The sequence below is a fragment of the Corvus hawaiiensis genome, chromosome 18 (genome assembly GCF_020740725.1).
Source record: "Corvus hawaiiensis isolate bCorHaw1 chromosome 18, bCorHaw1.pri.cur, whole genome shotgun sequence".
Classification (NCBI taxonomy): domain Eukaryota; kingdom Metazoa; phylum Chordata; class Aves; order Passeriformes; family Corvidae; genus Corvus; species Corvus hawaiiensis.
The window spans coordinates 6863396-6988856 of NC_063230.1; the positions used below are offsets into that span (position 1 = coordinate 6863396).

At 43.8% G+C, this 125461-nt stretch overlaps 1 protein-coding gene and 1 long non-coding RNA gene across 2 annotated transcripts; one reads left to right on the forward strand and one right to left on the reverse strand.

Moving 5' to 3' along the window:
* The first annotated feature begins 24632 nt into the window (after positions 1–24632).
* On the forward strand, positions 24633–30670 carry LOC125335069. Its single transcript, XR_007207331.1, has 3 exons — positions 24633–24761; positions 26629–26794; positions 30291–30670. It is a non-coding gene; the product is annotated as an uncharacterized LOC125335069 (long non-coding RNA).
* An 8714-nt stretch (positions 30671–39384) lies between these two features.
* Positions 39385–88581, reverse strand: HIC2 (HIC ZBTB transcriptional repressor 2). The gene is made up of 5 exons (XM_048323084.1): positions 88569–88581; positions 83323–83326; positions 71699–71768; positions 48287–48430; positions 39385–42072 (listed from the first exon to the last, which is right to left on the reverse strand). Exon 5 carries the CDS (start codon positions 42034–42036, stop codon positions 40324–40326), a length of 1713 nt encoding a protein of 570 aa, XP_048179041.1. The 5' UTR covers positions 42037–42072; positions 48287–48430; positions 71699–71768; positions 83323–83326; positions 88569–88581; the 3' UTR covers positions 39385–40323.
* Between the last annotated feature and the right edge of the window lie 36880 nt (positions 88582–125461).

The following is a 125461-nucleotide window of genomic DNA, read 5'->3' on the forward strand; positions in this document are numbered from 1 at the left end:
ACCTTATTCTTCTCTTGCCTTCTCTGTGCTAATATCCACCCGTTGCTTCAATAATTACTACCATGTTGATAGTACTTTGTAGATTTGTCTTCATGTGAATATTTATTCTGTTGCAAAGCGCTCTGCATAGCTAGAGGATTCATTGCTTTCATGAATCTGTAAGTTACCTCTTCAGCAATGTGCTAAAAGGACAATGCTGATCTGAAAACAATGCTGCCTCATTCAAACATTGAAACTGGACAAATACAGACCAATGTATGGCAAAAGCAAATGTAAAACCCATTAGATAAATCTGCACTCAATAAAACTTTAATCTGGTGAAGGCTGAGAGAAATTCCATACATACACAGAACAGGAGAAAAATGAGAGGTAAATGCCAGGGAGGAGAACAACTGTTTAGACTAAAGGCAATACTGGCACATGAACAGATGGGCATCATCAAGCCCATAGTAACTTTAGCTGGTAATTAGAAGGTTCCTAACCATCAGAAGGGAGAGATTCTGGAGCAGAATTTGCTGTTAGGGCTTTTTTTCCCTACTTCTTGCTGTGAGACAGAAGTCGGTAAGCTGGCATGAGGGGTTATATTATCTGATGTACTGGCTCTGTTTGCACATGTTCTTCCTCCTGTACCTATACAGCTCTCGGTGAGCAGAAGGAGCAAGGGAGAGAACAGCCTGGAAGTAAACATCAGCATCTACGTAGTGTGAATTCATCTGGAATGTTTTCATCCTTCCCATCCTTGGACTGTGGGAGAAGAAACAGCCAAGAGCTCTCTTTTTTGTCACTGTGGCACAGTCTCAGAACAGGGATGCCTGTTCTAAAGGCCTGAAGATCTGAGGTGGCAGGAAAATTCACCCTGGAGAGTCTGTCCCTCTACAAAGGACTGTGGAGAGGTCCTCTCTCATGCTGTAGAAGATAGGCCTGGGCCAGAAAGTCAGGTGGAAACAGCTCTAGGTCCTCTGAATCCGAGGTCTGTAGTATGAGCCTATCTCCAGTGACATCTCATTGAATCTGAATCATTTCTCCAGCTGCTAATGTACAAGAGGCAGATGTGTGTTCTCACACCCACTGCTCACCTGTGATTCTGTTTTTCTCTTTAGTAATTGTGCAAGTCACCTGATAATTCAGCTAAAAGCCCTTACGAGACATTACATAATGTCCTCGGAGAAACACTGTCTGCTGTAACATTGGAGAGATTATTATGTAAAACTTTCTCTCTTTTTCTCAGTTGTTTGGTTTTGGGTGGGGAGTCAGGCTGGATTTCCACTTGGCTGAATCTAAAAGACTTCAGGTTTACGCTGGATTGTTCCCCTGTTTTATTCATCTCTGGAGATTGTGCTGGAGTTGGCCTTAGCATCACAAGTGAAATGAGTTTGGCAGGCCTCTCTGGATCCAGGGTGCACACCTGGCTGTGTTCTGAGGTGCGATTCAGCTCAAGTGGTAACACTTACTCAAGAAAGCCCCAAGCTCTAATGTGATGACTTAATTAGCATCACTGAACCAATTCCATTGGATAAAACCCTCCCCCAATACTCCCTCTGGACTGCAGATCTTTCTATTTGCACAAGTAATGCTGAAGGGATCATGCATTGCTTGCAAACATGGGCAGGAGAGCTGTGGGCAGGCCTCTGTTGAGGAGGATGAGTACAAAGAGTTAGATCCCAGCTTCCACTGAAACCTCTTCTGCGGCTTCTCTTCCCTGTGTGGCTGTTGAAGGCTTAAGCAGAAGGACGGTCTCATTCACTCTCTCCTTTTTGCTTAAGACCCTGTGGCCCCGCCTGCTCTGATGAATGGCCTGTGGGTGACATTGAGCTCCCATGAAGGTCTGAAGGAAGGTTAGAAGTCAACACCCAGAGCAGTGTGAGGCACTCAGCTGTCCCTCAGCATCCTGCTTCTATCAGCTTCTTGGAAAGTCTCCATCCCCAGCTGTAGGGTGGAGGAGAGCAAGCAGACCTCTGCTGGCAGTTTCCCCCAGCTGAAGGGTGACCAGCCATTCCCAGCACCACCTCAGAAGCTGATCTCCAGCCCTGCTGTGCATTCGTGCACCAGCCTCCTGTCCCATCCATGTCCTGCCTGGCATCCAGCACAGTTCATCATCTGCCCAAGCACAGAGCCCAGGAGCTCCTCAGGGCTGTGGTTTAGGCATCACTTTGTAAAAGGAGTGAGTGGGAGAGCAGGATGAGAGCCTTGAGGTGATGTCGTAGGCAGAGGACCTGTACAAGAGCTCTGCTCCCTGAACACCCTCTGCCCCAGCAGGGTCCCCACACAGGGGATGGGGAAACTGCACCAAAGCTCAGATCAATTGATCTTATCAAGAACTGTTTTCCTTCCCGTCCAGAAGTTCTGAATGGAAATACATTTTCTGAAATACTGCTTTTGGCTGCATATTTCAAAGCAACATGAAAAATTTCATTTCAGCTAAAAGTGTTCTCTTTGAACTGAGGTTTTGAGAGAATTTTTTCTTCTTGAAAACTGAGATTAAAGAAAGTAATCAACTGCAGAATTTCAGTTAGGAAATCTATCCAAAAGTGAAAAATACTAGTTTTTTTAAAATTGCCCTATTGAGGGAGAGAAAAAACCCAATGATTTGTAACAGCTATGTTTTTCAAAGGGATTTTTTTTCCATTCAGAAAAATACCAAACAGCTCTATCAAAATTGTGTTTCTTTATGCTTGTTCACGTCTCCTTTTCCTTTTTTTGTTTTATTTTTCCCCCTTACTTGGGACACCATGTAACAACTAAGAATCCAAAAAGTCTTTTATTCCCCAAAGGTTTGCGAACTTTCTTGATGAACAAGCTTCAGGCTAGTCATGAAACCTGAACCCAAGGAAGGTTTCCAGGCTTCAGCTTTCAGTCTGATGTTGCACATGGCTCTGGCTCAGAGGATTGCTTTAGTATTGGAGCAGGGATGGGAAATCCACTTGTGCAGAGGAAAAAAAGATGGAAAGTGTATGGGCTGCAGTGTGGAAAATCCAGCTGCAGGGCTGCCTCTCTGCCCCTGCTCCTAAAGCCTGGGCTGGTGCTATGCTGCAGTTCTCACCAGCTTTGGCAGCTGAGCTGGATTGCTGTGGACCACCTTAAATGTTTTCCATGCCAGCTGAGCACAGAAAGCTGCTGAAATGGGTCTCTGCTGTGTAGTGCGCACTCTCTCTTAGCAATGCCCTCATGGTGACTCAGTCCCATTCCCCGCTTCTTTTAACCCACAGCAGGTCAAGAGTTTAACAAAGTGACTGGGGCTGGGAGCCAAGTCCCCAGAGTTGCAATCTGCAGCCAGCATGCCAGCATCTGGAAAGCGTTTGTGACCAATAAAAAATGAATGTGCAGACTCCGCCAAAGCAGCAATCATTTGGCATCTCAAGCCCAGATCTTTACAAGATGATTCTTCTGAGGCTTGGAAAGGCTTGCCTTAGTGTTTTCTAATAAAAACAGTTCTGGGCTGGGCCAATAGTCGGGTGAATAGTGCTATGCGTCGCCACATGGGAGACAGCCAGACGGGAATGGGAAGGCATTGCTGGAGTCAAACCTCTGAGGCTGGGGCTGGCTGCCTCATGGTGGTGATCCTGGCACTTGGGCTGGGGCCAGGGCACTGCCAGTGCTCCAGCAGCTGCACTGAGAGCACACCATGACCTTGGGCTGTTTTATCTGCGGCGGGCACACGGAGGAGCAGCGGGTACAGAATACCCTACTGTTAGTGCACAAAGCCCTTGGTCAGTTTGACAAGAGCTGCCTTAGACCAATCCCGCAGATAAAGCAGTTTCCAGTATTCAGCAGTCACTTTTCCAGCTGATGTAGGTTAAGCGTGCCAGGCTGTCTCTGCAGGGTACTTTTGCCACGTTTTTGTCGGTTCCTGACTGCAGAGATCAGTGGTTGTCAGGAGCTGTTCCCAGGCCTTCTCAAATATGGGTAACAGCACAGGTCCATGGCCAGCCTTGAAGAGACTGAAGAGGTTTAGTGTGTACATGGTCTTGGTACTTTGGAGTAGTACAAGCCTGACAGGGGGCATTCAAAATGGGAAAAAGCAGCATAATGTGAATGCTGCCATCAATAGCCCTTGCCAGCAGCCAGCTCATACTGTTGTTGTTGACTGCATCCAAGAGACCTTCTCATTGCTTCCAAGCTCTGTCCCTCAGGATGTGGTGAACTCAGCACCCTGCTCCTCCTTGCAAGGCTCAGTGGGATGGGTTTGTCCATATGCACGTTCCTTCCCTCCCTGGATTCCTTCCTTTTTGTTGCTTTCTCCCTCCTCTCTGGAGTGACCATGACTGGCAGTCCCTCCCATACAAGCCTCTAGGGCTGTTTGTACTCCAACCACCACATACCCTGAATTCCACTGTCAGGAAAAAACCAAAAATGAGTGGAAGTTCAGTAATTATCTTGCAAATTGCCAGAATACTTTTGCTGGAGCTAGATGGATGTTGTTCCTGTGGTGTCATCCTTTCTACCACAGAATCACTACAGTGCTATGGCTAAAGCAGTGCAGCTGGGGTGCAAGAAACCCCACACTTAATCCCCTCTCTTAATTCTGAAGATAGTGAAAACAAACACATGTTTGGTTGTTCCCCTGATTCTGAGTGTGAATTGCAGAGGCACTGCCAGCACAGAAGAGGAAGCTGGCATCTAAACTACAGGATTCAAGCACAGATACAATCCAGATGCCCCAGCATCTTGAATTTGATCTTGTCCTTGAGGGCATCAAATCTGATGATCATGAGGAATCTAAGAGGATGAGGAATCCTGTAAGTGAAGGAATTTTGTTTTATTCATTTACACTTCAAACTGCAGATATTTGAAGTGGGTCCTCTGGGACTACCAGGGCTCAGCATAACACTGCCATTTTACAAAGTTTGGTTTCAATTCAGCACTGTTTGATCTCACCTCCGTCCTGCTTACAGTAGAAAAATGAGCCAGAGTTAGCCAGTGTCAGCTACTGTATGTGCTTTCCCATATATTCACAAAGGATAGGTTAGAGTGGCTGACCCAGGGTAGGTAACAACAGAATAACTTGAAGACATGTTGCTGGTATGGGTCAACCTAAAGTATTGCTACAATCCCCCCTTGTTTTGCCAGTCTTGGTAGGATTAATAAAACCAACCCTCCCCCCACCCAACGCGTTTTGCTTTGAATTTGTGTCACACATGCAAAATTCCTCCAAAGAAAACTCAGCCAAATCAACTTTATTTGCCTTGGTTTAGAAACTTTAAATTGGCCAAAGTTGGCTTTAAAAGCTGAGTGACTCTTGGCCAAAACCATCCTGATTCAAATCTCAGAACAAAGAGAAATCCAGAGACATATTTAGTTTTGCTTTGGGACATTTCTTGGAATCCTAAATTTATTGTCACTTACTCCTGTAGTCAGTTTAAAATTAGTACTTGTGAGATGGCTGATTCATATTAAGTCATGTTCTTTAGAAGTGCCAGTTCTATTTCCTTTTGTTACTTTTAATGATTTTTTTGGTTATTGTTGGTTTTTGGTTGTTTGTTTGGAGGTTTTTGTGAGAGATGCCCTATCAACCCTTGTAAGAGATTATTTAGAGCTTGCAAAATACTGTGTAGCACTTTCTATTCATCCCTGAACACTGCTCCTATTTCCTCTAGATGGAGATGGCCTGGTCTCTTTGCTTCTGTCAGCCATGCAGCAGTTTCTTCACAGGATTAAAAATGTTCCACTTTGTACAGATGCTTTGATATGCTGGACTGGGGTTGTGTTAACCCCAGCAGTGCTGCTACACCAACGGGGCCTGTTGAGCCTCCCAGTGATAAGAAGCTGCTTTGTTGCTGCCCTGGGCACCCCTGGGAGTTAGTGGGGTGCTAGGCAGGCAGATCCATAATAAAAGGGTAAGGAGTTACACGGCTGTGGCATGTCCTGGGCAGTGCAGCTAGCACTGGTTTGGATGCTGCATCTGTAGGACAGCAGCTGGAAGGCTGGAGCAGATGGCAGTCTAGACAGCAGTGGGATGCAGGATAGCTGTATGGTAATGCAGAACATGCATCTCAGGAGGTGGGTACTGGGCATGCTGGTGAGCAACTAGCAGGTACTGTGTGTACATCACAAGGTGACAATGACACGTGAATGAGATGGCTCTTCTTGAGAGCTAGAAAGATGATCCTGGAGCTAGAAATATTTCACCATTTTGATTTCTCTTGGCTTATGATCATTAACCCTTTTGCACACAGCAGTCCAAGTGATCACAGATTATTTCCTTAAACATGTTCCAATAAAGGCTGCTGCATTGTATCTAAGCATTCTCCATGGTTGTTGCACTGTTTACCTCTGTCCTGTCTCTCTGACAGTGAAGGGTTAAATCCCACTTTTTTCCATGTGCCTGCTGATGAACTCGAAATATGCAGCTAGGACCTGTTTTCATGCATATGTCCCTTTCCATAATCCAATCTTCTCCACTGTGGTACAGACCTGGAGGCTCTTCTGCAGGCAGGTCTGCAGCCATGGGATAAGAAGCAGTAGGTTGATTTACATAATCACATATTCAAATAAGCTAAATCAGGGTCCCTTCATTCAGCTTTGGTTTTAAGGGGACTTCTCTCATGGGTTGAGAGCAAAGAGGTTTGAAATGATGGTTTTCTTCTCTGGAGCTCTTGTGAAACAGAGCACCCCCTCAGAACAGTTCTGCTGTTACCAGCCCCATAGAGCCCAATGGGTGTAAGTGATTAATTGTGCAAACCCACCTGATAGCCCATCCCATGCAAATGCACCCCTACCCTCCAGGCCTACATCATCTGTTCCCTCTACTGGAAGTGTGGACTGCATCCTTACGCAGGAAATGAAAGAAACTCCATCTCCGAGGAACAAAAGGAATTCATCTCTTCATCTGGTGGAACACTTAAAAGATGTTAAGAGCAGCAACAGCCTCACACCTGTGACATACCAGATGAGACACGTGGAGAGGTCATTTCAATGTGTGCCCTTAGAAAGGCTACAGAGAATAAATCAGAGCGCAGCATTGTCTGTCGACACTTGGAACGAGGACTCCAAACATTTGTGCTTCTAATTGGTTCAGTTTCCCTTAGCCCTGTGTAGGGATGTTGGCTGGCCTGGTGAGGGCTTCCGGAAAGCTTCAGGAAAGCTCCAGGAAGTGGTGTGAGCCATCCATGACAAATTCATTGATCAGTTCAGTGATCTTGTTTCCAGCAGTGTCCCTTGTGGGGGCCCAAAGAGAATGAGGCTAACGAGGTACCTGGTAGGGCAGTACCTGTTCTGGACTTGTGAGACTAGGACAGGTTCCAGCAGCATCACAGATTTGAGCCTGGCTGATGGAGTGCTCTAAAGATCTAACAGTCGAAAGATGAAATGTTTAATCATATTTCTTTAATCCTTAAAAAACCACCTAAAATTAGTAAGCTATTCATCTCTCTTGCAACAGGGGGAGTAGAGGTAAATTGAATGTGTTAATTAAACATTGAATAAAAAATGATGACGTTTTGTCAATTTTAAGTGCTTTGCCTTTGGAATTCCACTGACTTTAAGAGAACATGTATCTTGCTGTGCTGTTCTGCCTGAGTGATCAACTCCTACTTGAACATATATGGAACTTTCCAATTTGTTTTAAAGCTTTAGATGAGAGAAAATATGATCAGGTGCTCTAGCGAAATGCCACAGATTAAGGGAAAAGATCAAACCCAAGAGATACAATAGCTAGGTGCTGTTAGCTCTTGTCCATTACAAATTCTGATGGCAGGAAGCATAATAGTGGACATTCAGAGGTAGGTAAAGTTGTGCCTTTAGCTTTAGACAGTCTCCTCAGTGAGGGAAAGTTATTTTTGATCTAAGTCTGTGAAGCAGCTTCATCATCCTGGAGTTCAGAGCTGCAGACTCCAGGCTGTTCTAGGGGTGCACTGCAGTGAGCCTTGTCATACCCTGCTACCCAGAAGTTGGCAGAGCTCTGCAAACAGCTACTGGCACATCCACTATGCCAAGGGCAGGCAGAGGGAATGAAAAAATGCTGACTGGATTGCTATGGTGGTGTTAGGAGATTCCCTCTGACATCTAGTTAAGTCACCTCTGCAGTCTCTTTACCCCTGGAGCAGCACAAAGCTGCCATAGATAGGATCAGAGCTGGCTCATTAGGGGTGTGTAAGCTGTCCCTGCCCAGCTCTACCTGCCATGCGTACTCTCTCTCAGTTCTCATAAACCAGCCTCTACTGCCAAGTACCAACAGCATCACCTACACTAGAAGGACATCTCAGAAAAGCAAAGCTATTACGGTTCCTCTAAGAATTAGTTAGTACTGAAGAGAAATACAGCTTTTCTGCATACCTGAGAACTGTTGACACAGCTAGTGTCCATCTTTTGCAACTATAATGCTCAGAGTAGTTGTGCAGAAGCTGAGCACAGTGTTCCTGCTAGGAAACAGTGCTACTGTTAGAACCTGATCTGAGTTCATCCTCTGATGACCAAGAGGTTGGTCCTTACTGCTGAGATGTGTTGAATTTGTAGAGCATTTTGCAGCAGCAGTGCACACTGGGTAGAACTAATTAAGTCAGGTAGTGCTCTGCTTGAATTGGTGCATCGTAGACAAACTATTACGGTTTCGTCTTGACTATGTGTGGATAAACTCAGGCAGTAGCTGGCACCTGAGGCAGGAAGAGTAGGGGATTAAGGGAGGACCCAGTGGCTTTTTTTCTTGAAAGGTGAGCTTTTGAAAGTTGAGTTTGCATGTCAGGCAGAAACTGGGTGTGCCTGACATTGTGGTCTCATGGAGAGTCTGGGTCTGGAAGGCAGGGGCTGCAGCAGCTTTTGAAAGTGCTCATCCATGTAATTTGATTCTGTGTTTTGCTTCTACAGTCAGTAAGGATGTCTTTGCCATCTCTTGATCCTTATCCCAACAATAAGCCTGACCTGGACTGCAGGTGTCACCCAGCACCCAGTTTCTTAGTTCCGACGGAATCTCTTTTGGGTGGATGGCAGGAACGCTGACCAGCTCTGCTTTTACGTGCACAAGTATTTGCCATAGCAGAGAATCTTGCAAGTGTGTGTGTATTTATAGGGAGGCAGATGTAAACCACATTTGTCCTGTGTTTCTGGCAAAGAGAGAGCGTGAAATATTTGTGACCCGAGTCATTGGCTTTCCTGCCATTTATATAAAAATTTCCAGATGTGATTGTTGATGCCTCACCTGGGACCAATTAAAGAAAGAAGGGATATCCAGAACCAACTGTGTTCATGTGGATACTTGACTTGTTTGTGTGTGCGTGTGCGCATCTCTGTTGCAATGTGTGTGTTTTAAAGTAAAGCAGAATTTCAGTTCAAAGAACTTGTGTTCTCTCCTAGGACCTTCCTTTTGTTTGTTATCCTTTCCTCTTCAGGTTTTCCCTGTCCCACAAACCAGCATCAGTTTGGATTTCTTAGATACTTTCCCTCCTCATACTCATCCTCACACCTTTTCTGTTACACCTCCCACTAACTGCTTGTTAGTGACACCTTGGTCACTGTGCTCTTCCATTCACGCACAGCAAGTTTCCTGGAGGAGATTCCTGAATACTATAAAATTCCAAGAAGCCAATGTGGAATCTCTAGTTACACAACAGCAACTAACCAAAACAGGGTCCAGCACAGCATTTGGACCACTCACCTCCAAGTGAGCTTTGTTCTCTGGTCTGTCTCCTGCCCTTGCTTTTCTCACCTATCACTTGTCTGTCAGTCTGCTGGGTCTGTATTAGGCTGTGCCTGGAGATGCCTGGAGATTAAAGTCCTGGCTCTCCTCCCTTCCAGGCTGTGTCTGCAAAAACTGCCTCCTGATCACCTGTTTGGTCTCCATTTTCTTCACTCTACTAATGACTGGAAACTTCTATCTCTCTTGTTTATTTTCTGTTGAGTTTCTCCGTATGTTTTTGTCCCACCCCAGAGTCCTGACTGAGTGTATTTACCAGGCTGCCTCCCTGACTTAGTCATACTATGCTGGAAAGCAAATCTGAAGTCATCCAATGTTCTTCCCTTCTTTTATTGTTGTTTTTGCAAGGAGAGTTCAAACAAACAAATACACCCTACCTCCCCCCAACATCTGGTACCTTTCAGGAGCCTTAAACTCATGGCCTGAATGAGTACATGGAAAGAAAGGCAGGATGGTAATCCAGCTAACTTGCAAAAACTAGGCATGGACCCAAAGGAGCAGATTCTAATTTGAAGTATCCAAGAACAAAGTTTGTACTTCTGTGCTTATCCTCATCCCTTTTAGCCTTGATCAAAAATCCATTTCTGTGGTTTCCTCCATACCTGCTGGTGTCACTTTGCTGTGTGGGCACAAGGCCTTCCCTGTGCAAGCATTTATTCAAAAAGGGAAAGAATGCAGGGTCCTGTCTGCAGCAGGATATTTGGAAAAAAGTCTGGAACCAGTTCTGTGTAACTTCAAACCCAGTGTGGCAAGTATCAGGTCCAAAGTGAACTTTCCTTTCTTCTGTCTCATTTTTTAGCACTGATCAAGTGGATTTGGATACATTATTTATACACAGAGAATAATTAAAATACAATTGTCAATGCTAGTGTATGTTTTACACAGTCATTTGTTCATTAACAAATGTTTCCAAGACAGTTGGGTTTTAGCTCTAGACTTTCAGCTAGGATTTTACTCCTCCAGCAACAGATTTTCAGAGCTACACTGGAATTGACAATCTTAGCAGATGACAGGTTAAAACAGGACTACAACTCAAGTGTGGATTTGTTTTCTCTCTTTGTTGGGGAGATATGCACATTCTAACCAATTGATTATAGTCTTTCTAAAAGAGTTCTTTTTGTTTCCATGGAATATGGCAAAGGGAAATTATTTGGTGTATGGTTGTGCCCTGAAAGAGTCTCTAACAGTTAAAACTGTCCTACTTCATTTTTTTAAATTAGAAAAGGGACAAGCACGTTCAGAAAACAAGGACATGACTGTCACTTGCTCAGTGAAGCTTTTAGATGTCTGTATGTATTTGAAGTGGCACTGTTCTGTTTCAAAGTTCTGGCTGGCATGGGTGTAAACCTCTCAGACTTTGCCCATCAGTGTACGCTGGCACCACCAACCCTTGACCCAGACAACTTTCTGCAGTATGGAAAGGTGCATTTTAATTCCCTTGTGATACTGTGTCAGGTGCTGCTGCTGCCTAGTATTGAGTCTCTCACTCTCCTTTTGTGGTGCAAGCAAGTAAGAAAATAAATGCAGTGATAGAATATTCCCCTATCTGCAGACATTCCGGCTACCCAGGGCTTTATGCTGCACTGCACCATGGAGTGAGTTACATGCAGCTAGTTCAGAAAGGAAGGGTAAAGATGAACTGAAACAGTGGGTTTAGCAATGCATCAGCCAGGTTATCTCAGATCCTGCAGGTGCCAAAATTTCCCTGAGCTGGCTCTTTGATACTTGGCCTCTTTGTCTTTAACCTTAGGAAGGCCAGAGTGGTGGTTTTCACCCTTCCATGTGCTATGAGCCTCTCAAAGGAGGGGGTGGGACAACAGTGCCCAGAGGGCAAGGGTGGAAAGAATGAGGCTGGGCAGCTGGGAGCCAGGGGGATGGGACACCGGTGGCTCTTGGAGAGGCTGTGATGGCCCCAGGGCAGTGCAGAAAGACTGGGGTTAGAGAGAAGCTGTGTAAAACTGATCAAATGGAAGATAGAAGTGCATGAAGATTCATGGCTATATTAGAGCAGGGGAGCGGAGTGCTAATATACTGGTGGCACAATCAGGTATCTGGCAGCGTTTCTTTGCAGTGAGGCCAAGCTGAATATTCTGCTGCATAAATGATTCCTCGCTTTGCAGGGGAATTTCTGCCAAGTCCCTTCCTCTTCTGGCTCCCCGGTCTGGGTGTCTTGCTCAAGTCATGGGGCTTCCAACCAGTTTCCTGGCCACTGCAGACTAAGGTGGTGCCAGTACTTCTAAAAACAGCCTGTACTCTCTCCTCCTCCTCCTCTTCATTTTGGTGAATTCCTGCCTCCTCCCTTTCAAGCAATGCTTATTCAGCTTTCCTTGCTAGACTCTCACCTACTCTGGAGCATACCGAGTCCTGAACTGAGGAGTGGAGTAGATAATGCAGGAGGGGCAATTTTAGGAAATATTCAGCCTTCCCTGCTATTATGAGACAGGTCTGGCTGCTTTGAGCTGCTTTCTACCTTCAGCTCTTCCTTGATTGTCCCAGCAATGCTTAAATGGACTATTATAAAGCTTTGTGGTTTTTTCTCCTATCTGAAGGAACACTTGTATTGTTGAGGATCTGGCCCAGTTCCTGTGTACTTTAATCAACACTCAGCTGTGCTTTAAACTATAAGGGCTGGGAGGAGCAAAGACTCCTCCAGGTACATGGGTGCAGGTATGGAGGGTGTTAGGGAAAAGGGAACCGCAGTTTTGGCTGCAAACAGGGATTCCTCGTGCCCCACTACAGCAGGGCCGGGGGCAGCCTTTCCCCACGCATGAGCAGAGCTCCTCCATCAGTGCAGCGAAGGTCCGGGCTGCTGGTGCCAGGGTGCTCACCTCACCCTCTCGGGGGCTGTGGGGTGGTGCCTGCCCGACCGGAGGGGGTGATGGCCGGCAGAGTCAGGGATGGGGCCGTGGGCTGGCCTGAGCTCTTCAAGCAAGGAAGCGCCCTGTGGGTCGGGGGGAGGTCCGTGGGTGAGGAGCAGAGGCGGGGGGTGCCTAAGGCAAGTGTCTGTGTTGTCTTGAGTGTCAGACTTGATTAGATTTGGCTGGCGCTGGGGCAAGGCCTCCACGCTGCGAGGGGTGGGGTCTGGCTGGAGGGGCAGAGCCAGACCCTCCTTATATGTGCTGCTGAAAAGTGTCCTTTGTTGTGGGCTTGGCTGGCTTTGTCCCTTCCTGGAAGCAGTGCCCCTTTCTCCGGGCTTCAGCCCCGAGAGAGGTGAGCAACCCAGGCTTTTTGTGTCAAATCTGAGCTCTGCCTTGTGCCAGTGCTTGGGTGTTGCACTGACCCCCCGGGGGTCGAGAGAAGCATTTTTCCTGCTAGTCTGGAGTTGTTAATTTGAAACTGCATTTGGCAAGGATCCAACAAGGTGTTAAGCTACTTTAAATCAGGACTCCCCCCCCACCCCCAGGTTCCTCCCGTTTCTTCAACCCTTTGTGAAAGGTTTAGAAGAACAACTGGAAACAGAAACTCAGATAAAATCTGCTCTTCCAGGCCTTTCTACAGACATGTCCCCCACAGACTAAATGATCTGCATTCAGCAATTTCCATAGGGAAATTAAGGCTTTGTTATTACAGTATTAATTTTGAGAAACATAACAGACTGGGAGTAAACAGTCCGTAGTTGACTTTACGAACCCCTGAGCTCAGGGACTGATAATTGTCCACCCCCTACAAACTGCATATCCAAGTCTTCCTGTGTCGGAGAGCTGCAAGATGTGTATCCCACAAACCAGAGAGCTCAGTGGGTGTGAAGGGAAAAGGTGGGTGTTTCAGAAAACAGTTTTCAGACCATGGATCCCAGGGGTCTTGTCTTCCTACCGTGGGATAGACCTGGACTGAACATGCAGCTATGTCCCAGGACAGTGCACTGGCAGTGCTGCATCACTTCCCATTCCTGAAGGCTTCGTTTGTCCAGCAGTCTCTTTACCACCTTCTTGCCCATTGCATCTGCAACATATTGGTCCCTATGCTGTGCTCTTCAAAGGGTTTTCAAGCATCATTTTAGCTTGTCCAAGGCCAGGTGACAGAACAATGAAACAATTTTCAGATGACAATTTGGTTTATATTTACTGTGTATATTCATTACTTTGATTAAAATAATTTTAAGAATACAGTAGCTGGAGGGCTGGCTATCTTTCTTTTAATATGACCTGTCCCTCTTGTGTTGCCCTTAGCAATGTGAGAATGCTGACTGATCTACAGATGCCTCCTCTGCAGACTAATGCTGTCATTGCCCTGGGCATGCATCAAGATTTGGCACTGCAGGGGTTAAATAGCTCGAGAAGGGTGGAGGATTCTTCAGCCAAACCCAAACTGATTGCACCTGGTTTGCTCAACCTGTGTGTAAATGACACCATGGTCTTCCCACCCCCACCCCAGCAAATGCCACAGGGGCTGCCAAGGTCTACGTGCAGGTAGGGCTGTGCGAGCAGGTGTGGGGCCTGCAGCGCTGGGAGGCTCCTGGCCCTGCCGCGGGAGCAGCCCAGCCGTGCCAGTCACACGCACACAGCAGCCTTGGAAACTGCAAGCACCCTCAGCCGCTGAAATGACAGGGAGACGAAGGAAAAAGCCCCCTGTTAAAATTTGTAGCCCTCCTGCTAAACTTTCATGTCAGCTACTGACAGACCGTAGTAGGGTCTGTCCTCTTGAGCAAGAAAATGCAGGTTTTAGTAAGCATGGGTCAGGCAGCCTGCTCAGCCCGTGGGTGGCTCTGACTGCTCTGTCTTTGTGCAGTGATGTGGCTTTGAGTTCCCAAGGCTGGGCAAGGCCCGCTCCTGCCTTTGCTCAGCTGTGCCTCTGGGACAGTGCTGGCTGAATGTACAAAAGAATTGAAAGCAAGGAAGTTGCTCGCACATGTGAGCATTGCTTTGCTGTCCTCAGGAAGATAATGAAGGGTTTAGGTCCATAGACTTGGGACTTGGAATTCAGTCTTTGGGAATTTCAAGGAATTTAGAGTCTTAGGGAATTGCTAAGGAGGCAATGAACTTCTTATAGGAAACTAGTCTGGAAGTGTGTTCGGGGAAACTATGTTTCTTCAAGTGTGGGTGCCTTGTGCAGCTGTGAAAATGATCACCATCCTGCTGTAGAGAGGCTGAAATTATTCACATTTATTCTCTCTTCCCCCACCCTGACTCCAGGTGGAGCCAGTCCTTCCTTTTCCAGTCCACGCTTACAAAGACAATTGTCACTGGGTCATCCTGCTCTGCAGAGCCTGTACTTTTTTATGTATCAACCAAGATATCATTCGTTTCTTGCTCTGTGTCCACTAGTTAGACAAAGCATATATCTATGGGGACTCTTCTGCTGAATGTAAAGTTCTACTCAGCTCTAGTGGAGGGAGTTTGGCCCAGAGCTCCCAAAGGCTGACCTGCATATGGGTTTTCTTTGGCATTGTATAAAGACTCTGAGGTGAGTGGTTAGGGCTGGGGAGATTCCATGTTGTGGCCCAGCTGGCGTGTGCAGCCACAAATAATAATTAATTGGCTCTTTAAGAAGTCTTGCAAACTCTTTTTTTGGTCTGTCTATCTTAAGCTCCTTTTAATTAACTTCAGTCATGTCCCAACACATCATCTTGGCTGAATCACAGACCTCACTGTGCCAGTTTTTTGCATTCCTGAAATACGCAGGCCGCCAGTGTTGCAAATGCTGCGTGGAGGCAGCGGCTCAGAGGAAGTCGAGCAGCTCTCCTGGAACTCTGAAATTTTCAGGAACTGTTGTGACATCGAGAGGCACAGCAGACCAGCCTCTTTGCTTCCAACTCCTGTGCTGCCCAATTCCCAACAGTGTTGCTGGCTTGCACTTTACCCGCTGACTCAAGGAGCAAGCACCTGTGTACAAGCAGCTTTGTTCCTTCAGAAAGCCCCTTATTCGGGTTACAGTGCTTGGGGCATACAGCCTTCTTTTCCCCATTCAAGAGCTTGTTTCTTTGTCACACTTCTTATTGCAAAGGGTCAGCTTTCAAGATTGTAGGGCATGTTAACAAGATACTCAGGCATACTTAGTCACCAAACAAAGTCTGTGTGGCAGCAGGACAAACTTTTGTGTCTCTTCACTAGAAAAATTCAAGCCTGGTGCAAGGACCATTTCCTTCTTTCGAGAAATTTGGGGTTCAGGAATGTCTATTGCATTATAACCTGTCTGTGCTCTCACCAATGCTGGTAGAAATAATGCCAATGTTTCCATTGACTCAAAGCTGTACCAATAGCTTTTGTCCCTTGATCTATGTGTTTGGAGCTGGAGGCTTCTGCATTTGATAACTCAAACTCAATCTTAGCACTCCATTTAACAGTGTTTAATTTACTGAAAATAAGGGAGGTCTTTTTGTAGTCTCTTGGTACATGTTTAGTGAGTGCAGTTTTGATTGTGGAGTTGTCCAGCTAGGGAAAAAAAAAAGTGTTACTATTCAGTGGTTAAAAGCAGCTTTTAAGGAAAGGGAGTGCAGCATTACAGTGGAGAGGATCTTTATATATTTGAATAATGTACTACTGTATTCTTCATTCCAAAGCATTTTTTGAACCAAGTTTGGAAGCAGTCTCCAAATAAAATTATCATACTAAAAAAAACAGATGGAATTTATTCAGGATACTTCTGTGATCCGTGCTGAGGAATAAAGAATTGCAATTTACCTTCTGCCCTAATGAGATAGGAGACAAGGTATTATGATAGCAGCTTCAGGTGGTGTGCCCCAGGCTGCAGGTGAGAAGCCATGAGTTGCCAGAAAACTCTTTTTTCAGCAATTCTTGTGTTTCCATAGCAGCTCCAGGAATGACTGCATTGCATATTGCACTGTTACGGTGGCAAATTTTGAAAAGGTTTGAGGAAAACACGTATGATAGCTGAGAAAAAGCAAAGAGGAAAAAGTGCCTCAGTCTTTTGGGAAAAGTGTAGGAAAACCAGAAAAGACAATTTCCAGCAAGCATCAGGGTGGAGCATGGGAGCAACATCCAGATTGCTGAGGGCTGTACAGAAGCACTAAAGACACAGGCACATCGCAAATGGATAAGAAGCAGGAGGAGCATTCAATAATGAGTAAGAAGGTAAAACAAAAGTGAAAATGCTGAAAAATGCCTCATCAGTCCCATGGAACTCAAGCTAATCCCCTCTGCATCTGGTGCATGATGTGTCACTGTGTGTACAGACTCTGACCCAGCTACACCAGCTCTAAGGTGATGTAGAAGTTGCTTATGTTGAAGAGAAAATTGTTAGAAGTCAAATAGCAAAATACACTGACAGCAGAAAAGAGAGAGAGAACTTAATGAGCTGTTAGCGGGGACACTGAACTTTGTTGCTTGTTCAGGAATTAAGGGTCTGCTGAGACACAGAGGATTTGGGTCTTTTCAGTTGCAGCCTTAAGGAAAGAGCAGGAATGCTACAGTGCCTAAGTTCAGGAATATATTTCCTCTGACATCCTTTAGAACTAATAACTTGTTTTTAAGGAGCCTGTTAGTCACTGCTTCCCAGGGAGAACATTGCTACAGATCTGGATGCTACCAGACCTGAGGGAATGTTCACTCCAGGTACACAGAAAACTGCAACCCTAGAATGGGTTGGACCCCAAAAGAGATGCATTTCAGAAGGGTGCCATGCCAAAAGCGCATGACTTTAACAAGAGGGATATAAAAAGCTCCTGTCATGGATGTTACGATAGTATTTTTCCTGAAATTCTTCCTCTTGTGAATAGTAAACACTGGTTTCTAAAGCACTTACTGGGCACCTGTCCCACAAGAAGTGCTGGAACAGCAAAATTAAAGTGTGCTGTCAGAGAGAGAGGGCTGGACTTGGCCTTGAGCCACCAACAGCCTGTTTAATTCACTCAGTGAGGTTCAGGAGGAGAAAAGGAAAACTGAGTCACTGGTTTTTAGAAATTATGAAAAAACTACCAGGACCTGCTCACAAAGATCCATTGGTAGGTAACGTGCCTTTTCTCTGTGTAGGGGCAAGAGTATAGATCATCACCAAGTGTCTTTAAATAAATAATATAGTGATTTGTTTGGTTTTTTGGTTTTTTCCTCATATTTTCACATATTTTCAGCTATGATTTTCTTTCAACAGACCACTTAAGCCTGGGAAAACTATGAATCAAGTGTTGTTTATCCTGAGGACCTGGTGTCATACATGTGTTTATAACCAAAAATATGTGCATTTTTGGAAGTGAAGGAGTTAAAATAGCTCTCTTCCATACTAGGTGAAGAAGTGAAAAACCCATGCCACTCACTGATCCAGGAAGAGAAAAAGATTTTTGTACAAAAGTTTGGGATTGCATAATGCAAAAAGTAACCAGTGGTAGGGAAAAAAGAAAGCAGATAGCTCTCAGATGACAGCTTGTGCTGACCAGCCACCAGCTGCCTCTGGAGAGCTGACCGGGCAGCTACAGGCTTGCCGACTTCTTCCAGCATGCCACTTCCATAACATGGTTCCTAGCTTTGCTTCCCTGTGTTCCCCATGGCTCCCACAGCGATCCCCTGGCACTGTGTGTATATGATGTGACTCACAGTACAGAAAAGGCTGGGAAGCTCTGCTTCCCAGTGTTTTTCTGTCTGCTTCCACCTCAGAAGGGTGGTTCTCAGATGTTCTGCATGGTTGTGTACCAGGCAGTTTCAGCCTATGTTTCCATTTCCAACGGACTTCAAAAGAGGAAGATACTCCCATTAATGTTTTGCATGATAACAAGTTAGGCAAGCATCATTTTTGAATGCAGTTGATGGAAGACTGGTTACTGCCACTGCCAAGTGGGCGTCTAAGTTGAGACTATCAAATGATGTCTGTTGTATTAAATGCTTTGTTACATTTCCAGCTTGGAAAATGATGCGTGTGTCAGACAGAGCTTTCTGTTTTGGCATTAAAGCAATCTTGGCACCCGGTGGAAACTGTTTACTTTAAAAGCTTAATTTTAAATATAGTTTTGGAACACACTTGGAAGTGTCTGCAAATCAACAGTAACAGACAGGAGACTAAAGCACTGTTTCCTTAATGCCTGTGTCCTTTGAAATACCTTAATCTGCTTTGCTTTGTGTGAGCTGCTTCTGGTTTGTGCATGATTTATTCACACATTGTTTCCTCCTGAATTGGACAGTAGCTGAAAGACAGGTAGGAGCCGACAGCACAAACAAACATAATGCACAGCACCATTTGAAATCTTTTTAGTGTTATTTAACCCTTTTTTGTGATATAAAACTGGTGGAAGGAGAACATGTTCCATCTTGCTAAGTAGTCAACAGAGACAGCCTGTGTTAGGATCCTGAAGGGCACTCTCCAGTCTGCTGCAAGGCCAGTGGACATGCCAACATGCAGTGCCATTAATTTCCACCTAGCAGAAAGGTTCTTTAGAGTGCCAAGCATGACGCCAGAATACAAAACACTTCATTCATCAAAGCCATAAGTAAGAAACTCTCTGTTTTTGGTTTTAGAAGCAACTTTTGTACATTTATGACTTTTTCCATATTAAACATCATTTATGGTTTGGAAATTGTTCAGGCAAGAGGCATGTGGTTTCTGCTCCTGAATATCAGCAGCAGTTTTGCTAGGTTCAGTCTCTATTTTTTGTTGACATTTTTTTGGCTTTTCGTTTATCTTTTGGGTGGACTTCTTTGGAGCAAGGTGCCTCAAGGAGAACCCATAACCTTCTTTCTAAATGAAGACTAAGTGATCTGCTTAAGGTGAAGAAGATTACTTTGGTATAGGGAATTTGGGTTCACAGCCAGACTTTTGCAAAGTACCTGGTGAAGAAATACCTTTTCTGGGATGTTCCCTCATCAGAGCAATTGCTGGAACAAATTGAGAAGCAGGAATTTCACACCTGCACTTTGAGACATAAGTTGATAGGTTTTTCCATAGGCAATGTGAGAAGTTACAGAGTAGCTGTTGAATTTTCAGTTAATTCTATTTGTGCTGAATGAATAGTAAAGGACTAACTCAAGATCTTGGTTTGCAATCTAGGAAATTTATAAATTACAAATTGTACAGAGATTTCAATACCCTCCTTTTTCAGGCCTTTTTATGCTAAGTGCCACATTTCAAGGGAGAATGAATGAAATTACATAAATACATTCTCCATGTGCATCAAAGCAGAGGTGCATGGATTGGATGTGCTTTTGCTCCTGCAGCAATTTGGATTCTAGTGCTAATTCATTCTTTCTTTAGCTGACCAGGAAGGACAGAATTTAGACATGAACATTGGTTTTTGCATTTCTGTATTCAAAGCTCTGTTCAAAAGAACAACCTGTAAATGCTCTGTGGGGGTCCAGTTCTGCTCCTTGCTGAGTCCAGTTACTCCACTGAGTCATGATAAACAAATGCTGTGGGGTGTCTGGATGCAGTGACAGGTACTACAGTGCACAAACTCTGAGAGCTGCTGCAAGCTCTAAATCAACGCCTTTGTGATTCTGGGGTTTATATGAATCTAAAAATTGCCCTGCTTGACCACACCATTGGGCTGCTCCCATCCAGCCACAGGTTTTTTCTCTAGAGAGGGTAGAAGGAGATGCTATTTAGAGGCAGCTTTCAAGCCTGGCCCCTGTCTGGGCTACACTCACACTTCTCAAGTGCTGACTCATGTCTGTCCAGAGAAGCTCCTGTCGTCCTCTTCCCAGAATCTGTGCTCTGGAGCTCTGTGTTGCAATTGCCCCTGAGGATTAGAGACCCCTTTTCTGCCATCACATGAGATAGCAGTCAGAGGGAGTTCCTGCTCTTTCCTGAGGTGTACTACCAAGAAAAATGGCCCTGAATAGAGGTCTTATTTTATTTCCCTGCTCCTGCCTGAATGAGGAATGAATAAAGACATGCCGTATGATATATTAGGGGAGTTTTCTTCTCTCTTTGGCCCTTTGCATCATGGCCCAGTGACTTCTAGTGCTGGGTGCCTCTGTCTCTCTTCTGGTGCAGTGATCTTTGAGACTGAAGTTTGCAAAAGTTCCCTCCTGCAATAGCCCATGTAAAGTTGCCTGGAGCACACAGCAAATGATGCCTAGAACCTCTAGAATCTGGGATAGAAGCCTGCTTGGAGGGGAAGGATGTTGCAGCTATATTTTTTTAAATTGCTTCCTCTTTAGTGATTGCCTATATTCTTCCATTACCTGACCATGGGTCTCCATCTGTCTCTTTTGGGCAAACAGCAGCACTAAATTTCAAGGAGAGAAAACAAATTTTTTAACAACTTCTTTGTTTTGTTTTCCTCACTTGCCTAAACTTTTTGTGAGTGCCTACTTTGTATCCCAGCTGCTTCTGCAAGCCTAATATGCCTCTGTTTCTAAACCTGGCTTCTCTTTCCTGGTGCCCTGGGCTAGGGGCTTGGAGCATTTCTCTCTGGCCTCCCACAGCCTGTAACAGTGGGGTTTCATTCCCGTCCTCCCAGGTCAGGACCACAAGCCTACACGTGGTGGTGCAAGCTCTCCTAGCTCAGTCTCCAGCTTGATTTGTGATGGTTTCCCAATAATGGGAAGAGATTATGAAATCAAAGAAAGACACACAGATGAGGAAAGATATTTCAGGGCTGCCAGGCCAGCTGTTTGAGATCTCGGAATCAGATGGAGACAGAACACCACCACCCTCAGCTTCCCCACCCTCAACCAGGACATCTCCCATGTGTAAAGCAAAACCAGCCCCACCCCAGCCATGCCATTTTAGCTAATGGCCTAGTTAATAAATGGCAAATTCCAAGGGTAATCCTGTCAAAGCCTTCCTGACATCCTCAGTTGATAATATTAACCACAAACTGCTCCCCTGCTCGTCTGATTAATACCAGAAGAATTCTACTTGATTAGATTATTACTGAGGGGAAATGTAGGAAAGATAAATATTCCAGGGAAAAATGAGGCTTTATACAAGGGGGAAGTCCAGAGTGTCCATGGCTTGTAAAACTTTTCACCTTGTGGGGAGGGAGGTTTGTGATTGTCTTCTGCTCCCCAACAACCCTTGCAAAGGATGCATATCCCAGCCCTGCTTTGCCTGTAGCTCATTAATATCACATTGATGTGAGCTGTGTAAGCCAAGCAAGTGCCTACATCCTTGAAGGCTTGCAGACTTTGAATGTAAAGGCCTAACAGCAGAGACCCATGTAATTGTTCCCTTGAAAAGTCTGGCAAGGCCAAATTAGCACAAGTTTTGGGCTCTTGGCACACAGCTGAAAGTGGAGGGAGGAGCAGAGGTTTTTTTGTCTATCCTCTCCCTACCGTACTTCTTCCCTGGAAAAGCTGGAACAGTAGTTTGGAGGCTGGGTAAGAAATACAGTATTTTGGGAAAGATACTGGGCTGCTGCTCTTACTCTTTCCCACCCTTTCCAGAACTGTGGTTCTTAGTTATCTTATGTTGAGATGTCAGCTAGTCACACTTCTCAAGCTGCCTGCAGATTCCGGCAGGCATCACAAGATTCCTTACACATCGGCTTTTAAGTATTTATTGCCCTGCAGGCTTCTAGACATGGTGGGGGGAGGGGGTGTCTTTCTAAATGGATGTCAAGATTGTGATACAGAAAATGAGATAGAGCAGTTCTTCATCCCTGTTTTCTGATGCTGTCTTTGATACCTCTGCTGTCTGCATCCTTGCTTCTTCATTACTGGGAAGTACAACAAGGCTTGGTCATGTAGATATGATCAGAACAGGAGCAAATACTTAGGCACACCTGAGTGATTGTTTGCTGTGTGTTTCCCTGGCAGCTCTCTAAAACTGGAATCTGCTTTGCTGACCAGAGCAGGCATTAATGGGAAAAAGACATGTGGAGGAGATAAATGACAAAAAGGTTTTTGGAGTTGGATATGATTAGCTGATGTGTATAAATAGTTGATGGGAGGAATAAAGAGGACAGAGACAGACTCTTAGTGATTTCTACTGTAAGGGTGTTTGAACATAGGAACTGGTTGCCACAGAGGCTGTGGAGTCTCCATCCTCAGAGGTAATCCAAAATCCAACTGGACTGTTCTCAACGCGCTGTAGTTGAGCCTGTCGTGAGCAAGGGGGGTAGACTAGATGATCTCCAGAGCTGCCTCCAATCTCAGCAATTCTGTGATTCTGTAAGTACACTTGCAAAATACCTGTTAGAGGATAGTTGGGATAAGCTGACTTGGGAGGTGAAACTAGCTTTGGAAGTTCTCACAGATCCCTGGAAATATCCTAGCTGAAAACAGCGCTACATATTTTTAAGTCAGTTTTTTTTCCAGGACATGTGGAACATGGCCTGCAGACTAATTGATAATCTCAGCTGGGGAAAGGGTTGAACTGTAGTACTGCAGCAAAGTCACTGGAGAGAAGAAATTTTTAACCTGCCTCAATTATTTCAGATGATCTTGCATGTAGCTACACTTCAGCCCCTGCCCCCAAAGTATCGGGCTGTGCCATTCTCTCACACATAGCAAGCTTGGCATTTGCCTGAAGGTATGAGAAGAGCATCTAGGAGGTTTAGAAGGGGAGAGCTGAGAGAGCCCGAGGCTCTTCCACAAGAAGAATGAAGGAGAAATGTGATAACATCATGAAGTAGTAAAAGGCTGGAGAGACAATGCAGATAATACAAGGAGAATGGGTATAATTTGCTCTCCATATCCAGGGTATATAGGACAAAATTTCAAGGTTTTTAACTACAGCAAGGCATTGGGGAAAAAAAACCTTTATAGCAGTAAATCTAATGAAGCCCAGGAATACAGTGCAAAGGCGGCTGTGGCGTCTTTGAAGGAAATACTTAAAACACAGTATAAAAATTTCAGTCAAGGATGGCAGACTGAGCTGACCTGCCTTGGAGCAAGCAGATGGATAGACCAGAAAGTCCCTTTCTGTCCTCAGCTTCTGTGAATCCCTAAACAGTGGGAGTTCATATGCAGCAGAGAGCTTGCCTGCTGGAAGAGGTTCCTCTTACTGTCCCCCCACTCTAGTTTCTAACTCTAAAACAGCAAGAGAAATTCATTTTACCCTGTGGTTTCCTTACTCTTGAACTGTCTCAGAATGTAGGATGCAGCATTTTTTGTGGCTTTTCACATCTGATGATGTCACCAAGTTCAGAGTTAGTCCTGGGTCCAGCCCTGCCCTTTGCAGGGAAGCTTAATACCAGAATTGGCCTTTTTGTTGTTATTCTATTCGTGGTTATTCTTCTTCCTTGTCAATAACCTATCTAGAAGACCTGTGTGCTGCAATCATATAACTTGCTGCCAACGTCAGCATGTGTAAAAATGTCATTGCACTTTATAGTGGCTCCTAACATGAAGCAATTCCTTAGGAGAGGGGGTGCGGTGGAAAGGCAGGCAATCTCCCTGGAGTGAGAGAGGCAACCACTGCTTGTTAACTGATCTTGTGGAAGGAGGGGAAATAAGCTGACAAAAACAATAAAAGGTCATAATGCATAATAATTTGGGCATCAACTTCTGTACAAGAAACCTTTCTAATCCAGTAAAAGACTTTAAATCCTGATCTAATACATCCATAGGGAATTCCCCACCAAATATGTCTTATTCCCTTCTTATTTGCACCCTCCCACACCCTGTCACAGACCACAGATAACATTTTTAGGCATGCTGTGAGTAAGCAAGAGGAAATGGGTCCCACTGGTAAAGCAGGCAGTTGGGGAGATGAAGTTTTTTGCTTTAAAACATCTTCTCCAGAACCTTCCTGGTTTCAGGATCAGCTTTGGCAATTCACTAGCAGATGAGCAGGGATTTTCAGGCTTTCACCGAGTTGTAAGTTGGGAAACCAAAATTGCTGAGGAAAAGAAGTTTCCAAGTCTCCCTCCCTTCCAAGCCTCCAGGTCATAGCACCTGTTCAGACCATCTCTCATTTGGCCCTTCAGAGGAAGGCACTGGCTTCAGCAGTCTCCTGCTTTCTGCAGCCTGTGCTTTAGAGGAGCCTTCTCAAGTGTGGGTGAGCATCACACTGCCCAGGAGAGCCAAACCCTGTAATGTGCTGAGAGAGCAGACTCTCTGGTCCTGGCATTTCTTTATATTCCAGCCCACAGCCATTCCCTTTCTGAGAAACCTAACCACTTTGTGTCCTTTGTTCCCTCCCTCTCAGCTCCCTGGACACATCTGCTGCTATGAGATGTCTCAGCCAAGGATTTTGAGCCAAGATATGAGGGAAATGCTTTAACCAGATGTGTGCCCATGCCTGTCACTGAACTTTCAGATGCTGGTATTTAAAAAGATTGTCATCTCCCCTGCCTCCCAGCAAGGTGAGTAATGGGTGGGACAGCAGCATATCCAGAAAAACACCTCTTTTTCAAATGGAAGCAGAGGAGGTTATAATTCAGCTGCAAAAATTTGCTCCAGGCTGAAAACTTGGCAAACAAAAGCCTAGCTTAGGAGTGATTTAAAAGGAAACAACAAAATCAGGGCAGTCATTTTGGGTGGAGATGAGGGTCCAGAGCTTGAAGATCATTCTTTAGTGGGGGGGGGGAAGAAGGAGCAGCTCAAGACAGAGTTGCATTTGGCTCTCAGCCCTACTATAACTAAGCCTTTCAAAGCCAGGAGAATAAACTTAATACAAGTCCAGTCACTAACCTTTTGTCAGAGGAAAGCAAGGCCCCCTGTACTCTTTAAGGCAGAGTGGATGCAGATATGATGGCGCTAGCTGAATTCTTCCTATTGCCACTTTCTAAATATGGATTTCCCTGTACCTTAAATTGTCAAAGCACATGAAGTCATTAATACTCTGTTTGCCCAAGAGGTAAAGAGGGGCAACCCTTGCTCTTCAGCATTATGACTCTCCTCAGGCCCTCTCTTCACTCTGTGCCATACCACACCTGCTGCTCAGCATCTGTGCCCTGCTTCTGCCTTCAGCATTGCACAAAGCCATGCCACAACAAGCTGGAGACCTGAACAAGAGGATGACTGCTCCTAGCAGCTCTTACATGGGGCTTGTTCATGGTTCCAGGGTCACAAAGCTAAAGAAGAGGAAGAGGTGGTTGGCTGCATAGCAGCAGAGACCAGGATACCTCTAGAAGGAAGGCTTTTTCAGACCATTATCTAATGTCCACGGCATACATGGTTGGCCGTGCACTGGGCACAGGCCTTGAGAGACAAAGACAAGGCCCAGCCAGTTCCCCTGCCTTTTGTTGTTTCCAGACCCCTGGGCCCCTCCAGCCTGTGTGCCTATGCATAATTGCATTGCAGATTCCCTTTGAAGAGCTGTGACTGGGAGATTTTCCTGATGGAGCCTCCACATATCAGGTTAGGGAGGAAAATGTAATGGTGGCATTTTAGACAAACTCCTCAACCTACAGAAAAGGGCTTCACACTGGAGTGGGTTAAGCACTGGAACAGGTAGGCCAGCAAGTGTATGAAAGCCCCATCTTTGCAGATTTTCAGAACTCAATTTGATAAGGACTAGAGCTACCTGACATGGCTTTGCTAACTCTCCTTATTGCTATGCACGCTTCTAAAACAGCCATTCCCTTGGCTGCCTGATGGAGTGTTTTGGCTGTACCAGGTACCAAAGAACAATAGGCTAAATGAATGATCAAAGACTCCCTCCTACTGCATGGTTTCACTCCCATGTTTGATTCCATCAGCTTAAAGTGACACAGGCAGTCATGGTATAGATGGGATGCTACTTAATTTTGCTCAGAAGAGGCCTTCTTTAAATGGCAGCACAAATTAAACCTCTCTGGTTTTGTAACAGGCTTCTTGTTTTCTCGCAAATATTTTTGTATGTGTTCACAGATCCTCCCTTCAAGCATCTAGAGGCTGTCTGAAGAACTTACTGCTCTCCAGCAGCTGACAGTGCCTTGTTTTGCTTCATATAAAAGAAATGCACTTTAATTCTGTCCTTTCTCCAGGCTTAATGAGGCAGGTAGAACCAGCCACTACAGAAACTTTTAGAAATAGATCTGTTTGTTCAGAAGCATTGGAGAAGCTTTGTGCTTTGCTTAGTACTTCTTGCAGTATTAAGAGATCTCTTACCTTTACTGCTATACTGTATGATTTGAGATCAGGTTGTTAAAGCATCACCTCTCTGAATATCTCAGCAGAGTCAACTCTACTGGGATGTTGAGGAAGGCTGTTTGAGATGCTGATGCTGTCATGTATTGCCATTTCTAGGGAAGACTGAAGCCATAGAGCATGGAATCCAGCCCTTCTTCTAGCTACCCAAGGGCAGTAAAAACATCTACAGACTGATCTTCTACAGCTGCTCTGGAGCACTGGAACTTCCAGTTGTATATGTTTTCAGGGCACGAGCCACCTCAGGAAAGCTGCTTTTCAAAAGGTATGTCATCTCTTGTTTAGACTAGAAAAACTGAAAAGGGAAAAAAAGAAAAACATTTAGCTTTGGCATCAAAACAAAGCAAGTCTTTATTTTCCCTAAGCTTCTTTAATTGTGCTTCATGCAAAAGAAAATTACACTGTAAAAATGAATGGGGATGAAGGTAAATACAAGGTACTGCATTGGAGATAAGGTTAAATCAGGGCCCAGCAGAAAGAATATGGCAGTGGAAGAAGTTTAACAAGTTCATTTTATGTGCCACTGTGTCATGCTTCCCTTTGTTGCTCAAGAATGTTGCTTCACTGGTTCCTAAGGGTGTGAAAGGGCCATGCTGCTGGAATGATGTGATCCACAGACTGCATGAGCCACTATTGGGCTACCTTTCTATCTGCAAATTGTTGTTTTACTTGTATTACCGTTTTGCTGTGGACCAAGAACCGGTCTGGACTTTGTAGTCAGAGGTCTTCTGTAGTATGCCAGCTTGTAGAACTGTACTGTGCAGGGCAAAAGTGTAATGAGAGCAGGTGGGCACTCCAGTTGAATCAAGGGAAGTCAATATGCCTCTGTAGAAAGGATTCACGATGGTCAGGTGGTTTAAATGGTACCCATCTTGTGAGGAGCTCAGAAGTTTAAGTTAAATGCTCTTTAAAATAATGGAGATCCCTCTGACCTTTGCTTTCAAAGGGAGGAGGCAGGATAAGACGCTCACAGACTGTGTTGTGTGTACACATATACTGCAAAGGACAGGAGGAACCTCACACCCCTTGTCAGGAGGGGTAGAGTGCACTGTGAGTGTGTGACAAGCCCTGGCAGATACACACCTCACCACTGTGCTGTGCAGCCAGGCTAGGGCAGAGCTTACACCAAGAGCTGACAATTCTCCCTCCTGCCAGCGTTTGTACACATCCTACACTGCTATTGCATGGTCTTGTGTGAGTTCTGAGACTGGAAGAGCCAGCTGGTAGGTCTGCAATGCACTGCTAGAGATCTCTGAGCCTGTTTGCTTTCCTTCCCCTCCTCCAGTTCCCACTGCACCCCCAGTCCTGGGACAGATTCCCACTGAAAAGCAAAGAAGTAGCTACAGCAGAAGATTCCCAAGTTGCTGCCTGTGTCAACTGCTGCTGCTCCTGCAGCCTGTGGCTCGTGTGATGGCAGCAAGGATTCAGTTCAGTGATTTTTGAATCCTTCCTCTTATGGGACTAAGTCCTTTGTGTGGACACTCTTAAACCAGTTACAGTGGCCAGGAACTGATCAATGTAAATTTATAAAAGAAACAGAGGAGGAACTCTGTTTCCCTTCTCTTTTTCCGTGTTTCCTCTACCTAGAGGCACAGACAGGCCGTTCGATGACAGTGCCCAGCTGGTTGTTAGCTCAACCCTTCGTGGAAAAAGTAAATTAAAAAAAAGAAAAAGTGATCAGCCTCCTCCATCATTTGTTCTGCCCTTGGTGATCACAAAGTCTGTTCTGAAGCACCTCTGTGTGAGCTCCAAGTCAGTCCATTGTAACTTCCCCTTCTACCCCTTTCAACCTAAAAGACACTTTATAGGCCTTTGCTCTACAGGACCACACTTCACATGTGAAGGACTCAGAAAAGGCAAGGTAGGACTCCTGTAACAGCTGTAACTCAGATGGTTTTGCACACATATTATTTTTAGTTAATATAGATGGTGTTAACATTAATGCCTTAACCCTTGAGGAAGCTAGCTAATTTCCAGGTCGATATGGCCAGGGAGCTGGCTAATTTCCCATGTCTTGGGGAGAGAGCCAACAAGTGCAATGCCAGGGTGTTTCTGGCTGCTGGTGTTCCTGAGTGGACCACATCCGGGTCTGCACTTCATCCTGGGTTTCCAGCCACTGTCTGCCGCCCCACCACTCTCTGTGTGCACCGTGGGCTAAAGTGTCTTCAACAGCAACCATTACCAAGCTGCAGCTGCGTGTTGTGATACTGTCACCCAAAATGCCTAGAAGGGGACAAACTGGCAGCTTATTAACCGAGCTGTACAAGGCTGGCGGCTTACAAACAACAGCCACCTTGGTCTAGGAGTTCAGTGTGAGTAAGATGTAGCAAAACAGTGACACCATCACCCATACACCCGCTGTTGTTACTGAAATATGGGTCTAACCAGGAAAAGGCTGTGGCAAGCAGGCAGGAGAGGAAAAGGGAGGGGGGATTTCAAACACCACAGCCCAGAGAAAGAAAACCCTGCGTTCGTGCTTACGTCAGTAGCCTGTCTGTGTGCTGACCCCAGGCTCACCTGAGCCTTGGCAAAGCTCCCCTTTGTTCTGTGTTGGCGTTCAGAATCCAGTTATCCCACCACCACTTTGTGACCCATTCCACCCAGACAGCCTGCCCATGATTGCTTCATAAAGCAAGACCAGGAATCAAAACCAGGGCATGTTTCCTGAGCAGAGATGGAAAACAGCTGTGCTGGAAAAAAGGAGGGGTTTTCTGGCTGAGCAGTGGAAAATACAGATCAAGGCCTGGTTGTGCAATCTTCTCTGGCTGGCCTTTGGCTGCTATTGTGGCAAGGGGACCAGCTGGACTTGGCAGGAGGCTGCTGCCCGGTGATGGGGATAGCGAGAGAGAGCCTCTGGTGACAAGGCTAGAAACCCAGAGTTTAGTTCTGCACGTTTTACAGATGCTTGGGAGGCTGATAACTGGCATCTGGTGATGCTGCCCTCACCACTGTCCTGCAGTCAGATCTGTTTGGCCAGTCCCAGCTGGTGTTTGAATGGCTGGGCATGTTACTGCAAAGGCACAGAGCTCTGTAGGGCTACAGAGAAGCATCTACCCAGGTGTGAAGCTCAGTTCTGCCTAGTGCTCATAAAGTGCTCCCTGCACAGCCAGAGCCAGGGGATGTGGTTATGTCGTCTGGCCAGGTTCCTGCATCTGAATCCCCAGTGCCTGCCTGGGGACTGTGAAGGGAGGCTGACCAAAAGATCTTACAGCTAGAATCTGCTCTGCCACTGCTGTCCTCTGAAATCAAGGGAAAGATATGTCCTGATTTTACTAGCCTAAAATGCTGCTTGCTTCAAGCATGGCTTCTGGAAGAGTTCTTGATTTTTATCAAATTCAAAATCTCTAACGAAAAGTAAAGGAACCGGCTGAGTCTGGATCCAGAGGCAAGGGGTGTGGGATTCTGTCTGGTTTTTTAAAACTAATTATTGTGTACAAGAAGGAGATAATTGTGTACAAGAGCAGAGAGGGAAAATTAGGCCTTTGCTTCAGAGCCAAATTATCAAAAAAATTACCCTCGTCTGCTGAGAGAGCCCTGCAACCTCTCCTCTCCTCACTAAAAACTAAGGGGCAAAATGTGAGAAGGCAGAAGCAAAGGAAGTAGGCAGGACCATGAATCACCTCCTGGGCTGATACATGCCAGCTACGTTCCTCTCTTCTTAGCACCTGGAACAGCAGAAGACAGTATGATGAATGTTTTTCACTCTGCAGTGTTGGAGCTATGGATGTGCTGTAACTGCAGGGAGATTGTGCTTTTTACAGCTGGCTCAGCTACTGAGCTGAAACATATGGATCCAAACCTTGCTCTGCAGCAGCTTCCAACCAGTGTTCATCACTAAGACAGCACAACTACAGGGGAAAAAAGCAAACCCAAAACTGATCACTGCTACCGAGCGATGAAGGGAAGGAAAGAAGGAAGATGTGATATGGCGACCTGTAGTGGGGAAGAAACAGCAGAATTAGGCAAGAGCAGTGCCCAGAGGAGATGCAGAGGGAAGCAATTTTGGTCCAAATAGCAAACTTTGGAGTATTTATAGTTCTGAGTTGGGAGCTGAACAAAATAAACACACCCCTTGGAAGGAGTGAGGGACTTAAGGTTCTACTGAGAGCAGCCTATCTCTCCTGTAGGAGATCCAGTTTGATTCTCGAGATGCAGCTTACAGGGGGCTGCAGGACCTGGCTCCCGCGGCACAAGAAAAGAACAAGACAAAGAACAATGCATTTTGCTGTGGCAAGTGCACCTGCTTTAGCTATTACTGATTTAAGCCAGGTCACACTAAACTTGGTACAACAGCAGGCTTTGCACAAGTGCACACAAAATCAATTTGCTGAAACCTGGACAACTTTGTAAGATATCCAGACAAACAAAACCCAGATAGATACACAAAATTAATAGTTGGTTACTGCTTCAGCATTCTTAGGCCTTTTGAAAATGTAGCATTACTTGCAGATGAAGTCTCCAGTGCTTCAGTTTATGCTCAGTACAAAACAGGATGAAGGCATATTTTAGAAGTAATATGCAAAGTGACATGCTAGTCTTTTGGCTTTCACTGACTTGAAATAATTCTTTATTAAAAAATTGTCCTTCCTTTTTAACTTCTTAATGTGGCATCAGTCATGGTCATTCTTATGAAACAAACATTCTCCATCTGCATCTACTCAGCAGAGTCCAAATGGGACCTCAACAGTGGCTGAAACAAAATTTCATTAAAAAAAAAATTGTTCCCATGGAAAAGTTCCAATTTTGGTGAAATATTTCCTGCAAGAAAACAAAAACCAAACCTATCATTCAAAGGTTTGACCCAATGTCTGCTCTTCAAGAGGGAGAAGGGTAGTGGAGAGGAAGCAAGCGAGTGTGGGTTTGGGAGAAAAGAAGTCCTACCAATAAATGGGGGTAATGAAAGCAGAGGGAAGAAAGTACAAATTCCCAGGCATTCCAGACGTATCTGGTATCCTTTACATCCTGCACTCTGCTCTTCAGTTTTACATATTTCAGTGTTCCACCACAGAGGCAGCTGCATTTCAGTTGGGAGTTGCTATGTGAAGAGTTTTGTATAGTTGTTACAGGATCTTATGAGATGAAAAGGAGCTGACCACGGCAAAGAAAGTAAAATAGAACATGCAATCTTTTAACTATGCTGGAAACCACTTATGCCACAGAGAAATGGGTGCCAGGAAGCAAAAACTTCCAGAAGAAATTAGAAATAAAAGGGGAAAAAATAGGAAAAGTCACTGGTAGCTGGGAAAAGAGTGCAGGCTCATTACCACATCCGAGAAAAACAGCCTCTGGTTTTCTGTAGCTCTTCATCTGTTTTTCTGTTCATTTTTGTCCTTCTCTTTAACCTTGCTGGGTAAAACACATCTCCAAGGACAAAGAAAAATGATTTTCTTGCCAGTGCTGCTGACTTTGCAACCTGTCAGAAAACTGACTAAACTTGAAGCTCCTTCATTCAGTCACTTTAAAATATAGTCAGCATTGTGTTTAAAGAAAAAAATGAACCATATGAATTCAACACCAGGGTTATACTGCTGCATATTACAGCATTCTACCAGGCTCTGGGAGAAACGGCACAACTGAGGTGATGAGTAGTGTTACAAAGAAAGTGCTGCAAAATACTAAGCTTGGCTCTTGCAGTATAGTGAAGATGCTTCATTTGTTTCAATTAAATAGGTATTTTATTAAAGAATTCTTAGATCCAAAAAACTGGCCTGGGAACCAGAAAAAATACCATTTAGAACCAGGCTCAGGAAATGTGAATTAATTTTGCTAGGGTCACACTTAACCTTCCCAAGGAAAAATGTCCGAATTTTAACATTGGAGGGGTTGAAATCTACAGTGGGTGCTTTTGTCATCAATTACATTCATCTTCCCTGGAAGCATTTATCCTTTTTACCTGCACCGTAGGTGGGTGGAGAACTGTAATTTCTTTTAGGAAACTTTTCTGCCTCAGATTCCTCGCTGCTCCTCAGAGTTACACTTAGAGCCCAAACAGACTGGAGGGATTTATGGATTGGCAGGTCCACCTATCATCAACTGTCTCTGACAAACACTGCTTTCAAACTGTGGTTAGGACAAAGCAGGGGTAGCTTTTCAAAATCAGCCTCATCTTGCTCAGGTGACAACAAAAGAAGTGAAATTATGATTGGTCTATTGTCCATTGCCTGCGTGGTTACTGTATCCCTACCTGGCCCATGCAATTCATCCTTTCTTATATTCTAACAAGTGTCAGATTTTGGTTTATGACCCAAGTGCAGAGATGCATAAAATGTGAGGTTGTGAGTGCCTTTTTTAGGCTGTGTATGTGGGGGAGTCTCTTTGTGAAGTAGCTGGTTCAGATCCCTGGGCAAGAATAAATGAAGAGAAAACATGAAGAGTCAGCTATAGGAACAAGGTGAACTCTAGAGCAAGAGATGTAATTTTTCAATCAAGCTTTTAATGAAAAGATCATAAAATAACAGTTTCTCATCACTGTACATTAAGACTGCAAATTTCTGAATGCTGAGATCATATTATAATTTCTGTATCTTTTTATATGACACTTGAGTTGAAGCCACAACTATGTGTGGCTCTGACCTGAATTCAAGCTCTTGAAGGAAATGAACAGAACATTGCAGCAGGAATGTCGGCCTTTCCCTTGACCTCTCCTCCTTTCCCCCTCCCCAGGAAACATCCAGGGCTTCCAGACTGACTGATAGTTAAGGCTTAAAATGAAAAAAAAACCAAAAAACAAAAAACAAAAGGGGTGATACAACATCCCTTTTTCAGTTGTATTTAACATATTAAAATAAAATGGGGAAAAATATCCAGCCAGCCAGAACAAGATCCTCTCCTCATAGAAAAGTTATCCCCAGCCAGTCAAAAGTCCTGTGGAAGGTTAGAGGAACAGCTGTGCTGGGAGTGCTTCAATTGGTAACTTGTGACAGAGAAAGTTTGAACCAGCCCCACTCCTCAGGGAAAGCAGTGCTATGAAGTGGGTCCCTAACTGCCAACAGATGCCACATCAAGTGTGGTGGTTTAGACCTGCCCCACCACATGCCACAGGGGCTGCTCTGTTCCAGAAACACCGATCCCCTGATCCGTGTGTTCAACACTGGCCTTTAAAATGCTTAGGAAATTAGGGAAGCAAGGAAAGAAGATGGTGGCAATAGGAGACAATGGAACAAAAATGCATTTCTAGCTCTAAACTTACGTTTCAGGATCTTTAGGTTGTTAGTTAAAACAAGGAAAGCAGAATAAACAGCAGTTTTGATGTGGCAGAAAGATGAACCAGGGCTGAAACAAAGGAGTCTTCCTGACTTGGAGGACCAGCTAGGAACCTTACAGCAGAGCTGGAACTGCCTCACAAGGGTTCCCAAATCTTTTCCTCTTGCAAGGAAAGAAGCAAATTTAGCGATTATAACAGGAAATCATCAAAGGTAAAATTCCTTACCCTATTCTGAAAAAATGCAAAATACGAGGAGTGGAAGGAGCTGAGAAACAGCTTTTCCTTTTGCCTGCTTGTCTCCTGCACTAAAATTGGGACCATAAACTATCATGGGACTTAAAACATTGCAAAAGGTTACTTTCGGCTACTGAAAGCAACCCCTAAATTTTCTTTTTCAAGAATATGGCCAATTCTGGACTGCAAGAATAAGCTTATAGAAAGAAAGGATTTTACAGTAAATGGAGAGACTTTACTGATGTTGAGCAAATAATTATTTAAACAAAAACTAAAAAAAAAATGCCAAAAGTCTCTTTAATTATTCCAGAATTACAGCTCAGAGTTCATTTAGATTTTAAATTCTTACTTAAACAAATGTTTATCCAAACGTGCCATCTCAATGATGAGCATTTCTGCTGTCTGGGGACAGTTCAGTGTTTGCTACCTAGAGCCTCTTAAACCCACTTAAAGCGTAGGGAGGTTTTGTCTCTTTGTTTCTTTATTTGCTTTTCCCTTAACTCCAGCACTGCCGATTGGAAAGGTTTCAGAATTTGGCAAATATCCAGAAATCAGCAAACATCCTTTCTTCATGCTGATTTGTAAGGCTGTAGTAGGTGCTGACTCCACCAATACAGGAACAAGAAGCTTTGTAAAGCACAGCTTTTCCCAGGTGCTCGAGCCCCGTGCTGTGGGGAACCTGATGCTTCAGTATCGTTTGCAAGGCCCATCATGATATGGCACAGAGGCTGTTGGGTTTGGCACAGAGCTTCCTCTGCCCATCCTAGGCCTCAACTCCCCACTTTTGAGATCCTTATTGCTACCACAGTAAACAGTAAGTGAGTGATGTGGGGGACTTTAAAAAGGAGCTACATCCTGTCCTTCAGGCAGGACAACAGACTTGTCTCAAGTCACAAGCTGCAATCGGAAGCACACAACTATTCCTCAAGTGACTTCTACCTTCTCTGGATTTTGCCAGCAGTCACCTCAGATTTAATGTTGTTTCACTTAAGTGCACTGGATGTTTCTCTGGTCAAGACCCATACTCCTGCTTTTCAGAACTGAAGCAACATGGTAAAATACTGCTAACCCAGACTTTGAACCTGCACTGCTTAAAAACAATGCTTTCCACACACAAGAGAGAGAGGAAAACAAAAACAAAAACCAAACCAGGAATCTTAAAAGAGTGACACTGTAAATTGAAACATTTAAATACAGCAAAACATAAATTCCTCTTCTATGCAAAGCTACAAAAGTCCAGTCTTTGTATTGTCTTCACAGGTTATGGTTTATGGCTATGCTGAGAGTCTCTGAGATTCCTTTTTTCTTTTTTTTTCTTTTTTTTTAATATATTTTTTTCATTTTTTTGAAATCCTGTAGAGAAGACCCTGCGGACACATCTTTGTGTTTGCAACTTTCTGAATTACATTGCAAAACTGTGCATACAGAATCTGAGAAATAAATACATTCATTACTGCACATACATATTGATACAAAAACAACACTGTCAAATAGTGTTTGCACCATCTTTGTTAGATATTAAGACCAGGCAAAATTAATATTTCATTTTCCATCAGCCCCCCCTCAAATGTTTGAGGTGGCTTTGGTGTAGAAAATAAAAGCTACAAAGGGTCAAGACTAATGACGGGGAGCTTTCTTAAACCTTCTTATTTTTGGCTTTAGCGGTATTTTAGCAAACCATCTTCACTGGTCATCTTTAAACTGTTCTACCATGCAGATCGGCTTAGGTTTCCACCTAGGCTGCCTATAGGAGTTTTGTTTGGGCTCTGCACAGGACTGTAAGGTCTGGAGTGAATCAATCCAGCAGTTTCATTATGGGGCTCAGAGGGCCTGGAGAGCACAGCTCCAGCCCCAGCTCAGCACAGGGGGCGGCCGCTCGCTGCCCCCAGCCAGGGCCGGGAGTGGCTGTGCTCTGCCGCGGCAGCGGCCACAAAGCCTCACAGAAGCTGCGTGTCAATAGCTCTTTGGTGTCTTCTGTGATCTTTGTGGCTCCTGCTAACACCCCCAAGTGCACAGAGCTGGGCCTTTGGGGTTTTTTTGCCAGGAATTTGTTTTTTGGAAGTTTTGCAGTAAAGGACTGGAGAACAGCCCAGCTCCCCATGGCTAAAGTTAAGGAGAGGTGCTGGGTACAGCAGCTCCCAGCATCTTCCAACATCCTTTTCTATCCCTAGAGCTTCTTGCATCTCCCTTTGCCCGCTTGGTTCCCTCAGACTCGTCTGAGGAAGAGGGAGGCTGGAATGCCTCTACAATAGTGCTTGGGTCTCACTCCCAGCAACATCTCTCATGGATTGAAGAAAAAAAACTTCTACATGCCATATTTCTAATTGCCCACCCTCTCCCCACCCTCCCCGAGCAGTGCTGGAATGCAGGCTGGGACACAGATCCCCCTCCCAAGCTGGGGAACACTGCGTAGCCTTCAGAGACAAACCAATGGAAAAAGCAAAGATTAATTTTGACTGGCCCCTAGATCTGTTGAGGTCTGAAACTGTAAAAGTTTATGTAAACAATGAGATAAATATATTAGTACTTTTCTGAGCCAAGTGAGGTTCCATACTCATTCAAATGTGCTTTGGTTTAAAAAATAGTTTTGTGAATTTGGGTATGAGCTTCTTTATTCTTTTATACAACTTTTGCTATTTTATCTTTTTTTTCCTGTTATTCCGAAAACATTCTGGAACTAAGTGACTAAAGCATATACTTAAGCTGCCTGGCCTCTTTTTTTTTTTTTCTTTTTTTTTCTTTTTTTTTCTTTTTGTTTCCTTTTAAATTGTTTTATTCCTCTTGAGGCTCTTTGTGTATTAAAAAAAAAAAAATCAAAATAAAATAAAAAAACAAAAATGCAACTCCCTCCCCCCCACCCTAAAACTCTTAAAATCTTAAATATGAAACTAGTGTTTTGCTTTCTCATTAAAATACAGAAAAATGTTTGATACAATACTATGTCGTACAAATGCAGTTGAGTGTTTAGGCCCCAAGCAGGCCTGAAACAGTCCCTGAAGTTTTGAGTATTATTAGTTATTAATTATTACTGTCACAATTTGGAAAATGTTGTTTATACTCAATCTATGGAACACAACTTTACACAGCTATTTGAAAAAAAGAACATAATTTCCTTTTGTACAATACTCTTGCTGTACACAGACTTTATGTCGTACTGTTTAAGTGCTGGGGAGGGGATAAAAAAAAAAACAAAAAAAACCAAAAAAAAACATGCTCCAAAAAATAATTTTTTAAAAATAGCATTGGGTCCTAAAAGTTCAACGTAATTCTCAAGGCTTAAGAAGCAAATGAAGAGGGGGCCTGGGGTGGGGGGCGAGAAGCTACATCACCCACACTCGTGTAAAAATGGAATTAAAAGAGGGGGAGCAGGGGTTTGTCTGCTGGGGAGCTCCGTGCTGATGCTGCCTCGTGCATTGGGGCTGCTCCCCGGCTCGGCCCCCTCGGTGCCAGCGAGAGCTGCTGTCCCAAGGTGGCTTCTGGCAGCTCCCGCCCACGTCCCCAGCGCCACTGCAGGGCAGAGGGAATGGGGCAGACCCGCATCCAACCCCCGCAGCACGGACAGGGCTCATCCCTGGCCGGAGCCCTCGCTAAGGGAGCTAAACCCTGCTTTGGAAGTGGGTCCTTGGCCGGGGGGCTCCAAGGGGAGCCGGAGCGGGGTCAGCTCAGCCTCGGGTGGCTGGAGGGGAGGTAAAGGCGGGGTGAAAGTGCCGAGGAACTCATCTTGCACAGCTGTCCCTGGGCTCTGCTCAAATTCGCTCTGAGAACATGGTGGATGGCACGGCTTTCCCTGTCCTCCCCAAAGACTATTTTGGGGACATTCTCAGGGGGAGTTGACAAGGAATCAAGGAGAAAACAAGTCAATATATATTCAAAACTGTGGAAGTGCTAAAGACGCTAAAAGCCCACTTAACCCCCGAAAAGAAAACAGCGCGTCTCAGCACAATGAGACAAAACCTAAAGTCCATGCACCCCTCTCGCGCTCCAAGGCTCGCAGGCGTCCGGGAGCAAGCGGACAATGGCACTGGGAGAAGCACACGGGAGCGGCTGGAGAGAGGCGAGTGTTCCCTGTAACGTGACACCAGGCCAAGGCTCAGCGCCTTTGGGTTGTCTATTGCTTGGAGCCTGGATTCCAGTTTCCTCAGTTCATTCAATTGACCCAAAAACTTCTCATGGACTAATCTTCCTTAAAAAAACAAAAACAAAAACAAAAAAATAGAAAATGAAGCTTATATTTCTTTGTTTTAGTCAAACATGCTCACTTTTTTCTTTTTTGGTCAAAACTTTAAAAAATTGTTTGTTTTTTTTTAAAAAAAAGACAAAACGTGAGGTTTGGTAAAACTTACGTGTAGAGACTATACTGGTTTGAGTGAAAAAGAAAAAAAAAAAAACGAAACACCAAAAACCAACAAATGAAAAAATGCAAGTGTAAACCTTAGTCATTTCAGAAGGGATGATTCTACTGGCTGTGAATTTTTACCACCACAGTCACGGGAGGCTTGAAATAAGCCATAGCTTTCCACAAGGTCACGCCAACAAAGTCAAGGGGGCCAAGAATCGGTGGGCAAAGTTCTCTGTCTTCTCTCCTAAACCAATAGCAGCTGTTGGCTGTGATGTCTTATGCAGATGTTGCAAGAACATTTTGTTTCTTTTTCTTTTTTTTTTTTTCTTTTTTTTGTGTGCGTGTGTTAAATTGTCTAAAAGGGAGGATATGAAACACTTTGGTTTGCTTTCTCCTCCTCTCTCCCACCTTATTGCACTCTGGATTCTAGTAAATTATAGGCTGCTATGCCCTCACCCTCTGTCCTGCCAGGTGTTTACAGACTGACCCAGATGTGCTGGGGAAGTGGAAGATGAGGGGGACATTTTCCCCTCCCCATAGTATCCAGACTCAATAAACAAAGCTGGAAAGGGCCCAAAAAGCTCAGAGAAGTTTTCTGCTTTTATCTAAAAGTGACTACAGACAGCCAAGAGACTGCGAATTGAGCCAGTCCAAGCAGCCAGCACAGCCTCTAGCTCAGTGTATTTTTTGCTTTGTCTTTGGCCAAGCTTTGCTTTAACATTTCTCTAGTTGACTTTTGATGGAAGGACGGGGTGGTAAAAATCCATTAACTTTAATTTAGCTTCTACTTTTATACATTTAATTACTTACAATAAAAGAAAAAAAAATGCCTAATCTTTCACTAACCATCTTATTGTTCTCATGAATTCAAGAGGTAGCAAAGGTAACAAGTCTGTCCACACAGACTTGCTCTTTAGTGAGGGAGGAAAGCTAAAAACATACACACACACAAAAAATAAAATAAAAAAATAATAAAAAAGTACCTATGGAACTTGTAGCAAGTCCAGCCTACATCAAACCCCCTCCCCACCCACCCACCCTAGAATTAACCTCAGACCTTCCAGTTCAAACATTCACATAAACGTTACAATGGTTTTTCCTTTAATAAAACAAGTACCTCTAAGCAAAGAATATTCATACGAAACTACTAGAAAAGTAAAGACGACCCCCTGCTCACTGAAAGAAATTCCCAGGGCATCCAGTCCCTGTTCAGTCATGGGTAAGGCAAAAGAGGTTTGCGTGTTTTATGGGAGAAGGTGGCACGTGGTTATGCGTGCCAAGGATAAAGACCAAAACCAAAATGGGGAGGGATGGTAAGGGAGATTTTGCCTTTTCTTTAAGTGAAGTACTGGGGCTGGTGCGGCCCTGGGAGCTGCTCCCCCCACCATCGCCACCCCAAGGGACGGGGATGGGCTCCGCTACTGCCGTGGCTTTCCCACAGTCTCTGGAGAGGCTGCCAACCCTGTGAGATGGTCCACAGACACAGCTTCTGCACTTGAGAATGCTATTATTTCACAGCTACTTAGGCCACTGAAAAGGTTTACTCTATTTTCTTTTTAATGGCAAGAAATACCCCTGCTGAGTTTGGTTTTAAGAGAGGAGGTGAGTACAGTGACAGGAACACAGAAAGAGGCAGAGAAGGGGGAGCCAGCAGAGGCTGAAAGTTCCCCAAGGTACCCCTACCTGCTGCAGATAAGAAATATGGCAATGAAGTCGATGTGTGCAAAAAGAAGAGGCATTTCTTGCCAGGTCATCAAAATTTGAAGGGAGACTGGGACTAAATGCATCAGCTTGGCTGTGGACCTTTCTTTTTTTAAAAAAAGGAAAAAAAAGGAACTTTTTTTTTTAAATGTTAAAGCTACATTTGTTTAGGCCTCTCATGACTGAACAGAGTATGGGGAGTTGCCCCCTTTTTTGTTTGTTTTTTTTTTCTTTTTTCCTTTTTTTTTTAAGCAGCAAGTCTACAGAAAGGTAAATCACTGCGGATGGGCTTGAAGCTCATTCTGGAGTCTTTGGCTTATGTGGGAGAGGTATGCATTCGCAGGTGGCTGATCAGATTGCGCTGCTGGGTGAATTTCCCACCACACAGTTGACATTCGTAAGGTTTTTCTCCTGAGTGGACACGCATATGCTCTGTTAGTCGGTACTGCCGGGTAAAGCGCATCCCACATTCCTCGCAAGCAAAGGGCTTGAGCCCCAAGTGGCTGCGCATGTGCCGTGTCATGGTGCCCCGCTGTGTGAACATCTTGCCGCAGATGTTGCAAGGGAAGGGCCGCGTCAGCCAGTGAGTCTTCTCGTGCTGCCGCAGCGTGGCTGGATCCTTGTAGCTCTTCTCACACACGGAACACTTGAAGGGCCGGGACTCCGCAGCGTAGGACTGATTGGGGTTGGACAAATCCTCGGCTTCATCCTTGCTGCCGTATGTGCCTTCCTCCTTGATGTAAAGGTCTTCCTCAGTGTGCGTTTCCACATGGGCATTGAGCTGCTCAGAGCTCGGGAAGCCTTTGCCACAGGGGATACAGACATACAGGTTGTCACCATAGGCCACTGGCTCAAATCCCTCCTGCCGGTAGACATAGTTGGCACTGGTATGGCCGCCACTCTCACTCTCGCTCTGGCCGCTGTCATCACTGTTCTCCTTACCGTTTTCCACCTCTTCCTTACATGGGTAGGGCAGGTCTGCCCCATAGGCCCCAGCCAGACTCCTCTCCACAGACTTGGACAAGGGCCCCAGCAGGATACCATTGGGCAGCCCTTCACCCTCGTCCCTGTCTTTGCCCCCTTCCTTTCGGTCAAAGGCGTTGTCTTTCTTGATCCACTCCTTCTTGCGGGACGAGTGCCGGAGGCCCTTGCGCTGGCTGCTCTCTGTCAGTGAGTGGTGGCACTCCTCGCTCAGATCCATCTCCATGGGGTCGCTGCTGTCGGCCATGCTGTGGGGGGCTCCGACACCAGACTCGTCAAACGATGAGGCACTGTTGGCTGCAGGGGCTGAGGCAGATTGGGGAGAGCCGTGCTGGCTTTCGCTGTGCTGCGTGTCATCGTGGGAGGCTGTGACAGGGAGCGAGGGGCTTTTTTTGGACAGGTCGAGGCCTAGCTCCTGGTCACCAGTGCTCCCATTTGCACTGCTGCCCCCACCGCCGTTCTTGCTAGCTCCCCTGCTTAAGGAGTGACAGTTCTCTTGGTTGGAGCTGCTAATGAAGACCTCGTCATCAGAGAGCTTTCCCTTTGACAGCTCCTTTGAGTGTGAGCCCTTCAACCCCTCATTTGACCCTGAATAGCGAGCTTGGATGACTGAAGCAGTGGAAAGTCTCTGACTTCTGGCAGATCTCCCAACACCAAGGCCACCAGCCTTGCTAGCAAAGGACTTGCCGTTCCGCTTCAGCTTCTTTCTGCAGAGAGCTGCCAGGTCGTGCAGTTGGAGGTAGCTTGCTGCGGTGAGGAGAGCATTAAAGTTCTGTTCACCAGGCTGGTCAGTCGTTAAGAGCTTACCAGTATAAATAAAGTCCAAGATCTGCCGGAACACAGTGGGGTTCACCATGTCCGTGTCTAAGTTTATCAGGTTGTCATGCAGGACAAGGGATTTGAAATACATGCTGCTGGCTGCCAGGATGTTCTTATGGGCACGAAACAGGGCATTTTCTACCACAATGATCACATCACAGAGGAAACCTTTGGCTCGTTGCTGGTTCAGCTGCAGTAGCAGTTGTTTGGCATGATTTGGCAGTTCCATCTCCACCTTCTCTTCCTCTCGCTTTCACCTTACCACCTGCAAAACAGGAGAATGAGAGGTGTGAGCTTGCTGTTTCCACTAGAACAGGTTACATTTAATAGACTGGTTTAACACAGTGCAGTCTATGTTAGGCTTGACACTGACTAGGGAGATCTGAGTACATTGAGCCCTGCAAGCTGTGATCCTGCAGGGAATACAGAAAGAAATATTTCTCATGTTAAGACTTGATTCGAGTCTTTCAAAAATCAGATTTGTAATTATCTTTTTACAAAAGCAATCGTCTTTGGCTGGAATCACTATTCAAAAGATACCAGCATGAAAACAATAGTTAGGTACAGGGGAAAGCTGTTCTCTCCTGACATAGATTTCAAGGGAGGATGAGAAGTGAGAAAAAGAGGAAGAAAAGAGAAGCATCTACTTCACTGTCATTTGCATATCTGAGCATGTAAAATAATTAGCATAAGCTGCAGCTTCCCTGCTTTAGCATGTAGTTTGTTTCTCGGCTGTTACATGTTGAAATCGTGTAACTCCCAGCTGCTCTGGGGTTGAGAAAATGACATGTAGCAACTAAATCCACTGAAGATGGAATTAATCACACTGAGGTGTGAATGGGAAACCTCCTTAAGAGTATGAAAAGCTGCTTTAAAAACCACTCCCCTGGCAATGTCCGTATCCCAGTCCATTGACATGAAGGGTTAGAATCAACCCTCAACTGGCTGAAATTCAGGATGCTGAGCTAGCTAAATGTCACCAAATGTCTTCACAAATCTGAAACAGTTTTCTCAAGTTAATTTTGTTCTGTCTTTAACTTTGAAAGAATTTTGTTTAAACTAATGGAGTCAAGTAACATATCTCAAGTCACAGTCTATCCTGAAATACTGTAAAGAAAGGAAAATTGTGGTTACCTCCATATAAAATTCATGCATTTCACAAACAGTGGTCATGATGTATTTTAGTTTAGATGTTTATATTTGCCTTCCCAGTAGTATGGACTGTAGGAAACACCCAGTTTGAGATACGTCAGAACTAACTGCAGTTGCATGTTTGGTAGATATTACAATCCATAAAAACCAAAATTTAAATCTGGGGCTGCATTCAGGAATCCAAGGTTAATTTTAATTTATTTTTCCTTGTTGGTTTTTCTTTTTGCGTGTGTGTTTGTTTGAAAGTGCCAACTACTATTTGCATTTATCTGTTAAAGCTGATTTAAAATAGTTTCTGAGGTACAAGAGTAGGAATTAAGTACTAAATTTACAATAACCCCTACTTAGCCTTCTACTTCCTTTCTTCCTTTCCCAGTTTATCATATTACTGAAACATTTCTCTTATCGAAGGAGAAGCAAGCCATAAATACAGAGAAATGAAGAGCTTAAGTTTTCTCTTAAAATCTTAATTGAGTAATTTTTTTGTTTGTGAGTCCCGCTACCACACTGTGTCCCATCAGAGTTCAAATGATGAAGCATTAGACTGCATTATCTTCCCTCTATGCCACATACAGGTACACAACAAAAAGAAATAAGGAATGATGCTGCTAGTATTAAAAATTGCTTCCCTCAAACCTGATTCCTACTACTTGGTGATAAAGATGCCATTTGGCAGAAAGGTGGTAATTTACATCATCCATTTCTGCACAACAGGAAAGTTTTGCTTTATGAAAAAAAGCTACCAAAAAGTAAACAAATGCAATATTTCCTCCAGCGCTGTTGCCTGACTACCCTGGTACTTTTCCCAACAGATCTGCCAAGCAGGTGCCTCCCTTTGTCCACAGGACACAGCTCTTCACTTGTTTTGCTGGTCAGCCTGATGGTTGCTTATGCTTTTACTGGAATTTTGTGGTGGCTCTTCAGTGCAGCAGCACCTAATTTAGCATCCACACAGATCCCTCTGGCTCATCACCCTGACCAACAGCTAAAAAGACTGCTCCGCTTTTCTGTTTGATTTTGTTTCAGCAATGGATGGGAATCCAAGAAGACGGTGGATTCACCACAATGCCTTGGTGCACATGGGTGTTGTTCCCAGAGCTCAGTGGCTTTAGAAAGGGCAGCAGCCAAAAGGAGGAAATACAGGCTTTCCATGGTGCTAATTCCACCTATAGCATATCTGTAATAGAAACTCACCCTGCAGAATCAGAAAAATGGGACAGGACAGAGACTACCTCCTCTGAGCAGTGCTGAGCACTTTAAAACCAAGATTTGATGTAATTAGTTACAACAAAGTTGCAGCACGGAGGCAGCGTGTCTGGTTTTAGTGGCTTGCTTCCAGAATTGCTGATTAAGGGGAAGAAGCAGCAGCACAGAGGCACAAAATACCCACTTTTATCTAGCCAGGCCAAATAAGAGCCCTTACTTCTGGGTCACTGAGATACATCGATAGGGGAGGACAAAAACATGGCTTGCAACTTAACAGCATCTCTCTATATAAATGCATCCTGCTCAAGATAGCAAGAAACAGCCTACTACTACACTTTCACTACAAACATACTGGTGCTTTTCCATGCATGTATCACACAAAATCCCTGGGTATGATTTTTAAGTGTTCCATAAAGGACAAATATAGGAAAGGAAGGGAAACGGTACAGCCAATGTTTTCTTCCTAAACGAAGTAGTAGTAGTGGTAGTAGTAATAGTAGTAGTAGTAATAGTAATAATAATAATAAAATGTTACTGAAGTAAAAGTGGGCTTATTTCCCATTGATGTGGCACTTACAGCAGAGGTCTAGAAATTGCTGTATATGAGTTGTTCTAAGCCTTAAGGCTTGCAACAGCTATTAACGCAGAATATTTTTAGTGTTTTACTTTTTTTGTTTTACTTTCTTTTTTTCTTTCTGCCTTAAATGATACTGAAACCAGGTAATGAGCCTGCAGAGAAAGCCCTGGAAACAGAGTTATAAATATAATTCTGCTACTGACCTTCATGAGGAAGAAAATGTTATTATTAAACTTCAGTATGTCTGCAGCATAAAAACTAGCATAGTACAAGTTGTTTAAATTACCTCTATTTATCCCTCATGTCAAATCTTACAGAACTATCCATGTTCAGTAGGACATATGTATAAGGTAGGCTATTACCTTCAGTAGATTTAAAAGCAGTGGTCAGGCGTAAGCACTGTAACATTGCCTATCAAATTTGAATTTGTTAGCTGAAGTCTAACGTGGCTTTAACAATCCCAACAAAATTAATGTAATGAATCAAGGTAGCAAAACCTTCCACCAAGCTTAGAGCACTGCATTTAAAATTTTGTCAGAATTGCCCACCAAGGGCTTTGACCAGGACAGGAGAATGACTCAGAGAACACTCCTTTGACTGACGTCCCTTTGTTGACAAAAGTCTTACGGCAACCTGCCTTGTGTATCTTGTGCAGTCCTCAACAAAAATAAGTCCAGTCCAGATATTTTCCAGAGGTGGCCAGTTACAAACCCCTCTTTGGCAGTGAGGCGTTTCAGAGGTGGAGGAAGAAAGGTGTGTTGGAAAAGTTGTTAGCAAAAGAGAAGCAGGCGTTATTCCTTAACTTATGGCATTCCTAGGATCTCACTTCTAACTGAAAGTAGGGGACTAAGGACAACTATGAGTTCAAATCCTGTATAAAAGTTATCTGCCCAAACAAATAGCAGGTGCAGCCTTAGAAAGGCCTTGGTATCCATGCATTTGCAGGGAGTGTCTCTTAACAAACCGGAACATTTGAATAACATCACCACGACCCCCACAAAGCCCTAAAAAATCACAGTGGGTTTCTACTTCTTGTATTTCGGTATCATTTTTAACAACCCTTCCTTTTCTGTTTTCTGAAAAAAAAAAAAAAACCCCAAACAGAAAAAACATACTCCAGAGGAGCCCTGGCTCAGAAAAGGCTCAGATGCATTTCTAGTAAAAAACCCAAACCCCAAACCTCAAGAATACATAGATGTATCACTGGGGCCACAGTCTTTACTCATTAAATGTGGTGTGCAAAATTTCACCCCTTTGCATTTAAAAGAGAATTACAGAAAGCTCTGGACAAATAGCAGCAGTGATGGTCTTTTCCCAGATTCAGTTTGGTTACCCCATATTCAAGACACACATTTTTCAGAGCAGTGAACCTGCTCAAATACTCCCATGCAAGGAGGGAATGAAACAGGACTAAGGCTCTCCACTACCTCCACCATATCCATGACACTGAGACACAGCACATGCAAAGACATGAGAAGTACAGAGCACAAATCACAGAATACAGTAATGCTGCAAGCAGATGCCACACATCAAACAAAGCTTCACAAGCTAAGAGCCAAAAGCATCTTAATAAGCAATATTGCCCCAGGAGCTGGGTAACTGCGAGCTGCTGTGCCCAGCCCGGGCACACTGTGACCCCATGGGCAGCAAGGTAGTGCACAATACACAGGCTGCTCCTGGAGCTGTGCTGCTCTCACTACACAGCAGGAAAAAATTCATTTTCTCTCAATTTGCACAAAGACTCTGGACATCACAGAAAATGAAATTGCTAAACAGAGGAGAAGAGAAATCCCTTCACCCCTTTCAACAGTATAAAATCTACATATTCACTGCCCGTTTGATTCTCTTTAATATCACTAAATCTCTTCCTAAAAGTAATTGCTGAATGAATGCTAAATGTGTTATCTTAGCAACCTCTGGCAGGAGATGCTATTTGATTTCATCTCTGAGTTATAGATTGCAGCACATGAATATTGTTTACCTTTTAAGAAGCAACACCAGTGAAGCAAAGAATCAATCAAAAACAGATTTAAGGAATCACTCATTTCACGTAGAGGATTTGTGGCTGGATGAGAAGGCTAGACACCGAGCACCTGAACAGTGAGCTAACAGTACTGCAGATAAAAATCAACAAACAGATTAGATGTGATGTATCAAATTAGATGCTGTTAAAACATCAGCCTACTGTATACGTTATGATAGACCCAGGAAAAGGCAGTGGCCTGTTTACTTATTTCTCCACCTTCCCAAGCAGTTGTGCTGCACTGAGCAGACACTGCAGCAGTGAGCATGGGGAAGAACAAGAAAAAATAAAATCCACTGTTTCCTACATTGCTCTCTCCCACCAATTTATGACATTAAAAATGCTGTGTCCAGCTGCTACTGGAACTGAGTGAAACTGAAACAGGTGACTTCGGCACCCTTCAGTTTCAGATGAACCAACTTTTTTTGAGCACTTAAGGACCCCACTGGGAAGAGAGCTTTCCTGTTCCTCACTGGCTCATCTATCTTCCTTTCCCCACATCCCAACAGAACCAGGACCCTAAGAGGTGTCAGTGTAGTGGGTGGTTCACAGCCACTAACCTGCCCCCAGGAGTTGCACTTGGTAGGTCATTAGCCCATGACCTTTAAAGGTATTCACATTCTAGAACAGCAGAAGAGTGAGGAGAAGTGCTGGAACTGTGTTAGTCCAAATGATTCCCTATCCCCAGCCCCTGGGAGCAGTCAGACAGCAGAATTCAGAAGCTGAGGCACAAACATGCACTTTCATCATTGGCAGTGGAGCAGCAAAAGCTCTGTGAAGAAGGCTCAAGCAGAAAACAGGATGCAGCACCCTTGTTTTTCTCACACAGATATTTAGCACTTTAAAATAGCTACAACCAACATGTGAAGTTACTCGGGCAGAGGTCTGCCGAGCTGGGGGAGGGAGAGAAAACATGCAGGACAGAGCAGGATGTGCAGCTGATTTTGCAGGTGTGGGCATGGAACAGAGAAGGAAAATGGAGGATCATTTTGCAGAGGATACCACATCAGCAAACTGAAAGTGGCCCTTGTTTAGTTTGTTACATTCCAATTAGTGCCAGGCAGAACTGCCCTCCCGGCTCCCTGAGGCAGCTCTTGCAGGACTCCCGCAGAAACGGCACAGCTTTGCTCAAGGACACGAGCACCTGTCTGGTACCTCTGTGCGGCAACGTTTGGATATTTGGGACGTGGACAATACCTGCTCAACTGCTACCAGCTCCTGGCCCAAAAAGGAGAGAAAAAAAAAGAATGAGATGATTTCCCAGTCCCTTCTCTCATGTTCTAGAATAACAAGGAGAGCCTGACATGACTAGGCCCTCCTCTACTGCATGGCAAACTTCCCAGGGAAGGAGAATCTCCATGGGTGAAAAGGGTAGGGGTCCTGTGTGCATGAAAGCACTAAAATCAGGAGAGCAAAGTGATTTCCAGTCAGTGCGAGGCTGCAGCAAAGCAGAAACACCTTGCTATTCAAGCTGAAACTACGAGCAGTAGAATGCAGATTAACCACTTGGTTGCCGCTTACCATGCCAGGTACATTGGGCTAAAGGCACCTCCATCCAGTGCTGCCCGACGTGCCAGGTACATCCCATGATGTTCCATTGAAATCACAACAGGCCATCAATAGAACGTGGCTGCACGGATGCAGAATGGAGAACCAGCAGGGACGCTGTTAAATGCAATTAAAATACTGCAATCAAAATTGAAACGTACATTTTAAAACAGCCACCTGCCTTAAATATGTAACTGCTAGAACAACCTCCCCTCCACCCATCTCCCCACAACTGCTGAACTGCGATGGAAGCAGAACAGAAGGACTCTGCAAGTTTCTTACTGATGCTCCCTGGCCACTTACATTCATGACTCTCAATGGCACTGAGCTTCAGGGGAACCAGTCCACCTGTATCCAAAACCAGCAGATCCCAGGATGTCTGCACCAGCGTCCTTCTGCCCAGAAATTCAGGCAATGAAATATCACCACCATTTAGAAATGCCACTACAACAAGAACAGCCTGGTGCCAGAGCTTCATGGTCTCATTCCCAACACGGTACAGGCAGCAGAAGAAACTCTTCGAAGCTGATGCACTGTGTTGTCCCCTGTCCCACTTCCCAAGCCTTTGAAAATATCTTCTAGAGATGTTATGGCATTGAGCCAGGCTGGATACTTTGGTGCAAGGTGTGAGAAGAAGATACTGTATACCTTCTCCTATTTATAATGATGCTTCACTGATAATTTAATCTCCATTCTTGGAGACTGGAGATCAAGTTGATTCATGGTGAACTGCAGCTTGTATGAGCGTCGCAAAACTTAAGATCTATAATTCCACCCTCCCCTGCCCAAAAGGAAAAAGCACTGCCATCTTTTCCATGTCAAGGAAAGGCACATATCACAGGTACCCTAGGTTTGGCAAGCTGATTGTATCCTCTGCAGTGCATATCCTTCCCACGGAGTTCCTCTAATCAGCTCCAGCAGGATTATCATGGAGGACAGTCTCAGGGTAGATGCTACACGAGATGTACTCTCTACAAGTGGTGATGCTGTCCCAGTGAAAACAAACAAACAAAAAGCCCAAACCCACCAAAAGCCAGTACAGAAATAAGCCTGCAGCCTGGCAGAGATTTAACATAGGTTTTTAGACCCTCGTGGTGAAGTGAAACGTGCATAGCTCTTATCACATTGATGGCTGCATGTCTCCAGCTGTGTTTCTGGAGATAGAAATCTTACATTTAAAAAGTGAGAATAGTATTGATTATCAACCTTAAAAGATAAAACGCCAAATGAAAAAGACCTATAATACTTAATGTCGTTGAATGAGAGAGCGTAAAGGAGGACACAGGCCTGAGAAATGGAACGGGTTGTCGTGAGAAGGACAGAGTATAGCGAGATAGTTCATTCTTCCTGAACATCTGCTGGGCTCAGGCCCAGGACAGTGTTCCCATCATTCCCACCTGCATACTTATCCCCATGACTCTGTAACTAAATCCCTTTCACACTGAACTAATAGGTCTTTTGTATTCAGATCACCCTGTTTTGACTGCTGTAGGCTGAAGATTTTTAAATCTTGTCAATACAATGAAGAAGTGAAATGTAAGCAACTGTTTGCCTACTGACCTGGGCTATGCTGAGCCAAGAGCATTTGCTGAACTAGTCTGAACAGACCACTGCCAGCATGAACAGGCCAAGCCACATTTAACTATCACACAACTTGAAGCATAATGGGCCAGAGCCCCAGGAATTTGGAGCTCCCCCCTCTCCAGAAGATCACGCTCTGCACTGCACTGGAGCAACCTGAACTCTGGCTGCATCTCCCAGCCTCACAACTCTGCAAAACCCTCAGCAGTACCAACAATATTCAGTTTAACACAGGCTGAATGCTGCATAAAGGTATTTCTTGAACAGCAGCTCAAACACAAGGATTTTACACCCACATTACATCAATTTCTTCTTGCTGCTGTGAAGCGAGAGCTCTTCTCCATAGTCGTATTTCCCCTCTAGGGCAGTTTAGCAGAGAACTGCTTCAACCAAAGGTGTTTCCTACTGTTAAAATATCCCACTGCAGTCAGAAATGAAGTTTCCTGCCAATTCCTAAACAGAGTGCTTGTATATTATACATTTATTGTCACTGCTGACATGTAGGAGCCTAGGACTACCCAAACCTCTACTGGGAGGAGAAGAGGAGAGGCATGGATGATGCAGATCTTGTCAGCCAGAGTCAGGCACTAAAAATTCCTGCATATCTGCAGAGCACAGTTGATCTCAGGAACAGAGCAGTGGCACAAAACAAAGCTTCAGAAGCTCGCGACCACTTAGTGACCAGCAGTAGACTCTGGGCTCTTGTGCTGTTCCTACAGCTGAGCAAGCTCAGTTTCAGTTGTACCTGCACTGCAATTAGTAAAGGCAGCTCCAATGTCCAACGCTAATCTCATTTAATTCATTTATTTACTCCCTATTGCATGAAAATAACAACATATCGAATGACGTAGCTCAAAGGCCCCTTTGGTATGCAAAATTTCTGTTTCCCAGCTATCTTTGAGCCTGTACAGAAGTCTCCCTTTACAATGCAAGAATTTAGGACATGAGTAAAGGCTTGTTGCTACCTCCCGGCTAATCCTAGAGAGTGTCAGGCTTGGGCCCTGTCCTTCAGTAAGGTAGGCCACTTGGCAGGGGGTGCATGGGTGGCAACCTCATGCTGAGCATCACTCTGAGGGCAGGAGCACACCCAGCACTGTGGAGAAGGAGGAATGTCATGACCCTCTTCCAACCAAGACTGTCCTACAGGACACTCCCAGCTGCAGCACTGCTTTAGGGCTCTGAGTCAGCACAGGTACAAGCTGATCGAAGGTTGTGAAATGCAGTAATACTGGAGCGAATGCATGACCCTTTCAACTATCCCTGCAACTGGGGAGGGATCTCCAGGACAGGGATGAGGCAGGCAGCTGGAACTAGTGACTGTGACTCAGACTCCTTAGTTACATGTTTTGTTAGAGCAAACAAAGCCTCAGAGTACTAGGAAAAATGGGAGCAAGTTTGATAAAGATCCTCCCAATCGGCCTGTTTATTTTTATTTCTGGTGTGGACTCAGCAAACGTTTCTGCAGAGAGAAGCAGTCTCCACAGGAGCATCTGCATACGTAATACTGCTAATATCATGAGCTTGCAATAGTTAACACCAAGGTTCCATGCTGAGGGGTATAATAACTGTCTTGGACCAAAATGTCACCTCTCTCACCATATGCCAGATACCAGTGAGCACAAAACAAGCATTGGTGTCTTGTTTTTTTCCAATAAGAAAAAATCTCATTCCCTTTACCCATATGTATAGATGCAGCAATGGTTCTTAATATAAATGATGCCTTAAATACAGCACTTTTAACACTTTATCCACATATTTTTCTTTGCTTTTCCCCAAAAACTGACCATATACTCAGCCCTGTACTTAGCAAAGAAATCTTTGGTTTTAAGTTTCACTTTGGTGAAGTCTTTCAAACAAACCACTGTAAGGGTTGGTCCTGGCAGTATTAAGACTGTACTGCCTCCAAATAAGATGCTTAACTGATCACCCTGAACCCTTTGTATTTGGTTCTTTGCAGCCACCAAGAAGTCTCAGCACATCTGAGCCTGGCAAATGAGAATAGGCCAGAAAGTCATTATTGCTTGTAAAAGCAGAAGGCCTAACAGACTCAAAGTTTTGCAAACTGTCTGTGTAGCATCCAAATCTCTCCAAGCTGAAGATAACCTAAAGGGAAAGCAGAGTTTACTCACTTTCTGAATTCTTCATTTCTTCGGCTGCTTTTCCTCAACCCTTACTTCTTATTTTGACTGTTTTATTCCTCTATCTTCTTCACTTGAGACTTCAAGCATTATTTAAACTCATTTCACAGCCTGCAAGGAGGTCACTCTATGTGTTTTCAAAATCCACCTCTTCCCAGCAAGGCTCCCATCCTGCCAGCTTTATCCTGCAGCCCTGCACAGCAGTGGTCCAGGGCTGCAGATACCTCGGGCACATTTGGCCAGCCCTCCCTGATAGACAGCTTCTCAGCTTGGGGGATTACAGACCCAGGCACGTTATGAAAGGCAGCCCAACAAGGTCATGGGGTGTTGAAAACTTTGCTACAATCCAAAGCACAGGATCTTCCTCCTTTCCTTCCCCACAAACTATTCTTGTCAAGGTCAAGGATTTCCTGGCAGTCCTCAAAGTACACAAATTATAGGCTTTTGTCATGAATTAAGACTTAAAACTTCCCTTCATTTTAAAAAAGTAGAAGGGGTGGAACAAGGCAAGGGGGGAAGGTACTTTTGCCTAAGATTTGGTTCTGAAAAGGGGATTGACAGCCTATGTATATGCTTTACCCTGTAATCTGAAAGCTTCTCAGGACAGGACCCTTAAAAGCATTTTATACTGAACCATATACACATCCCAGAGCAAGAGAACCGGCGGCTCCCCGCATCCGTTCCAGTCTGCTCAGCTTCTCCTAAATCAACACTGCCAGAAGGCAAGACAGCACTATAACAAATTAGCACCACTCACAATTTGTTGAAGTTGCTGTTGCATTGTTTGTTTATTTAAAACACGCGCAAGCACACACACACACACAAACCTCCCAAGCCTGCTCTCTGCTGCCATCCCCCAAACTCCAGATTTGTAGTCTCAGAGAGGCGAGCAAAGGCTGTGGATTAAACCCATGCAGAGCAACAGCCACTGTGCTGGGACTCTGCTTGGGTTTTGCTCTTTCACTACATGCAAAACCAAAGAATGCCCACATTATTCCAGCCTGGAACATCATGGTGTGGAAATCCTTATTTCAGCACCTGACTAGGGAAGTGTTGTTAAGAAAAAGAAAGAGCCACGGGCTTGAAAGGACCCAGCGCTAATAAAACTCTTAGCGCTAATGCTATTTATGAACATCCAAGGGATAATCTGCACCCCTTATCAGCCCACAAGATTATAAGATCTTTAAAATAGGAAACATGTCTTACTTCATAAAGCACTGTATAAGTTTACAAAGTGCAATATTAGTGGTAATAAATAATTGTCAAAGTTGAGCACAGAGGTGGCTGTAAAACCCGAAGTAACACCACTGTTCCCATTTCATTCTGAGCCCTGGGCAGTAGCACTGTACATTCACTGGTTGTGCTGACTTGGTCTACTCTTATGCACCAATCTGGTTTTATTTTAAGAGATCATTTGGGAAATGTGCTATGCTTATACTCACAGTGGAGAAAGTAATGTTTGATCATGAGGGATCATGATTTTAAAGAGCTGCAGTATATTCTTATCCTTCCACCAAACAGTCTAGTTTGCCAGCATGTGTCAGTGTGCCAGCAATGATTCCTCTACACAGCATTTCTGTCTGTAGGCACTTATCACACACAGAACACCTTACTATTGGAGCAGCTGCTCACCAGTTACATCATGTAGCCTACAGAGACAGCTTCTCTTTCATTTCTCTTGGTTTATATAACAATAAGCTCTGGCTACTGCAGGCATAGTTTAGAGGACAGGAAAGTCAGCATCATCTACTCAAACCCTTACATGCCTTCATTCAGGTTTTTTTTTCATTTTAGAGAAATTTTTTCTGTCTTGTGAATGCTCTTAATGTTTTCATTTCTGCCTGCTGACAGATAACTGCATCATCCAAAGCATCTCTGCTCGCCTGGGTTGAGCATGGCTTTGGTTTCTGGACAGGTGAACACCACAGAGACCACAGCTATCTCCACCAGTCTAACAAAAATTAAGAAAAATAAAGAGATTTTCTACTCAGATTGAGACCTTTGCATGGAATTCTGTTGGTGCCAAAACATTATCATTTTATTCTTCAGATAACCCATGATTTATCAAATGTTTAAATACTCAAGCTTAAGTATTTCAAAAGCTACTCACTTTACATTTGTCACCTAAGGAAATTACTAAGCAATTTGTGCATTTTTTCCCTGCCAGAAAAAAATGCTTCAAAGATCAGAGCAGAATGCATCACCCTCCTTATTTCAGCATTATTAAAACCATCTCATTGGTAATTATTGTCCTCAAGATGGGTGTGGGGGAGTGAAAATCTGTAACAGATTCTATTTTTAGAAGATAACCTTGGGAAAAACAGGAGGTACCAGAGAAACAGGCATAAGGGGTGAAGTTATGACAGTACTGAAACTAGCAGGAGACACAGGTGTACCAGGTGTCTGTGCCAGAGAGCTCTGAGGAACACAAATGTGGCCACACCTCCTGCAAGATTTAGGCTTGGCTGGCAGGTTTCAGAGGCACTCAGAATTCACAGAGACAATTCACATATTTAAAAGTTTGAGCAAGAGTTAAAAAAAAAAAAACAAAACCAAAACCAAACCCACACTAAAAGGCTATTTTAAAAGTTTGCTGGATCACTTCCCATGGAGCTCTCCCCTCTCAGCAAGGAAAGCAGCTAAAGGAAAAAAAAACAAACAAAAAAAAACCAACCACAAACCAAAAAGCCAAGCAGAACGAAAACCTAAAAACAGCTAGAGAGGCTGGAACTTCCCTAACGCAGATGAAACAACACAGCAGTTTTATACCTACATAAATAGGATGAGAATATGGCCCATGGAGTAATACACATACAAACTTTGCTCACAGCTATAACAAACATTGATACCACAGCTCAGAGTGGAAGGAAAAAAGTAAAATTCTTCCATCCTTACCACTTCCAGCAGAGCCCACTGATATAACAGCATTGAGATGCCCAGAGGATGCAGAAACCACTCTCAGGATACTTTTGGACTAAAGGCTCTCTATTGGCAGTGTGCATTCCCAAACACCTGTATCTAGTATCCAGCTGCTTTCAGCCCCTGGCTGCACATTATTCAGCCCTATGCAGTTCTTCATAGAGAAGGGCTGAATAAATTGTGGCATTGTTACACCACAGTGCAGGTGCTCAGAAACACGCACATCCTGAGGCTCGTGCCTCACCAGCCATAGGGATGTTCTGATGCCATCCAGCTTTCTCTGACCCACCAAGTCAGTCCACCTTGGGTTAATCTATTCCCTTCTCCAGGCATTTTCTTGGCAGGCACTTCACTCATAGAATACATTTTAACAGCAGGAAAACCATCTCAAAATCCCAAACCATAGAAGTCAACACCTGTAAAGAACCTGAATAAGTCGCATAGGTGGCATCCTTCGTATCACAAGGTATCCTCCTTCACAGATGCTAACATGGCTTTCACACACCTGCTTTCTCTGCAACCTCGTGTAAGAAGCCTGACAGTAATCCCAAATCCCCAAACCCTTCCAGGAGCAGTCATTGCACACCCAGACCTACTCCAGACAATCAAAGTCTTATAACAGGGCATGTAATGTAAAAGCCCGTTTAATCTTGTGCAGGCAAGAAATAGCAGGGACTTGCCTGTTGAAAAATTAGAAGGTATATAGCAATTCATCAAATTGATTTAATAGAGCCAGCTGCATGTGTGAATGCTGGCCCCAGCAGAGACAGTCCCAACCCTATGCATTTGCTTACAAATAGGCAAGGTGCTTTGGCACAGCTACTGAATCCTTTTAAAAAGTTGGTTTTGACATGTTGGAAAAGGTCTTGGATTTTTCAGCTGCTCTCTAAGCAGAAGGCAATTCAGAGAACACACCCAAGACCTGCAGCAGACACCACTTTAAATTTGTCTTCATTATGTTCTAATTTTTATACAACTTTCTAACATTTGCAATAGCCAGATAAAATTTTTCATGTTTCTAAAAACAGAGGAGAGGTCATGAAAGCACTGTTACACATCATTTTTTCTTTCTCTAGTGATAGTCAGAGTCCAGAGTCCTGACCCAGGGTTTCCACTTATATTTTCCCTGTGGTTCTTAAGCCAGCAAACCAAATAGAGTTGTCAGGTTTGGTGAGTTTCAAAACAAAAGGTGTATTAGAAGGGAGATTATTTATTATCATATTATTTAAAGGATTCAGTGAGGAATCTAAAAATCTGTGCAAGGGTTTGTTGGAGGGCAATTAGGAAGAGAAGAGCCTGATAAAAACAACCCCACACACTCCAATCATAGGGGTTTGTTCCTCTCCTCCACATAAAATCATAGAATCATTTAGGCTGGAGAAGACCCGTAAAATCAAGTCCAATCATTAACTCATCACTGGCAAGTCCACCTCTAAACTCTGTCCCCAGGTGCCACATCTACACATCCTTTGGATAATCTCCAGGGATGGCAATTCCACCATTTCCTTGGGCAGCCTGTTCCAATGCTTGATGACCCTTTCCTTGAAATTCTCCCTAATATCCAACCTAAACCTCCCCTGGTGCAGCGCGAGGCCATTTGCTCTTGTCCTATATTGCTTGTTACTTGGGAGAAGAGACCAACCCCCGGGTGGCTACAATTTCCTTTCAACCTTGTTGAACCTCACCCAAGCAGCCTCGGCCCATGGATCCAGCCTGTCCAGATCCCTCTGCAGAGCCTTCCTGCCCTGCAGCAGATCAACACTCCCACCCAACCTGGAGTCATCTGTGAGCTTACTGAGGGTGCCCTCGACTCCCTTGCCCAGATCTCTGATAAGGACATGCACACTAATGCCTTCTTGCCTTCCATGAGGGAAACAAATCCAAAAGACTTGGAAAACACTGCACTGAGACACATGGTGGGGAGGTTCTGGGAAGCAAAGCAGCAGCTGAAGTTATATGGAAATAACAACAACATTCACAGAAGTTCCCCATGGATACATGTCAGTGTGTGGGAATGAAGGATTAAGATTGAGTATTTGCATTTCCCAGTCAGATGCCAAGATAGCAAAGCTGGCAGGCTAAGGTGTTGTGGCATTCCTTGAAGGGAGTCTCCAGCCATGAACACTGTGTGTACACAGCTCTTCTGCTTGGAAGTGTCTCTCTCTCTAATAGTGAATATTTGGAATTTTTTAAAATGTGCTCCAGGTTAGTGCTTATAAAAGTAAAGCATTAACAGCTCCAGCATAACACAGGCAGCTGGGCAAGCTCTGCTGGCAGATCCTTGCCAACACAACCCCAAATTAATCCTGTGCTGTGCTCCCAACCCACACACAGCAAGCAGGTAGTGCCATGGTGCCAACTGCTTCAGTCAGCACGTAAGAGCAAAGTGCCATGTTATTAGCTCTTCTAAAGGCCACAGCAGAACATTTTGATCCCTGCATACAACAGACACCTGAATAATTAGAGTGTAGGGCTGAATCCTCTGGCAGACAGAGCTTTTAAAATAAGATGTAGCACTTCTGCATCATTGCCCTCTACAACAGATTTCAGTGCTTTTATGCTGCTTTTTTTAAGGCCAGCATTAACATTGCCAATGATACATTATTTACCAGGTGGAAAAAAAACCCCCAAAGCAAACCACACAGAAATAGAGCCATCATTACAGAGGATGAGGCATCATGATCTGTTTTAGAGCATCCAACTCAGAGCCACCACCAAAAAGGTCAGATCTTGCCCTCTTTCTGCATCAGCCCTGGTCTCGCTCAGCCTTACAGCCCCATGGTCTTCAGGGCAACACAGCAGAGCAAGCAGCAAAGCACAGCCAAGGATCAGGAACACTCTTGAACAAAGCTGGCTGTAAAGCCAAATCCCACATGTCAGAGGTCACAGCAGTAACTGAGGATTGTGCTTCAACCCCCAAAATACCCTCTGCTATCCAGGAAGGCTCCTGGCAATAGGTGAAAGATGGCTGTGAGACAGAGGAACAATGAAGAAAAGGTTCTTGGAATTGCTGTTGACACTGTGTGATGTACACACAGTGAGAAGACAGAGCAGAGCAGCACTGGGACCGGGAGGAGCTTCAAGGGAATATTCCTCTGGGCCTTTAGGCCTGAAATCCTCCTCTCCAACACCCCAGTTTCCATAGTCAGAAGTGCGATCAATGCCTAACTACACAAGATGCTTCCACTTCGTAATGATCCTCATTTCTAGATGATTAATTGTTGTTGACTTCCTCCCTTGGAACTTTGTAACAGCCCAGCAAAGAATGAAAGTCTGGAGATTCTCCCCAAAGTCCCCCAAATGCATGAGAAACTGGAATCTGCTGCAGGGCTGCAGTATGTTGTCTCAGCAGATTCAGTGGGTAATGAGGTCTTCTGAAACAAAGTGTAATAAGTGTTTCTGCCTGGACTTGCCAAAAGACCTTAATGCAAATAGAACTGCAGGAAAATTAGGGTGGACTCTAGTGGCTGCCTCCCCCTCAGGGTTTTGGTTTTTCTGTTGGCTTTTTTTTTTTTTTTTCCCTTCAATCCTGATGAAATTCATTACAGTTGCATTTAAACTGAGGTTGTGATTTAAATTTCCCAAAGCAGGCAGGGCAGGTTTGATATGTCAGAGTGTGTGTGCTTCCTGAGAAGCAAGGTAGTTGCAGAGCCTTCCCCAAGGGGTGCCTGGTTGGTCCCCTCACCCCCTTGACATGTTTGCTGTCACACAGGCCACTGGATTCCTGGCAAGTCGAGCAGGCTTGCTCCTTACAGCCAAGCAGCCCCACATTCAAACATGCCACTACTTTCCTTGAAGGTATTTACAGTTTACTTTTTAGTGCTACTTTAAGTTCAAAGGGGCTAGTAAAGCCCCATTAAGCCATTTACATCAAACTGGTTAGTTAATTATCCTGTTGCAGGCTTTAAATTAGCAATTTATAACCCTTTCCCTGGAGATGCCAGTATTTGGAAACAACTCAGCCAGGACATTTTGCAGGGTGAAGTTAAGGAACAAAAAGCAACACTAAACCAAACCACCTCCACCCCCCAAAAAAAACCCTCAAAACAACGCAGAATAAATATCTTCAGTTTTTGATTACACATCTGTTAACTTTGGGAGAATCCAGTAGGAACAGAGGTGGGGAGAGCCCACTATTACCAGCTAGCAGGGATACTGAGGCCCTGTCTACCTTAGGCTATGCAGCAAAATGTGATTTGCAGAGGCCCAAAGCCAGCCTGGGAGGCACCACAGCTAAAGGGGGATGATTCTTTCCTTACAACAAGATATTCTGCTTCTCAGTAGCATAATCACAGGTATTTTTACATTCATATGTACAAAAATGTGTCTGCCCACAAGGCAAGAACACTATTTGAGGGTTTGGATCTGGTCAAACTGAACACCAGCATACAGCTGCAGCCCTCTTTCATATTAGGATTAAAAAGATACATATTCATATCCCCTAGTCATAATGGTCAATGATCCCATGGGCCAAGTGAGGCTGGAGCTGAGGGGTCTCCATTCCCAGGATCTTCTCCCCTGCCAAGAGCCTTTAATTTCTGAGAAGGAGAGTCTGTTGTCCACTCAGGGACTGGTTATTCCAGTCCACCACATCAGAGTGCAAAGCTGCTACAGAAGAGAATTACTACCTTCCCCCCTAAATACCTGACTGCCCAAACTAACCAGGTCCTAGAGCACAACACTCCTCTCACCCCCTCTTCCTTATTTCCACCAGCCATTACTTTAGTTCTACAAACAACTGGCATTCTGGATGTTTACCTGAAAATCTTATTTAAAATAAAGATGGGAGGGAAAGACTGCCCAGTTGATACTACTTTCACACAATAATCTATCAAGTGTAAGAGAAGCCTTGGCCCCAAACCTGGAAGCTGTCCCAAACCAACAAGCACTTAACACCTCACCAAGAGCAGGAATCCATGGAAAGAAGGGATGGAACAAGACTAAGGCAAACTAGGAGATTTCACATAAACATAAAAAAAACGCACATCAAATTTGAGAGAAAAATTCCATTCTACTTGAAAGACATGACAGGCAGATGGAATCAAGTCATATGACAGACCCTGCAATTTCTTTTTCCTTCATCTTAATACATCCCTTTCTCAATAGCAAAAAAAAAAAAATTATCTTCTGCCAAACAAGTGTCAGATAAACTTTAAAAAGAGATATAAAAATCTAAGCAATTTAATTTCTTTATGCTATGCAACCATGAGATTTATTTTGCATTTACTTCTTCTTATGGAGAATAACCATTTCATAATAACTTTTGGGATGGGGGCAAATGGGAAGAAGAGAGGGAAATACACTCAGATTTCAAACCAAAGTGACAAAATATTTTTGTACAAAATTTGTAAGATGGTATGACTTCTACGTGATTTATTGCTCTAAATTGCAAGACAGAGGCCTTATAATAAGAATACTGGTAAATACAACACAAAATCTAAATTATCTAAAGGACTGAAAAACCCAACCCCACACATAGATGACATTCTCTAAATTCTCTGCCCTTTCTTGGGAGCAGTTACACCCAAACCATCACTGTAACCAGGGGCTGTTCTCTCCTGCAAACGCCAGCCTGGCCTTTGAAACAGCCTGGTGCAAACAGGCTCCAGGACTGCATAAGGTTAGGGAATTATAAAATAATGTGAAACCGGGGAGAAAGAAGAAAGCAAAGCCCTCCTGAAGATAAAATGAGAGTCTTTCCTGCTCCACCAAAACCTTCCCTTTCCAAGGCATGCAATACCCAGGCCTGTGCCTTAGAACAGGTGTGTCTCCTTAAATACCTCACATGTCACACTTGTGTCTCATGGATACAGTCCTGCGGGATTATATTAGTACCAGTGCATACCAGCTGGAGCTACCCGCGGCGGTGTCCTGTGACTCCTCGCACGGGGGGAGCCGCTCTTGCCGCAGGCACGGCCCCTTTGCCACATGATCCCGGAGACAGACAGACAGACAGACAGACAGACAGACAGACAGCGGCCCTGCCACCGCGGCTTCCTAGCACTTGTGCTCCGGGGGCTGACCCAGCGCAGGGACAAGCAAGAGACCTCCTCCAGAGCAGGAAGGGGGCACTGCCGGGAGACAGGGAGAGGAGGGCTCCACGTATCCTTTTCTTCCCTCCTCTGCGCTTCTCACCTGCAAACTCTCAACCAATTTATGCCAAATAGACACGCTGAAGACCTCCTTTAAATAAAAAAAGATGCACGGTTAACAGAGCAAAGTCCACTCAGCCATTCCCAAGCAGAAAATGCTGACGGGGCACAATGCAGGTATGGCTAAAGCAGGATGAAGGAAGAACAAAGGAGAGCAAGCCTCATACATCTTCAAGTCAGTGCAGAAAGAGCCCTTGGCAATTTCAACCTAATTCATCACTAACCTTGGAGCATGCTAGCTGCTGGCCTAAGCAGCTGAAAGAGATAGTAAGAAAATTTTTATGGCAGCAAACACATTAGTGACATTTTTTGTGCCATATCTTCATGAGTAGCACAGATAATACAAAGGGAAGAGCTGTTTGGTTTTAGCTATAGCTCTGCATCACGATACAAAGGAATTCTTCAGCATGAAGAACTGCCCCAATGCCATCCATCTCATGAAAGGGATCTTGTAGTACTGATCAGGGAGCCAGAGCACCAATGGGTGTGAGAAGCTGCTGAGCAGCACACATGGGTTCAGAGGTGGAGCACCACAGGGCTCTGTAGGATCTCCTTAATCCTCCTTAGCAGCACAAATGCCTTCATTTTCCAGAGAAAATTCTTGCAACAGCTTTTAGAAGAGAGGGTATGTGAGTAAAAGTGAATGGACCAATCTTGATGAAAAGTCTAACTTACGAGGAATCTACCATATCCTTAAGTTATTACACTGTTTAATTAATTCAGATTTCCAGGTTTGAGCACACATCAGGTTTATCTGCTCATCCCTATGGTAACTGGCTCTAGGCATCACAATCAGCTGTTGGGGATGAAGGCAATGTCAATCTAAATGTTCTTCTCAAGTGCTTTTTCAGTCCACCTCTGCTTTATAACCCCTCAAGGACTGATACAGAGGCTTCAATGAACCCAACTCATCAGTCCAGTACAAGTTGGAAGCAAAGGGAAATTCTCACATACTTTACATCCCGTTCATCTCTTCATCTCACTGGCCATTTCTATTCAAATAAATCCAGAATAAGGCCATTCCATGATACTTCATTCTCAAACAAATGAGAAGGACCCAAAGCTCTCCAAATCCATCTACCTCTACAAATGCCTATTATTCTTATTACTGGCATTTCTCAGTTTCAAGAGGCCTGAAGTCCATAGCCATAAAAATCAGCATTAACTGCCAGGTGAACTCTTACTACTTAGCCAATTATTTATTATGCTGGGTCCTTCACTACCAGGCAAACTTCGGTTGCAAACGCCAATCCATGTTCTCAGACACCAGGATTTAAATGCTGAACAGCCTCCTATAACCAAATTTTAGCATCTTTATGTTTTCTTTATTCTTTGCCAGCCACAGTGTTAGTGACTTCCTGGCCAGTTAGCAGCCAGCCTGGTAAGAGCTCTGAACTTCACACATTTGTCAGGAAATCTTGGAATACATACTGTCCGGTACATCTCAAGCAACTTGAAACCAAGTTGGCAGAGCAGGTCTGGGTCCCCAAACAGACAGATGGAGGCCCAGCTGTATTTTGTAACTGTGCCACATACAAAATGTGCACTTCTGGGAACCTTGAGACTTGGTGACACACCTAATGCAGAAACAATTATTTAAGAAGCCATTTTTTTAAATCCCCACATTTAGTACAGGAGTGCAATCATTAACTTCATTTTTCCGCAAACAAAAATTTTCCAGACTTTGGGAAAACCAGGCCTTCTTATAAGCAACCTCTCTGCATACCCAGGGCTGTGTGTTCCCATAGGGAAGGTATGAATTTCTAGGTGAGAGCAAAACAAAACAACTCCTTTAAGTGGGAGTAGCTGAGAACAGAGCTGTCCACGCGCTTCTGTAAAGGCCTCCATCCAAATGCTCAACTCCCACTCCTGTCAGTACTTGCAAGCCTTTAATCCAACTGAGGTTCTTCACCAACCTCCAGCTATTTCATGACATGCCTGTCTTGGGGCATAAAATCCTAGAGAGTGCCCCCATAAATCAAACACATTTGTTATATAATTGAAAAGGTTTTAAAGGGGAAAATGGAAAAACTCCTACTGTCATTAAGAAGGAAATTAATGATCTGGAGAACAGCAGTGATTATCCAGATAGCTATTCTTTTTTATTGAGCAACCAGACTCATAATTAAGGTGGTTTTTTTTCTTAAAATAATATATAAATAAACTATTGGAAAGTTTTACACAACTTTAACCAGTGGAATTTCAGAGTTGAAATAAATTACAAGCTATTTCACTGTTGGACTGTCTGTCTCTAAGGCCATAATTAATTTTAATGTTCAAATTTGCAGTGCCAAACACATGACCAGGAGTAAAATAGGAATAACTTCTTCAGGGCTCTCTTGCAGTTTGTATCAACACCACAGAATACTGGAAAATAGGAGGCTAGGTGCACTTATGTTCAGAGATATCTTTACCCTCACATACTTTGAGAAGTATTTAAAGCATAAGAAATTCAAAATTCACTTGCCCCCATTTGGGGGGAGAGTAATGGAGATGAGGGAGAGGAAGGGAAGGGAAAAAAAAGAGACCAACTGTTCCATTCACATATGAACACACAGAGGGAGTTTCCTTTATCTGTGTATCAAACCATTGCAAATACAGGAAAAGCCACAGCAATGCCATGCCAGCAGCTAAATGTGCTTTTACTTATTTATTTATTTATTCAGATAGCATTCAATGGTAGAGAAGACTGTATTTAAATAAAAGTAATTGAAAGCTACCAATTTTAATCCTGTTTTACATTTACACTCTAGGTCATGAAGGATGAGCAGTGGCTGGTAACTACTAAGCCATACTGATTTGCAACTAAATATAATCTGCTCTCAATTTGGTATTATTTTTTGCTAACCGAAGCCGCACTATCTCCAGCTGAAACATTTATTCCATTTCACAGGTATTTATCCAGCTGACATTTTTCCTCCTTTTATTATTTTAATAAACAGCCAATGACTTTTATTAGACATTTTCTCATTTGAATCATAATGCCTGAAAATTCAAAAAATCGCAATCCATCGAGAATTTTTAACTTCATTTCTGTATCTACCATACTACGCATTTAAGTCCAAACATGTTTAACATTTAAAACAAACTCTTTCATGAAGAAACATGAGCTGTAGCTGATGATTTAAAACTGAATTCACATTGCCATGTCCTTCAAAATCTAGAGCTACCAGATGCTGGCCTCCCATTAGATCTAGTTCTTATTCACCAGCTTAGAAATGGAGAACAAGCATCCCAAATTTTTTAAGCTTTCACTGTTTTATCAACGGAAATCTTTTACTGATTAAATTAAAAAAAAATCTGCAAAAGTGGCCTGAAGGTCTCCTTGCAAAGGCAGCTTCATCTGTCAGAATAAACTCTTGTTCCTCATGCACAGCGACAGACTTTCTGCAGCTGAGCATTCTGTCTTTCCTTAAACCTTTGGCAGAAGACAAGCAGTGCCTAAATAAAGATAGATCTAAGCTCATTACGATCTATGAAAATTGCTCAAGGCAGCCATTGTAATTTCAAGTTTCTCTCCCTAGTTATTAAAAAGATTGTTCAATTCAGTAGCTTTTAGTTGTTACATCTACAGTGCATTTGACTTTTGTGCAATATCCCACAAACTGCCATCAACTACTAAAACTAGCAAAAGCAAGAGGTGATGCATCCATTTCCTACAACATGCATTCTGCTTCCTTTTTCTTGGCATATGTACTGAGAGGCTGTGATTGCATCTGTCCACATTTTGTTTAGCAATTTGTATTAGAGAAAAACCATATTTTCCAAAAAACACTTAATACACGTGCCAAATTAAAAGATAAAGCTTAATTTGCTATAAGGAAGATGGCAGAGAAATAGAAGACAGACCTCCACCTGATCAAACACAATGTTATGTGCAAAGTGCAGAAGAAACAGGTTTTCATGGAACCTTCCCATGCTACTTTCAAATTCATGTCTGCCTTCATAATCCATGATATTTCTCAAACCATTTCTGCACTAAATTCCTTCTTTGTTTATTCCTTCCCAAGATAGCACTTCCATTTATAAAATTCCCACTTTAATTGTTAGCACAGACCTGTCAAGCTTAGGAAACCTGGAATGAAGTCTTTCCTTTTGCCAGCTGAATGGAGGAGGATGCTGTTCAAGCTCGCCCATGGCCACATGTTAATCATCCAGTAATCTGGCTGAGGTGATTAAAGCAGGAAAAGTAGCACTGTATTGGACACAGTTCCATGGTCCTACATCATGCTGGACAGCTGTCATGTATGCGGTTTGGATGCTGAGAGAACCTCCCTGGAAAATTTACCAGTATTGCTGGTTTCAAGTTGTGGCTAGATAGCAAATGCACAGAATGCACCATTCCATTCTTACTGATTTTTGAAAAAAAGAAAGTCTGGATGCACAAAAGAAATAAAACCAATAAACCTTCTTTGCTCCTTGCTATAAACAGCCATTTTGCTGGAGAAGCAGCCAGGGGGGAATAAAACTGCACATCCCTTCTTAAAAGAAAGATGACTTGGTAACTTGGAAGTAGTCTAGTAAGAACAGTTTCCCTTCCCTAATGAAGTTCCTTGTCCAGTATTAAAGGAAAGTAATCTTCCAGTAGCGTTTCAGCCACCTCAAAGGGCAATTTAAAAATAATGTAGGTTTGTGATGTTTAAACAAGCTTTTCCATCAATTACTTAATAGCATCCAGAGGCTCCAAGTAAGAAACAGGACCCTTCATACCAAGCAATTTATAGTAGCAATACACAGAGTGAGGCAGAGGACTTGAAGGGAAGGAAAATGCTGGGGGCAAGGAGAGAGGGGAGATAAAAACCACAAGTAAGATTACTAAGTATATCCAAAATCTAAAAACTGGAATAAAAGCCAGTGCCCTGCACCAAAGCCCCCTGGGGAGAAAAAAAAAGAAAAAGAAAAAAAAAAATTCTTGCTTGCTCATCCCATCAGATCCAGAGATCCAGCAGCTTTCCTGCAGCCTGCTCTGGAGAGCTCCAGCCTTTTGCTACCCCTCTGGCAGCCTTGTGCCCTGGAGTACTCCAATGTGGCAGGTGATGACAGCTGACAGGTAAAAACTCATTTGCCCCAGGACTGCCTGGCATGTGAACTCACAAGGGCTCTGTGAGCTGGAAGAGAAATCTCCCAAGAGAAGAAGGAAACTCTTGCTATTTTGCCTAGAAAAGCCTCTTCCAGAGAGCTGAGCCATGCTGGAAGGTGGCGAGTGACGCCTGCGCTGCAGCCGCTCTCCTCCTCGGGGCAGGGGAATGCCACGCTGCAGCGAGCTCGATGCTCCCAGGTTCACGTGGAAGCATTCCAAGCTACTCGGCTTCTGACAGCTCTCCAACTGCTCTTCCACGCGGTATTGCTTTACATTACATTGCTTTCCCTGCCAGGAGGCACTGCTGTATTACAGTACATTCGTCTAGCAAAATGTAAAACTGATTTTTTCACCTCCCAAATACCAACCGACTGTTGCTGCTGCAGTCACGACTACAAGCCCTCCTCTGTGTTACACTTTCCTGCTTTTGTGCATATACAAGGGATTTTAGTATCTTCTCTCCAGCCCCCTTCCCAACTTTCTGCTTCCTCCCCTCCCTGTCGTGCTCCCCAGTCCTTTCTGCGGAGAGCAGCCATCCTCAGCTTCCAACCCAAGGTGTCACTACTACTCGAGTTAAACACGCCCAAGCCAGCTCATTAGGTGCAGTATCAGGGACTGTAGCACCGAGAGGAGAAAGTGGGAAAGGTAACTGGAAACATTATAGTTACTTACAGCTTCGGTAACAAGCTTAGCTTCCTGTTAACTCAGAATTTTAAAAGAGATGCAGGCTACTGAGGCATTTTATAACACGTACACATTTTTAGGCACTTGACTTCTAATTCTCTTCATTTCCGTGTGCTTTACATTACCTGTGGGCTGCAAGGCAAAACTAGTTTTCCTCACTGCAGGGTAGCTGGTTTCCTTTCTAGTTTTGAACTATAAAAATAGCCATGTTATAAGAGCAAAGGTCTAGCTCTCTCTGTTCTTCAGCAGTAGCCAGAATAGGGCCAAAAAGAAAAAAAAAAACAAGTGAGGGATGGAAGAGAGGGAAGAAAAGCAATGACATAGAATACAGGCAGTCTTCTTCCTTCTTACACCCTGTGTAATTGTTAAAGATCTCCTGATCCAGAGGTTGTATCCAGGCCATCACTTTTAATAAGAACTTATCTGTCCTTCATCGATTTTTCAATCTGTTTAGACTTCTGCTATCCATAACACCCTGTGGCAATGAGTTTCACGTGGTAACTGCTGCTTGACAGAGTGCCTCCTCTTTGCCTGCTTTGAATCAATTTAGCAAACACAGGAGCTGTGAAGGATCACTCCCTACCCCCTTTCCCCACCATTCATGACAATACCACACATCTGCAATTTCTGTAATAAGTCATCTCTTCTCTATGGCAAAGAGAAATCAAAGTCAGTGACTGACTTTTCTCTGGACCTTCCCTGGCCCTCCACTACATTTGAAGGTGGTGATTAGAACTGCACAGTGCCTAAGACACTGGCACACCACGGATTTACCCAGCACCACACTGATGGTTTCTGTTTGGTTTACCAGCTTGAGTAAACATTCAGAGTTTGTTGTTTCTTCAGGGAGTACAGCATTTCCTCCCAGCTGCCCCTTTGTCTCTCTGCAAGAACCTTCTGGGGACTCACTTCAGAGTGCTCTTAAATAGTCTGCTGAGGTGATAGGTGACATTTTTCTTCTCCCAACAACTGCTGCCACAGTTCTCTCAATTTTTTTACCCAATTCAAGTCAGTCAAAATCTCAGCTTTCAAATCCCTGCCATTTTTCAAAATCTTCCCAAAAGCACAGCAGTTTGCAGTCACTCAAAGCTCATGGCTATTTTTTTTCACCTGTACACCCAATAAGAAGGTCCACAAACCAGAGAAGCAGAAAGCACACGGTTCTCCCCAGCAAGCAGGGGGGAGCACTGTTGCATTAAAATCTATACTGACAAACCAAGGAAACTTTCTCAATCTTGTCCCAGTAAATATCCCAGTCTTAAGAAATTTCCCAGGAGTCCCCACATAACAAGTGACTGTCCTGAAGGATCAGTCAGACTTGGCACTGCAATGCACAAATCACTACCCTGCCTCATGAGCCCCTGCTAATCCCAAAAGACGCGCTTCACCAAACAGAACTGCTCCATATAATTGCTTGTCTTATCTCCCCTCTCTTAGCTGAGCTACCACAGTTCCAAAAGGCCTTAAAATTAATGATAGATATGCTTGCAGATTAAAACCCCTCTACCTGCATAGTGCTATGTGCATCACTTGTTAACACAGTGCTCGGCTGCGGTTTCTCTGTGCTTCTTATAAGCAGCTGAAGTGCTGCTGAATTAGCAAACACTGGGAGGAAATATCAGAGCAGTTTGTTTGACCACAGTTTCAGAATTTGTAACACAAGTTGTAACACAAGAGGAGAAAGATAACAAAAACCAAAGTTATAAACTGCAACACTGAATCTCAGCATACCTGGCCAGAAAACTGAGCAGGTAATTTGTGTAAACACAGACTCTTATGAACACACAGTCAACAAAAGTAGCACAAGACAGATTAACAAAATAATAGCACAGACACATTTTACTTCCATAGTTACAAACCTCTGAATTCAGAAATAACAACCTTTGTACATTGACAAAAATCTACAACTACCCATGAGCATAAGACAGTGTGCAAAGGCTGGGGGAATAAAGTAATCCAGTTCAGCATATAGAAACATTCCTTTCAGGTATCTCATTTACTGAACATTTTGCACGCAGTGCCCGCAAAAATACACTGGGTGTGTTAAGATCTGTGGAGAAGAATCCCTTTCCTTCAGTTTCCTAAGGAAACTATGTGGGATAGAACATCCCTTTTACTCAATAGGATGAGAAATTCCACCAAATCCCTTGTTGGAGCTCTGACATAAAGGCAGTTCAGAAAGTCAGCCAGAGACCTCCCCACACCCATCACCATGACTTTCCAAGACTGGAATGAAAAAAAGTTGTGTTAAAATTTTGCACTCAGCTTCAAATGTCAGTCACCTCTGTTTTCTCTTTTGAAATATACACACAATATACACACACATTTATACACACATGTATAACTCACTTCGATATTTCTTCTGAAATCCCTACTCTGACTGACACTTCTCATGGTGCTGAATCTAATAGATGGTTCCCCAGTTAATTTAGCCCTTGTATTATAAAATGCTGCCATCCCATGACAGATCAGAACCAGCCAGGAGCTTGAGCACAGAGAACACAACAGCCTGCTCACAATAAGCAGAAAAATTATCACTGTAAAGCAGTTTGCAAAGTGCCTTAAACGCTATTACAAGAAAGAGGCAGTCTGTTCAGAGCTACACCAAGCAGGGGAAAAAGGTTTGAATTATTTAGGGCTAGCTCCTTGCTGTTCTCCAGAAAGGAGTGCACAGACAGGTGAGGAAGCAAATCATATCTCCCGCCTCACACCTGGACTCCTGTCCAGGCCTTGAGCTACAAAAAGTCAGCAGGTACTGTTTGTTCACATCTCCTTTCTTTGGTAACCAACTGAGAAGCTGCATTTTTCTTAGTGTGAAAGTATCTAGCTCCAGCTCAACTTGTTTCAGAGAAGATTTGACTGAGAAGAATAAGTGAATGAGGATGCCCTCCTCAAGATAAATGTTCTGGCCTCTCGTGGGCATAACTCTCCCAGCAGGAATTGACCACTGATAATGTTATCACAGAAAATGCATTTAAGCTCAGTTCTGTTAATAAGGTCCTCTCCTAGCAGAAACTAAAGGATTCCTGTTCACCTGGTATCTTCCACATTTATCCTGCCATTGCTCCAGAAGCAGAACAACTACTAGTGAGGAAAAGTCACCCGTAGTAAGGGAATGGACTCTACTTCTAAGCCACAGAAAAGGGACAATGGATGTTGACTTCGCAATTTGAGAAGGGTACTTCTTATCATCTAGGACATTTGCATGAAACAGCTTCTTCAGCTCTTGGTTTAATGAATAAAGGAATCAAATCTTTCAATACATATTGTAAATAACCACAAAGATTTGCCATCTGAAACAGCTATACATGGCTCTCTCTCCATATCCACCATTTACAAGTAAAGATTTCTCAAGTGATCAGCTGGGAGAGCTGGAAATGGGCAGAGCTCAATGTGTAGCCAAATTGAATCATCAAGGAAAAATTCAGACAACACAATGTTGAAAGTCTTGGAGACAGTTTGCAGTAGCTTCACTATGTTCAGTTTTTCCTTAAAAAATGTTTTTCTAGCAAGCTGGTAATTTTCCTGTTGTATCAAATTCCTTGATACCTACTTGGGAGAAAATTTAGTTGATTCATAAACATTTGCATGGCTTATTTAAGCTGTGAAAAATATTCAAGTGAAGAGATGAAGAAACTTGCCCAAAGTGAAAATGGCAAATGCAGAGCTAAGGAGGGACCCCCATTCTCACTCCCTTATCTCCTTGTCATTCTGCAGCTACAGGAGAGCACAGCCAAGAGGCCCTCAGCTGAGGGACAATCATGGAGTGGTCTGGCTTCGACATGCCTGAGCTCAAGCTGCTGCTCCCAGTAGGTAGCAGAATCATTACATCCATCCCTTCTCAGGGAGCCTGAGAGCTGCCCAGCAGGCACTGGGGAGAGCTACACCCCAGGATCTATCCACGGGGTTAGGCAGAAAGTAGTATCCAAGGTACCTATCATGGCAACATCTAAATGCAAGTATCAGAGCACTTTACAGACAAAAAGGGCTTTCCCCTAGGCTGTTTAAAATTTGCATGTTCCTGTGTAGCACTGAAGATAGCAGCAATGGTGATTCATTAAGATAATGATTTAAGTAGGAGGCTTAAGAAAGTCAGGGTGGATTGACATCCAGAGGGCTGCAGTTGGAGCTTCTCCACTCCAGGCTGCCACCTTCCCTTTTAAGGGAAGGGATGAATTCCAAAAGTCAAGAGAACTATGAATTAACAGCAGCTATATCACAATTACAATGTACTGAAGCACAAGAGCACCATCTCTGCTCCAGCCCATCCTCCCTGGCAAGGACAAGCACAAAATTTTATGCTGCAGGAAATTTTTCATGGCATTTTAAACTACTGGCAATTCTAAATTACTGGATTTCCTTTCCTAGAGTAGTTTGTTAGTGCAGGTTCCCCTCAAAAGAAAAAGATTGTGTGAATTTCTTTTAAACCAATTTTCTATCTACCTCAAAAACAATACACATTTCTTTCAGCCAGTTGTTATTCCCCACTATTGAATAATCAGATGGGTTTGATAAATTGATTGCTCCCACATAATGATGTAAATATACACATTGGGAAAAAGCACACAAGTCCTTTCCACACCCCAACATTTAATCAAATTGTGATCAGTTACAGGTTGAGACATGCATTCTGTCCGTAACACCAGGCTAATGCTCAGACAGTAAAGGCAGCTCAGACTTCATCCCTGCTAAGACAGAGGCCTTTGTACTGTGATTTTCATATTTACTTTCAGTTGCCTTTCAGAGAAATGTACAGGCAACCAGTTTGGCTGTTCTGCTGCTCACTTGGAATGGTTGCAATAGGGCATCCCGGTGTGTATTGCCCACTCACCGCTAGCTGTGCTTGGTCTGAACGTCTTTTCGGCACTCTATCCCATGCTGATTCAGTACAGAATAGCTTCCTGGAATGCAATTATAGAAAGAGTGAGGGTTTGTCTTAAAAAGGGATTATTCCAGAACAGCTATTCCTTATTAACTATTCCAAATTGCCTCTTCATTAGGATGATGAATATAACTGAGAAGAGCTCTTCCATTCAATTGGTAACTTACCTTAGTCTCAATCAATGACCCTGTTTAGATGAGCCTTTGTCACAGCACCACACACCCATAGCAGCAGATTCACCAATAGAAACAGATGCACAGTTGCAATGAAAGTAGAGCTGCTGCATGGACACTCAGCTGAGTTTGTTTTAAGTTGGGCCGATAACAGGATTGGGAAATACATTAAAAAATAGTTGTTTCAATCATAGATCTCATCAGTACTGCCTGTGACATTTTGTACTTCACAAGTCTTAGAATCAGCTTTGTTCAAGCTCGGTTTATTCCTTAGATATATGGAGACCTTAATGGCAGGGAAATTTTGAGCTCTGGAACTTCTTTGTTTATTGAGTTCTTAGCTTGAAAGATTTCTCATCCAAAAGGGCTGAGAAAGTACCTGGCACATCTTCGATGCTTATTGAATACATTAAATAAATCAAACGTTTTATGATAAAATTCCACTCCCCCACACCAAACAGATGTAAGTCCAAGTTGAGGAGGCTTGAAAAATTGCACTAAAATTGATTTTGCTCCAATTTTCCCCAAAGGAAAAAATCTGAGTGTGGGTTGAGACAAAAACATGGAAAATTTAAGCTATCATGAACAACTGAAAAGAGAAATGGAGAAAAGACAGAAGCCAAAACTAAACTTCACCTTCAGCATGCATAATTTATATTCTCTGCAGTGTTCTGTATTACAGGCATTCCTGGACTCACACGTAAAGTGGGAGTCTTTTTCTGGGCTCACCATGGTTCTAGAGAAAAGTGCAAGATACCTTAATGCTGATGTCTCCTGCCTACTCAGGAAATCACAAACCACAGAGATCCTGAGAGGGTAGAAAAGATAGGACCCAGCACAGCTGAAGATGGCAGTACCAAAAGGATCCCATGTCAAAAAATGGGTGATCCATTTTTTAAGTCTGCCATTACTTGATCACAGTATCAGTCTAACTTTCAGTCTACTTTTGCATACACGCAATCTTAGTCCATGTATGTAATATTTTATAAGCAGCTTTTATGAGTTCTTTTCCCCATAGGAGAGAAAGTTAAGAGATACCTGATAGAAAGGGGTAAAGTGCAAATACAAATATATGCAAATCAAACCAGGGAAAAAAGAGAAAGAAAGAAAAAAAAAAAAAAAGGAAAATAAACTGAAACCACTTCCAGTCTCTCTCCCTCCAATAAATTCCACACTCTCATGGTCTCTGGCACCACTTCACAGTAACCCCAAAAGATGTTCACCTGCTCTCACAGCACTAAGAAACAAACAGTGAAACAAGTACAAAGAAGCTCCCACCTAGGACCCTAGGATGACCAATGTAATCCCCTGAGAGCACATTGCAAGGGGAAAACCTTATCATGAAAGCAGAAGAAAAACAAACACACACATGCACACACAGAGCTCCACTGCTGTGCACCATTAGCATCCTCCCCACTTTCTATACACATCCAGTATCAGGAGATTTATATTCAGGCCAAAAGCTCATGCTGGCAGGAGAGGAAAGTACTTTGGAGAAGAGAGGAGAAGGGGAAAAAAAGCTTACAGTTTCTTGGCTTATGATCAGCAGGCTGGATGCATTCTGTGGAATTAGGCCAAAGCATTAGTTATTATATTCAAGAGAACATCTGAATCCCAGCTCAAGGGAGCCGAGTTTGCGGCTCTCATTTATACTGTATATCAATTGAATATCAAACCACATTTTCCGCCTTCTGAATAATAAAGCTTAATAGTTTGGGACTCCCATATGGTCTATTGTTAAAATATTTCCAAACACTGGCTGCTGTTTTATTTCTGAAGGAAAGATTTCTCTTTCCTCTTCAAGCTTCACTTGTTTAAAAGATACTTGTAGCAAAAGCTAAATACATTAATCTTTTAAATATTTCCAGAGTTTGAACTAAGGCTAAAAATGAGAGGATAAGGAAAACAAAATACATTTTGAAACTAGCTTTTTCCTTTTTAATGTCACATGCAAATGTTTGTTCCAGGCAGAAGCAGCTGGTGCCACCAGGCTCTGCTGTTCAGAACAGGGGGTGCAGAAGCTTTCAGACACCATGAGTTGCTCTAACAAAGGAGGGACCACACAGACTCAAGCCATTCACAAAAGGACCCAGGCCGATTATTTGACTATTACTTACAAGGAAGCTTGTCCAGTAACGTAGGCAATAAATACTGGAGAAACCTGTTCCGTGTATAACCCGGGTTTGTCTTTTCACAAGTCCTGCTCTCTAATTAGCTACTCATTCCTCGAGGGCACTGCTGATGGATGGAGTGTATCAGTTCGGTATATATTTTTTTAAAAGTCAAGGAACTTGCTAAATAATAAAAGCATCAGCATAATAAACACTCTGCAGTGCTAGGAGCAGTCACTAGTGCTCCTTCCCAGTCCCACCAGAAAAGAGTGTTCCTGTGCTTTCTACTTTACAGAAAAAGACTCAGTGGCAGAGAGACTGTAACTCACAAGGACTGCAGTGCCCTGCTCAGAGCTGGGATGAGAGCTCAGAAGTGCTCAGCTTTTGATCCTGCATTCACCCCCTGTTCCATTTGCACAGAAGGACTCAACTGCTCTGCGAGCAGAAGTGAAACCCTGCAGCACTGCCTGGTTGTGCATTGGTGTGACCCACCAGCTCCACCTCACCAGCCCCTGCCCTCTCCATGGAGTTCCTCCTGCACTCTGGGACAGGAGCTCTCGCGGTGGCCCCTTCCCACGTATCTGCTGGACACTCAGCCAAGCACAGGGTGCTGAGCTGGGCACGGCCAGCCGTGTAACAGCACAAAAACAGAGCTGCTCCTACAGCTCAGGGAGCCAAGTAAAAACTTCTGCTCTCTCCTCCTTATCTTTTGTTCTAGTCCTCATTGCTGCTTCTCATTCCAGTCTCCTACTTCCCTCTGTCTGCCAGTGTGTTTCCCTCCCCTCCACCACCTATCTGCCCCTCCACCGCCTGCTCTGCTCCAGTGTACAGGGCTTCAGAGTCAGCTGTCCCAACCCTGAAACTGGTTGCTCGTACTCATCAGCTGCCTCCTCCTCAGAAAGGAAGAAATTCCAGTATTTCCACATTTGCTCTCATCCCAATTTAGGCAGAAAAACTGAAATTAGAGACTATGTAGAACGGAAGTTCACAAGTTTAAAAAGAAAGAAACAAACAAAAAAAAAGGAAACCTATTTGTGAACACCAGTGCATTTGGTGTCATTTGAAATGGAATATTTTACATTACTGAAACCAAAGTTAGTTCATTTTGGTTTGGTGACCTGACCTGAGAAATTTTGTTCTGAGTCAGTACAATGTTGAGCTGCTTTTATTCCCACAGTGTTGCACTGCCTCAGTCACTGCAGCTTGGCAGCCTGGTAACCCTGACCTTACTTCTGGGTCAGCCTCCCATGCTGGAAGGCAGCTCCCAAAGCACACACTGAGGTCTCCTGTGGCACAGCACGGCCCCTGGGAGACCTGTACTGCCATATGGGAAGGCTAGGGCCCTTGGAGTCCAGCAGAATAGGTACATCAGTCAACAGCTCTCTGAGCAGTCAAGGATGACCTGGAATCCAATGCAATGTTTTGAACCAAGCCCAAGTGAAACCTTTTAGATCAGTTAGAGAAAAGCAAAGCAAAGAGGTATTCCCATTCAGGCAGCATAGACAGGTCAATGTAACATTTCTGGTAAAAAGCTAGTTTATTAATTTTACAGGTGATCAGAAATCTAGCATTGGGCTTTTCTAGGAGGAAAATAATGTTTCCATTTTAAAGAAACTACACTGCTCCCTGCAAAAGCCACTCCAAGGAAAATTCAGAACAGTCTCCTACTGACCACAGCAGCATTCTTACAAACTAGCTTAAAAATAATACAGCGAACAAATCTCGCTCCTGCAGAAGCTTCCTCAGCAGGGAGCTTAAATTATAGCAGTATCAGCACCCTTCTGCCTCCTACCCAGCTCCTGGCGTGACCTAAGGACTGCAGGATTTAGTTCATCAGCCGAGTTTAACAACTAGCTCAAAGTCTGACAAGTATTGAACCAGGGGGTTTGCAACAGATGTCTGAATGGTCTCAATACCTTGCTGCTCTAAGCCAAGGCACGGGCACAGTTTCTATGAGAGTTGGGTAGAAACAACTGAAGGTTCTGAGTTCTGCCCCAAACGTTAGGGATGCCACCAACTCATGCTCAGCAACCAGTTCTTAAAACAAGTGGAGAGGACTCAGAGGGAAGATTATTATGCATTCACAGAAAGCTATTTTAGTAGTTTTCTTGTAGACTCTGTAATGCGGCTCTTGTAGTGTGTGTTCATCCCCCAGGTCTGTGTATCTGAGAGAAGGCAGAGTGAGTGTGTATGTGTGTTTATGGATGGATTTGATTTACTCTTGAAAAAAAAGGAAAAGGAGAGACACTTAGCCTGTAGTTTCAGTGCTGGAAACTGCAATAAACCTCTCTTTTTAAACCCCATAACCTTGTGACTGTTTTATAGTCATAAGGAATCATAACCAGAGAAAGATTTAGCCTAACAGTGATCTGCCCTCAAAGACATGAATCTGTCACATCTAATAGAAGGGGAATAAGGAGACAAACCTTTCCTCTAAGTAATTCAAACAGATGGTGTATGGCTTTGGTGGGAACTTACTGTAAGTTGCCCCTGTAACAAGGGTAAATTTGGCAATGCTGCGCACCCAAAGATGCTATTTACGAGTCAGTGTGAGAAATATCTCTGCACGATTTCCTTGTGTTTTAAAACTCGAATTCTCTACGACTGTATCTCACCACTTTTGTGGTTGACACATTCAACCAGCTTTCCACCCACTTTTTCACCCCCTTTTTGCCAGCAAGATTGAGTCTCTCTTGTTTGCAATTTTTAACTCTCCTCAAAGTAATTTTTTACTTTTGAGGGATCAGCAGAAGATAATTAAGTGCATTGTGCCAATATGTTAAAGCACAGTTTTCTACCAATATTTCAAATATAATTTTCTTTGTCTGGGCTTATAGTACATTCTTTCTTACCCAACAAAGCACACCAAAGTCTTCAGGTTAGTTTCTCTTTCTTTCCTTCTTCATACCCTCTATAAAAAATAAAAGTTTCTTTTCTCTCCTTCTCTCATTTTCCCCCAGAATCTCAATCCCCAATTTCTCTTTTCTAGTTTTATCATACAACTTCTTTCCCCTGCTTCTCCAGACTCACAGTAAGAAGCATTACTTGATCACCTTGCTCTGGGTTCCTGCCTTTTCTCCAGAGGAGCAACAAGTGACTCCTGGGACACTTTGCTCTGTTTCCTCTCTTGGAAGACAGCCGAGGCTTACTCAACTCTCTCTTCCTCAGGTCTGCCACTCAGCCCACTAACCTATCCCCATTTTCCACCCACACTGAACAAGACATAAGGTTTCCAAACTTGTCTGGAGAGCTTAGTCCCAAATTAAGCTCGTTGTCCTATAAGAGACCAGACATGAAACCAATACCAATGCTTAAGTGTCCTCATGGTATCTCAAAGCAGGTGAAGACCATTATTGTCAGATTCCTAGCATGCAACAAGGCTGATAGGGAACACTGAAAGATATGGGGTAGCAAGAGACCAAATTCACTTGCAGTGGCGGTGCAGGGGAGTATACTTAATTCAAAGGAGCAGTAAACTTAGACACTGGTTTTCCAGACTGGTCAGGGGAGGATTGGTATTAGAGAACCTGAGGGTAATCCCCAGATTACCCTTCCGCACGCTTGCAGGGAGCAAATGTCACTTTGCATGGTGAAGCATGCCAGCTTGGGAGCACGCTCTACATTTCATGTTAATGAGTATTAGCATGGAACCCAACTTCCTTCCCCTCCCCAATTTTTATATAATTAAGGATCAGGATGAGCATTTTGTTTTAGTCTACAACAGTGAGAGACAACAGCACTACAGAATAACTGCAAAGGGAGAGAAAGAAGAAAAAAAAAAATGCAGGTGGTAGACACTTACTGCTCTGGCCACTGCATGAAATGAAGGCTTCAGCGCACATTTTTGCCTGATTGCATAGCTGTCTCTGCTGCCCATCTAATCTGCTTAGAAAACTGGTTTTGAAGGATATGGTTCAGACATACCACTTGCATGGGGAGGGGGGAATGATGAGGGGAGAAAAAAAAAGTGCTGCAGCTGCAAAAGATAAAATAGAACAACTAATTTTCTCAGAGCTTGCAACACAACCTCTCCCCCTCCTCCACATGCAGTCACTGCACTGGCAGGATAAGCTGGAGATTCTCCAGTGTAAGCAAAGAAGGCAGAATAAGGTGTGCAGGCCCTTCTCCACCCCGCTCCCCACAGGCCTTGGGGGTGCCACAGAAAGCGGAGGCTGACAGCCCCGCTCGCAGGGAGGGGGACATTCCTCCGCCCGCTCATTTCAATTGCATTCCCATTTTTCAGAGGGGACGTGAGAAACACACAGTGCTGGATGTTATGCCGAGACAATAATGAGCATAAGGGAGCTGCAGACTCCTGCTGTACCAATTGGTGGCTGGGTTCTGAACTCTCATTGTGTGATCCGATTTCTCCTGTCATTCAAGCCATTTTGCAAACTCCAAGCATACGTTCATTTAAGCCATGTGTCCTGAAATCTAAACAGCTGAAGGGGACAGGGAGAGAGGGGTAGGGAGAGAGGAGAACCACTGGATTTCTGGTGACAGTGTCTAAAATACACATTTGCACAAGGAAGTCTCACTTTAGATAGTCACTTAACAAAACAATTACAGCTGCTGACAGGCAAGAGGTACAGTTTCAAGTGACCATCAGACATAAAATAGGCCTAATAAATTACTGCAGTCTAAAGGGAGTGGGTGTGTGTGTTCTCACAAATCTAACAGAGATAACAAATGGATTACCACTGGGTGACCCAATGTCAAAATTAGCAGCCCCAGTTCTCATTTCAGTTACACCGTAGCAATGACATTACCCAAGATCTAGCAGAAGTGAAACTGAAATCAGAGTCCAACCCAGGATGTCAGGGAAGCAGCTGCTTTAGTTTTTTAATGCCTAGAATTTCAACCCAGTTTGCTTTGTTTCAAGAGCATAAGCTGTGTCTGGGAGAAGGGGCAGCAGCCTTTGCCAGCTGCCACGTGACCTGCAAGGATGTTTTCAAAATTGAATTTTTTTTTGGGGGGGGGGGGGGGGTGGGGTTGGGGGAGAGGAAGTAGGGGTTGTTAGTGATAGAGGTAGACAGCATGAGAAGTATATTGGCATGTTTTGACCCTTTTCTCAAAGGTATTTTGTCCTTTATTTCCATTCTGTGCCCATATATACAGTTACCCTCTCCTCTGCACTCTCCTACACATACACCCATGTTTTCTTCGAAAGAATCAAGAAGGCCAGTTCAGGCCTTTATGGAGTCTTTGAGGAGACATTGTGTGAGTGCTTACTCCCTCAATTAAGTAAAATACAAGGGGGTTTTACAAGTATAAAAATAATTTTAAGCTTTCCAAATATTAATTGCTTACGGAAATTAAACATCTGCTAACAATAAACTCCCCAAACAAATAAGATAGTTTCAGCCTCACTGAAATGCTTTCCCTTGCTAATTGCTAAGAATACCATTTTCTTGTCTTTTACAATGACAGTTTCATTAGTTCTCCAATTATCCCAACATTTCAGTCCTTTCTCTTTCACAACAGAATGAAAAAGGTCCAATTCCCATCTCCAATGCAACTTTCAGAGTCCTGCAAAACCAAGTGAGAAACTGGCAATTATGATGAGCCATGGAAAGCCCTCAGGGCAGAGACTGACTACGTGGGTTGCAGAGTCCACCTGCACACCTTTTCTTACCACATCTCCCACAGCCCCCTCCGAGTCTGCCGAGTTTTCACAAGTATCGTACTACAGAGTGCACCCAACTGAGGCAACTGGGTGCTCTAAGTGCAAAGAGGAGCTGAAATGCTGATAACCCACACGAGTGCTTAGAATAGCAGATGCCAAGGGGAGAGAAGGGGGCCACCAGCTGAATTTGCATCACACAAGGAAATAAGTCAGTTGGGCAAAAGCCCCATATGGCTGCTTGGGAATGCAGAGCTAAAAGGGCTTTCACTGCTTGGAGAACTGCAGCTCTCCTCCAGCTTCTCATCTCACTCTCTGCAACTTGGTGCAGAAGCATAGGGAAGAGATTTCAAAACCTCACAGCACTTCTTACTATACAAGAAAAACAACTAGTCCTTTGCATGAGTATGTTTTCTGCATTTAAGAATCAAAAAGCACTTAGCTACAGTACTTGCCCTCTATCCACTTAAGGGATGAAAGGCCCAGCCTGACTTGCTGAAGGTCAAATAGCAAGTTCAGCAGCAAGAGATGACAAGGGCTCAGGTACCTCCAAATCCCATTCAACTGTTGTACCCGTTAGACTGAAGAGATGTTAAACACCCTCATGGCGTCAAGAATGACTAATGCCCTCCCAGGTCAGCTTGTGATAGAGAACTGGGAACTCACACATCTCCTTCCTCTGCCTCCCACTCCAGTATTGTTGCAAAGCCCACGTGATGAGATTTTCCTAATCAGCAATTAAATAGTTAATGCTTACATTGCAGCAGATGGAACAGGAGTTGCTGCAGGGAAAGTATACAGAGGGAAGGAGGAGAAAAGAGACAGCAAGGAGGAAAAAACAGTCCGAGAAACAATCCTAAAGGAAAGCAGTTTTCCCACTATAAGGAGTGATTAGTTGACTAGACAACATAACCCTTAAGACTTTGTCTAGACTAGGATAAAATGCTACATTGTTGAAGGTGTTTGAGAGGCCTAGTGTAGGTAAGGCACACGGCCTTTGAGGATGTGGTAGCCAAGGAAGAGACTAATTAGGACACGTTCACTAACATGTCTTAATGTTCCATGTTTAAATCCTTGCCCAAGAACTCAAGGCTATGCAAAGCAAAGGTCTCTGATGCTGTTCTAATGATTGTAAAAGTAAAGCTATGACACAGTGCAAAAGAATCAAAAGGGTGAGGAATTGCTCAAGTCTCACATCCCCCATTTTTCTTACGCTCATTGAACACCTGTGAACATTTGCATCTTAAAATATTCACCAGCGTTCTACCAGACAACCTACTATGACATTTTTCCTCTAAAAATCTAATCAAAGGCCTAAATGCCAATAGCAAAAGAGACCACAGGCTAACAGGCTACACTCCTATGAAACTTATCCTTTTGCACCAGTGTTTGCACAGGCAGATTTCGGAAAGAGGGTGTGAGGGGAAAAGAAGACAGGACTATGAAGAGTGTGCCCAAGCCTTCATCAAAATTATAATTTTGATAATTCAGTACCAGATTTGTAATTAAAATCAAATCCCACCTCACTAAGACAGCCCGAAGCATTCACAGAGACCTCGTTCTGAGAGTTGTTACACTAAATACCCGGAGAATCACAAATACTGTAGCTTCTTCTTAACCCTTCCAGCAGTATTTCAGGAACCACCTGTCAGTTTAAAAGACTGATCGTTTTTCTCCCAGCTTCTTGCAGGCCCTAGGTGTGCCCCTAACCAAACAGGCTTACCATTTAAAAGCTTAATTGCACCTGTGGCTTAAACCTTATCCCAGACAGCACTTGGGAACACTTGGATTTGGGTGTTTTAGGTGTGAGACTGGGGCCTGCATTCACAAACAGAGCTAGGCAAGTCAGAGTAGGAGCCCCTGGTAAAAGCAGGCAGTATACTGGGGAGCAGGGAATGGGGAAGAAAGAAGTGCTTTTTCCATTTTGATCACATTTAACTGTATTTACATTTCCCCAGTTGGGCTTGAGTAATGTCCACCTCCTTGTTTATGACTGAAGGTAGGTTTCAGAGTCTCAGATTTCTTTTCCACAACAAAAAGATCAAAGTTTGAGCCACTTGTGCAACTTAGGTGTTTACAGTGAACTGGTCTAATCGCATGGCAAGCCCTCCCTCCCGTTATCAGTCTCACACTGAGCCAAGCTCCTTCATTCCATAAGCACCAGGGAGGACTGAGAGGAGAGGGCCCATGTCTGGTGTGGATTATAACCCACCATCCCTTCTACCTACTCTAACATGGGAACTAAAATACAGTATGCAAGGGAAGGGTTTAACATGTTCAACTAAATATTCACTTGGGATGTGGTCTGCGGGGCTGACAAAGCATTTTCAGGTTGTATTTTTAAAGAAGCTTTCTAAAAAGCAAGCAAGTGCTGTGTGAAGAACCAGAATGAGAGAGAAGGGTCCCTTCACTCTCCTTCTTAGTATTGCCTAGGTAGTGCAGGTTCATGGTCCATCTTATTGTCAAAGGAAACCTGTGCTGCCTTGTCAAAAGTTACTGGCAACAGAAGGATAAAGAAACACAGCACAGTAGGAGTCCATGCAGACAAGCTTCCACATTCCTAATCTCGCTTTATCTCATGCAAGGACACAAAAACTTTCTGGGTCTTCATTTTGTAAGCTATGAAATGGAGCTAAATTTTAGGGTTTTGTGAAATGATTTTTAATTAGTAATAGCAAAGCACATATCTTCAGATGAAAGGTATCATATAAATATTAATGAGCTCAGACTACTGGCAGTATGCGTGTCTCTTAGGAATCGTAAGCACCATGGATGGATCAAAGAGGACATGTAGCTCTAAGAGACAGAGTGGTGGGAGTTGTCTCTGCCTTTAACTGTATTTTAAAGTAGATCCTCAAGACTGTTGTGGATATTCCCTATCAAGTTACAGCAGCTTTCAATTAAAATGACATTTTATCCTTAGGCAAAATTCCACTGCGTACCTTTTAATAGTAGCAGGGCACATTTTCACTCATGTAGGTATTTCTTCTACCGACATGCATTACTAGATCTTTGTAAATAGGGATCAAACCAACTGGGAAATAGGGATTTTACCTTCATTTTCATCAAAATAAATATCCCTTACCTAGTTATGTTGCTGAAAAACTTCCAGCTCCACTGCAGTGCTGTGACAAGAAGTAGGATGAGGATGTGGCAGCTGTTTGCTTCACAGTGCTTGTAGCTCAGTCTGGCAGCACTTCAGACATGGAGCTGTCCTCTGAATGAATATGGCAGAAAATGCCACATGGTGAAGGTGCTGCTTCTGTTCCCCTGAGCAGGGGCAGCACAAAACGTGGCTACGGACACGGCGGGGAGAGGTGCGAGCCCCTGCGGGGGCTGTGCGCAGGCATGTTGGTGCAGCGAGGGAGCAGCACCAGTGCGGCCTCCAGCGCCGGCTGCCCCGCTGGGCCGGCACGCTGGGGAGGAGGCTCTCAGCCTCCTCAGGAATGCGGGATGGCCGCAGGCCTCAGCAGTGTTTTCCAAAGAGGTGCTTACGTTTGTTTCTCTTAGGGTCCAGCAAGCCTGTGGTTTTTTGTTGTTGGGGGTGGTGATGGGGAATGAAGGAGAGTTGCCTTCTTGGGGTTTTAAAAAATACATTACAAGACAACAGGGAGCAGGGACCAAAGATATTTCTTCACCTGAGGAAAATCCAGTTTTATCAGCTACCTTCCTACCTTTCGAGCTGTAAGACGCCATGGGCAGCTTTCTGCCTACTTCTCTGCAGCCAGGCATCCTAAATGCTTTGTGAGCCTGACACGTGGCCAGCCAGGGGGTCTACAGCAACTTGCCTCCTGTCTGGGGCTGCGTTTCATTTCCTCAGCAGAGTAAGACCAATGGCCCTCTGTCCTGCTCACCTCAGGCACATTTCCATAAAGCTCTGCCCTCCGCAGCTGCTGCTAAGGCAGTGCTGTAGCTGTTTCTGGTTTTGTCTACACTGGAGCAACTGGGACTGATTGCTTAGTGCTGGTAGCAAGAACAAAAATCAAATGGCGTAGGCACACTCAGAATGCTTATAATTGTGTTCCTCAGAGGGAGCACTGCAAAGAGATGGCATTAACAGGCCTTTCCACTTCTCTGGCAAAAGAGGTTGAAATTTGGAAGATGCTCAGAATAAATAACACCCTGATAGTTCAGAAAAAAAATCTCCCAGAAATTAATTTCCTCCTGGGTTACCAATAAAAGATGGGATGTTCACAACACGATGAGTAGTGTTGAAAACAATGGTCTAATAATTACTTGGATCTACTTGCTGTGCTTAGTGCTAAGAGATATGACAGAAAACTTAACTGTGTTTTGATACCAAATAACATAAATTCGGACACCACGCCAACAATTTTTAGACAAGGAACCAGGAACCCTAAAAAGAGAGATTAGGGAATTCATTTCTTCCCCAGCCACACCAGGAAATTTTACACCTCTGTATGAATAATGTTTTCATAGCAAATCCAGGCATCAGTTCTAGCAAGTACCTCTCTCTAAACTCTAGCCCAAAAGAATCACTTTGGAAAAGGTCATACCACCTTCTGTTCCCAGAATTAAGTTAATTAGCACTTGTCCCTCTCTGTATAAGGTCAGGGATCCTCCCACAAAGGAGGTACACAACCAGATTGTTAAAAGATGTACATATGCCCTCTTAAGCAAACAGGCTTCTTTGTAGCATCACTAAGATTCCCTCTGGTCATCCCTGTTGAGCTCCCAATTGGAAGGGAAGCAGGCTGGGAGATTAGTGTAACCAGTGCTTCGCCAGGTACAAGGAGCACACTGCAGGCCAATAGGAGTGCTGGTATTTTAGTACTAGGTGGTGATCTCTCTCCATCTGGATGACTTTTATTAGGTTCAGCATCAGCCTTCATGTAGAATGAAGTATCTGAACTATGGGAATGTTTTCTCATTAGAGTTGAAAGATTTCCAATGCATTTTCCCCTCTGACACACTTTGTCTCTTCTTATTCCATCCAGGTATTTGTGCTATATATATTATGGAAGTATTTCACTTCCCCTCCATGTGACCACCTACGTGCATTGACAAAAAGCAAATCCAGGTAAGACCTGCTATCAGTTATATCTGGGTGCAACTGAAGTTTGATCAGCAATGAAGGTCAACACACTGTTCTGTATTTTCTGTCCACAAAAATGTTACACAGTGCACTTACTGAAAGAGGTTTAAAAATAGCCTAGCCCACACAGTTCTTGGGCACAGAAATATTGTCAAAGGTTGCCTGCCACAGAACTCAATTGCTGATTTACAGCAGTAGTTTAGGGACAGAAACCCAGAAACCCAAGTGTTTAATTACCAACATGCCCCATTCTAATCTAACTTTAACACAGCACAAACTATGTAGGATGGCAACCTCCCCTTTCTGTCAGCCAGCCATGACTGCTTGCTCTGAGCACAGCCTCGAACCTGCTAAGCAAGAAAGGAGTACACCAAGAAGGACAGGCTCCAGTTCCCCGGAGAGAGCACTCCTGTGCAGGCCCATAAAAAAAGGGTTCAGAGACTATTTGTGTCAACTCCCTAAACCACAAACCACTACTAGCCCTCCCTCTGAAGCACTTGCATGCTGCTCCTTGCAAAGCTGGAGCAAGATATGCTGGCATCCAGATCACTGCCTTTGGGGGCCCACCCATCCCTCTTGGTCTCCTTCCATCCCTTATCACAGACTTGCAGACCCTCTCCCTGGGCAGCAGCAGAAACTGGGGTGTATTTGCCTCCAGGTTTGGCACCCTTCTGTTCCACCATCGCCCTGCTCTTCTGACCCAGGGTGCAGCTTGCCCACCCTGCTGGGTCCTCTGATACCAAGAGGGAGGTAATATGTAGAGAATCACAAGTAATAAATGTGAAACTGGCAACTCTGGTGTTTGAAACAAAAGGGGATTTAGGATGCATTTGGCATTTCAGCTTTAAAGTTTAAAATAAATGAGGCAAAACTGAACTGAAGCAAAGGAATGGCTTATGGGCAGCTCAGACTTGTCCTAGACTTTCAAGCCAGTCATTTCCCATAAATGTTTGTAATTTCAAACATAAGAAAGGGGAAGAGGAGACAAAACAAACTGAGTCAACTGCTTACTGCCTTTCTGATTCAGACTCCTCAGCAGATGTAGGACAGAAAATTATTCTAGGAAAAAGTTCCTTTTTATGTATCTGGGACAGCCCCCAAAATTTTTACCAGAGGGGAAGAAGAGGACAAGAACTAAACTGCGAACTTGTCCGCACCCTAGCAGGAATTCACCCATTTTTCACCTCCCACAGGTATCATTAGCATGCTACTGAGAGCAGAAAAAAAGCAGCTAAGATCAAACACAAGCTAGTAACAAAGCTCTTCCTCTTGTCATCCTTCGATGGGCCAGAATTTCTGGCTGCAGCTCGTCTTTCCCTGAAAGGCTGGGCTAGTTCAGAGTCGCTTTTAAAAGAAGTGCCACACTATGAACGTGCTACAGCTGCGACACAGAAAGTGCAGAAGGCAGGAAGTCTGACGTTCACACCAACCTCAGCCCCTTCACTCACACCTCTTTTCAAATAGCTTTAGCACATGGAGCCCACATTTTCACGTTCTCAGAACTAGCTTTATCTATCACACGTCAAGTTTAAGAGAATTTTTTGAAATAAGTCTCTTTTTCCACGTTCAAAGACTCACTCAATTGGGAGCAACTTTTAAATTGTTTTTGTAAACTGTTCTCCTCTCCAATTTTTGCAGTAAGTTGCTACACTCCCTTTTAAAATAGTATATATAATTTTTAAAAAATAAAATACAGATTGAAACACCATACCAACTGTTGTCACAGTCCAAAAATGTCTGGATTTTCAAACTTAAGTCCACCACTGTGTAAAAAGGCCACACACATGTAAGTGTCAATCAGGCTCAGTGGCAAAACAGAAGGACCCAGGCTGAGCCTGCAGAATGGCACAAACTTTCCTGGACAGAAAAAGAGTGCTAGTTCTCAACCCATCTGGAATAATTTCTGCATTTTTCAATGCAGATTTTTGGAATTTGACCTCAAGAAGCCAGGTGCTTGATTTCTGCATCTCCTGCTTTGCCGTGTTTGGTGACAGAACGGGAGGAGAGAGAAATAAAGAAAAATGTATTATTTACAAGGCTACACCTTAATTATACCTAATATTACCATAGTGACTATTTTTGCAGGCAACTCAAGCAGTCTGTTCTGTGCCCAAAAAATTCTGTAGCTGATCCTGCGCATTTTTAACAGAAACACTATCTCCATTCCCCTCCTCTCAGCACCAGGATTAAAACAAAGTAACATTCACAGTATTTGCGAGAAATGGCAAACAAATGGGTAGTAAAGCCTGGAGATTGCTTGGCAGCAGCAATTAGCTATGGCAAGTAACTCAGGGAGGGCAACAAAACCCAGCATTGTCCAGCATTTGGACACTCAGCGAAAGACTGATGAGTGAGGGGAAAGGGCCAACCTCACATGATACTGCCAGGTCTCAAGTACTGTTTTGAATCAGGTAAACTAATATCTCCTGTACCTGTTCCAAACCACAGAGTAATACATGGTCTCTCGTTCTACAAAGTTTGCTGGCTGCCCCCTTTGGAAGTAGCATCTATCTTGGAGAAGATCTTGTATTTTCTCTTGGTCTCTGAAAAAGGATCCCAAACAAGTGGCAGGGACGCCGGGGTTTGGAAGCCTTTGCATGTTTATCTTTACTGATAAGGCTGCAATCCTTGCTGCAAGCACATCAGCCTGTGTCTGCAGCAAAACCTTACTCCAGTCGATGCCTGCCTTGAAACAGGCTTCCTCGGGACTGGGCAATGCCTTTAACCCCTTAGTGCCCCATCTAAAGAAGCCTTAGTGCAGATTTCTTTTTCTTACTTGAAGATGCATCATGTTTTTACAACTTAAAAAACAAGCAGGTAAGCCAGACCTGCTCTGAGACAGAAGCAGTGCAGATTATATAGATTATATACCTCCACTGATACTATCAGAGCAATTTACCCTCAGAGAGTTTCATCTCCCCAAACCTCTTCTGGTTCTGTGCAGATCAAAAGAATTGTCCATTTAAAACAAATGCAGCCATCCAAACTGTGGGTGGAACACATAAAAATTCATTAAGAGGACTTCTTGAAATTATTCTGTCTAATTGATTGGAGATCTTCAGCTAGAGCTATTTGGATTCTTGGAACTGGAGAATCAGCTATGATTCCAAGCCATCTGATTCTTTTCTGACAGGTTAACTAACCTTGTTCCTGCAGCTTTGTTAATGAAATCTCAGAGCATGCACAAACACGCATGCCAAGTGCAAACATCCAGAAAGTCACTAGGGATCTCCCAAAGCTCACATGCCAAGAGCTTGGACATCCTGAAAATGACAAACAAGTGGCTTTTCTCTGACAGCAGGTTTCATTTATTTCCTCCCACTTGCTCTTTCCCCATCTTCTTCCTACACCACTGAGTCAACCTTGACCAGGCAGGTTTCAGTTAAGCATGTGCTTTGCCAGAGGTGTTTTTAAATCATGTTTTTAAAAGTTTATTTATAGTACACACGCACAGTGCATGGTGCTTTCAGGGCTTCTGGAGGCTTCAGCATGTCAGGCTGGACTTTGCCAGGTAGAAGGAACATGAATTCCTCAACTGGCCCATGGAAAACCACCTCCTTCCCATGGTGTCTATCTATGCACCCCAACTCAAAGATAGAGTGCAATAAAATAATTTTTACTCCATTATCTCCCACCCATAATTTATAACATCCATGATCAACATACTGGAAATTCCAACTGAAAAAATTTAGAGAAATCCAAGTGATCCCACTCCAGCTGATCTCTTACCAAAATTAGCAGCCCATGAGAAAATGCAACTATTCTATGAACAATTTCCCATTAGGGCAAGGGTTGGAAAACAGTCCAGTAAAGTGAATTGGGTGAAGATTGCAGTCAGAGTTACACGGTCGAGCACTCATTGCATCTGGGAACAGGAAGTTTCATTTAGGGATTTGTCCTAAATGGTTGTGTTTGACCCATGTGACCAGTTTCTCTTTTCATAAGAAAAATGTAACATGACCACAAGATCATTTCCAAGCAGAAAAGCTAATATTTTCAGGAGCAAATCTCTCAGCTAAGTTCTGACCCTAAAAGACAGTTGTTCTCATGGTTTGGCTTCCCACCTATATGCAGCCCAAGTCTGGTTTTACTGCACAAATCTTTGCTATGCACAAGAGCTCCCTGCTCTGTACCTGGCCTTGGCAGGGAACATCCACTGGGCAGGCCCTTCAGATCAAAGGGTGTCTTCATGACTGGTTTCAGGACAAGTTTAACTTTCCCTGTTCTGAAATGGTACAAATTTCTGAAATATTGTTTCCTCAGCTGCACAGCAAATACAACCAGAGCAAGTTACTCAGAGTAATGGCTCAGAAACCACAATTTTAGGAGGTGGCACAGAGGCATTCTGAGAGGAGAAGAAAAGGATGTGGTAGACAATTTGCTAATGCCCAGAAATGCTCTCTGTCTCAGAACAAGCAAACTGCATGCCAGAATGCCTCGGGCCAGGGCTGAGTCCATTGCTCTTTCCACAACAGCAGCTTTTTCTAAATAAAGATGTCTTTACACGCAGGATTTGGGAAACTTAATTCAGATTAACTAAAGTTGTGAATTTAAAGTGAATTAGCTAAACTACATTGTATCTCTGTACAGACACCCTCATTCAGTGTGAAAAGGAACTTTAATTTCATTTATTTCGTTCTACTAAATTAAGAGCATTTTAATTCTTTGAATCCCCATGCAGGGATTAGTGGGTTGCACAAATGATGAAGTTACATGCTATGCTGGAGCTGAATGTGGCATAGGAAGTCTCCCAACTTCCATGCTAAAAAATGCTAATTTCCTGCCCACTTAAAAATAAGCTAACTAAAATTATAAATTTTATTTTCCTAATTAACCATGCCTACAAATCTAAAGCTGCATTTAGAAAAACTTATCTCTGGCTCTGCATTTGTCTTTTGCTTCAATCTACCAGACCATATGCATTGTTTTAAAATTAAAGTATCAAAAGAGAAAAAGAGCATTGATATAATAAAAAAAAACAGGAAAAGGCAACAGCATGTAAGAAATATTCACAGCATTATTTTTAAAAAAGCCAGACCAGACCCAAGCCACATCAGCAACAGTCTGCCAATGGACCTGGATCTACACCATTCCATGAGCTATTAATTTGACTACCTAACAGAGAAGATCACTCTCAAGTTTTAGAATTGAGATTTTTGTGTTGTTTGTTAGCAACTAGGTATGCTTCCAGCTTACTAAGTAGTATGGACCTCTTAAAGCTTCACCATGGGTCTTACAACACCACAACCCAGATAATGGCTTGGACAGAACATTTCTTCATCAGAGGGCTCAGCAAAAATCACTTCACAGAGGAGAAATGACAGGTAATGGTCAATTTCTAGCTGCTGTTTGGGAAGAGAGTCAACCTCTCTGCTTCACTTTACCTGGGGTTGCTGGGAGAGCTTGCAGCAAATCAGAACCATAGACTACAGAAGTCCAGGTAACACAAGGGAGAATGACCAACTGCTTGAAGTGAGAGCAGTCTGGTAACTGTGGTTACTAAATAGGCTGAACCCAAAAGATCTTCCCTACGGAATACGTGCTACTTTCCATGCCACCCCTTTTCGAGTTGGAGAGGAAGCAAAATAAGGATAAAGAATTTTTATTATAGATCTTAGGTAAACAACACTCTGGCTCCAGTGCAATCTTCCACAAGAAAGAAAACCAACTTCTCAAGCAAGTCCAGATTGTTAAACAGGAGGCAGATGAAAGCATTGCCTCAGAATGCAAGGAAATCCCAGGCTGGCTGGTTGGGAAAGAATTAGCAATACATAATTAAAAAGAGCACTCTCCCCTACCTCATCCCTGAGGTGAACACAGATCCTGCATATTACTGACTTCTACATCAGCACCAGACAATGAAGCTATTGCTTGGGCAATAGCTTTCTCCCCAGGCCTCTCTCCCTCATGCTTTCAGTTGCTGGAGGCTGTTTCACACCAGTTCCTGCGAAGGTCCCTGTGTGGCAGGACGTGCTGTTTGCATGTGCAGCTTGTGGTGAAAGATTTGGCCACTGGAGAACACCAGGAGGGAGGAAACCAGATAGCAGCTCTTACTGTAACTCGCAATAGAGGTTCAGTGGTCCCCTACTGGTGGCCTTGACTGAACATCAGTGGAGCCAACCCTCCGGCTCTCATTTTAGAAGACAGGAGCAGGGCAGAGTTCAGATCACACTTCACTGAACAGAGTAACTTCTGTCATTTGGTGATACTGCCTGGAACAGTGTCTCAGCATCCTCTGCAGACAACGGCATCAGCAACACACTATGGAGCTCTACCACACCCCTTGCTACAAAAGCTGGGGACTGAGGACCACGCCAGCACAATGCAGTGGTGCAGCTGAGCTGGGCTGTTCCTTGGCACCCAGCTCCAGAGGCAGGGAGTCTGTGAGAATGGCTTGAGTGCAAGTCTGTCATATATATGAAGAGAATACCCAGCTACACACTCATGTAAAGGCTAGAAACTCCCTCACCTCAGGCTATAAACCAACCACCAACTTCCTCTGTGTGCAAGTTATACCATAGTTGTTTGTTTCAGGAGTTCCTGTACCTTTCCCTCAAGCATCTGGTGTTTGCCTGTCTTGCAGAAAGGATGCCAGGCTAGACAGGCAGATCATGGCTTCTTTCTGGTATGGCAATTACTGCATTCCACCCTCAAAGGGGGAGAACACACTGGGGAAAGCGAGGAATGTTAGATGGCAAGTTCCAATAACACATGGCCCCATTAAATAGCCCTCCCTCCCTGTCTGGCCCTGCACAGTCATACCAGCAGCACACCAGGAGCACGCAGCAGCACAGCTTGGCCCTTTGCACTCTCAAAGAGTCCTGTGTTCCACCATAGAATTTGGGAACAAAGCTGAGCAGGGCTCGGCTCTCACCCTGGAAGTCCTCACACATGCAAGAAGCAGGATGTTGCCATGCAAATAAATATGTTACAAAACCAGGGGACAGAGCAGAATTGTGGTCTGCAGCAAAATACAAAATACAATGTTTAAAAACAATAGATCTCACTAGATAGCATGGTCCCTTAACATCAGGTTGGATCAGTCATTGTCCTACAGAATCTGTGCCTCTAGAGCCAGAAAAAAACAACCAGAAAACAAAACTCATCAAAGGTTACCTACAAAACCAATTTGTACAAACTTTGAGAAAGTCAACCCACTGCCAGCAGAATATTAAATACCTGTATCAGTCTATGAACTAGGGGCATGGGAGAGCGTTTATACCTGAAATGGGCATTTGGCAAAGCCTCTTTCTTCCTTCTCTGGAGCAAGAAGGCTCCCAAGCTCCCAAAGACAACTGTAATTTGGGAAACTCAGACCTGCCTTTCTACCTAAAAATTCTTCTCTCTGTTGACTTTGGCTCTGTGCCAGTTTAGCCATCAATTCCAGGTCTCCTGATCTGCGTGTCAGCAGAAATTGCCAGTAGATATCTGTTCAGATTAGCTGCCCAGACACCATCTCACTTGTGGCCTGCTCATGGATACCCTTCTTGAAAGCAGCTGCTGCTGCTGCATATATCCACCGGAGCCCTCACTTCCTCACTGCCCACCTGCTGCAGGGGAGCCAGAGCCACACAGACAAGACACAAATAACTGACAGAAAAGACCTTGCCACACCAAACAATAAAGTCCAAGAAATCCAAAGCCTGCACCTTCCTCACAAACTTGTGCTGGTTTTTAAAAGCAGAAGAATGTGGATAAGCAAACACAGATACGGTTGAACGACTTATCTAAGTTTAGACAAGTGGTATCTAAATAATGCTATTTTATCTTATTACTGTAACAAATACGAGAATTGATTTAATAACCTAATGTTGGTTTTGGGCAGTAGAGGTCTGCATCAATGGACCAAGACACTAATTATATTATCTTATCAAATCAGTGTATAATAATAGAGCTTCTCTATGCATTGATGGAACTAGGCTTAGCTCTGCATGAGATAATAACCCCTGAAAGACAGGGAATGAGGCAGTATTTACATATATATAATATAAATATATATAGCAGAAACTCCTTGTGCATAGCTGTTATTTTCTTTCCCTTTCAAAATATTACTAAGTATTATCTTTAAGGTATCACATGACAAGAAATTTCCTCTACAATCTTTATTGCTTGTTATTTAACTTCCCTCTATCTTTCTGAGAGGTAGTCAATATAATTTTCCAAAAGATTTAAGTAAAAGGGAAAGAACTACTGGTGCATATGCTGATCAATTCATTGTAAGCTGACAATAAAACTTTTTTCACCAAGGTACAAGCAAAATGACTTGCTGACATTAACTGGCAAGTACTTTGCATTCATATGGTATCTTTCATCTACAGACTTCAAAGCATCTGACAGGAGGCAGGCAGGCCTTGTTTCCTCATCCATCCAAGGACGAAGCTGCAGCACAGAGTGGCAAGGCTTCCCCAGAAGGTAAAACCATTAGCAAAAATCTAAATTAAGTGATTCCCAGTCCTTAAAAATGAACTACTGTGCCCCAGTACAAATTACCCGTGCCCCAGAGAGCAGAACCACTATTCACCCACACCCTTCTGAGAACTGCTCAGGATTCTTTACGAATGTAAATTTAATTCATGAGAAACTAAACAAACACAAAACACAAGAATACTCTTCTACACACAGGGAAATGATGGGGATTTGAAACCAATCCAGATCTGAAGTTCTGTAGTGCTCCAAGGAGGAGCACTCCTTGAGTGAACCTGCAGAAGCACAGGTTTTCATTCATGAGGAGAGGAAGGGAAATCCTGATACATAACCTAGCAAGTGTTTAAATAAACCTGTTCAGATGAAGATCTCTCCAGAGAAAAACTAGGACTGTAAGAAAGGTTATGGAAGTAATTTTTAAAGTGCCATCTTAAAGAGGGTAAACCTTCTTTCAGCTCTTCACCTTTTTCATATAGCTGAAGAATGCTGACTGCCTAGAGCACTCAAATGGTCAGCAGAAACTCTTTTTAAACATAAATAGGGAAGAAAAATCCCTGCACAGTGCTATTTTAAAAGAAGCATATGGATTCGTCTAAGTTTGAAAGCAACAAATAAAAAATTATGCTGAAGCAATCTCTGGAGCAAGCAGTCTTTCAGCATTGGTCAAAGAGACTGCAATGGAAATATTTTAAAACCTACTCTCTAGTTATGAGATCTCTCATGGCCTGTGGAGGCGGACAATATTAGAGGCCACTAAATCCTAAAGTTTATTTTTCTAAAAGTTTTCACTTCAAATAAAGCTTTGTTTTAATATGTATGGGCCCAACTGTTAGAGCATTGAGGTCCTGGTTATTAGCCAGCTAGAGCTCATGAATTATGTTTAGTGAGAAGTTTATTGGCTCAGTAAACACCATTCCAGTTCCCCTCACTCCTGAACCGTGGAAGCCAAACTAAGAGATATTCAATGCCATATTACCACAGCACCAGAGCAACCGTTATCTGATTACACACATTTTCTTTTTTGTAAGGAATTTGCTATTGCATCATTTAATACATGGAAGTCTTTACATTTACCAAGGCATCACACAAAGAGTACATAACTGTTTGGTCCTGTTTATCACCTTCTGGAGCAGGATTATTTGTTTCCATCTCATAGCTTTCCAAGTCCAGGCATTACAGAAATGCAGTCCCTCGAACGCTTCATAAGGTAGGAGTTTGGCAAGGAATTTTTAACACTAGCAGGGTCCTCATGAGGATCCAAAGTGGAGCCAGAGCAGCCTGAGGTGGTGTTGGCACTACCTGGCCTCACCCCGTGTGTGCAGGCACCAGGAAGCTGCAGACCAAAACGCAAGGTAGGCATCTCTAGAACAAGCAGGACTGATGAGTAGCTGTGCAAATCCAGAAGCAACTGCTACTTGTGTGGCTGGCTTTGTCCTGGGTTGTAGCTGGTTACCTTTCACTGCCATGAGCTAAAGCCCCAAGTACAGAGAGTAAGCAATGATCAGTCAATGCGTAGTGACTTGTTTGTGTGCTTGTTGTTCCAGTTCTCTGGAATAGCTAAGATACACCAGGAGACTGTACAGGGACTGTGTCAGTCCTTGAGGCAAAGAAAGTTAATTTAGTTGGAAGAGTAAGGATGAAAATAAGAGTGCTATAATAACAATAGTCTATTCTGGTAGCAGAGTAAACTGGAACTGAAGGAGTTTAGGTTCTCCTCCTAGTTCTCTACTTCTGTCACACCACCTTGGCCAAATAATGCATGTGTTTGTGTCTCTGCTTCCTCTCTCCCCTTTTGCTGTACTATCTACTATCATCTACTATTGCTATTACTATCTACTATTATCTACTATCTACTACCATCTACTATTTAGAGTGGAACATTCTTCAGGGAAGAGATTGTGCTGGTACAGCCCAGTGACAGCCTTAGGGTTCTGGAGTCCCTAAGCCAAACATAGTCCACTTTACATAACACCAACTATGAAATCATGTATTCTCATGTAAATGCTTCTTCTGATGTCCTGAGAATCACAATGCCAGAATCTGTCCATATGACAATGAAGAAACTTGGCAATACAGATCCTTAATGTCCAACCTATCCCACAAGGACATATCATCACACCGATAATGAAGCACCTCTGGGGAACAGGCAGAGTTAAAATCTTTCCACCCCAGTAGTGGTGAAAGAAAAGATACCCTTCTCTTTAAATTTAACCCTTTCCCTTCCAAAGAATGCCTGGAATTTCTACTATTTCCCAGCAGAGAGTGGAAGGCAAAGACTTGGCATGGGGCAAGACAGATAAGAGCAGTTGCCTTCTCTAGGTTTTGTTAACTCTGCATAATTGCTTAGGGCATGTGATGGTTAGAGAGAGAGACACTTCTGCCAGAGACAGACTACAAATCACTAGGATAATTCCAAGCAAACAAAATCTAGTTTACAATGTGGTTGTGGTATATAAAACACCTCTGTAAAACTACAGTATAATTCAACTGCTCCAGTTTCATTTACAAAGCAAGGATACAGTTTTCCTTCTCAAAGACTGCCATTTAGGGCCACTACGATGTTGAATAAAGTCTTGGCAGTCCTCTGGGGCACAGGGTGAAGGCTGATGACTGTTGGAAGTTTCTCTAAGCAAGCCACATTTAAATACCGTGTTTTGCAAAAGGGCCCATATTGCCTTGCCTGTGAATTCAGGTTCCTTTACCAGTTTAAAATCTGGGTCAGAGCAATTTGCTTACATTTGGAGTCCTTTTCCAAAATTAATGGTGTGTGGTATTTAGAGTTGCAGATACAAGACAACCGGATACTCTGCTATTATCTGCTCTGCATCAAGCATCTACCGTCTACAGTTTTCCTGCTAAGCTTTGTTCACATGGACAGCCCACTCACTCCTGCAGCAGTTGCACACTCAGCATCCCAATGATATTATTCTTGGCTGGCCTGTTAAGCTCCCAGAGTAAGGTAGATGCACACGAGTGAGCCCTGCTGGGTTCTCAGCAGCTTTTAGATGGCTCCAGATTACAGCTGGCCATGGATGGAAGTTTTCATAAGCAGTGATAAAGTTGAGAGCTTTTTTATTCAAATAGGATGTTGACTACTGCTGTCTCTATCTCTGTCACTTCGTGGTGATAAGTAGATTACCCAAATGTACTGGACTACATCAGGCCACTTGGAAGATCCAGTTAGTGCTACATACAGCTGCCAAATTGCTTAGCTAAATTCCACACAGGGATCACACACAGCAACTGCGACAGTTGATGTTTGTTTCACTTTGCCATTCAAGGAGGTACTTTTGGATTACTAATTCCTTGTATGACTTGGGTGCTGGCTAGTTCAGAGATTATTTTGTTGTATCCTGACAGGCAGTTATAAGCTGGACCCTAAGCCTCAGCACACACATTTAAATATCTCTGATCTGGAAATTTGGATGGCGTATCTGCTCAGGAATCCCACCCAGAGTTAGGATCCTGCCCACATTTATTTCAGTGCTTCTTGAAAGAGGAAAGATAGAAAGGAAGGGAATAAGAAAGAAGCCCAAAACCACAACACAATTTTGCCACTTAAACTTACTGACAGAACTGACCTGCAAAGTACAAATAGTAACAGAGAATTATGATATTAACACTTTCTCATAGTATTCCTCCAAGTATAATATATAATGTTTCCTTAATACAAACCACTTTGGAGTGACAATCAATGAAATACATTAAAATACAATAAAAATACTGGGTTTAGGATAAAAATGTGGTTCCAACCTATGGGCTTGTAAAGGAAAAGTCAGCAGAGCCTTACTCCTCTTGTAGGTAAACTCTGAAGTTTCATCCCCTTGTTCACAAGCCAGGCGGAATAAAAATATCCACCTACACTAAACCAAAGGGAGCCACTCGTAACCCAGACACAACCACAACAGACATTCTCGGCAGTCCTTGGCTTAATAGAACACTGCTTTGTGGTTATACCCACCACTAGGATTTCATCTTGCAAGTTCTAGCACGTTTAATTTATTCCAGGTCATACATCAAATATAATATTAAAATTTAAGATGGCATTTGAGATTGAGACTTTCTTTTGCAGTTCGAGTAGAGAGAACACAGTTGGGATCGTGGGTACATGAGCATATTAATACATAAACACAAACCTGCAGCCATCACTCAAGAAAAACAATTGGTCTTTAAGAGGGGAAAAAAGTTGTAAAAAGAATCAATTCCATTAAATAGCTCTATAAATCAATTCCACCAAAAATCAATAGGAAACTACATCCACCATGTGCCAAGTAACTCCCACACATCAGGTGCAACTGTCCGTGACAGCAGCCACGCAACAGCTCTGCCTGCTGGGAATTCAGGCAGCTAAGGGCTCAAGCAAGAACCCTGGCATTGCTCATGCTGCCCTCCTGAGAGCCCTGGCACTGCCCACACTGCCCTCCTGAGAGCCCTGGCACTGCCCACACTGCCCTCCTGAGAGCCCTGGCATTGCCCACACTGCCCTCCTGAGAGCCCTGGCACTGCCCACACTGCCCTCCTGAGAGCCCTGGCATTGCCCACATTGCCCTCCTGAGAGCCCTGGCACCACCCACGCTGCTCTTCTGAGAGCCCTGGCATTGCCCACATTGCCCTCCTGAGAGCCCTGGCACCACCCACGCTGCTCTTCTGAGAGCCCTGGCACCACCCACGCTGCCCTCCCGCTCTTACCATGGCACCTTAGCCCTGCTCGCTCAGGGGGAGCTGCAGCCGAGGTCTCTGGCCAAGCAACTGCTCCCTGCCAAGGCCTGCACATATGTTCATGGAGCCCATGCTGGGAGCAGCCCCACACTCAAGGGGCCATGCAGCTCCCATCTCTAGACACTATGGTGGCAGTCCCATCTAAAAATCAGTGGAGGAAAATTCACGTTTCTTGTTAGAGTCAGGCATCTTACATGCCCAGGTCTGAAATGAAGTGTGACTTTGGGATTTTCCAGCAGGCTTTGTCCCCAAAGGGGAGCTGACTTAGGCACAGATATGGGGAAGGTGGTAGGGGAACATTAAGGAGGTGGGGCCCACGAGCCAGCAGCATGCAGTAAGTCACATACTGGTTAAACAAATTACTTGTTTAAGCACGAGTTCAGGAGTTACACATCGTATCAGTCTTGCTAGTTCAGTTACTTCCCCAGCGACTGTGCCAGGCCACTGCCCTCTCACTTTCAAAGTGCAGCTCAGTTGCATTTTCACATTTGTAGGTGGTGGATGCCCCTTCAATGACTGGAGAAACCCTTGGGGCTTTCATTTTGTGCTGGCAGCTCTCAAATGACTTTAGAAACAAAACCCCTGGGGCTTTTGTTCTGTGTGGCAGAGCAGAGAGGGCACGGAAGATTCTGGCTTTGTTAAAACCTGTAGAAAAATTCATGTCCTGTGTCTTCTCCTTCATGTGCTTCACGTGTGCTGTCATGTCTCTGGGCCATTAGAGACACACTGTTTAAGAAATTAAGATCTAGCATTTTTGCAATAGAAAAACTTGATGAGTTGGCCTCTGCTATTCAGCACTAAGTACCAAAACCCATTTTTTCCTGCTGTAACTGAATGTCAAGCATAACTGAATTCAGTTACTGCACACAGAAACACTCACGTCTGGTATTATACACATATATTTAAAACAGAGAAAGAATGCACATATGTGTATGACAAATAATGAACAATTTAATGAGAGGGTTCAGGACTGTCCCTGGCAGGGAATGAAACTATCTACTGCATCTCTCCAAGACTCTGTGACCCAGTTGCAGGAGGGATCTGATCTCCAAATTGCATTTTTGATCTTGGGCCTGATCTTAGCAATCAGCACCCTCAGCCTACTGATTTCAGTAGGATTTGAGAGCATTTGATATCAAACCTTCCATCAGTCACAAGTTTCCCCTAGATGTAAGGATATGCAGTTCTGGAAAGCAAGACTTCGACACAGGCTGGAGGTTTGATGTCAAGAATAAGTGGGAATTGTACAATCCCAGGCTTCAATCTAACCACTGGTATTTGGCAAGACAAAGCAGCAACACATTGAAGTTTGTCTCTTTTGAATTATTCCTTAAAACTCTATCATATGACTCTTCTGCTCCAGAAGAATTAATCAAATATTAAAAAGTATACTAAGGGAAGATGAAGGCCATTGTCAACAGAACAGCCAGATTTTCCTGCAACTAACAGTAGACGTTCCTCATTTTCCCTGTTCCTAAATGCATTTGCAGTGATATTTCATTTACTATGGTTTCAGTTTCATGCAAGTCAGGAAAAAAAAAACTTTGTGGCAAGTAGCCTTCAAGTATTATAATAAGGAAGGGCATTTGCAGAGAGTTTTGAAACACAGATCCCGTTCTAAAGAGAGTCTCCATGCACAGATGCCACACCAACACCTGCACGCATGTAACTTGCAACTATTTGGTAGCTTTCTGAAGTTCTGCAGTAGCTTAGAGTGAAGAAATTACTGTTATATTTATGAAGGACAGCCCAAAGCATGGTGCAAAATTTGTGTGGAAAGACACAGAGAAAACAGATAGGAATAGACACAGCCCAGGGAACAAAGAGATTACAGTGATATAGCAAATATGTAGGAATGGTTGGAAAAAGCAAGTATGTGCACAACCAGAGAAGAAGAGAGAATCCCACAGGTTAGATAACCAAAGCATAAATTGCAAAAAGCAGAGACTGTGGACTATGAGTTGAAGCCAGCTAGGGATCTGAAGTGTCAACTTGTATTTAAAGATTATCATAGTTAAAATCATAAACCAAATTGCATAATAGGCAAATGAGATGAATTGAAAGATTAAGCTGTGGAAACAGACTCAGAGAGAGGACTGTAAGGATCTTTTTTTTTAAAAATCCTTCTCCTGAACTCTTTTATACTCAAGGAAAAAAAAAAATCTTAACTCCCATTTCCTGCCAGTGTAGGGCTAAAACGTTAACACCATATTTCATAACAGTTAACGTGAAACAGGATTACTGTGCTGACTTGTTCTTGAAGAGCAAATACACTCTAAAAACTAGATTGGGCAGGAGGTAGATTTCTTTCTGACAAATCCGCTGACAAGAAGCAGGACGGAGAAAACATATTTTTCTCTATGACTTCTGGGGATGAACAGAATTTAAAAGTCTGTTGTCCTCAGTAGCACTGATGTACTCTTCCAGCTGGACTTTTTTTGTTCAGTCATTCACTGTAGAGACTGACTTACTATGAATAATCGTGCTTTTCTTTCCTACTCAGATGAAGTGCTTACACTCTTTTCAATGAAAGCAAAAGAAATGCCTTGTTTAAAATAAGCCAGAAAGATCTTATGAAGAGGACCCAATGACCCATCAGAAGGAGTAACTTCTTTATACCAGCCAGAGAACTGCCTCCTAAGAAAAAGAAAGATTCAAACCCCTACCCAAGCAGATGAGCCAGCCAGAGCCTTCTCTAACACCGCACTCTATCTGGGACTTCACTGTGTCAAAGCCTTTTACACGGAGAGCACTTAGGCAGCGAGTGTGTGACACATCCAGCGAGACTCGTAATGTCTTGCCTGTTTTCTCTTGAGCCTCTGAACTGTGACCTCAAAGCAAATGAATCTGAGAAGAAAATATATTGGTCAGGCAATCACTCAGCCAGGCTCTGGGTTTTTAAAGCAGGGATCTGAATCAGCTATATCGCCTCCCACTTCTTTCCTGATACAATTAGTCAGCATCTGCCCCGGCAGCCAATCCGCTGCCTCTCAGAGGGGGGGACGAGCAGCTGCAACTCCCTTGCCCACTGCTACTTCCGAACAGGCTGTGGAATCGCGGAGAACAGATTCTGAATTCCGTCTGGTGAAGGTTAGCATCCCTTGCCTGCGCTCAGGGGAGTGAGAGGAGCTGAGAACAGCTACTGCTTACAACCTCTTTGATTCCCTGCTCCAGCCCAAGTGCAGGCTCAGACGCGTCCCAGCCACACCTCTCCCACCTTGGGCCGAGGCCATGCCAGCTCCACACACCTGTTGGAGGCTTCCCCACATTTTAAGGGAATCCCCAGAAGGAGATTTGCAGGTGCTCTGCTCCCTTCAAAGAGCACAGGCAACAAATCAACCTGGGAAATTGGACCCATAGCATTCAATGTGGCCCTCTGACCTTTTTCAAAATGTTCTCAGCCCACCAGGCTGGCAGGACTGAACTTTATAGCTAAGTGTTTTGAAAGAAGCGTGTGCTCTTAAAATCCAGTTGAATTTTTGCTAGGGAAACTTTACAAAGGCATCATGAGTGTATCCACAGGAGTTTTGCAATTTTAGGTTACAGGTGATTACAGCAAATAAACAGGCATGCAAGTCAGGGTCGGAAGCGGGCTTCTACTTAAAGCCTGCCTCACCAGGCACTTGGAAAATAAATAAACCCCCCAAGCAGTTCTGTTTTACCCAGCAGCTTTAAGGCTCCAGCCTCGTTCCTAAGGCTGGATTGTGCAAGCTCTTACTCCAGCAGTCACACTGAGTTCAAGCAAAGTGCCTGAGTAAGCATTTGCAGAATCTGACCCCCCCAGCCAGTTATCTATACAGCACCTATTTGTGCCTTGCACTGCAAGCTCTTTAGCTGGGGACATGGTCTGGCAGTATATTGTCAGCTGCAATGTGCTTTATCTCCATTTATAGCATTAAATCTAATTTTTGGTGCCAAGTGCAGCATTAGCCTTACAATGACATCTATTAAAGACATCTTCCCCTGGAGACTGTGATCTGACCAACAACTAGTTTGCACTGTTCATATTTTTATTTTATTGCAAAACCACCATGTTCATACTACCTTTCCACTTCTCTAATCTCAAGCATTTTCTTAAAACACAGTACGACAGGCACTGAATTACAGGAATCCCACACCCTGGCATTACACAGACTTCACTTGAGATGCTGCCATCCTTCCTTCCCAGAAGATTTACAAAACTGGGAACTTAAAGCAATAAACATGACTGGTTAGTCTCCAGTAAGGTGTAAGTTTAGCAGAGGTAGACTTGTTTTCTCTGTGCCATCAGAAGCATTTCTGATGGGCACCCAGCCCCTTGGGGAGGCAGGGGACAGCAGCCTGGCACAGCATGGAACAGTTCTTATGGAAAAAAAAATCTGCAAGTTCCCCTGAAATGCTGCATCCTGCATACCTCAAAGGACAGCTGCTACCTTCTCACTTACAAAAACGTGACCCCAGCCAGTCAATCTACAGTGCTAATGCTGTCATATACCCTCCCACTCACCACTTTTGATGGTCAAAGCCATTGAAATGCAGTGGCTTCCCCTCTGCCTCAAAAGGGGATGTGCTTTGCTTTTGCTCCAGGAAGTCTTAGGGAGGGTGCTTTGGGTTTTTCAGTTTTTGGTGAGGGTACAACCCAAGCTGTTTTAGATAAACACAGAGGTAGCAGGAGTCCATGTGTAACCACAGAGGAAGCAAGCACAAATAGGCAAATATTCTGAATAATGGCAGCGTAAATGCACGTGGAAACTTGCTTGAACTCACCTGGGCTCCTTTCCCCCTTTCTCGTCCAACCAGTTAATGAATAGGGAACATCCCAGTCCTCTGGCATATGGTAGTAGATGCTCTGGGCATTAGGTAGAAAACTAGTGATAAGTCTTTTGAAATGGAACAGTTGGTATCATGTAGCCCAGGTCCCATTTCATATGAACTCTCAAAATTTGGAAAGGAAGGGAGGTTTTATTTATTACAAGTGAAACAGAGAAACTGAGGTGCTTAATCAGTCACTTGCATCTAATGGGAGTGGAAGCTGGTTTGTTGGGCTATGGCCATGGCTTCTGCTCTGTTAAGGAAGAACCCATGTGCAGCTTTCAGAAAGTCATATAAACATCTCAGAAAAGGTTATGTGAATATGCCAGAGATACAGCTGTAAGTCACAGATTACTAATTATGAAAGCATTTTGAGATCTTCGCGTGGAAAGGATGTATTTTCTGGATAGGCAAATATTTTAATTCCATACTCCAATGATCAGTGTTTCAGCAGGACCCTTAAAATATATTTTCCTTCCATGACTGTCCTCTATGGTTAGTTACACCTCCATGCATGATTTCCAGTACTACAGGTCTGTCAAAAGTACTAGTTTTCTCTGCATTTGGTTCCACTTACAAGACTCTGAATTATTAGTACAGCATTCAGCTTGAAATCCTCTTGCACAATGAACAGGGTGAAATATTAGACAATAGCAGCTACTATTGTTATTTTCTGTTCATTACATGCTAGTGGAAATACAGCCCATCTTCAAAATACCATGGCCTTACACAGGCAGAGGTGAAGAGGTACAGACAGGTGAAATTATTTTTCCAGATTCAAACAACGTATCAGTGGCAAATAAATTCTCATACTCAACTCTGTTTTAACCACCACAATAGAGATGTCAGAATGAAGCTGATGGTCCTCTCTCCGTACTCGGGTCACTTTTTTCCTCACTCGGGAGCTGAGGAATATCAATACAGCAATTAAACCCATCACCTTACAAGCAGCAACCAGAAACTGGGAGACCCAGCCTGACTGGAACAAACCAGCTGACTACAGCTGCTAAAAAGAGGTCCACACTTGGGCAAATACTCAAGACATTCCTTCTCCAAGGCACCACCCATAATAACAGGCCAACAGTCTCGAACACCTCTGCATTTGGATGGATACGCAGAACCGCATACATTAAACTGCTTTTCTTGGAGTTCATTTGAGAATGCTGCCAGCTTGTAAACAGCAGAGTCAGTTTTGCTGCCAACACAATTTCTACCTAGAGCAAACGGAAGTGCTTTTCCAAGAATTTCCAAGACTGTTGCGTCACGCCGTGCGCTGGCATTGCACCATGCAACCCGGGGAGGGAAGACACAAAAATATAAGCTGCTGCTTGGTGCATCCTGAAGGGGGTTATTTAGAGGCATTTGCTGATTTTCAGGAAGAGACTGACAGTGCAGAACAGACCTTCCAAAAACTCCCAGTGCTCACTGCAGGGGAATATAATTTCATTAATACTTCCAGTGCTGTAGCAAAAAGAGAGTAATTTTTATAGCTGGCGTGTTTCAATTTTCATTACAATTTTGAAAGCCTTGTTTGATAAGGTACAGTGGAGACTAAGAAATGTAGCATTTCTGAAGAACTAGAGAGACTTCTTCTCTAGCCTCCCTCCCCCACTGCGGGTTTTGCATAATCCTAAAGCATTAGTCCTTTGGCAACTTTACCATTTTGAAGCTTTATTAGAATTCTGTGTATGATGACAGCATTTACAGGCTGTTGCTAAGGTCAGGGTCCCATTATGCAAACTTTTGAATATGATGAGCATTTATAAGATAAATATACGAAACAAACCAAGGACATTGTATTCTCCATACTTTAAAGATGAAGAAAACTGAAGTTGCTTAACTTCCTTCATGACCATAGCATGGAAAGTTTAAATCAGGGATGGAAGCAGAGTTCCTTGGACCACAAGCTCACCCAGAAGAATTGAATGTGGGCAAATATTCAACTACTGCACCAATTCATAAAAATAAGTGCTTATAACTAAGTTTTCTGGGTAAAACTTTTCAAGTCATAGTTTACATTACTTTCAAAAAACACTCAGCCAAACATCACTCTGCTGACATCTGAAGAATTTCAAGACAGCTCTCGCTCTCATCCCAAAATCCCCATTATTGAGCATTCTGGTACTATGGTTCTGGCTATGTACACTTCATAGCTGTGCACACAAATTTATAATTTTTAGTGGACTCCTTGCCATCTACAACTTTGCTAGATATTTTCCCTGCCTAGAAGGACATCCATGTTTTTCTTTGAAGACTGGGCATAATCATGTCACTAATATCACATTATCAAAGAACATTTGAGCTGCCTAGAAAAGAAAAAAGAGCTTTTTCCAAGGGAGTTTGATGCAAAAAGTTCCACACGAGGACTGTTCTGGATACTTTATAAGGATAAACAGAAACTAGGAATAACAAAGACCTCACCCTTCCAGAGGTAGGGGAAACAACATTAAATAAAAACAGCACAAGTCTCACTCTACACTGGCATCATTTCAAACCTTCTTTTAAACAGGTCTTGTTTTAAAAAAGCATTCTTCAATTGTATGTGTTTTCTAGTGAAGTTATGAGGAAAATTTGTCCCTCCACAGAAAAAGCCACTAATTTACTGTTCCGTCCAGTCTGGGCAGCTAACTAACCCTTCTCACCAGGAGCCTCTTGCAAAGGGACAGACAGGCTGGTTTTTCAGTTTAGTTCAATAACCACTTCTTTCAGACTGCAGAAAGCAACTGAGATTTGAGGAGGGGCAGAAGGGCAGGAAAGCTTACTTCCCTCCAAATGAAAGCTAGGTGTCAGAAACTAGTATCTGCTAGTTCCAAACTTATAAAAGAGCAACAAAACTAGAAAATAATCAGTTCACTTTTGCTCAAAGAACACTTCCTTTGCTTTGCATTTAAATTGGAGCTGAATAAAAATCACAGAATAAGTCACATAGAAAGGGACCTCAGGAGGTCATCAGAAAGTATTTTGATAAGAAAGTATTTTCCAAATATTTTTATTTAACACTTCAAAATATTCAGGTTTAACATTTCATTGAATTTAATGCTATATAAGAAGTTTCTTGAGTCACTTCTCAGAAACAATAACATAGTAAATTAATTTTGTTTCTGATTTGCATGTTGAATCATATTCTGAATGTGTTAACCCTGTCCTTATGCTTAACATGAAATTTACTTTAAAGTTATTTTAGTTGCACATCAACATGTTTTAATAGGTACAGACCAGCGAGATCCAGTGTTTCTGCTGGAGAGTAACTACCACACAGACAAACAAGCAAGCTTTAAAATAAGGTTTCTTGTCAGCTGATTGCAATTCTCAGTTAAAACTGGCACTGCAAATTATTCTATTCTGTTCTTTATCGAACAAGAGAAAAGATTTCTAAACTGTCAAACTGGCTGGTGGCATCTTGACAGCAGATGGAAATGCAGTAAGTGCAGTCCTATATGGCAGTGTCTTTATGTGACTCCTAGAAAACTGAATCCACTCACTGAATGGCTCTTTATACAACGGGAAATGTGCACACATTTAGGGGAAGGAATCTGCTGTACACCCCTGTCATCTTAAACGGGTCCAGGAATGAATGGGACTAGCCCAGCATGAAGGGCAGAGTCAGGTTGTTTACCACGAGGCCTCTCCCCAGTCACTCCATCGTGTATCTCTTTTTACACTCATGGCAAAAGACTGATTTGAAGACAATTTTATCTTGCACAGTGTTTGGTTCAGTGGGGGAAGGGAGTGGATAGGGAAAACTGATGTATTATAAAAAGCCATCCCCTCTTCCTTTACCCAGGGGACTGAAGGACAGCAAATGCCTCAGGCCAGCATACTGACATGAAATGCTTCCTAACTCCCATCCAGAACCTGGGCAAGGACAACACTGGCACGTTTTTCCATCCAGTATCTAAAGCTGGATGAACAAGAGGGGGTTCCTATATCCCGCACAGATCTCTCAGAACACCTAGCAACAAAAGCAAGAAGTTCACCCTATTTTCAGGGACCTTTTACTGGGAGAGCTCCCTGATGACTGTTTTGAGCAGGAAACCAGTCCCTGCACTTCTCTAAACTCTTCTTACTGCCAGCTGAAGACTCAGACCCTTCTTCCAGCTTAGCTGCCAGTGCATGTGTCTTCTGACACTTTCTGCAGGACAGCTCAGTTTGTCTTTTCTCCATTAGAGAGAGTAAGTGAAGGAAGCTTCCTACAATAGGTCCATTTCTAAATGCATGCTTGAGGTTTTCAGTTTAAAAGATCACTCTTTAGCCCCTTCAAATCCGCAGGGTGCACATCCGAAAATGTGATATGATACATATGTAATCCTGGATAAACTACATTCCCCACCCCTTTCCATTAAGTAAAATCAGTAACTAGAATCCCTGTTTAGGATTTGTGATTACAAGGATCACCCTCCGCCCTGCCCTGGTCAAACAATACAGGCTCTAGGAAAGCACGAGAGCCGTCATTTCAATAACGCAAAACCCTGTTGCTTCCACTCCAGAACAGCTGACTTGAAGTGCATGCTAGGCTGTGCTTATTAACAAAATGAGAAATCTGATACATAGAAAGAAAACACTATGTGAGGATTAATCCTGGATTGCAGTTTGTGGCCAGCACTGGGCCATCATCCAAACACAGACGAAAAAGAACAGAATTTCTCCCACCTGTCACTTACAGCAGGTACAGCTATTGCTGTCTTGTAGCCTCCTCCTTTACAGCTACTGTAACAACTCATTTTGTATCAAGCTTAAAATTCAGGATTGACCTCACTGTTTCACTTCTTTGTTTTGTGGGAGCCAGCACTGGAGGGTGAATTTTCTTTCCAGGAATTACAAACAAGAAGCTGTGAGTAACTCACAAGTTTGGACAGCTAGCATAATACACGTATGCTTCAGGGAAAGAAACACAGCTTAAAACTGGCATCCTGTTGGAGCCTGGAGATGCTAATTGAACAAGAAAATACAACTCTCAGGAACATCTTTTTGACATTGTTCTGCTGCTTTTGAGAGAAGTAAGCACACTGTCACTGCTGATTGTGAGAGACCTGAACAAACTGATGCAGTTTCTTTGCCAATGAGCTACTGCACAGCAGAGTGAAATCCCTATTGCAATGCATTGTCCTTGCATAGTACAGCAAGACAAAAACCAATATAAGAAGCCCTAATGGCTCAGTCACTGGTGTTCCATCCACACCAAACCAAAGAAGTCATCCTTATTCTTTTAAAAATATATTCTCCTGCTTACAGTTGGGTTGACGCTCTGTTGTTGCAATGCCACAGCTGAGCCCTGTTAATTTTTCTCCAAGCCCAGCAGGGAAGGCATGTCTGCTGATGCTGAAATGGTCCCTTCCCATTGAGCTTCGCCTGTCACAATACAGCCAATATAACGGCTATGTCACAAATGTGATTCTGCTTTCTCCCACTCCAACACCACATTTGCTGCGGCACTGAAATGCTGCTTTGTGGCAACATTCTTCCCCAGCTGTTGGCAGAAGCTGCAGTGTTGTTTGTACACTTTATCAGTCAGATTTGGTTAGAGGATGGGAAACTTGGTTTTCTGTAGAGAAAACATGGCAACCTCTTCCTACCAATACCTCTGCCTGTCAAGCCGCGATATGTTCATCAGACTGGATGACAGGGTTAAATGCTGCAGTCTGCACAAACAGGAGTTGTGATAGGAAGGCAAATGCACCTCGGTTTTCAAACATCATCCCATTTCCCTACATCTATCATCAAAGAAGGCAGCAGGAGCTCAAAGAATAGCCACATACTATTTTCTGCAAGGTCAGAAAATGCACAACATACAGTTTATGTTTGACAGTACTTAATTACTATGGGCTGTAAAGATGCTAGAAAACGAGATCTCTCATTGCAAGATCTGCTGTTCACAACTTCAAATTTCATGCTGTGACCACCAATTTTGGGCTGCGGTGGCTGTTTTAGAGAGTTTAAATCCATTACACAGACAAACTGGTTAGCATTAGGTTGTTTTCTAGTTATTTTAAAAAACTAATCAAAATAAATTGAACACGTACCCTTCTGGAAAAAGGCCTCTCACCTTCTCTTTCTCTCCTCTCTCCCCCCCCCCTTGTCACACATCAGCTTCTGCCAAACAATTCAGCACTGACACTACAGCGCATCACGTGATACCAAGTGCTTCAAGCATCTTGCAATACTTATTACTATCTACACATCCATAAGTCATTCCACCCAGAAACATATGTGAATACTAACGTGAGCTATTTCTTTATGCATTAAAGATTTAGAGTTCTCCCAGATCCTTGGAAGAGGCTTTTCCCCCCAAACACTGAAAAATCATCCCTTTTACGTATGTGCATCTCATCTGCATTTCACGTAGATTAGGAAGCATGACAGAGGGAAAACCTGCCATATCCACATATTCTCCCATTCCTCCTGCTTACGCTCCTGAGGCCACGCAAGTCTGTCGTGATTAAGCAATGGATTTTAGATGTCAAAGAACAAGGCACTTACACAGGGTGTCCTTACCCATGTTAGAATGGAAAGTAACAAATGTAAGAGGTTGCTTATTCTTAATGCTGATCTCCTCCAGAGCTAAAATGATATGTCAGTAGCAGGTGGCAAGTTTGAAGACCTCCCTCCCCTCTTTTTTTTTTTTTTAATAAATATAACAAAGGGCACACAGATTTGACCTAATGGGTCAACCATCAAAAGTTAAACTGATTTAAATAATTAGACCTAGAATGTCAGGCACCACTGCAAATAATTGCTGCTAATGCTTTTAGGATTAGATTGCTAATGAAAAGGCGCAAAAAGGAGGCCATTTGCAGTGGTGGAAATAAGTCAATTTTCTTTCCATATGTCATTTTCCCCATGTAGCTTTGCTGTGAAATCCTAAGGAGTCATTTACAGCTTTCTCTCCAGAGCTGCTGTAGTATATACAATAGTTCTGAGTAATAAAAAATAGTAATAAGTCATTTTGAAATATAAGTTGTTTATACAGTGTATTTATCAAGCACAGCAAACATCTGCTCATAGTTCTGACATTTTCCAATGAAAGTGACTATTGCATATTGTTTTCCCCTTAATTTCTGGAAAAACATGGGAGCTATTCAAATATAAACAGCATTCCACAACAAATTTAAACCAGTTTTGGTCAAAGGACAGTTCATTAGCAGAATGTAATTCTGATGCTCTTAACTGTTTTCTGGCTGCTCTCTCAGATTTATTCTAACAGCTCAGTAGTACTCTGAGTGATTTCAGTAACCGTCTGCTGAAACACTTGGTTCCATATATAATTCATTAATTCTGTGTAAAAGTGTATATACCCCCGCCCCACTCACAAATTCTAACGCCAAGTTACCCGTCTCTGGAAGCGCCCAGGCCACCCGAGTTCTCAAAGGTTGTGGATTTCGCAGCAGAAAGATTCGAGTGCCCAGACCCCGTGTGTACATACGCGTTCCCCGGGCGGCGGCGGGGCCGGGCGCGGTGTCCGGCGGCCGCGGAGCCCCCGGGAGGAGCGCGGCTGGCGGCCCCGATAACGGGGGGCGCGCCAAGAGCCGCCCGCCGCCGCCGTGCCCACTTCCACCTGGGACCCGGCCAAGCAGAAGTCAATAATTGACTTCCCCGCCGGCTCTCGCCCCGTACCAAAGGGGCCGGGCGCGGGCTGGGCGCTGCGGGCACCGCGGGGCTCCCCGGGCCGCGCACCGCGCAGGGGGCCGGCACACAGCCTCCCCCGCCCCCACTCCCCCCGCCGGCTTTGCTTTGCTTTTAAATGCAACCAGAAAAACACAAAAAGCCCCGCTCCCCCCGCCGCCGAGCTGGCACCGGCACGGGCGCGCCGGGGGATGCAGAGCCCGGTCCGGCTCCGCGGCGCCGTGCCCCCGGGACCGGGCAGCCGCGGGCAGCGACCAGCCCTCCTGGTTCCCTCAATTGCGACGTCGAGCACCTCGGCAACAATATTGCCAGCCAGGACGTGCAATTTAATTTTTTTTTTTTTTTTTTTAACCGGGTGGACAGCTCTACGCTAGCTAGCGCGGCCGAGGAACGTGCATTTCCTGCGGGGCACAAAGCCGGCGGGCAGGGTCCGGGGAGCCCCTGGCCGCAGGAGGGTGCGCGATCCTGCTCCGTCCATTGCGTCCGAGATGGGGCCGTAACAAAAGCCAGAGACCCGCAGCGACGGGCAGAGCGAGCGGAGCCGGCGGGTCCTTCTCTCCGCGATCCCGAGCGGCCGAGGGGGCGGCGGGGAAGGGGCGAGCCAGGGCAAAAGTTCACCGCGGTCCCGGTAGGGCAGGGGGTGCTCGGTGGGGCTGGGGCCGGCGCTGGGGTTGGGGGATGCCGGCCTGGCTCGTCGCCTCGCAGCCCGGCGGATGGACCGCGGGGGGCGGGAAGGAGGCGATGCAAGTCCCGGGAGCCCCTTTCCTGCCCTCTTCTCCACAATGCGGCCAGATCCCCAGCACAAACACGCCCCCCGGCACACCGGGGCTCCGCTCCCTCCTTTCGGGGAAAAAATAAAATCAAATCAAATACAATACGGCTCACTTGCAGGGACGAGTGGCGATGGGGAGCAGGCGGCTGCTCCGGGGCTGCCTGCGCGCCCCGCCGGTCAGCCCCATGCCTGCCGGCCCCGGCGGGCAGCAGCTGCGGCCCCCCGCCCCGACCCCACCGCCGCCGGGGAAGGGGCAGCACACACCCGTGCGCGCACACACACATACACAAATGGCACGGGAGGAGGGGGAAAGTTTCCAGCCGCTTCAACCAAATAACCAACATTTGCAAGCTCCAGACAGGCACGGTGGCCAGCACACCGATGCACGCCCCGGCCCCCGAAGCAACGGGGCAGCGCGCCCGGAGAGCGAGGGGAGGGGGCCCGGGGCACGGAGAGAGGGGGGCAAGAGCAGAGAAACCATCTCGGGTTTTTTTCAATGGAAGTACCGCCGGTGCCGGGCACGGCTGATGCAGGGCAGGGAAAAAGGGGACATCCCCGCCACCCCGGCGACTCTCCCGAGCGAACCCGTGCAGATGGGCAAATCACTGGGGCTGCAAATAAAGAGCGGGGGAGCGGGGCTGGGCTGCACCGCAGAGCCCGGCAGCGCCCGGCCGCCCCGCGGGACCCGCGCCCCCGCCCGCGCCCCGCGCTGCGTTACCTTCTTATTGCATCTGGAGCAGCAGCTTTTCTTCCCCTTCCCCTCTCCTCCTCTCCCTCTCCTGTCCTCTCGGTTTATACCAGCCTGTTCCTCATCTCACAGCCTTCCTCCCAGCGCCATCTTGCAAGCTTGTGACGTTGGGAGCCGCTCACCCCTGACCCACATTTGAATAGAAGCCAAAATGAAAAAAAGGAGAGGAGAGAACGAGGGAGAGAGGAAAGAAAGAGAGGGAAGAAGAAGAAGAAAGAGCGGAACAAGGAGAGGCAGGGAAAGCAGCAGCTAAGCAAGTGCTGTGCCAGTGTGGAACAGCATCGGCTCCGCTCCCTTGCCAGCTAGTTTAGTAATAAGCAATTTCCTGCTTTTGCAATAAATGTTGCTGCGGCGGGGCTGGGAAAGGGACGGGGATCTGAATAATTGCGACCGAGGGACCAGGGCTTCCCCCCCCCCCCCCGAGCCGCCCCCCCTTCCCTGCCACCCACACCCCGAAACCCAGCCCGGAGCCCGACCACTTGGAGCCTCACGGCATCCCAAATACTGCTGCTCCCTCCCAGGTTTTGAGCAATGAAAAAAGGCATTTATTAAGATTATTTCTCCCATCACTGATGAGCCCTCAAGTGTGTGTTAAGAGAAATTATATAGATTATAGCTTGTACATGTACTGGAATCTGAAATTAGTTTTATACACAAATTTAGGAAACATCATGTATAGCACTGTTTGCATACTTGCTTTTTTTGTCACTCATGTCTATGTGTTAAGGACTGTCACTGCATTTTGCATCATTCAGAGCACAGATGCAGACGTGGCCTTTGCACCCATAGAATCTAAAGTTTGTTTTGTGCATTTCTTTTTTAGTTATTTACCTACTGGAAATATATCGGGGGGGAAAGTTGTGTTTTGCGTCCCCGGTCCTGCAAGATTTACACGCATGCTTAACTTAAAGCGTATCAGTAATCACACTGAGTAAGAAGGGCTACTCAGATGCTTCCACTAAGCCTGTGCCCAGCCTGCAAACTCAACCTATTACTTTGTAGAATGTTAAGTGAACTTAACATTTTACATCTTAATCTTCCTGTCCATTGCCACAAAGCACATCTGTGCAGAAATCTGAATTATCCCTTTGTAGCACTCTCTCCCTTCCATAGCTAATTAATCCATAATAACAGGAGCAATGCACACAAACATTTTTATTGTAATTGTGCACAGGAATACTTCCACTATCCTATATAGGAATCACTGTGTTAGCTCCAAGTATGACATGACATTTCCTTTCCTTCTCTGCCCTCACAGCCACCCATAACCAAAATTCTCTGTAGCCTCAGCAAGGCGATTCATTAGTGAAGCTAAGCCTACGTTTAACATATGTCTAATAATTCCCTAATAGCCACAATGCCAGTGACTCTCTCAGCCACTTCCTGTGCAGATCCCTGCAGTCCACATGCCCTTCAGCTGGATCCCAGCTGCAGACTAAGCTCTCCATCCCTGATAATAAAGATATTTTCTAGTTGCTCATCCAGAGTTCAAAGTTTTTGCAGGACATGATTTCTTCAGCTTTACCAAAGTGGCTTGAGGAGCAAATAAAGATAAGGCAAATCACAACAGCCATATCAGAAGGGTCTGGACTGGTGGTTTGTTCACAGTACACCCAATAAAGAGCAGAACACTTTAACAGTGGCGAGAACAGCAAACCTGACTGTCAGCACAAGACCCAGTGAAGTAGATAAGGATCAATTCAAGACTCTTCCCCCACCAGGAAAGTTAATTTAAGATTGCTGGTGCTGCTCTGAGCTGTATTTTAAAGCTAAGTGGCCTTGCAAATAGCCAGGGAGGTGTAGGTAGCCATTTGTTTCACGCTGTGCCAGAGCCATTGGTAAGCAAATACACAGAAGTCCTTGCACTATGTAAACAAGGGCAAAATGCATCATAATTTTTTTTTCAAGTAAGTTTAGACATTTGGGTTTAGAAAAACCCACTTTTGTGAATCTTTGTGTGGCATCTCAAGACCTCAACAATGCCACCATCTGCCCTCATCTTCCTTCCTTCCGCTGAAGCTTTCCACCCCAGCACAATCTGTGTGCTCTGCCAGTTCACAAACCAACATCTTTGTTCAAACCCGCTTTCATCAGACATTTGAACAAAGGTGCCAGGTTTTTCACAGGAATGGCTTGAGGCACAAACATTTCAGCCTGTCTGCCAACTTTGCTAGGCAGGTGTTAACTTTTGAGAGTGAAGGGGAGGAAGAAGTTTGGGAAGTTGGACAGAAACATCCTAAAATGTGACCACAAGGTTTAATCTAAAAAGCTTTACTTGTATTTGAATCTTCTCTAGGTTTGACAACAATCAGTTTGCAGCATCCCTCAGGAAATGGAGAGATGGACACACTTGCAGTAGAGAGGAGACAAAAAAAAAAGATAGAAATTAGGTGTCTGGCACCTAGAAATGATATGGTATGATACAGCACTGCACTCAGCTTCATATATAGGTGATAATTATAAGGTTGAAAAGAACTAATGAGAAAGTTAGACCTGGCACTGTCACTAGAACCATGGACATCTGTGGAGAATCTGATGAGCCAAGTTGAAGTATGGCCACACCTACCTGGAAAACATCTACAGGCACGCAAGGCAGATACCATGATACCTGTAATGTCTCCAAGCAACCACAGCCAGGGAATTTGCCATCCAAACAGAGGGTACACCCTCAAATTCTGAGAAATCACACCCACTGTGAGCACATCTGGCACTGGTGAAATGTGCCCTTGTGTGTGAAAAGCAAACTCATTGCTTGGGTGCAGAGAGCAGCATGCACAGATGAAAGGCTGGATTAGAAGGGTAATGGCACTCTGCTTGCAGATACTGTGGCACAGTGGGCATGTTCAGAAGGATGGTTTGGGCTTGTGAATATTTTGAAGAAAGAGGCTCTTCTACTTCCAGCTGGACACATGTCATTAACTTCATTTTCTAGTTTTGTTTGACTGTGAGTTTTCTAGCACTTATACTGAAAAGAGCACGGAGAGGATGGCAGCAGTGAATTGTGCTGGGAGCTCTGTAGATACAGCTGAAAGCTTCGACTTCCTCCTCGGTGTGTTGTTGAGTACATTGAATGCAACACATCCAAGGTAGTTATGACAAACAGAATTTAGAACAGAATCCAAAGAACCAGCAGATTTCACCATCTTTGTATCCTTTGTATCTATTCACAAATAGCTCTGTAATGCTGCTTTCAAGCAGACAAGTTAAATTAATTGTATCCCCCCACAAAATAAGTTGTTTGCAAAATACTTAGACTCAAGTCAGTGACTGAAACCCAGACGACTTTCAGGGCTTCAGCTCGTTTTCAGTTTTCAAGAAACTGATGGGTTCAGAAGCATCTCCGGCAGTGCTAACAGCAAGTTTATACTCATCCTAGAACAGGAAGAGGACATGGGTAGAATTATTATAGTGGCAAGCGAGTGCTGTGGGTGAGGAGTGAAGTAATCTGAGCAAAGAAAATGCCATTGCAGAAAGTAAACAGAATAACGACCAAAGGGTGACCATGTGCCCTTACGGCTCTTCAGTGCCACCTGCCTTCAGTCCCAGCGCTGGTGGATGGCCAGTGCCATCTAGCAGGCAAAACAGTTGTTTACAGTAGCGAACCGATGGGTAAAGCTGGGCAGAAAAGCTGACATGAAAAGCGAAAAACTGCAATTCAAGGAACTAAGCAAAATATACAGGGCAGAGAATGCCAGTTTTGGGCTTTTGTCTGAAAGCAAGGTTAAAGCAAGGGGTAACCAGCCTGCTCCTCAAGAATAAATAATGATTTAGCTCTAAAAATAAATTTAAACAGTTTCTTAGCAGAGGTTTGCACTCATTGTCTCAGCAGTGGGGTAGTCCTGACAGCTCCATGAAAAATCCTGAGGGCCAGAATGTCAGTCTGGAACTGAAAGAGGCATCAAGCGAGGCATTGCAATGACCCAGGAAACTGCTTGAATAGTATCAGAACACCTGGTGATAGCTCATGAAATGAAAAAGTTATTTCACTGTCCCCTCCATAGAAATATTCCTCTACAATCTGATGTATGTATCTGGAAGGTCTTTTCAAACAAACTCAGAAGTGTCCATGGAGGAAATTCCAATTTTATGTTAAGATGGGTTTGGAAAATCTTTTCTCTCTTAGCTGCAAATGTGCTGTTCTTGAGTGTACGTCCTCAGTAAAGCTCCTTCATCATTCACTGGATTAGTTGGTTCCCCCACTCTGCTACTTCTGGTCTTTTGACTGCAGTTAGTAGATGAGGCACAGAGCATTACATTTTGACCTTTGTGTAATGATACCTTAATTTCTCATATCTGTTCCTGTTTTACTAATTCAAAACTTGATAGAAAACAAATTCACCAAGTAATTTTTCCACATTTGAAAAGGGAAAGAAAATATTTTTGGAAATACATTTGTAGTGAAGGAAAATCAGAAACTGTAAATGTAACCTGAATCCTTAGTATCAAAAATTGCCACAAAGGTCCCCACTTCAGAGCTAGTTTTATGCTGTGGCTGGTCACAGGTTCCCTCAACTCAGCACTGTTTTGCCTTGTGAGGGTTCTGCTCAAAATCATGAGCTTAAAACACAATTTGAAAAAAAAAACCAAACACAACAGAAGGTAGCAGTTTGAAAAATTAGGTTAGTGGTTTAGTGCTTGTACAAGGTACTATTTTGTCCACTTCTACCTCTGTTTGTTCTGATAGAAAGTTCTCATTTCCTGGGAAGAGAAGAAACTTGCACTGTTTTTGTTGCTAGAAGCTGAAGCGCTTTGTGAGACATTCTGGCATAGGCAGGGCTGAGGCAAGGGGTTCTGCAACTCTAATCAGATAAAAACATTGCTTCCATTATGACAAGATCTTTGATTTCTGTTGGCCTGTGAATTTCATTGCAAATATGTTCACTCTGTACCTATCTACAAAACATCTGTATTAGACTATGTCTACCCTGTTAGTTAATACAGTCTGTACAACAGCATCACTGCACTGGACTGTGGGAGAGTAATAAGAGTAAGGGAAACAAGCGATGAACAAACCCACTACCTGTGTGTGTTCAGAATAAAGAGAGATTTGCTGAAAATAAGTCTCAAATAGTTGTCAAAGGAGATGAAAACAAAAATGAAACATTACTTCAGCCATGTATAAACAGAGAACAAGAAAAGAACTGGTGCTACTTGAAGAGTGGACAAGGAAAAGATTAAAAATACTTTTGTACCCAAAATCTAAATGAGGCTTTTCCATAGCTTTTAAGAGGAACAGTGGAGTTGAAGAAGGGCGCAAAACCAACGTCATTAGTTGGAATGAGGGGAAGAAAATGGAAGTTATCACAATAAAGATGAAAGCAAACCTAAAATACCTTAACATTTTCAAGTGAGGGAGACTAGTTATTTTCATTCCAGAACTCCAGAGGAACTAGTACCAGATTGGCAGCAACCATTTGAAATAAATTTCTGAGTTGCAGGTTGCTCTTGCATGATTCGAAAATAGTAGATATAATACTTTTATTATAAAAATTATTAGAAAGGTATCTAAGAAGCCACTGAGTTCATTGGTTTTGAGACCATCTCAGACTTTCAGAAGAGTTTTGAAGAAAAATATATTTAACATATTTAATATATTTTTTTTTTAAAAAGAGCGCAAGAGAAGATAAACAGGATAAAATGCAACCACAATGCTGATTTTGTCCTGGACACTTTATCTTTACAGAGATAACCAATTGTCTAAGCAAGGGGAAATGTAGTAGATCTAATCTATATGGATTTTAGTCAAGCATTTGATATGATGCCACATGGGAAGTTATTCATTAAGACGGAGAAGATGGGGATTAGTACAAGAGCAGTAAAATGCATAAGAAGTTGTCTGATGGAGAGATGCCAATTGATTGCTATTGGGATAGAGATTTCTAGTAATTCAAGACTGAACTTGTTTAATATTCACTCTAATGATCTATTGTCATTTAAGATGGAGAATGGTAAAGAAATGTTCTGATAAACGAGTCAAGAGGCACCATTATTAACAGCATCAGAGTATTGTGGCTGGAAGGCGGTGAAAAGGGATGGAAAAGGGATGCAATTCCATACAAAAACAAAAATACATTTGGGATGCACTTCACCATTAACACTTGAAAACTAAGGATCTTCTTCAAGCTAGTCTAATCCAGGGCTTCTGCAGGCACCAAAAAGGGGAAGATTCCCTGAGAGTGGAGCTCTATCCTGCCTCTTTTGGATTCTTGATTTAGGATAAGAGGAACTGTTGTGTGGATATATCAGTCTCTCTATTAGCTATACAGAGCTTTATGAAGAAAAGTAGATTCTCTTTAAGGAAGAAAACTGACTACACTATCAAAAAAAAGAAAACAGATCTCTGTATTAGTTTGCCAGTGGATGACTGTGAACCATCAGTGCATGAGGCAGTGAGAGAAATGACAAATGTGATCCTAGACAAGATTCTTCCAGCAGCAATGGGAAGGCACTGCTGGCATTGCACAGGACACTGCTGGACCATCATGTCTGTTGTAGGATCTTGTCACAGGTGTTAGGACAGGTATCAGTCTGTCAGGATACTCCATGTAATCATAAGAGACTTGAACTTTCCAACAAGAGGAGAGAGCTGAAAACTACGCTCTACAGACAGATACTGACCCATGGGTGTAAGGGATGTATAGTGCCTTGCTGGTAGTGGCTGGGAATTTCTGAGCTGCCAAGATGTCTTCCAGTCTTATGTTTCTGGTGTTACAGATAGGAAAGTGTTAATCATCAAGAACATGCGTATATTTTTGACCAGCTTTTTCTTGGTCCCATTTTTTGTTTGTTTGTTTACATATAAGTACATATATGTGTGTGTACACATGTCCATCCATAAATACATATTTAAGTGAGGTTTTGCTTCTATTGTTTATTGGGCAGCATAGAAACACAGAGGTATATTTTGCGTTTTCTGTAATTACCCACAGAGCCAACCAGTATTTGTTGATATGCTGCGTTTCTGAGTATTTCTGGTGATGACTTTCAAGTTATAGATAACCTAGAAATCTCTTCTTTTCCTCACATTAGGTAAAAATAATTGGAAAAACACCACCAAATTCATCTGTACATGAAATCTTTTTGCTTTCTTCTTGTGCATGTACTTAGAGAGGCAGTGTGTATAGTATGCGTAAGTAATTAATGTTGCAAGCTGGAAGAATGAATTATTGTCAGACGGAGGTAAAGCATGCAATATGGTCAAGTAAGCAGTTCCAATAATAGCTGTGCTTATAGAAGCAAAACGTAATAGAGGGCAAACCCTACAGGTTGCCAGATTGGTGTCAATGTGGAGCTTTGTTGCCAGTTGGTGACCAAGGACAGCAGAAGGATTGGTTTTAGCTGAATGCTTTTAAGCTTATGTGTCACATGTAATGAGATTGCTTCTCAGGCAGTGGCACTTAAGCAAAGGGCCTATGTAATTTTAGCTTGATTTAGTTGGTGGAGGTCTAACTAAAACCACCTTTTCCTCCGTCCCTAGCTTGGCATTTTCTCAGTCAGTGAGAACACGTTCTAGGTGAACGTGAGCCATGTCCTGTTGTTGCTGGGACGGCTGGATCAGGGTGACATGTGCCTCTGCACCTGGGAACTTAGCTGAAAAAATGGAACTGTGCTAGAGCAACCAGGCTGCACAAACTCCCCAAAAACTGGCACTGCCCAGAGTAAAGTACAAACCCAGGGAGCACTCTGGTTTTGGACAGGTCACAGCAGTGTTTTTAATTAATGTGGTAGAGAATATAATCACAAGAACTACGAAAAGGCTCTTTTTCCATCCAAAGTGGGCACCAGAATACTGGATATGTTGTAGCCCAGCTGCAGGCTGCCCTTCATAGCCAATGGCCGTGCAAGTACCGCTCTTTATATTGTATGAGAGAAAGAAACTACAGGGCCCTTGAGTATGTGCACACAGACACAGGTGTGTACTAGCTGAGTATCAGGGGCCTCAGAATCAGTGTCACACACACAGGCACACACAGAACATTCAGGTACACACTGACAGGGCAGAGTCCCCAGAGGGTTGGCTCCCTCCCCTGCCCACCTCTTCACAAACAGGCAGAGCTCAATTCCAGACTGTCCAGCATACAAAGGAGATAAAGACTGGCATGGGAGAGCCCATGGGTAGCTTGGCAGCCTCAGCAGTTACTGGTATCAAAGGTCACCGAATGCTAAAAAATAAATATGTTACAGTGCCAGCAGGGCACTGGTGACCCAAGATAAAAGTTTCTCTACCGCCAGAGATATGTTTTCATGTTTGATAACTATATGAACTGTATTTACTGTGATTTTTCAAGTGTTCATGAAAATATAGAGGGGTGAAACACGTTTTTCTTATTGCTGGCAAGGGGATCTGCTTCAGAGGCCAGACCCTCTCACTCTAGTATACACTGTGCTGTTTTCATGGGTACACCTGAGCTGCAAAGAAAAGAAATTCACTGTTTCTCATACTTCTGACTCATGGTTCTGATACTTCTCATTCTTTTTACTTTTCAAAAGTGTGTTTGGATTTTTCTGTCCTAAAAGCACCTTTCTGTTTGAGTCTCACTTCACCGGTGCTGGTGTAAGTCTGAAATTACTGCACTGGAGCCACTGGAATGAAAGGGAGAGAGACTCCAGCCCAGTGCCTGACATAGTTAAACAAGGTTATAAACACCATTGGTCAGTTCATATTCATCTTCTGTGATTAGTGCCAGCGGCAATGGAAAGCCTGGCCAGTCATTTCCTACCGTGTAATGCAAGGTGACTATAGTTCAGAGGACAAAGAACATGGGATTGGGGTTTTTTCAGGGACGGACAGAGGACTGGTTATGAATGTTTGGGGCACTTTAGTTTCATTGTCGTCTGTATCAGCACCGAGGGCTGAGTGACGCTTTCTTGCAGATCTCCAGTACCAGTTCAGAGGTTATGCATGGAAATGGGGACTCTCTGCTGCTCCCTCTTTTTAGTATTTGCGTTGTTTTTTTCTTTCTGTTTCTCTTGGAGGCACAAATCTCCAGCAGTATTCTTGTTTTAGCTTAAGGACAATGCAAGTAAAAAAGCAACATACTAGAAACCCAGTTAAAGCTGGAATTCCTGGTGCTCTTCTATTGCCCCTGGGCCAGTGCATCATTTACAGCAGCTTTTAGCCTGCTCTAACCAGTGATGGGTGACAGGATGGTGCAAGGACAGGCAACTGCAGATATCATTGACTGGGAACACAAAAGACGTCACAGTGGCCACCTAGTACCACCTATATGGTGTTCACAGGCTAAGAGTGCCCCTAGCAGGACTCTGGGCTGAATCAGAGGAAAATATTTTCAACTTTTTCTTAACTTCTGGTGACAAATTCAATGTTCTAAACCTTAATGCTGGCCCCACTCCTTGGTATAACATTCTCCAGATAACAGTCTACTTATCCAAAATGTGCACTGAAGATCAAACTTGACATAGAGAGTAAAACAATAGACATCATCAACACTATTTGCTGAAAAATACCTTTAGCTTGTCAGTAAAAATGTAGCATTTTTCAGTGGCTTTACAAACACTGGAGAAGGATGCAGAGCAAGAAATGTTACACTCGTAATTTTACAAAGAAAGAAAGCAAGGGGTAAATATTTGTTCCAAGTGCTCAGACAGACAAGGGCTGAAAGAAGATTCTGGAGTGATGAAGGACCAGAATTATGTGGTTGTGAAACCAATGAACAACAACAACACTGCCCTTTGCATCCTGCACAACAGATCCGCTGCACCGGCTCTCCCAGAGGCTCCTGAAGGACATCACCGCATCTTCGTGCATACCAAATACTCGCTCGCTCTTAGGGGGTAAATTAGGGGAGAGCTGGATACACAGGAGGAAAGGCACTGGAACAGCTGGGTCCTTCTGCAAGCTTCCATTCTCCTGGAACCTTTAACAGCACGTCTAGAAAGGCTTGGGCTTTACTTTGAGATTTGGGAACTTGCACAGAGGTTGAAAAACAACCTGACGTGCCTTGGGCCGCAGGATTCCACATCGGAAACTGGTTAGAGCACAAGCATTTCTGCATCCCATTCCTCTGCTTAGATGAGCAACCCACGCCTCTATAAATCATCCAGGAGGCACTCAAGTTACTCCAGCTTTGTTTGCGTGCAGTAAATCACAGAGCTGTGCTGAGTGGAGACCCATCTGCCTGCTGGCTGCCAGGGCATTGAGCAGGGCTGATGCTGCTGGTGGTGACTGAGCTGTCACCATGCCCTTACTTGCTGGTTTTGAACAGGGCTTGAGTCTTCTGGTACAAAACAGAGTTGCTTTTTCCTTGTCTATTCTTAAACATGCATTCCAGCTATCGTTCTACCTGTTATGAAACACTCAGGATAAGATCACTGAGGAACCTGTGGCAACCCTGACAATTTCTGGATGCTGCAGATCTTTTGGCACTCATCTCTTTGATTACAGTCTTGAATATGCAACAGAAATTACATTTTCCCACTCCTCTACAGTTACTACACTTTCCTAGGTGGGCGTTCCCAGCCTCTGAAACTCCTGTCTCCTTCACTATCAAACACTCTGATGCGCTGCTGACTGCTCTGTTCTTTATTCTCTCTGTCCTTTTTGACCCCTTGCTTCTCTGTGGGGCAGCCAGGTGGTGGCTTCAGTAAGGAGTAAGCCCCTGTTTCCAACAGTAATGCTGCTTGTGCAAATCAAGTGAAGCAGCTTTCAAGAAATTGATCTCACTAAGTGTCTTCCACTTGCATTGGAACTGAGAATATTGCTTTGCTCTCTGTAACCACAAATGCTTTGAGACTTGCCTAATTGAGATGCTATAGCTCCTCTTCTGCAGGGATTTCAGCAACAGAAATCACCAGAGGCAATCTTGACTTAAGGCAGGCATGTTTTCTCTCCTCTTTGGAAATTACTTTGTCCAAAAGGGCCCAGATTTTTGGCTTTCAGGAAGTGAAATTGTGAGCAGTGAGAGAGATCTCAATGACAGAGTGAGGAATTTGCTTGTTTTGTTACTGTGATTGCATGGTTGGATTTTTATTAGTTGCAATGTCTTGCCTGGCTCTGCATAGAACAAAGTATGAGTAGTATGGGACAAAAGTGCTTCCAGGGGCCCTGGAGAGCCATTTTTATGGTCATCTTATAATAAATATAGTTCATCTATTACTTTTATTTTTCTGCTAAAAATGCAAGAATGAAATAAAATATTAGAGCAGGAAAATGTACTTTTTTAAGATGAGCTGATAAACTGCTAAAAATGTGTGTATATATATTGATGTTGCTGCTCTTCCTGCTTTAAACAACTGGCTACATTTTGTTCTTAATTATGAATTAAAGGGGTTTGTATGCACATGTCTACATTGGAGACCCCCAAGTGATTCTGAGATGACGGTGAACTGCGGGTTTTTCAGCCAGTTGGATTGAAATTACTTACCACTTGAACAGCATCTGCAACAGTGTAAGGCACGGAAGCAATTTTTCTTTTGTAAGAAGATGAAAAAGAAATAAAAAAGGAGTCAAAGAGTAAGCGGGCTGAATGGGCCATTAGCACCAAACTCTAAAGATGTAGAAGTCAAATAGGATAGAAAAGCCCCATAAATTTTTACAACTCCTCAGAGAAAAACACTGTGATTATTAAAACATGAAACCTTGCTTTTCTAAAATGCTTAAAAGATTAATATAGAAATGTCATACTGTGGCTGCTGGAGGGATTATCCTTAATGGGAATGTTAGAAGTTATTTTAATGTAAAGCAAACATAGCCACCAAAGAAAGATCAAAAGTGGAACAAATTCAAGGCTCTTAGTTTCAGGAAAATGAAGTTTGTCAAAAAACTATTTCTACTCTGTTAATTAGAATGAGTAAATTCTCCATAAGTACTATATATACATGACATAGCAAGTGATGACCTCATCTAATTAGTCATTACCTAATCCAATCACTAGCACAAGAGCAAGTCTTAGGTTTGGGGGTTTTTTAAATTTTGTTCCCTTTTTGGCTTGAGAAAAAGTATATTTTTGCTAGTGCACATTTTTGTGAGGTCATGTGCATATGCCCAAATAGCTTTGATGATAATCCACCATCTACGGGCAGGGGAAGGTCTGTCACATGGCACAGTGGCAAATGCTGCCAGAGTTTGTGGTCTTTTCCATGCAAGAGCAAATTCAGTGACTTTTTGTTTTCTTTTCAATCTAGCATTGTTACTTTTTTTTAATGTAAACTGACCACAGAGCAACACACTGCTTTGGTCTCTATGTAAGCCTTTGAAGTCCAAATAAAAACTTCAGTGTTGCTAATTTAGAGCAAAAAAAAAGTCATATTTTCTTTGCTGTTCAGGACAGCACTTAATTTGCTGTCTGTCCTAGTTTGGGCAGTGCTGCCATCAAACACCTGATTCCGTTAGACCCCAGTTAGCAGCGCCAGACTATCAATTCCAGGAGCAGTAATTGCTTTACAAATTGTGCCACCATCGACTTGTTTTTTCCGCCAACGTGAGACACAAAACCACACTACAGCATGCAGCAGTGCTCACACATTGCTGTCCTTGTTCCCCTGTAAAAGGGTTGGACTTGCAGAACACAGTTTCTTTTAACAGTTATTTCTAAAAAGATCCATCATGCCAGTACTCAGCCCCAGCCTGCTGGCTTTGCTAAAAAACTTTCCCAAAAAGTAAGAAAGTGCTAAATCCTTCTAAGCAGTGTGAAAATTCACTTGTTCAAAGGTTTAGTGTCATATATGACAGCAAGATTTTACTGAGTAATAAGAATTTTTTTTTAATAATTGCCAATATTTATAGGGACCTTTTTTTCAGATCTGCAGTTCCTTTCCCTTGTCTTATCCTGGACATAGAAATAAATATCACAGAAATTAATGTTATTTTTTATTTTCTTGCAGCCCTGCAAGCAGCCAGCCCTCAATTGCCGTTCAGACAAGGTACCACCACCATGTGCTGGGGACAAGTTACCGGTCACCAGAAATTTTGCTTCAAGCTGGAATCCATTTTTTTAGAGCTCTGCAAGTGCCAGAGAGCCCTGACAGGAAGGTACTGCAGTGCCTGAGGTGTGCCAAGGACTCCGTGCATGGGAGGAAGGACTTAGCTGAAATACAAGAATTTAGTTAATTGTCAGGATTTACCAAACTCCAAGCAGTTTTTGGTTTTGGAAGATTCTAAAATGTGTCCCAGAATATCAGTTGTAGACATGTTGAAACAGGGGTCAAAATTTACAGAACCAAACACTTCATTTATAACAGAAGACAAATTTCCATTAGTTATGCACCAGATTTGTACCTAGCAACTCTTCTTAGCATTATTTTTACTTTTTTGCAATTCTTTTTAAAATACAAGAGTGTAGTTGGTATCTAGCAGCTTTTCTCCAGATAGTCTCAGGAAATGTGCTGTTAAGATAAAACAAAAATGCCATCATTTTCTGATGTACACTCACTTTAAGCTACCAAATCCATTAGTATTTTCCTCACCAGTCTGGTGCAACAGTAACAAAAGCAATCCATCTATTTTTTTGTTATGAGCCATAGGATACGAAGCACATCATACAAATGAAGTGGCTATGACAAAGCACTCAAGCTGTGTATCGAGCAAGTGTGCACCATCCTAAAACACAGGGCTGTAATTCTTGCTTCCCTGGTGTCCCTTTATTTGCAGCTATATAGAATAGCAGAAGAAAAACAATTAACGTGTTCTACTCCCTCATTAAAATATGATTACTTG

What these genes read in the sequence shown, in the direction of transcription:
- HIC2 (XM_048323084.1), bottom strand. Translation starts at nt 42,036, where the DNA reads ATGGAACTGCCAAATCATGCCAAACAACTGCTACTGCAGCTGAACCAG.